The 119,137-nt window shown below is 39.9% G+C and overlaps 5 protein-coding genes across 11 annotated transcripts; 3 read left to right on the forward strand and 2 right to left on the reverse strand.

Moving 5' to 3' along the window:
• Positions 1–1,880: 1,880 nt before the first annotated feature.
• Positions 1,881–16,050, forward strand: LOC115798533 (serine/threonine-protein kinase tousled-like 2). 3 transcript variants are annotated; one of them, XM_030755405.1, is made up of 21 exons: positions 1,881–2,468; positions 3,874–3,968; positions 6,646–6,717; positions 7,451–7,520; positions 7,744–7,781; positions 7,984–8,076; positions 9,086–9,193; positions 9,674–9,766; positions 10,130–10,240; positions 10,478–10,614; positions 10,707–10,859; positions 11,927–11,993; positions 12,099–12,196; positions 12,295–12,376; positions 12,616–12,707; positions 12,829–12,918; positions 13,448–13,617; positions 13,758–13,896; positions 14,117–14,228; positions 14,331–14,438; positions 15,049–16,050. In XM_030755405.1, exons 2-21 carry the CDS (start codon positions 3,876–3,878, stop codon positions 15,226–15,228), a joined length of 2,106 nt encoding a protein of 701 aa, XP_030611265.1. In that variant the 5' UTR covers positions 1,881–2,468; positions 3,874–3,875; the 3' UTR covers positions 15,229–16,050. The 3 variants fall into 3 exon arrangements, with proteins under 3 accessions (XP_030611265.1, XP_030611267.1, XP_030611266.1); XM_030755407.1 differs by having other exon boundaries at positions 1,881–2,458; XM_030755406.1 differs by lacking the exon at positions 1,881–2,468 and adding an exon at positions 3,062–3,080.
• A 164-nt stretch (positions 16,051–16,214) lies between these two features.
• Positions 16,215–21,489, reverse strand: becn1 (beclin 1, autophagy related). The gene is made up of 12 exons (XM_030755763.1): positions 21,233–21,489; positions 20,936–21,068; positions 20,764–20,828; positions 19,520–19,578; positions 19,348–19,438; positions 19,037–19,173; positions 18,742–18,936; positions 18,506–18,652; positions 18,206–18,355; positions 17,788–17,848; positions 17,575–17,717; positions 16,215–16,963 (listed from the first exon to the last, which is right to left on the reverse strand). The coding sequence occupies exons 2-12, from the start codon at positions 21,060–21,062 to the stop codon at positions 16,795–16,797; spliced, it is 1,344 nt and encodes a 447-aa protein (XP_030611623.1). The 5' UTR covers positions 21,063–21,068; positions 21,233–21,489; the 3' UTR covers positions 16,215–16,794.
• A 1,956-nt stretch (positions 21,490–23,445) lies between these two features.
• Positions 23,446–51,131, forward strand: LOC115797795 (breast cancer type 1 susceptibility protein homolog). 5 transcript variants are annotated; one of them, XM_030754298.1, is made up of 21 exons: positions 23,446–23,499; positions 25,003–25,091; positions 25,216–25,269; positions 25,352–25,432; positions 25,531–25,619; positions 25,722–25,758; positions 25,863–25,993; positions 26,527–29,106; positions 29,284–29,348; positions 30,623–30,758; positions 31,169–31,226; positions 33,760–33,857; positions 34,178–34,374; positions 34,460–34,547; positions 36,890–36,967; positions 37,161–37,201; positions 37,754–37,837; positions 41,805–41,862; positions 44,798–44,871; positions 45,435–45,495; positions 49,969–51,131. In XM_030754298.1, the coding sequence occupies exons 2-21, from the start codon at positions 25,018–25,020 to the stop codon at positions 50,061–50,063; spliced, it is 4,179 nt and encodes a 1,392-aa protein (XP_030610158.1). In that variant the 5' UTR covers positions 23,446–23,499; positions 25,003–25,017; the 3' UTR covers positions 50,064–51,131. The 5 variants fall into 5 exon arrangements, with proteins under 5 accessions (XP_030610158.1, XP_030610162.1, XP_030610159.1 ...); XM_030754302.1 differs by having other exon boundaries at positions 34,181–34,374; positions 49,969–50,063; XM_030754299.1 differs by having other exon boundaries at positions 23,477–23,503; positions 49,969–50,063.
• A 12,052-nt stretch (positions 51,132–63,183) lies between these two features.
• LOC115798199 (rho-related GTP-binding protein RhoN-like) lies at positions 63,184–95,364 on the reverse strand. Its single transcript, XM_030754955.1, has 5 exons — positions 95,050–95,364; positions 93,719–93,806; positions 72,620–72,729; positions 68,261–68,395; positions 63,184–64,102 (listed from the first exon to the last, which is right to left on the reverse strand). Exons 1-5 carry the CDS (start codon positions 95,152–95,154, stop codon positions 63,848–63,850), a joined length of 693 nt encoding a protein of 230 aa, XP_030610815.1. The 5' UTR covers positions 95,155–95,364; the 3' UTR covers positions 63,184–63,847.
• A 3,590-nt stretch (positions 95,365–98,954) lies between these two features.
• Positions 98,955–116,331, forward strand: LOC115798638 (synaptic vesicle membrane protein VAT-1 homolog). Its single transcript, XM_030755551.1, has 6 exons — positions 98,955–99,601; positions 106,681–106,888; positions 110,651–110,821; positions 111,006–111,095; positions 112,681–112,919; positions 114,673–116,331. Exons 1-6 carry the CDS (start codon positions 99,176–99,178, stop codon positions 114,853–114,855), a joined length of 1,317 nt encoding a protein of 438 aa, XP_030611411.1. The 5' UTR covers positions 98,955–99,175; the 3' UTR covers positions 114,856–116,331.
• Positions 116,332–119,137: the final 2,806 nt, after the last annotated feature.

A 119,137-nucleotide genomic window follows, 5' to 3' on the forward strand; every position in this document is an offset into this window, starting at 1 on the left:
GCAGGTGGTTAACAGAACTGATACAATGACTCAAATTCACATGTACAGATCTGATCTCAAGCTGATCTTGGGGGGGGGGGGGTGAGCAAGATGTTACCATATTAGACAAGAGGGTTGAGTGCTAACTTATCAGCCAAGGTTATCAAGCATGGTTAGCAGGCTCTATCCATAAACTGTACAGGTGCAATGCACATGCACACACAAAACAGGCATGAGTTATTAAAAAAAAAAAAATCATCCCAGGTTGTTATGATGAATATTAAAGTGGAAACTATCCATAGAGCCCCAAACCTTTAAAATAAGAGACTCTCAACATGCTTTTTTAATCTCATTTAGTTGGGCATGTGGACATGGGTGGTCTGCATTTTTTAACATTTCATTGCTGGCTTCATTTTTTGGCCCTGGAGGTTACTGCTTCATTTAGATCAGTGGTTTTCCAGCTTTAGATGCCCCCCTCCCCCCACCCCATCATCCTGGCCCCCTGCAGTGGCTCTGCACTCCACAATTTGAGGAACCACTGGTTTAATCGAACCACAGGCTCAGTTTAAACTCCAGCTTAAAATGCAGTTAAGCTAATAAAAAAAAAAAGCTTCTCAGTGCTTACATAAGCGTTTTCATCTTTTTCTCAGGACTATCTCGATGCACTGCCTGTGGGCTTCCTGACCCTGGGGTGACAAAAACACCCATGTACTTTTTTTTATTGTTGAGATTTTTACAGACTACCTGCACATCTACCCAAATGTAACCCCAGAACAAATCTGAACACTTGTTCTAGAAAATATATCTGTTGTTAACTCAGCAGTAACTGAGGTGCTACTTATTGACAAAATGCACCACTCAAAGTTGGTCATTGACCAGTCGCACAACTGAAATTGGTCAATGAAACTGGTCAGTCTGAAGTGACCATTTCAGTCTTGTGAAAAACTGTGTATACCTCTACTGTTTCCAGAGGAATTAAAAAGGTGAATAGCAGTGTCAGCAAATGTGATTACCTCTACAAAAGCAGAAGTTTTGGCAGTTTGCAGGTCTCAAGCATTCAGGTGTGTGTTAACGCAATGCTGCAATATTCCAAGGAGTGGACATCCCAGCAGATTCAGCCCAAACATCCTAGAGTCAAATTTGAGGTCATTTGTCCAAGAGCTAAAGCTCAGCTGAAACTGCACAATGATCAATAGCACAGCAGCAAATCTATAACAGAATGGCTGAAAAAAAAAAAAAAAGAATAAAGGAGTTGCAATGGCCCAGTCAAAGTCCAGACCTCAGCCTGATTGAATGCTGCTGGGACCTTAAAAGAGAGCTGTGCAGAAACAAATGTCCAGAAATCTAAAGGAATTGAAGCAATGTATAAGATTGTTGCCAAGGGCGATTCTACAATCTACTGAATCATGGGGTGCACTTAGTTTTTCACATGACTGTGCAGGTTCCTGAGAAAACTCTTTTTCACACAGCTGTTTTACAGGTTAAGTGAAAATAATTAAGTGAACACAAAATATCTGAATACAAAGTAACTTCAGCAATGCATGTTCAAATAGTCTACATAGTAGTGATGAAAAGGAATTAATCACATATAAAATGAGGTCTGAAACAATGGCCATTTAGTAACCTTATTCATCAAGTTAAAAAAAATACTGATTTTTTTTTCTGTGTCATTTAATTTGTGGTATTTGATACATTCAATGAATTTAGGAATCCATGCACAGTTTATGGAAACAAATAAATGCATTACATTGTCTTGTTATCCTAGGAGACAAAACCAAAAATGATGTTGTACATGCAGGACCTAGTTTGACTTTAGAGGTTGAAATTCAGATTGAAAAAAAAAAAAAAAAAAGCTCCCAGCGAAGTTTTTTAGGGCTCCTGGTGGTCTGGAGACCTGGGAAGTGATTCATTTCATCCGGTTGTAATTCAACCTTGACTACAGCATTGAGTCTGTTTGGGGGAACGTACATTATCCGGTAAACTGGCGCACTTCAAGCATCACTAAAAGGTCTCCCGGGAGCTCAGTGCGGCCTTGCTGCGGGAGGTTATGATCTTTTCTTAAGCATTAAAATAATGGACTCTAAGGAGATGACTCCTCCCGGTGTAAACGTTACATCGTAACAATAAAAGGAAGACCGAGTGAAGCAGAAATGTGACAGCACTTGTCGGGAGACTTCAGAGCACTGACAGCTCCCGGATTACCCGTGCGGGGGCACCAACACGGACGAGGAAACCCCGAGGATCACGGCCTCCTGTCCGGATGACACCAACGGGAGCCAGCCACACTGGTCTTCATAGCTAGCATTAGCTAAGCTAACAAATGTCTTCCCTGATTTCGAAATAATTGTAAATGGATAACTTAATACAGACAACTTTATTTGAGGTGTGGGGAGTCCGGGGGTGTTAAGGAGTTTGCTGTCGCCTGTTGGACGGATAACATCCTTTCCGGGCTTGTGAGTGGCTGTGAAAACTGCAAAAGGTATCTCCAGGTGAGACTTGTACTCTAGCTGGCGTTAGCTCGATTCATCACTTAACCCTGGCTAGTTTGGGTTGGGTGGTAGACTAAAATCGTACCTTTTATCCACATTTTTTCAAGTCCTACTGCTAATTGGCATATGATAACTTGGCAATGCATGGCAGCGTTTCGCTTTTTTGTTGTTGTTACCAGGATTTTAGTTAGCAGTTAGCTTTAGCCAAGTTTGGCATTCCTCGTCCAGTTGGTCGCTCAGCTGGATGGAAGCGGTTGCTTCACCAACTTTTATCAAGCTGGTTTTGCAGAAACGCCGGTTAAATTGGAGAACTATGAGCCCATGGGCTTACTGTGGGAGTTGAGACTGAGCTAGATATCCTTTCTGTTTAGGTAACGTATGCTGTGCAGGTTTGTTTTGATATACAAGTGAACGGGCTTGCTGGGCTGCCTGCGCAAAATTGATATTTTAAAAATTATTATTATTGTTATTATTATTGTATATCGCATATTAAAATAATACAATTTTGTGCTATTATTTTATTGTTGTATTCTGAGGTTGTTTTTGAGCTACGAAACGTCTCATATGTGCTCTCAGATTACTCCATCCCCTTGCTGATGTAAACCTTGACAGGTGGGTGTCTTAGGATAGGAAAATTAATTTGATTAAAAAAGATTATCATTCTCTAATTTTAAATGTTAAGATTAAGTTATCCTATTTTCATACTCATTTATTTGCCATTAATAATAACAACACTCTTCTGAAAGCAGGCATTTAAACATGGAGTTTAATTTGCATTAGTCACCCACATATGCAGCCAAAGCAGAGCAAATTTGCATTGCTGCTCTGTAAAATTACAACTGTATGAATAAGGTTCAAGAAGCATTTTTTAAAATGTATTATTCCCTGAGTTTAATTTCACAGTGTCACTGTAACCAAAGTTTTCTTTTTCTTTGTATTTTGAGGGTAGGCTCTGTTTGGACAGCAGATTGTCAAATTTACTGATCAAACAAAGGTCTAGGTTACCATGCAGCTGTGACAAAAGGTGTTACATTTTCCCAGTCAGACCTCAAGCTTATTAGGTCACTTACCCAAATCAGAAAGAATCCTCTTGTTTGACACCAACTCAAATCTGCTAGTCTACATAAGTTACGTATTTTATCACTGGGGCAACTTAGTTGGAAGGTTGGTGGTTTGAACCCTGGCTCCTCCAACCTGCATGTTGGGCAGGATACTGAACCCGAAGTTGATGCATAAAGTGGAGTGTGAGTGTGTGAACTTTAGATTAAAAGTGCTTAGGCATAGGAATAAGCGTGTGTGTGTGTGTGTGTGTAAATGCAAAAATGAAGCTTATAGTAAGAAAGAGCTATTGAGTACTCAAATAAGTACCATTCAATTTACCATCACTGTTTGTCTCCCTTTTTAGGCATGATGGAAGGACTCCATAGCCAGGCTATTAGCCTGGACCCACGAAGGCAGGAACTGCTTGAGGCCCGGTTCACTGGAGTTGGTGTGGCCAAGGTTTGAACATCTTAACAGTTTAAGAGTTGTTTTGTTGCTTAAAATGACAGCAGTTGCAGGTACAGGTCATTTCTGCAGATGCTGGACTTTATATTAGACTTGATAAACAGATTTTTTGTAAAAATATTTCCCTTCTTGCTAAATTAATTCCTGTAGTAATAAGACAGTAGTGCCTAGCTTTTTTCTTTTTTTTTTTTTTTTTGTCAGAATTCATCCCAAAATCCCGCTGTGGGTGCAACCGATTAGCACTCTTATGTTAGTCTTTCAGCTGAGGAATGCTTAGAAGTCCTCTCTGTTTACAGTATGCTCTGTGTTCAGGAGGCTCCTTCTGTGGGGTGATTGGTTTTCCTGAGCTAAAGGGACAACAAGACAAGCTCTGTTTTGGTTGACACAGGAGCTGGCCGGTAGCTCTTTGTTTCAGTGGAGGCTAGTGACACTTAAATGGCACAGCAGCTAAAGCTTACAGCACTGCCCGTGTGCTTTGCTGAACCCTGCTGTTCAACTGGGTATTACTAAGTGTGGGTGCATATCTGAGAAAATGGCAGCCCCTAAGAAAGCAATTGTTGTTTTTCATGCTCTGGTATATATTTTGCTTTTAAACTTCTTGTCAGGCCTGCTCACTGTGGTGTTGGAGCTTAAATCATGTAAGGTTGTGTGTATGTCACCAACGTTAGAGTGGATATAAAAAGTGTACACACCTGTTAAAATGCCAGGTTTTTGTGATGTTAAAAAAATGAGAATGCAGTAAATGTTTTCAAAACCTTTTCCACCTTAAATGTGACCTATAACATGTGCAATTCAAGTGAAAAACAAACAAATCTGTTGGGTGAAAGATGTATAAGATATTTTTTGATTGCATATGTGTGCACACCCTTAAACTAATACTTTGTTAGAGCACCTTTTGATTTAATCACAGCGTTCAGTCTTCTTGGGTAGGATCACTATTTCATATCTTGGCAATATTTGCCCATTCTTCCTTACAAAAGTGCTTCAAATCTGTCAGAATGCAAGGGCATCTTTTTTGTATAGCCCCCTTCAGGTTACCCCACACATTTTCCATTGGATTTTGGTCTGAGCTCTGACTGGAACATCCCAAAATTTAAATTTGTTTCTGGTGGAGCCATTCTTTTGTTGTTTATGGATGCATGCTTGGGGTCATAGTCATGTTAAAAGATAAAATTACTTTTCAGCTTTCTAGCATTCACCTGAAGGTGTTGGGCCAAAAGTGACTGGTATTTGGAACTGTTCATAATTCTCTCTACCTTGGCTAAAGCCCCAGTTCTGGCTGAAGAAAGGCAACCCTTAAGCATGATGCTGCCACCACCGTGCTTCACTATGGGCATTGTGTTCTTTTGGTGATGCAAAGTGTTTTCCCACATGCTTTTGGGGGACATTTCGATGTTTTGTTTTTCTTTTGTTTTCTTTTCTCTTTTGCAAATTGTAGCCTGGCTTGGATGCTTTTTTTATTTCTATTTATTTTGTCAGAAAAGGCTTCTGTCTTGCAACCCTACCACATAGTCCAGACTTCTGGAGAATACAGGAGACTGCTGTCATGTTTTTATCAACTTTAGGGGGGAGTCCAGTTCTTTGCAATGTCACTGTCCCATATTTTCTCCACTTTTTGATGACTGTCTTCATTGTGTTCTATGCTTTATCCAATGCTGTGGAATTTATTTATTTATTTTTTTTGTACACTTTACCTGACTGATACTTTTCAACAATCTCTTTGTTGAAAAGTATCTCTTTGATGCTTTGTAAGCTCTCTGCAAACCATGGCTTGACTGAGTAAATGTCAGTTGGGGTTAATCAGTCTCTTTAACTGATGGCAGGTGTGTACCCAAGAAGAGTGAATAGTGTGATTAAATAAAGGTGCTTCAATAAAGTATTAGTTTAAGGGTGTGCACACTTACGCAACCAGATTACTGTATGTTTCTTGTTGTTGTTTGGTTGGTTGGTTGGTTGGTTGGTTGTTTGTTTTTCCCCCTAACAGATTTTTTTCAATTGAGTTGTACAGGTTATAGGCCATATTAAAGGTGGGGAAAAGGTTTTGAAATTTATTGTGGTTTCTTTTTTTTTATGTCACAAAAACCTGGCATTTTAACGGGGTGTTAAGAATAATATCCACTGTTTTCTTTACGTGCTGTTCAGGACGTTGCAGTCAAACTGCAGTGTACATGTTAATATAAAGGAATGAGAGGAGTTGTGCCCTTGAAGCTTTAAGCCAGCATTAGCCTCCTGCCCCAGACAGCCTGCTGTTCTTCTTCTTAGTTTCATCAGGCTGTACAGAGTGTGGCCTTGAATGACCCCAACCAATTCAGCCAACTGGAAGTCAAGTGAAGATTAACAAGGAGATGTGTGGTATGCACTCACAGAAGTGTCCTACCTCAGCTTTTAGTTTAGTGACAGTAATTTTATAATGTGAAGTAATGTCTGTGACAGTTGTGAATGCTGCCATAGCAGTGGGTGGCTTTTTATAATACTGCGTGGTAGGAAAGATTTATAGAAATTTGCAGTTTACTTAGATGAGAATACTGACAGAATTTTAAAAGGCCATGGGCGTTGCCATTGCTGTATCTCATACAAGTCATTTAAATATCTTGTATCACATTTTCCATTCTGTTCATAAGAGTAGTTGATGATTAACCAATCGGGTCTTTGTCTCTCTTCTTTGCTGTAGAATTCAGCCAACAGCGAATCATCCAACCAGTCTCTGTGCAGTGCAGGATCACTCAGTGACAAGGAACTAGAGGTTAGTTTACAAAAAAAAGTCATCCATCAAATGGCTCCAATTTTAAGTTATTTGATCTTGTGTGTCTTCTCAGTTTTCAGTGGTGATTGTTTTTGATTAGTCAAATATTTTGTATAATGCGTGCAGTAGTGAAAACACTTTGATATGGTGCATTGTGTGAGTAGGTTAGCTGTAAGATTTATTTATTTATTTATTGAAGGGGGCCATATTTATGCATGACAACAGGAAGTTGATGCATAGATTTGGTAAAAAGCTGGAAAATACTTAGTTGGTAAAAACTTAAATGCTTCATGTGTCCATTGATCCATTTTCTTATGCGTAACTGTGGCCGGGTCCTGGGGGCAGCAGTCTAAGAAAGAAAGCCAGACCTTCCTCTTCTCGGCCACTTCCTTCATCTTATCCAGGGGAACACCGCATAAGCTGCTTATGATACTATTATTATTTCATTTTGTCAAAAGTTAATTTCACTATGAGTGCACAGAGTACTTTTCTCCATCCATCCATTCTCTTCCGCTTAACCTGTTCAGGGTCGTGGGGGTGTGGAGCCTATCCCAGCTATCATAGGGTGAAAGGCAGGGTACACCCTGAACAGGTCGCCAACCTGTCGCAGGGCTAAACTTTTCTCTATAACTTACAGATCCAAGACTTAAATTTAGCAGTAAAGTTTCTTTGTCATTATGTTAATGTGGTTAATGTAAAAGAAAATTTTAAGCTGCTTTTCTGCTAATGTCAGATACCAGAGAAGAAGCCCAATGACAGAAGCAGGAAGAGAAAAGGAGACATCTATGACAGCAACAGCCAAGGCAAGTCTGCCATACATACTTATGTGTTTGAAGCAGAAATATCGCTACATTCAGAAATCAGCTGACCAGGCTTTCAGTTCTATCACCACTTTAAATTCAAATATTTATGTTTGCATAAAAAAATTCAAATAAAAGTCAAAATACAAATGAGGATTTAGGTCACAATTGTTTCCTTTTGTCTAATAGGCTGTTTTTTTTATTTATGATTTTGTTTGTTTTACAGGAAAGGGAAGAGGGCACAAAATGAATGATTATTGTGATGTGAGTACAAACTTAAAGGATGTAACATGTTTTAGACTTGTTGAATGCATTCACGGATGCTTTGGTGTGTGTTGTTTGCAGTTGCTTTCAGCCTTTACTCTCTCACCTTCTTGTTCTGGGTGTGTCAGTATTGTCCTTCCTTCATCCTTTTCTAAATAACCACTGTATTCTGTCTTGTTTCTACTCTTTGTACTGTGGCCAGTTTGCTGGTAGCAGTGGCTCTGGAACCAGTCCTGCCAGGAGCATCCCTATGCTGGTGCGCTCTTCTCCACAACACTCACTGTCTAATCCTATGGTGAGCACAGCATTCATTTCTGTTCATTTTTTAGCAAGCGTCAAAATCAAATGATGGTTAAATGAGTCTTCTTTTTTTTTTGGGAGACACATCTTTCCTTTTGCCTGCATCATTTCAGCCAGTGGAAGTAACAAAGCGTGATATTTATTTTTTTTTTCTTTTAGTTGATTTTTAACAGAACATCTGAGCGTGTGGTGTTTATGAACAAGAATTTTTAAAGCAAGGATTCACTGTAACCACTGACAAGTGAAATGGTAGTTAATGTTTATAGTGCTGGTCTCATGCCTGCAGATGTTGTTCAGGTTTTAGGCTTAACCGGCTGGCATGTAAAGCAGTTAACAGTCCAGAAGATCAGTGTGTGCATTATGTGAAACATTTGCTTGCACTGAATGCATAAGGTTTGCTGATGGCAGTGTTGTATATTTAATAACTGAAATTGCTTTACTTTAATACCCCTGGTCGCGTGCCATAACTTTAGCCCAGTTCCTAACCACTTGCCCCAAACTGCCAGCGTAGAGCAGCCCTTTCTGGATTAGGAGCATATCCAGACACATCCTTGGCCAGCGTTTATGGTCTAGGTTGACGTGTTCATCCGAGGCAGCCACGACCAGTGACCTTTGCACAGCTGCAGGCTGCACTCAGAATGGAAAGCAGTTGCTCAACAACTGATCCAGACACTTGGGTGACACACGGGTGACTGCTTCCATCACATCCAGAGGAGGCCGTACCTTGTATTAAATGTCTTGTTCATGCATATAGTGTTGGTTTATAAAAGCTATTTAAAATACAAACTAGCATTTCTTTATTTTACTAGTATATTGATTTGGTGGTACTTATGAGGGGTTTGATGCTTGTCAGATACCGAAACGCTGTCACTGTTTAAAGCAGAGTTATATAGCTCAGGAAAGTTGCAGTGAAACTGCTGTAGACTTGTAAAATTTTGATATTTTCAGTGAATCTAAGTTTTCTCCCCCATGTTCCTCTACCTTTCTTTCACTCTGAAATGCAGCTCCAGCACAGCAGTCCTTCGTCCACAGGCTCAGCCCACACAGACTCTTCATCCTGCAGTTCTGTTAAAACAGCCCCCACACACTCCTATTCCCACAAAGCCATCCAGGTAATGAAACTGACCCAAATCACCACTTGACATCTTGAGTTTCATTATTTTTTTTCCTTCATTATAGTCTGTCATGTTGTAGCATGTTGTACTTTTTTTTTTTCTTTCACTGAGTAAAAAGTATTTTTGAAGAGTTTGACAATGTGTAAGGTTGCAACTCTGCACACCTTGTTCTGTCATTTAAAGAAAAAAAGTACAGTAGTTGGCCAGGATGTGGATCCTAGAATTAAAGGGCATTAAAGGTCTCGCACTGCTGTTATCTGACATAATAGTTGCAAAACATCCAGCTATTCTTGTAAATTACACTAATTGGCCTGATTTAAAGGTCAGCATTTAGAAGTCACATCTAATATTCAAGATAGCGGCGCCTGATTTTGATTAAATTCAACATGATAGACTCCTTTGTTAGTGACCTGAGGGGTGTCTTCAGCGTCTGAGTGAGATGTTTAATGTGGGTTTGTTACCTTTGACCTTCCTTAGTCGGACCTGACGCTCCTGAAACTGACAGCACTCGAGAAGATCAAGAACTCTGACCTGGAGAAGAAGGAGGGGAGGATAGATGACCTGCTGAGGGTAAAATCAGCAGTTATTCAAATGTATCTCTTAAAAGTTCACTTGGATTATTTGGAGCATTCCGAGTAGAACGATGTTACAAGTTCTTGCTGTCCAAATCGGTTCCTTTGAAATGACACAGATAGATGTTTTGTTTAACTAACAATGATAAATCTCTCAGTAATTAACCTCCATCAGTCTGCTTACAGCCTATCGTGCTTGTTAACTTTTGGATGCCATTGTTTTGCTGACATTTTCACCAGTTTAAGCTACAAACTGACAGGCTGGCAGTTTTTCCACTGTGTCAGTTTAAGAACAGAACAGCCTTGAATCCTTGCTGTAATGAGAATTAGTTGTCAGAGTGATGATGTGTGTTTTTGGCAGGCTAACTGTGACTTGAGGCGACAGGTGGATGAGCAGCAGAAGATGCTGGAGCGCTACAAGGAGCGGCTTAACAAGTGTGTGACCATGAGCAAGAAGCTGCTAATTGAGAGGGTCGGTGTGAATATGAATTTGCACAAGTATGTTTGCCTGACTTGGGACACCTTTGTTGTACAATGTGAAAACCAAAGAAGTTAGTTTGCACATGTAAGGATACTCTTCATGTAATTTTGAGAGGTTTCATGGTGATTTAAGGTGGAACTGAATATCAGTATTCAGTCCTTTTTTATATCCTATAGGCAGGGTTTGCCTGCACAGTTTTACTCATTTATTTTTTTTGTGTGTTTGTAGTCAAGACAGGAGAAGATGGCTTGCAGGGACAAGAGCATCCAGGACCGTCTACGCCTGGGTCACTTCACTACCGTACGCCACGGAGCTTCCTTCACTGAACAGTGGACAGATGGCTATGCCTTTCAGAACCTTATCAAGTCAGAATGCAAATGAGCACAAACATATATTTTGAATTTTGTCTGTTCCGCGCATACAAATAGTCACACCAGATTGTTCTTGCATGTTGTAGGCAGCAAGAGCGACTCAACTCACAGCGGGAGGACATTGAAAGGCAGAGGAAGCTGCTGGGAAAGAGGAAACCTCCGTCCATAGTGCAGACAGCTCCACCCAACCTGGAGCAGAACAAACGAAAAAGCAGAAGCAACGGCCAGGAGAGTGAAACGTATGATCGCAAAGGGCAAATCATTGTACTGTGCGCCTTTGTACCACTAACTAGACAAATAAGGCTGAAAGTGAGGGAAGAATTGTTTACTGGTCTAGATGCCTATGGGGTTTGTTTTTTTTTAATTATTTTGTGTTATGATACCTTGTTTGTGTCTTATCTGATTAAATGAATTCCTGGCTTTGATCCAGAGATGTATAAAGTACTGGAGTAGAGGAGTGGAGTAGAAGTACAAGTACTATATAAAAAAATTGACTTGAGTAAAAGTTGAAGTGTTCTTTCAACACCATACTCAAGTGGAAGTACAGAAGTACTCAATTTTTTTGGTACTTAAGTATTGCAAGTAGAAGTATTTCAAAAATTGCTACTCAAGTACCGAAAGTACAAGTACAAGTAAAAGTACAAGTACTGTGTATATTAAAGAAAGGCAGTCAAAAGTTTGATTATCATTGTTTATATTATTTCAAACATTTGAAAGGCACAATGTATTTGGCTGAAGCTGGAGTACAATGATAAAAGGCCATACAAGTGTTTACAAAAAAACAAACACAAATAAAACATCTCAAAAGGCCAGAGGGGCAGTCCACAGAGCAGCTAAAAGACAAACCAGGACAAGGTGTTCCTGGAACGTCATCCATCTCGATATCGGTAAGCTCGACAGTAAGCTGACGCGTTTTGTCCTCAATACTTGCAAGCAACAGCGCAAAAGGCGGAGACGAAGCCTGCGTTTTTTTTTTGTTTTTTTTTTAGGCTTGATCGCTCAAATCGCCCAATGATGAGCCAGCTTCATAAACCGTGACAGCGCCATCTACCGCTCTGGCATTGATACTATGACTTGGGGATGATTAATAACGTTTTCATAATAGTAACGAGTAACGATTCAGCACGTGAAAAATGTATCGGAGTAAAAGTATTAAATTAATCAAAAATATATAGTGGAGTAAAAGTGAAAGTAGGGGAAAAAATATGTACTCCAATAAAGTACAGATACTGCATTTTAGTACTTAAGTACAGTACTTAAGTAGTTCTACTTCGTTACTATACATCTCTGCTTTGATCTCACACAGGTTGTCACTGGCAGAGTATCGCGAGCAAGAGGAGATTTTCAAACTTCGAATTGGTCATCTTAAAAAGGTGCCGACGTTTATTTAAAGATTTTCTTCCCCCCCCCCCCCCCCCCCCCCCCCCTCACCTGTCCAGAGGATGAGGTAGATGATAAATCTGTGCGCTTGTACGCAGGAAGAAGCAGAAATCCACGCAGAGCTGGAGCAGTTGGAGCGTGTGAGAAATCTGCACATTCGGGAGCTTAAGAGGATCCATAATGAGGACAATTCACAGTACGTATTATCTCAGCTTAGCATGCCCTACTCAAGCTCTTTTTGTTTGTTTGTTTTTTAAAAAGGAGCAGGTACTTTAACAAAGGGTTCCTCTGTAGATTTAAAGACCACCCCACACTGAACGACCGATACCTGCTGTTACATCTACTTGGAAAAGGTGGCTTTAGTGAAGTTTTTAAGGTGAGCTAGTTCTATTTATTTGGTTTCCCGTCCTCATGAATACCTTTTTTGGTTTGTAAACTTTGAGTGATGTACAGGGAGGTTGTAATGGTGGTATTGTAGTCAGACTCACAACACTTCTGCATGCAGTAAACAGATACTGTATACCATTCAGTGGGAAATTCTGGCCAATAGTAGGCTGCTTTGTATTAATGTGAAATGTACCTTCTTTTTTTTTTTTTTTTTTTTTTTATAAACAGGCTTTTGATTTCACAGAGCAGAGGTATGTGGCCATTAAAATTCATCAACTCAACAAGAACTGGAGGGAAGAGAAGAAGGAGAACTACCACAAGTGAGTCTGCCACTCTGTAAATGTGCTCTCTGCGTGTTGTCGTATAATTGAAAATATTTCAGTCTGAATTTTTTTTTGATTTGTAGCTAAAACATTAATTAGGACTCACTTATCTTTTCAGACATGCCTGTAGAGAGTACAGAATCCACAAAGAACTTGATCACCCTAGAATAGTGAAACTCTACGACTATTTCTCGCTCAACACAGACTCGTAAGTGCTTCACTTTACATAAAGGTCGTGATGTGGCGCTAATAAGAATGTAATGACTAAGTGTGAGTACTTGACATTTGGTAGCAACAACTTCTTTAATCTGCAGACATCAGACTGCAGAAATGTCCTCTATATTTTCATCTATAGTTATTACTGACATTTAGAAGCTTGGATTTAAGTTTGGCATAATTATAAAAGGATAAAAATGCTTTGTTTAACTGAAAGGAAATAGTGTATTTTCTTATTTCATTAAGAAGTTGCAGCTTCAGCTTCATTAGAACTGAATAAGGAGCTGACTGAAGTCTTTGGATGCCACAAAATGAATCCATTAGATTTCCAGTAACAGTAATCTAACCAGCTGACACATATTAGTCATGTTTGCTCATGTGTATTGTAAACATGGGAGGTTTTGCTGATCTTAATGATTTCTAGATATCACTTTTCAGGCGTCTTGGGATGTGACTGAATATGAGTAGGTGATCACTAATGGCCTTCCCAAATAACCCATGTGTTATGTAATCTCATGCAGGTTCTGCACAGTGCTCGAGTACTGTGAAGGCAATGACCTGGATTTCTACTTGAAGCAGAACAAATCAATGACAGAGAAGGAGGGCCGCTCTATTGTCATGCAGCTCGTCAATGCGCTCAAGTACCTCAATCAGATTCGGCCGCCCATCATACACTACGACCTCAAGCCCGGTAGTCTCGCTGAGTTTTCATGGCCAATGCAAGAATGTGTTGTCTGTTGTAATTCAACTAAACTAAAACATCTTCAGATACATTTACATGTATCATATGCTTGTGAACCCTCATTTTATGTGAATGTGTGCTGTTATTAGGAAACATTCTGTTGGTCAACGGCACAGCTTCCGGAGAGATAAAGATCACTGACTTTGGTCTGTCCAAGATCATGGATGATGACAGCTACAACTCTGTAGATGGCATGGAGCTGACCTCACAGGGAGCAGGGACCTACTGGTACAAACAGACACTTTTCATTGCATTTTGTCACCAAGAAACCAGTATGGCTACTGCAGATGTGTAGTGTTTTCAGAGTAATGCTACCAGCTGATTTTCAGTTCCATCTTCATTCAGCAAGTAGTTTGAGGATATACGGAGACTGGGAAATGCTTTTTTTTTTTTTTTTTTTTTTTTTCCCCCTTTCCTTTCAACTTCATGACTTTTGTTTGGCTTACAGGTATCTGCCACCTGAGTGCTTTGTGGTGGGCAAGGAGCCCCCCAAAATATCCAACAAAGTGGATGTTTGGTCTGTAGGGGTCATCTTCTACCAGAGCTTATATGGCCGCAAGGTAACCACTAACCTGCATTACAATAAATTCCAGGATTCTATTTACTTTTTGAATAAATTAACTTGCCAAACGCGCAACTTGATCCCTGCTGTCTTTTTCCAGCCTTTTGGTCATAACCTGTCGCAGCAGGATATCCTACAAGAAAACACAATACTAAAAGCTACTGAGGTGCAGTTTCCCCCCAAACCTGCAGTCACCACAGAAGCAAAGGTGTGATATTTGTTTCTTTTAAACTGCAACAAACTCTATCCTGGTGCCATACATGTATAAACTACTAGCACTCATTCGATTAGGACGGTTTTAATCATCAGTGAGATCAAATTAATTCTTAAACGAGGTCACAGCAGTGGGGGGTTGGGGTGGTGATTGGATGTCTCATGTTGTCTGTCCCATTCTCATGAGTCCAGTATCACTTAAGGGAATTTGGCACAAACATTCACATGAACTCAAGAATTAACTAGTGAGAATTTGGTGGTCATAGGTCGAGGTCACTGTGTGATCACGGTGTTCCAGACCATCTTCAGATTATAATATACATGTGTATAAACTGCAGCTTCACCAGCTGGCAGAATAATAAAACCACAAAACAATGTTTGTTGTTGACTAAATGTGCGTCCATTGTTGAGTGGCTTAAGCAGCCCCTTTACAGCTTTCTTTGTACATTTGCAACCTTTTGAAAGGACTTGACTCACTGTTTGTAAAGTATGTTACACATTCTATTAACAGAACAGCAGTTAGCCTGAGAATAAGAATAATAAAAAAAAAAAAAAAAAAAAAGTTAAGCTATAATGAGTCACTTTTTGTCTGTTTCTCTTCACAGGCCTTCATTCGACGTTGCCTGGCTTACCACAAGGAGGACAGGGTGGATGTGCTGCAGTTAGCCAGTGACCCCTTCCTCATGCCCCACATTCGAAAAACCCTGGGCAGCAGCACACCTCCAGTGCCTCCCATTCCCTCCACCTCCAGCTGCTACAGCAGCAGTGCCTCCAATTCAAGCTAGCTGAAAGAAACTGGAATAAAACCCCAGGCAGGACAAAGCCACATGGAGACATTACACGCTTGATGGAACTCCTCCTTTGCTCTCTTCATGGCAAGAAAGCAGAGAGCATGATGGGAAGGAGGGATCCTAAAAGAGTGAATGGAACCAAAAATGATGGATGGCGTGGTGCTGTGTAGTAGTATTATGTGCCCACCACTGTTATTGAAGTGGTATAAATGTGCCAGCTTCTGGCTGTGGGCTCGGTAGAACCCAAAGAATTGCCCATATGCATGCACTAACAAAACTTTGGCTCATTTCAAGGGGCTTTTTTACATGAAGATAAAATGCACCTGAAAAATTGCACAACTGTGACAGGCTCAGAGGTCTTCCATGTGTGGAAAATCTCTTACCTAAAGGTTTCGAAGAGGAAGCATTAATAAAGTGTCACCCCATACTGCTTGAAAAACATCTATCAAAGTATTTTCAGATTAGTAGTTGTCTGTTTTAAAAGTGTCCTGATAGAATTGAACCTGGAACTTTTTAGGAAGGGCTCCTTGAACAAGGAGTGACTGATGACCAAAGTGCAAGGCCTGTCTTGTTGACATGGCTTCTTTAAAGGGTCATAAATGACTTGACACAGAAGAGGGCTGATTCTGGAAGACTGACATGTTTGACCAATTTCAAATATTTTACTTGATAACTGGAATTCAGCTTATTTTACTTGTTAAGTCCATATTTTTCCATGATATTCACCCGCCCACCGCTAATAATGTTAAACTTGAATGGTGGGTGGGTGGTGACTGAGTGAGTGTTGTGATGCAAGGGAAGATTAAACTGAAATGCTGAAACCATTAAAAAAAAGAAAAAAAAATGCATTTGGTTAAATGTGTGGTGTCTTGCTTTATTTTGAAAAACTGGTGCAAACAATTTTTTTAAAAAGCCTGATTCTGAATGCAAATGTTTTTTATATATATTTCTTTTTTAAAAAACAGAGACATTTTCTTCCAAACCATATTTTTATTAAGTCAGTTCCATTATTAAACATCTGGTACAATGTATGAACACAAGGCTGATGTATCAGTGCGCCTCCAGCACTTATGTATCTGACAAATCTGTTAATTGCATTCAGTCTTAAATACTGACTTGTTGAATACTCAAATACTAAACTCTACTAAGTATCACATTACACACAGCTTTTCCATTTTCAAAGTTGCAGGGCAACAGGAGATGGACAATACCTCAAATTTGGAAATATTGAAAGCATATCCTAATGTGGCAGATACTTCTTGCCTGCTTTACAAATTAGTAAGTCAAACATGCTGCTTTATTTGAGGAACATGCCCACAACTGCATTACTTCATTGTTTTATTAGTGAACCACCATGTAATCTCCATGCTGCAGCAAAATAGATTTAAACGACTTCTCTGTAACATGTAAAAACAGGCCTGATATCACTTGATGCTTTTTGCAATGCGGTGCAAACATAACCTTTTCCTTTGGTTAAAATATCCAAATGGGTATCGCATGATATTCATTTAACAGATGTGCATATGACTAAGTCAAATATCAAGACACTGTCCAGCTGATTTATCTGTTGTAGAACTGTGAGGTGACCCAGGCCAGCCCCCACTTGAGGTTGGTTAGCATAAACTTGAGCGCTTTCGTCCACTGCTCCTCAGAGTTGAACTGAGTTTTGATGGAGTAGGAGCCTCCGCTGCCGCCCGTATCTTCAATCTTGCCCTTCTCCACATCCATTCTGAAACATGGTTGGGAGGCAAAAAACAAAAAAAACATTACAACCACAAACTGATGTCTAAGTTCACAAATATAACCATTGAATCTAAATTTGAATAAACAACCTGAAAAATATAGCAACGCTGACCCTCAAATTTCATCAAAATATGTTCATATGTTGATATCCAGCAGACAGACATAAGTTTTAAAAAATAGATAAAGAGCCTTCATAGTGGAAGAGGGAGGTGTTACATTACACACTTTAAACGTTGCTTCAAGTCTACAGCACTGCAAGGCAGAAGTGCTTGTTTTACCTGAGCACTGAATGATTTGCCATACATTGTATTCACACAAAAATACAATTTTAGTTTTGTTTCCCTTCAGAGTTTAAATTTAGGCTCAATCTGTTAAAGAAAGGATTTGATCTGGGATACTTCAACCTTGATGCTTGCCTTAGTTCAGTTAATGTGTTCGTCGGGAGTAAATGAAGTGAAGATTTTCATGCTGGTTAAAATTTACATTCAAACTACATGTATATTTAGAATTTCATTTTAAATGGCACAAAGATGCACTAGACAGTGAGTACACAGAGAAATGTGCAGTACACATCCTACTGGTGTGCAGCTGTCTGACCTGTAGGGGAGGCAGAAGCCAGTGTCGCCTTTTTCCACCTCCTCTTTGAACTGTTGGACACAGTCCAGGAAGGCCACCATGGCATGATCAAACTTATTGTCCCAGAAGAACCTCAGGCCACCTGAGCAGTACAGTGGGAGTTCCTGAAAACACATGAGAGTCTGATCAACTGTTTAAATAAGGGTGGGAGAGTTGGGTGTGAAAATGTACTACCTTTGACTTGTCTGTCAGTGACTCCAAGTAAGAATGGTTTCCATATGGCACAAGACGATATCTGAGGAGACAAAACAAGCGTTTGAGCTCTTTTTTTTTTTTTTTTTGGTTACACTGCAGACTAACAAAGAGTAATTGTAAACAATATTCAACACTAATAGTTTCATTAAGGTTACAGAACTAAGACATTCAAACAGACAACAAGCAAAGCAAGAAAATTAGTATCATGCCAGGTCAAAATAATAGTGAATAACTGAATCTAGTCAACAAAAACATGATTTGCAGACATTAATGAGCAAATATAAATGTGTATGAAAGTGAATAAAGTAATATAATAAAGGTTGGAATTTTAAATGATTGGCTAGCACTTATATAAGGCTTATATGGTGAATGAAAGGAAGTTAACATGAGCGTGTACCGTTGGAAGCGCAGCCCCATTTTGTTGGCGAGAGCGTGCAGCAGAAGCACCGTCTGTCCCCAGGCTGCGTTGATCTCATTCCACTCCACGGGGACGCTGGGGAGTCGGCCCAGACGGAAGTTGTTGATGGTACCAAACTGGCCGCTGTGCCTGGAAAAAGAAGAGAAATGAGACAGATTCTCAGCCAGTAGGCTCATTTCAGAGTCTGTGTTAAATATCAGTCGACACTGATTTGGGGACACAAAAAAAAAAAAAAAAAAAAAAAAAAGCAAAACAATGTGTTTGCCTCTGTGTGTGTACCATATGTGGAATGTAGCGTTGAAAACGTTGGTCTTTTTCAGGCGATCTAGCTGAATCTGGCAGTAGCGCATCTGGTTGTCAACACTCTTGAGCTCATCATCCAGCTCTAGCTGCTGCCGTTTAAACTCGCTGTATTCCTTTTGGTACCTTTAAAGGGGAAGACTCTGAGCTGTTATGTGCTGTATCATTTAAAATATGCCCCTGTCACCTGTCTACATCACTGCTGGCACACTCACTGTAGCTCCTCTGTGTCTAGCTGCTGAGCTTGGACCCTGCTTTGGGCCAGGTCCTGAGCCACAGCAGCCCTCTGCACCTCCACAGCTTCCAGCTCCTGAACCAGTTTCTCTTCTTCATCTTTGAGCTGCTGCAGCTCTGCCAACAGGGTCACCTCATCCTCCACCTGCAGGTGTGATAGCAGCTCCAGACACTGCCTAGAAATAAATTCGCACACATTCGGAATCAGTGCTTTCAGTGGTTCTTGGTAATAGGTAGCTGTTTAGGTTGGATGGTCGTTCTTGTGCACCAGCTCACTTATAATTCTGGCATTCGTTCTCTGTGATGTTGAGCTGCGTGTCCAGGTGGTCCAGCAGAGTGTCGGTACATTCCTCACACAGTGGATGGTCCACATCTGTCTGGCCCGACATGATGTCAAACAGGTCACTGGTTACCTTGATGGGATATGATCAGAGGCAGAGAATATGTGGTTTTGTCACACAATGTAGAATCAATACATGAACAAGTCTCAGCACCCACACACTGTGGCGATGTCTAAATGATGTGTCAAGCGTAGACTGACATCACTGAACCTAAATTTCTTTACTGTCTGACAGTAAAAATATCACCTTCAGTCTACGACTAAGGTTTTCCATTGTGCCGCCATCAGACGCATCTCCAATCAGAGTGAAGCTGTTGGCGCTCTCTGTTGACATCATTCTGAGGAAAAGCAAGAGATTCGAGATTAAGCAATTCTGTCAGCTTTGTAGTACACGAAGATAAAAAGACTTGGGTGCTCACCGTGCAGGAGGGATGTATTTTCTCGACACCCCGTCATGCTTGTTTTCTACAAATGTTTCCTGCAAAGAGTGGACAATTCTAAGAGTCAAATACACTTTCTAACAACCAGAATGCCGCTAAATATTGTTATAACCAAACACATAAATAACACTAACATACACTAATACAACCTTGTGACATTACAAATGAGTGAATACAATATTAAGAACAATCACATCATCCAATAGTACATCTTTTACACATAATAACCAGCTGTGAGACTTTCAGGTTCATTTATACATTATTCCAGGAGAGACAGGCAGCCAATACAGTGTTTATATATCTATGGTTCAGTGGTTAGCACTGCTGCCTCACAGGAAAAAAAAAAATACTGGGTTCAGTCTGTGCGGCCTTTGCGTGTTCTCTGTGTGCCTGCTTGGATTCTTTCTGAGTACACCAGCTTCCTCCCAAAGTCCACGAAGGTGCACGTTAGGTTAACTGGTGATTCTAAACAGGCCGTAGGTGTAAATGTGATGGTTTTCACACCGCTCACTGTGTTAAGCTGTGACTGACAGCTGATCTGTCCAGAGTGTATGCTGCTTCTCACCCATTGTCAGCTGGGATGGGCTCTAGCCTCCCGTGACCCTCATGTGAATAAGTGTTAAAAAAAAAAAAAGGATGGATAGATAGTTACATAAGTATAGAATATACAGTAGCTACTGATAGAGTATCATGATGTCTCACTTGTGAAAATGTCATTGTCAAAAATATCATGGTTTCATCTCTTTAGTCTTTCAGCTGCTCATCTCCCTCCATGTCATCCTATCCCTAGCATCCTGCTCTGTACATACTCCTTCACTACATCCATGAATCTCCTCTGTGGTCTTCCTATTTCCTGCCTGGCAGCTCCATTTTGAACATTGTTTGTCCAGTATATCCACTATCCCTCTTCTGCACATGTCCAAACCATCTCAACTTTGCCTCCAAACCATCCACCCTGGTCACTCACAGCGGGTCTCACGACCATCTTGTAAACTGGCAAGAGTTCCACATGACTATGGGAAGTGGATATAGCTGCAGTGGAAGCAAAACCTACAAGCTGACAGACAGTAGAGTGATCACACCATAGCCCACATGAATATCAGCTATTTGAGTTTAACATGCAGTGTGTCCATGTACTTTCTGCATCACTGCATCCTTTAAAGTCTGTCTAAGTTCATAAGAATGTACTGCAAACAGTTTTTTCAAGTTTAGCATTACCCTACCTCTGGTGCCGTCTCCCCCCCGCTGCTGTCAGGCTGCTTGCTGGGGGTCACTGAGACCAGCGGGGCTGAGGAGGAAGAGGAGAAAGAGGAAGAAGAGGAAAGAAGTCACACAAAGGATCACTACTCGGCATGCGGAGCACGTTCAAAGTCAAATACCAGTACCAAAACATACCAATAAGCTCCTGGATGGTGACCCGATCGAGCACATTGAAGGATGTGTCCAGTTTGAGCGGCTGGCAGCAGCGCTGACACACAAAGCTCACCTGCATGGTCGTGCTCGACGTCTTGGAGCCCTCCATCGCTGGCTACACACACACACACACACACACACACACACACACACACACACACAAAAGACATGTTAATACTTAACACAACAGGTGGCACAAGTAACCACCATCTACACATGTAGGAGCGCTTCGAGTAGTCACGAAGGCTAAGAGCCCTGCGTAAACACTTGTCCAGTTACCTGCTAGCTAGTTAGCTGTTTGGCTAAACTCTTGCTAACAGCTGGTCGAATACAGCCAAACGTTTAGCCCGGCCCAGCTAGCTGCAATCTACAATCAGGGTGTATAAGCATAAGAGAGACTCAGTGTCGTGTGTGACAACTAAACGCTACTGCATTACAGTCCAGAATTTATTTGCGTCCAAAACTGAAAATCCAGTATATTTTGCGTGACTCCCCCGTCCCCTCCTCCTACACTTCCTTATTGTTGTTTAGGGCCGTTGTGACGTCATGCAATAAGCGTGCGCGTGAGTGAGTGCGGGCGGGGAGAGCCACGTGAGAAAGCCAGAGCCCTTACCAGTCTCTGGACTGTGATTTATTAGGAAATTTATTAATATTAACATAAGATAAGATAAAATATCCCTTGTTAATCCCATAGTTGGAAAACTATCACAGAAGCAAAGTGAACAGAGTAAATAGATGCAGTCTAACCTATAACAATAATACTATACCACAATATATAGATACATAATATATATGATACAATGATACAGTTTGACAGTGCAGAGGTTGATGGAGTGTTGAGCATTGTGCAGTCTGGTTGAAAACCATTGCACTGTGATTTATCAGACCCATGTGAGTGTCTGCGTACGTATGCATACATGTGGTCTAACGGTGGCTGGCAGGACGATCGACGCAGCAGCCTGTCGATGAAAGAGCTTACGCCAAAGATAGTGCATGACTAATACATAATTAATCGTATATTAATCATTATCTTACAGTTGTAGGACAGCTGAATCTCATCTTGTAAATATTTGATTTAATAGCTGCCTGCTGCCAAAAAATGTGATCCCATATATGCAGATAATAGGATACAGACACCAGCTGTACCAGAAGTTTTTTATCAAGTTGCCAGGTTAAATAAATATATAATACCCACCTGTTGAGAAACAATTCTGCTCAGGTAATTCAACTCCACCTTTATACAAGCATTTATTTATACAGGAGTTCTTGTTTTTCATGGCCGAAGCATGTAGGATATCAATACTTTGTTTATCAATGAAAACCTCTTCTTTCATCTGCTCCCTTTAGGGTTACCACAGCCTCCACATCACCCTATCGCTAGCATCCTCCTCTGTCACACCAACCCTCTGCATGTCCTCCTTCACTGCGTCTGTGGTCTTCCTCTTTTCCTCCTGCCTGGCAGCTCCATATATATATATCCATATATCCACTCTCCCTCCTCTGCACATGTCCAAACCATCTCAGCCTTGCTGCTTTAAATTTGTCTCCAAACTGCTCAACCTGAGCTCTCCTTGATATGCTTATTTCTAATCTTGACCACCCTGCTCACTTCCAAAGAAAATCTTAGTATCTTCAACTCTGCCATCTCCAACTCCACCTCCACCTCCTTTCTTTTTGTCAGTGCCACTATCTTGTCTCAGTCTCTTTGTCTAGCCAATCAATACAAGTCACTTTCTTTCCTTAGCGTCCAGCCTCACATACAACCACTATAAGCTTTTCCTTTACCTTGTGTTACGTCTGTAAGGGTATTGTGTGTGGGTGTGTCTGTTATATGCTAATTTGTCTGTGCAGGTGCTCGGGTTCGATTGGTGCGGTGTGCTCCCGCCTGCTGACGGTTGGCTGCGATAGAGGGACACGCCCTACTTAGGAGGCTGGAGGGACCACGCGGACCCGAGAGCATCATTTGTGTCCCCAAGCGTTCAACCAGCCACCATACTAAACATATGTTCTGTTCCAGAGTGGGTAGGGGTGAGCCGCCAGTTTGTTTCTTCAGTTTTCTCCTGTGTTGTTATAGGTAGGGAGGTAAGCAAGTGTCATTTGTTTTGTTTCTTTTTGGTTTAGGTTAGACGCCGGATCACGGTAGTTTTTAGTTCCTGTTTTGTTTATTGTTTTGGCCTGGGCTCACCCTGATGTGAATCGCTCTGTGTATCTGTCTGTGAACTAATAAAGCTTTGTGTATATATATTTGCATAGACGGTTGTTGTGTGGCTGCTTGGGTCTTGGGGGGCGAATGGTGTTCTCAGTCATGTTGCGCTCCGGGCCCCTAGACGGGTCGTAACACCTTGAATACACTCCAATATAGCAACTAAATGAGCCTTTAAAAAAGACCGTTTCTTTTGAGACCCCGCTTAATGTGTAGTTTACTCTCCGGTCCAAGAGGCGGCGCTGTTACATTGAATACAAAACATATTTTCAATTATAGCAGAAGAAGACGATACTTGCGGGAAAACTGAAGCGGATGATTTTCATGTTGGAAGCTCGGAACTGTGGGTAAACAAGTAGTTGTGGAAATATTTACGTATGTTACAGTTACTTATTGGTACGATCTGTTTCTTCTTATCAGATGTTAGTCTGTCGAGGTGTTCTCGTCGATTGTCTCAGTCTCAGAAGTGTTAAAAGAGTGCTGGATGGTCCCACAACAGAGACAGCTAGCTTGATGCTGAGATTTAACAAATTTAAGCGGCTGATTGTGTATGGATGTTAAACTGTCTTTTATTAAGGTACCAATATGTGTAATAAGTGTTCACACCGAATACTTTTGACTGACTTCATGGGGCTGCTTCATTACTTGTTGCGGTTTTCAATGTAGTGATGCTTTAATACCAGCTAAAGTTATCACTTCAACCGCAGCCAGGCTACTTAAAAGTCTCCCACTAAACTAATACACTGGTGGCATATTTATATTAAACTGCTGATACCATTTAAATAATAACTTATTTAATTAATAAATGTACCATGGGCCGTTTTCCACTGTCACAGAAAACATGATTTTGTTCTGTATAACAGGTTTTTATGAATGTAATGCTGTTGGGCAGATATCTGTCAAGATAGCAGTACATGCTGAGTGAGCAAAGTACACACAGTGAATCGTTAAACATTCAGTCAACAATAGGTCGTAAAGGTAGTATCTGTTCAGGTGTGTAGACACACAATGAGCAAGGCAGGAATCTTGGTATTATTTTGGACAGGAATCTCAGTTTTGATAATCATATTAATTAAGGTTGCAAGAACTGCTTTCTACCACCTTTTTTTTTTCTAAATCAAAAGTTAGAAAATTCTCATGTCAAACTGACTCTGACAAATTGGTCCATGCATTCATACCAAGCAGGTTAGACTCCTGTTAATGCTTTTTTTGCAGGATTATCCAAATCATCAGTAGGCATGACTTCAACTCATTCAGAATGCAACAGCTAGAGCCCTTGGACATGCACAGAAATTTTAACCTATTGCTCCACTATTGAAGTCACTTTATTGCCTCCCAGTTCAACACAGAATCACTTTTAAAATCCTTCTATTAGTTCATAAAGCTGTTAGTGGTTTGGCTCCTCAGTACATCTCTCACTTGCTTAGTGTCTATAATCCAATCACACCTTTCAGGTGATTGGTCTTTTAAGATTGTATTAGACTGTATTAGATTGAAGTGTGCTGAGGGTGCTTTCAGTTACTGTGGTCATGTTCTCTGACCTGAGGTCAGTTACAACTCTGTCTACATTCAAAAACAAACTCAAAACCTTTTTATTCTCACAGGCCTATTGTAAATAATTGTGTGGGTTTGTGTGTATTTTAACTTGTATTTTCTTTGCTTGTGAAGTTTAGTTGTTTTTATTGCATTAAGACATTGCAGAGCTACATAGTTTTTATGTTTTTATCTTTTATGGTTAACTCATTAAGTTTACAGCTGATGAAATGTGTTATATAACTAAAATTGACGTTGACATTAATGCCTAATGCTGTTCACAGTAACCTGTACACAGATTTTTCACTTTTAGTCTTTAAAAATCACCATGAAAACCCCAAAAGCCTCAGATGTCAAGAAAGGGATTTCAGTACTTTGGGAGACTCTGCAGTGTCCCATATGGTAAGTATTATTCAGAACAAGAACCTCTGTTAATAATATGAAAACCTGCTTCTTTTGTAGTATTTTTTTTTTTTTTTATTACAAGCTGAGGATTCTTATTTCACTCCTGTTCTTTTGCCTATAGCTTAGATTTAATGACTGCTCCGGTATCTACTAAGTGTGACCATCAATTCTGCAAGTAAGTGTTCTCTAAACTGAGAGGATTCTGTTAAATATGCTCAGGTTTCATGCTCATGACATTTGCTCTCTTTTTCTACCAGATTTTGCATGATGAAACTTTTGGACAAATCAAAACAAAATAAAGCAAACTGTCCTGTGTGTAAAACCAAGGTCACCAAAAGGTCGGACAGAATACATACCACTATGGTGTAACATATAGTATAATCAGTGAAAGCTTATAATTATTACATGATATTTTCATATGTGTTTCTGCTTACAGGAGCTTACAGGAGAGCCCTGGCTTTCAGAGACTTGTAGCTGGTTTGCAGGACATGATACATGCATATGAGCACGACACTGGCACAAACTGTAAGACCATATCACAGACTTTCTAATATATAATAATTTATGTTATTTAATTAGCTTGCATTACATCACCTATTAACATTACATGTTATGTTATATTTTCAGATTTCACTGGAACATCCCAGCAACGGCGATATGCAGGGTAGAAACCATTAAGATTTAACTTTATGTAACACGTTTATATAATAGTCATTTATTGACTCCGTCTGCTCGGTTACAGTGTTTTTTGTATTTTCCTCAATTCAGTGTCACAGGTGCTGAAACTACTGAAGATGCGCATAATATATCATCTGGAGATACACGTGGCACTGACCTTGATTATGTGGAGAATGCAGACTGCGGTGGTCTTCCACAATCCCACTCCTCAACTATAGCAGGTGAAATCTTGAACTACCTTTAATAACCTCAAATCAGCTGTCAGATTACACACATTACTGCCAGTGCTTTGGATTGTCAATATTGTTATCTAACTAGGTTAAAAAATAATGGCAGTCACTGCTAAGGTGTATATCTGCTGCTCTGAGGCACAGTGTGAAGTCAGTGTTTCCCCCTACCATTTTCCTTGGGGGTCACAAAAGGTGTGTAAAGCCTCCAGTATCGAGTAAATAGACCGGTGTGAAGTGAATTTGACTTATAGCTTTACTATAAGTACAATAAAAGCTTGCCAGTAAGTAGTATACTAAAAAAAAAAAGACAAATGAGAATGACTTTCTTCTGGAGGAGCTGACAGGGAAAACCACCATCTCCACCACCTTTGCCCCATGCAAAGCAGTCAGCATAGGGGAAACACAAAAATAGCAGTATTGGTTTGCTGATTTTATCATAATATTCAGCTACAAAACATTTAATCAGCTAAATTCTGTCCTGCTCATGAATATTATTTCCTTGTCCTACTTTTTTTTTCTTATAGCCCAGAATGGATTTGCAAGACTCATGGGACTTGAAGACTCAACTCCTTTGATGACAGAAAATGAAGCTCTGGATAGCGGGCTTGGTGACGCACCACCATCTGAAAAGAAAATGTCCAGTTCTACAGATAATGTGGAACCAGTACAAGTGGAAGCGTCAGACGTTGTGGAAAAGGCTATTAAAACGCGTAAAACTAGGGGCAAAAGGAGACTGGAGAATGCCTCCCTTTGTCCATCATTAATTCCGGAAGAAAACGAACACCAACCACTAAGAAAGTCCTCAAGGAAGAAGCGGGAAAAGGATGCGGACCCCGACAAGATTCTTGATCAGAAACGGAAGAAAAGTTTAGAGAAAGTTGCTGAGTGGCTCATGAAAGTTCCAGCTGATGGAAGCCTTGAGTTAGAAAAACCGGATGTAAACTCTGATGACTCTGACAGTTCCTCCACTTCAACAATAGATATCAAGCAATGCAACAGTGAAATGAATCCAAAGAGAGAAGATCGTGCTAAAGCCCTTGAAGAGCAGGTGTTCGGGGCTGTGTACAAACGAAGAGTGAACAGGAACGTCTCTCCCCCGCGTGACGTTTTTGCAGAACCACCAACAGCTGAAGAAACATCGACGCATGAAGATACCTCTGCTGTAAGGGAAGGAAACGGTCTCACTTCTCTTGTAAAAATAAATGAAAGCAACATGGAGGAAGAGGAGCAAATGACAGAAGAAATAAATGATGCCAGCAGTGACATTTTTAAATCAGCAGAAAAGACGGAGGTCAGAGCAGCAAATGATACAGACACGCATGTGGGCGAGTTAAACAACTTTTCAGTTGAGAAAAACAAAGGCAGAGATGAAGTTCCCAGTGTTGTGTCTGATATTTTAGAACAGCAACCAGCGGCAAAGACGAGGAAAAGGATGTGCAACGTTCTGCAACAGGTAGACAGCGACTTACAAGAGCAAACTCAGGCAAAATCAGAGGGTATTGAGCAAAAGAAAACTGACAAAAGGAAAGGGAGAAACACAAGATCCGAAAAGGGCAAGCCTGCCAGAGTGCCAAAACCCCTTGTTCTGGTTGGAGTTCAAAATGGAGAAACGAGCCATGTTATTAGAACAAGAGCAAAAGAAGTTCAAATTCAAATTGAGAATTACCCTAGCAGCGAGGACCAAGAAACTCCTGTCAGTAAGAGCACTAGGGGAAGCAGAAGACTTAAGCTCTTTGCTGAAGAAGTCCAGGAGGGTTGTAAGAGGGCAAGCGTGAAAGCTAGAGTACCTGAAAAAAACAACAGCATTGCAAAGCAGTCGGAACATGCTAATAATGGTGAAGCACTGGATGATGCAAAACATGACAATAACATGACAAAGGTAGCTAAAAGAAATGGATGTGTTTATGATCAAGACATAGGAGGAATTGAAAATGTGGAGTCTGCTGAGAGAACATCTAATCTGAGACCAACAGAAGCTGGTAAAGAGTCCGTTGCGGAAAACCCAAATGCTGCTTCAGGCTCTATTCAGCTATCTGACGCAACACTTGAAAGTGACAAGCAAAACTATATTCAGCTGGAAACCTCAGTTTGTGAAACTAAATGTGCTGAAACAGAAAATGAGGAGGACAAGAATGATAGTGAGCTCGATACAGAGCAACTTCTCAAGAGCTTCAAAGCGACTAAAAGGAGATCTTTCCATCTTGGCAGTCCAGATGTGAAAAGGAGCCGTGGTTCAGACAAAGAATCCATAAAAGAACCAGAGGAGAACCATGCTGGTTGTTCTGGTGTTAAATCTGCAGAAAAGGCTTTAGGAGACACGGACAAGTCATCTTGTGATTTGATCTCCCCTTCCAATTCGCCCATCCGCCCGAGAATAACTGTTTCTGAGAAACCAGATCGAGCAGTGGTGGAAGCCTTGATCCCTGAAAGTAGTTGTTCAGGTGAGGACGCGTGTCATTTCAGGAGTAGTCCTAGCAGTGCTCTCAGTCCTAACAAAGAGTCAAAACGTGAAGTGGAAAGTCCACCTCTTTCTGTTGTCCCTCAAGTCGTAGATTCTGGTCTGCGCTTCACAGTCGTTGAACATGAGGAGCTAAAGGAAGGCTCTCAAATCACAGAGAGTCGGGCTGACTGCAAAAAAGTGAAGGGAATAGATGATGCAGCAGCCACTTTACAATATACCTCAGTCAACACAGCTGAACATATCGCAGTTGCAGAGTCTTCTTTGACCCCCGATGACCTGGTAGCTTCACCCATCCAAACTTTCAATAAATCAGAGACCAACAGCAATGACAGTAGAGAGGTCAGTATCAATTCCTCCATCAAGAGCAACCCAAAGAGGAAGAGAAGGGCTCAGAGGCTGGAGCCTTCATCCGAGTCCGACAGCAGTGGATCCAAAGAAGAATTACCCACTTTGACACAAATTTTTGGAACATCAGCTCGGCCCTCTGTTGTGAATCCGAATCGGAGCGACTCCAGTGAAGATAACAGATGTGAAGGTACAGCTGATGCAGCAGAACAGTTCATCCGCCCACCTGTGTGCTCCAGTCCTGACTGCATTAATTCCAGCCAAGCATCTGTGGACTTGTTCGGCACACCAGATGAATGTAAGCCGATTCTCTTTAACTCAAAGAGTTTTATAAGCTTTCATTTTTTGGGCTTGTATCAAAGGAAGCAGCCTTTAATGCAGTGCCTGTATGTGCTTGCTGTGTGGTTTCCTGCTCCAAGAATTTGTACATCTTTCCATTATAAGGTATGAAGATACTCCTGTTCTCTCTCTGCAGGTGAGATTCCAGTAAATGACATCGTAGAATCATCACAGTTTTCAAGCGAAGTCCTTGTTACACAGGTAAACAAGCAGTCCAAGACTATAGCACCACACCATGCATGAAGGAGATCTGGATCTAGATTATGTTTTGTTAGTTTTTTTTCAGGACATGAAAAACATTCGAAGATCTGATGAAAAATGTCCAATTTTTTCTGTATCTTGCAATGGTAATTAACAAAAAAACCTTCAAAAAGTGCAGTTACAGATTTGGAGCTGCATCAGCTTCAAAAGTTAGTCACTTCTAAGTTGAGCCAAGCCCCCCACCCCACCCCCTTTTTTGGGGAGGGTAACAGCCATTCAAACAAACCAAACCAATCACAAAACCTCCTTGGCAGAGGTAAATTTACAGTATTTATATTACATTACTTTCTCTGGTTTCATATTTATCCACATGAATGCACCGGATGCTTTTTAAAAACGACATTAAGCTATATGAAAGTTTCTCACATTGTCAAAGTGAGATTGACATTCTTTTAAACACTCTAAACTCTTCTGCTTGTTCCGCATTACTTGGCTCCATTGTGCTTGTAGTGATGTACCGTCACGTTACGCCCCGTAGAGGGCAGCCACCACATTTCTCCCGCACCAAACTGTCAGCCCCTGGATGACAGACTACCTCGCTCAGTGAAAAATGTCCCCCTCAGCAGCTTTCTAAATTGCATTTCATTTACGTTAGAGGAAATGCCGCCTAGAAGATGATTCTTATTTTCTACCTCATCCATCTTCCAGGACTCTCACTTTTATCTGTCGACTGTATTTGACTGGGGAGTTCAAGTTTGACGCCCTGGGGTTTAGAAGGGGGGCCCCAGGATTACGCACATCGGAGAATGCAGAGCTTTGTTATTATTTTGCAGTGTCTTTTTTTTTTTTTTTTTTAACATAATCAATGCACTTGCTCTGTAAACTAATAGGAGGAAATTAAAATAACAAAAGTGTATTGAAGCAAAGCTGAAAAAGCTGTTGTCACCTCTGGTTTTTGAACTCCTTCATGAAAACATTTTACAATCATCAGTAACTGCTCACTGGCTCAAAAGCCACCAAGATCTTTTTAATAATGATTGTGACTGTGTGTGGGTCTCTCTTCACTGACTGACAGTTGTCAGTTATTTTCATACGTCAGTGCAATACATCAAATATGCCGCCTGTGTGCGTGGCCCTTTATTTAATGCAGTAAAATGCTGCATTGCAGATTTCTTTTTCCTCTCTTATTCCCCCTCTGTGTTTCGATAAAATGCGTGACTCATTTGTAATTATGAGCTGATACACTTCACCTTTTTCCCCTTTTCTTTTTTTAGCAAAAGATAGAAATGCAGAAGGAGCTGGTGAGGCTGGAGAAGCTGATGGCCCTGGTGTCAGAGGTGCTTCATGAAAAAGAGGGCAGTCCTTCGAAAGAAGTCCCCTCGGAAACACAGCGGAGCACCAGTGAGATGGGTAAGAAGATAATAAGCATATGCTTATTGTCATAGATATAAAGATTAGTCCATAAAAAAGATGAGTAGATAATTATGTGTTAACAGCATTTCAAGAAAAAATATCTAAAATGTATTAATTCCAGACTTTCAAAAGGCAATAATATGTAGATTGAATTAGTTTCCTCTGGTATTAAATGAAATGCATCAATTGTGATGGGCATTTTTCATAATTCTGCTGACATTTAATGGCCAAAACAGGTTAGCAGTTTGTGAAGGAAATAATCTAACTGAACACGGAAACCTCTGTTTGCCATAGCTCAAGTATACCCAAACCAAAGTCTTTATTTCTTTGCAGTTAAACTCACGGATTTCTTTCTTCAAGTTTTGAAATTTATTATAAAATCTAATGGAAGTATTTTATGTTTGCAGGCCCAGACCTTCACAGACAGCTTCTTTGTGATGAGGACATAGGGCTAGGCTCAGACAGGCAAGTAAAGCATTGTAAAAATTGACTTGCTTTGTACTGTTGTATAGAAATATCTATTTCTGCATAGTTTTACTCCTTCCTGATATGATTTCCCCTAACTAAACAAAAAAGCAGTAACATGAGTAACAATGTCTTTAAAATGACTTAGAAAAAAAAGTCTTGAACAGATTATATTTTTAGCACAAAAAAAAAAAAAACCATCTGTGTTTTTTTTTTTTAATTTTGCTTGATTTTTGTATCTCTGGGAAAAACTTGACCTTCTTCCTGAAAACAGCAGACATCATGTAAAACCACAAATAAATGCCGCTTTAACTGCTGTCCGCCATGACCTCACAAAAGCTGGCCAACATTAAGTCCCTCTTTGCAGGAAATAGAGGAAATGATTAGAGGAGCAGATAATATCACAGTTAAATGATTATTAGAAGGTTAGAAACCAGTTCCACATGTTAACCGTTTGCTTTCCTGCACTCCCTGTTTCTTAATCCTTTGCATTCACTTGGTAATTAAAAAGGGTAGAGGTTTTTCAGCCTGCAACTTTCGGTTTATCTGGTCTTATACTAATCATTTGTGTAAGTGCAAGTGTCTTTGCATCATATTTAACTGTAAAGCAACAGCTGGACATGTTGAGGGGGAAAATTGAGGTTTGCTGTTATGAATTCATCCTGTTTCTGGTCTTTGTGTCTGAGCTGCTCTTGCAGCTTTTTGCTAGGAAGTGGAAAAAGCATGAATACATAAATAAACAAAAGAACAAACAAAAAGAAAAAAAAGTGGGTAACTGTCTATAAAAGACATTATGATTCATAATAGCAGAAGGTTTTCCTTTGCTTGCACAGCAACCCAATTAACCAATCATCTCACCTAATGTTGGCCTCAAGTCATGTGACAATCTTTAAAACCTGTCTTCAGTAACAAAGGTAATTAAATATGTCTGCCTCGCTGCTTTGCAGTCTTTCCTTAGAGGGTTCTATGCATTGTTTATAGATTTTAAAAGGAGCCATATTTCAATACATCTGTATTAGGCAGTACAATAACTGGAGTAAGTAGCATGTAATTGGTCTCTTTCAGTCTGTAACTGAAGGAGAAAGTTGGTGTGTGTGTGTGTGTGTGTGTGTGTGTGTGTGTGTGTGTGTGTGTGTGTGTGTGTGTGTGTGTGTGTGTGTGTGTGTGTGTGTGTGTGTGTGTGTGTGTTGGTGGTTCTCAGAGGGTGATGCATCTCGAGAGGACAGGCAGATAATCTCACTAATGAACCCAGAATCTGCTTATGCTGTGGAGAATAAAAAAGTCATTACTGACTGCATCTTATATGTCATTTAGAGCACTTAGCGGGAAACTTGCATTGCCACAGTAATTTATCTCTCGCGCCTGATTGCCCTCCTCCCCCAACCTTTCGCCTCACAGAGTTGTACGTGCTGTCCTTTGGGCGAGAGAGAGGGAGAAATGGTGAAAACACAGAGGGGCTTAGTTATACAAGTTCTAAATTAAAAAGCACATATTCCAGGAGTGCAATAGTGAAATTGGAAAGATTAGTTGGCACCGGAGTCTAAGTTTTCAGTGAGCTGGTACAGGTAATTTAAACGCAGGCACTCTGCCAGAGTCTTTGAGTGAAGAAATAAACCCAAAAGAAAACAAAGAACAAAAACTTTCCAAACTTTGTTAATATTAGTTGGAGAATAGAAGTGTAATGTACTGAAAAATATATAAGAATGCATCACTGATATCAACTCTCTTTTTATATAAAGTCCCGATTAAGCATTTACAGTGTAGTGTGCAGTGGAGGTGGGAGTCATGGGGGTAACTGATGATATTATATCACGATACGTCATCCACGATACAGCGATTCTGTGTTGATACATTGCAAGGCAATCATACGAAGCATCACGATATCTGTGTAACTGAAGGAGAAGAGTTCAGTTTTAATGATGTGTCAGTTCATTTCCTTCGCTCTGGTTTGCTTCGCCCTGCTTGCCACTATTTCCCTCCCGTTATCTGTTTTTTTCCCTTTACTGTGAGTTTGTTAACTTTACGTCACATCGGTCTGATTCATTTGGTAGGATTCACCATGAGGAGGCATGAATCCTGACTCTGGGTATTTAAATTGGCTTGGGAATCCATTTGGAGCGCCTGTGCATTTTAATAAAAATACTTGATATTTGCTGCCAGCATATCATAGTCTTATCACGTGAGGAAGCTATGCAGTATATTGATAATAAGTGATATTGATATTTTGTCCCAGCCCTACTCTGCAGACTTAAAGTGCTGCCAGAAAGTAGGACTGCAGGGGAACAGGGACTCTTCTGAGTCTTGTGGTACTAATCCCTGAACATTAATCATTATATACAGTACTGTGCAAAAGTCTTGAGCTGCTCTTCATTTCTTTATATTTTGCTAGGAAAATGAGAACTAGGTGCAGCAGTTAATTGAAACATGTAAACAAATATCAAGTACATATAAGTTAAAAACCACTGCAATGTTTGGTGCCATTACGAATGCCGTGCTCCAGAATTCAAGGTTATACGCAACGTCTGTTTTGCAGGAAAGATGTTGCAGAAGCACGACCAGACCTAAACCCATGTGATCTCAAAGGTGTCCCTGAACCCAACCTCTTAAAGCCTGAGGGTGCTACACAGATGGGTAAGGCTGCTTGTTGTGTTGCATAGATTGTGGCATATGAAGTGAATTGTGGAAACATGCTTTTTCAAATAGCTACAGTAAATTCTCAGTAAATCCCACATGAGCATAAAGAAGCATTTGTTGACAGTGCAGCACTTTTTTTCTTTTTTTTTTCTTTTTTTAATATGCCAGCAAGGTTCAGATGATTTATTTTAGCCTGACTGTGGTTAATGAGGTTAAGCTCTGTATGAAAGACAACCAAAAATGTGATTCATGTGTTTAAAGAGGAATGGGTTGAATCAGGCAAATGAGTGTTCTGGCTTTTTTTTTCCTCTCTCCAGCAGTGCAACAGCATAAAGTGCAAGGTGTAAAAGGCACTGGAGCCTCCAAAACACCTTCAGCTTCAGAAGCTAAGATGCAAAAGGACTGCAGTTCACTGTCCAGTGGGCAGGAAGACAAAGAAAATAACAGCCCGCCAAAAGATGCACGCAAAGCTAAGCTTGTGCTTGTGTCGTCTGGATTGGACCCCAGTGAGCAGGTACCCATGCGCCCAGATAGTCAGTGTGTTATTAAACTCAGTCAGCTGTAGAATATATAAAGTAATAAAGTGCTCTTGCCAACAGATTATGGTGAAAAAGTTTGCCAAGAGAGTTGGTGCCCGTGTGGTTTCCCAGGTAACACCAGAAGTGACTCATGTCATCATGCGCACAGGTAAGTACAATCACATGCTGTCCTTTTAGCGCTGAATGGATCCACTGGTCAAGGCAGCAGGGCAATTAAGTCATCTTCACTTTAGTTGTTTCTAGTCCCCCCCCCCCCCCCCCCCCCCCCCCTCAAAGAACATTTGCAATTTGAAAAGTACATTTTCTTTCTGCGTGTAGTTACAGCTTGTTTCTTGCGTCTTTTAAAGCGCTCCTCAGAGATAAGCTCTCTGTTTCTCTCTCCCCCACGCACACTCTCCTCCATTTATCCGCTTGTTGCTAATTACCCTCTCTGATAGATTATTTTTAATTTCAAAGCTCGCTGTCTCCAAAGCACCATATTAACTGTCACATTTTAAGAAGCCCTTCTCTTTTTTTTCTTAATGGCAGCGGTTTCCTGGGCAACTAAAAATAGGAGTCCTAGGTCTCTTGATCGTTATGGTTAAATTTTGTAAAGTAGTAGGAGGTCTCTTATTATTGCCATTAGCAGAAAATAAGTTCAGAGTAATTACGTAACTACATTCTCTACTGAGAAAAGATACTTGAGTAATTTTGCATAAGTTATCTTTTGTATTTTGGGTGTATTGTTCAGTGTGTGCAGCTTACTGTAAGTCCACCTCTGAATATGCTGACTTTACCTCATTACCAGTTCAGATTGGTAGCATCTCACCCTTCTTCTTAACCTGCAACAAGCTTCTTAAATTGCGTCAGCATCAGCTGAACTAAAACCTAACTGTTGATGTTTTGGAGCTGTAGTGAGTGCTGTGAAGATGTACTTAGCTTGAAAATGCTTCTTCAAACTTGAAGTGAGCTCTTTTTGCACCCGAAAGACATATTATTATTATCCAGACACAATTTGAATTTCTCTGTGATGTTGTTCTTGTCCTTTTCACCTATAAATCTGAAATATCTCACAAGCTGAGCTGCATGGGTAGTAGTAGGAGATTTTTCCATTTGTGTGGTAACAGAAAGAACAGGGGAAAGCAGGAAAATGTTAGCATTAACTGATTGCTCATTAAAAAGTAGCTAAATAACTCATAACTTGAAATACAAACTATTTTACAGCTATTGAGTTGCACTGCAAAGCTGCTTCAGATTACATTTGCTTCGTGGTATTACGTCATTGTGATTACAACTATAAGGCAGCAATTAAACCTTTTTTTATGAAAAAGAATCATCGTACTTGTAAGGAAAAAAGTGTAGTTGTTTACAACATTTTACCAGGAATTCCATGTGTAATTAAAATGGACTTATGATAATGCTGCAAATTCTAATGTAATAAAGTAATTATGGGAAGAGTGAGCAGAAGTTATAACCATATATTGTTCTTTGTTTTGCAACAGAAGCCTTTTAGCATTGTGTTGAGAAGCACACAGGGTTTCTCATCCACACATAAGGACCATTATACTTTGCACTCACTGGCCAATTTATTAGGTATATTGGGGGGGATGAGTACAGTGAACTTATTGTCATGTTCAAGAAACCAGTTTGAGATGATTTGAGTTTTGACACATGGTATACTGTAGTCATAAGGGAATGGACATGGTCAGCAACAACACTCAGGTAGGCTATTGTGTTTAAATGATGCTCAGTTGGTACTAAGGGGCCCAAAGTATGCTAAGAAAATATTGCCCACACCATTATACCACCACCAGTCTAAACCAAGGCACGACGGATCCATGCTTTCATGTTTACACAAAAATTCTGACCCTACCATCTGAATGTGGCAGGAAAAAAAATTGAGATTCATCAGATCAGGCAACGTTTTTCCCGTTCTTCTGTTGTCTAATTTTGGCGAGCTTGTGCAAATTGTAGACTCAGTTTTCTGTTCTTAGTTGACAGGAGGGGCACTCAGTGTGATCTTCTGCTGCTATAGCTCATGTGCTTTAAGGTTCAACATGTTGTCCATTCAGAGACTGCATACAGTATCTTGGTAGTAACAAGCGGGTATTTGAATTACTGTTGCCTTCCTGTCAGCTCAAAGCAGTATGGCCATTCTCCTCTGATGTCAACAAGGCATCACTGGATATTTTCTCTCTTGACCATTCTCTGTAAACCCTAGAGATGGTTGTGTGGTAAAATCCCTCCATCATACTGTGTGCCATAGTACAGACTCATTTTGTGTCACTGTTATGTGACGTCTTTTATTTTTTATGTGACTCATTCCATTTAGACTAGCACCATTATGTTAAACCTTAAGAGATACTTAGTAAAAGTATATTTGTACAGTAACTTCATGAAAGAGCTTTGAGTTCAAAATAAATTATTTGTATGACTCTGTTCACTACTTTTGAACTTGAGCGTGTGTGTGCTGTTTTTCACACGTCTGCTTGTTCTTTTTTCCTTCACCAGATGAACAACTGGTATGTGAGCGCACACTGAAATACTTCCTGGGAATTGCAGGCAGGAAGTGGGTGGTGAGCTTCCAGTGTAAGTGTGACTTAACTTTACTAATGAGTTAAGAACAATTAGTCATAAAAAAAACAAAACAACAACAAAAGCCAACATGGCACAAAGGGGTAGGCTGGAATTAAAGGCATTTGACACAACAGAATAGCCACCAATGTAGTATTTGTGTGTCAGACAATCAGCTCACAAATTTTTGTTTTTTCCCCTTCCACAGGGATTTCTGAGTGCTTCAAACAAAAGAAACTCTTAGATGAGGTACGCTCGCTTGTGTGCTTGTTGAATTTGCACAGCGGTGGCTTAAAGTTGCATCTGTGGATGTCTCAATGTTGAATTAAGGCCATATGATGAATCTTGCTGCAGCTTGCTGTGATATACCCCATAAATTATTTGCCAACCATTTGCTTTAGCAACCGCTGCATCTGCTTCGTTGATGGGCCAGTGTAATCCAGCCAGCCAGGCTATGTTTAGTATAGCTATTTCAAATTATTTATCCATCACTGGGGCAGTTTTAGAAAAAAAAATATTATATCGTGAACACAGAAATGCACTCTTTACAATTAAAAGTTGACTACTGTCACATTGAAGAATGTTCAGTGTACTCAGAAGAGCATACCTGACTTTTGAAAGAAATTAATTACTCTTAACTGACTCTGTGCTTACATTCAGTCCTCATTAGAGTATCGGATGAGACTGAATAATCACTTGGCTTGACAGGGAGAAAAAAAAGATAACAAGCCTGGAAGGTCTGACACTAACTGTGAGGTTCATGTATGTTTGATGGACTCATTTTGCCTTCTTCTTAAACAGAGTCCATTTGAGGTGAGAGGGGATGTGGTGAATGGGCCCAACCACCAGGGCCCCTCAAGAGCTCGGACCACTGAAGACCCTAATGTGAGTGTTATATAAACTGAAGAGGACTGAAAAATATATAGTGTTTTATTTATTATATTAAAAAAAATCTTTATTAAAAAAAATGAGTTTATTTTTATTTATTTATATATTTTTTTGACACCCAACTTTCTGACCACTATAACTATATTACTATTACTTAGGAAGGATGTCATATAGGCTTCTCATACTGATAGCTGTATCTACTGAAGATCTCAGACACTCTTCAGCCTTGATACAATTCATGCATTTTTTTATTTTGCAGGTTTCTCAGTGGTGCAGTAATTTAATATGTAGCTATACCAGTGCCACTGTTTTGACAAAATTACATTCAAAGCTTTTTCCCAATTTGCATTCAGTGAATTTTCATAATGATAATAGCCCTTCTACTGTCAGATATCTGTAACTTTATGGATTTTCAGGCCAGGGCACAATTTGATAGCAAGTGTTAAAGGATGTTTCACAGTCATTGTTTCATTTTTTTTTTTAATTAATTTATTTTTTGCCTTTCACATGGCCTGGAATATTCTATTAATATTGCTACAGTTTGTAGTCAAAATGATGATGAGGTTCAAAAGACTGACTCAGATGGTACACAGATTTGAGTGTTTAAGGTTTATTTTTATTCGTTACCAATTACAAATAAGGAGAGTTGACGTATTTAAATAGACCTTTGACAAACAACAGTCAATGAAGTATAGTCATTGTTTGGTTATGTTGTAGCTGTCATGACATTGCACGTAAGAATACATTGTGATTAAGAAATCATCCATGTATTAAGGCTTAATAAATCATGTTCGCTTCTGGTGACATAGGTGTTTCAGAGGTGACTCGGCAGGCAGGTTTTTTTTTTTTTTTAATATTGATGAGCACTTGTGGGTGCTGCAACATGTAAAATCTGGGGTTTTAAGTGATTGTGAAGGTTACTTAGTTTTGCATTATGACCTCACCCGGTCATAATGTCTGATACTCACCTGGCGGGGTCACTGGAAGCGAAGCTTTTTTGGGGGCCTAGTAAAGTAGCAGTACTCGTTTCTATATGGGGTTAGAAGGACATATTTTTATGTTCCTGTATTCAATAATAAACTTGTCAGTTACAATAAACAGTATAGTTTATCTCATTGTACATCCTGTATAATGACAATAAAGGCATTCTATTCTATTCTAGTTAAAATCTTGAAAACCTGGGGAAAGCTATGAAAGGAGCAGTAACACAAAAATCCCTGCTTGGCTGAGAGGGTTCAGGCCTATGCAGAAGTTGGCCTCTAGTGTTGTTCTCCACAATCCCCACTGAATTCCCAATGAAGGCTCTTAGGTTCCTGTTGATCTTATACGGTTCTAGGCATTTTAGAATCAATGTATGAGGCATTGAGTCATAGAGTTGTGTTGCTTTCAAGCACAGGCTCAACTCTTCAGTAGTGTTTGCATATTATTTGTCTTTGCAAAGGATTTCCAAGCAATGGATGATGATTCGCTTTGACGGATAAGCTCTTCACGTCTGCTGTGCCAGACATTTGAATTTAGTTTTGACAGACTATTATCTGTTGTATAGCTGCCTTTTGATGTAGTGCTACTTGTCCGGACTCAATCCAGGAAGAGAAGTAATTGGCACATGCAAGCACATCATCAGGCAGTGGTATAGGGAGCGCTTGATTTGCTTTTGCTTTGAGTTCTATTGAAGGAGCATGCATTTTCAGTATCAGTCAATCATGTTCATTTAATTGCCAAAACTGTGATCAAGATTAGAATTTAATGAATTGTGCACATAGAATTATTATTATAGCTTTAAAACAGACATTTTTAGCTAGGGTGCTTTAAAAGAAAAGAAACTTTGATAAGCACAGAAGCTACAAAAGGTACAGTAAAAAAAAAAAAAAGGTTCCACAATACAGCTCTGTGGAAGGGTCAAGCATGTGGCTTTACATTGGTGTTATTTTTGGAGAGAAACAGTATATAGTACCTTAAACTCGACTGGATTTTTTTAGTTCTAGATTGTTATTGCATGATGATTCCATTCCATGATTTCCATTTAAGTGTGGCTCAGTGGTATAGCAGTTAACACATTTTCCTTATATGTGAGAGATTTCCTGGTTTGAGACTGGGAGGAGACTCAAAACCCAGCCTCAGGAGTCTCCAGGTCTGGATAAATGGAAGGGTTGTGTAGAAACGGCATCCAGCATAAAAATTGTGCCAAATCAGATATGTGGATCCATCCTCTGTGCCGACCCCTTGACAGTCGATTTATTGTCGCCATTGTGGGCAATGTATTATGATAGCACCATGTTGTGAGTCGCTCGGTGATTCATTTCTACACACCATGGGATTCGTGGCCCTAGCAGATTTACAGTGCTCCTCACAAAATCTGGCTTTAAAATAGACAAAGGTGCAATATTTAGATATCCTTGATGCCACACTTCTCTTTCTGACCCTATGCTTGCTCTTCAGTTCATTCGCCCCTTGACCTTTTCTTCTCTTAACCTTTTGTACTGTAGATTATAGAGATTTTGGAGCATTTCAACATGTTGACTGGTTGAAACAAATTTGTATTAGAACACAGCAATTTTTCAGGAAAACAAAGCGAAAACAGCAGATCAGCACATTAACTGCTGCTGTTATCAGCAGTTACTGCTGCCTTTGTGTTTTGGTAAAAGCACAGTGTTAGTCCACAAAGAATAGTATGTGATTCAGAGAGGAAAATCAAATAAAATGTCCCAATTACAAGCACCACTTGAACTTGTTTCCTCATGTTGCACCAGCCTCTTAGCTCAGACCCTGTTGTGAGGAGCTAATTGTAATTTTCCCCTTGGTGTAAGGCCAGCAGGACTGCTACTATTGCCACTGAGGGGGAAAATTAGAAATGGCTAGATGTCATGTTGGCCGTATCACTGCCTTTGAAGAGCCTCTGCTAATTGAATTAGCTAGTAATTTCAGGCTTATTTAAGTGGCTTGAATGCCGTGGTGGCACTTTGATGGAGTCAGGCAGATTGTCCTGTTCATATTCACTTTCTGTCACCTGCAATAGTGTGGCAAACGGACTTAACAGATGAAATAGAGAGTCAGGGAGTCTGTCACCAGAATGCTCTGGAAATCAGTCAAAGAAACTGTGTGTGTGTGTGTGTGTGTGTGTGTGTGTGTGTGTGTGTGTGTGTGTGTGTGTGTGTGTGTGTGTGTGTGTGTGTGTGTGTGTCTGTCTGTGTGTGTGTGTCTGTGTGTGTCTGTGTGTGCTTGTTATCACACTCTAATACCTCCTGAAGGACATTAACTGTTGTCTAAATTAAAAATCTGTAACAGAAACACTTTTTCATCTCACCGAGCACCTCAGGCTAATGATGATTATGGACGTACAGGGAAGCGTGAGAAATTAGTATTTCTTTCTCCAGTCGCTCGGACATTTATCTTTCAAACACTTTCGTCCTGCCACACACTGTATATGAGGCTGTGCTGTGAGTTTCCTTTCAGTGGTTATCATAGTTCAAGGAAACAAGTTTACGTTCCTATTTCAGCCAAGCTTATTGACCCTGAGTGTGATAAAACAATGTGTCCCTGGTGTTGAACTGGTCATTTTTTTCTTTATGCGTGATATTACCTCGTGAAGGTGGATTTATTTGCTCTTTTCTGTTTTACTCATCCCTTAATTTACTGTATTACAGTGAGGGCAAAAAATCAACAAGGTCTCAAGCTTTATTTTACACAGTAAGTGAGGAATAGATGTTACAAATTGCAGGATGTGCTTGGAGAGGTGTTCCAGCTCTACCACTGTAACCCTTTGCACAGGTGAAGAGTTCAGAAACACACTCAGCCGTAATGGTAATAGCAGTGATGGCTGCTCTCATGCAGTGCTGTTGAACATTGTGTGAAGGTTAAACCCACTGAATAAATGTCCTTTTTTCTCGCTTTACTGTACAGATTTTTGAAAGCATTTTACAGCAGGTTGTTTTATTCTTACCTTACATCTTTTTTTTGTCTTCAGCTGCTCATGAAGGGCTTCAGGATCTGTTTCCAGGGGCCTTTTACAGACATGACTACAGGTATGAAACAACATGATGTGACATTGGATATCCAGAAAGAATGTTTTCTGTGTACTGCATGAGAGCTGGGGTTAAAATGGAACTTGAAAACCAGACATTGTTATGCTGAACTAAACTTTGTGTTTGGTTGGTTATTTCTTTATGTGAGCATACTGGTGACCAGCATGAGGAGGAGGTGCCATGCTCTTGTGGCTGTGTATGGTTCTTCCACATGCTACTGAGGTCCCTGCTTGTTAAATTAGTAATTATTAAATTGCAGATATGTCTTGTTTCTTCAAACTTTAATCACTACATTCAGTAAATGATTCCAAATAAGAGTTAATAGCAGAATAAGCTGTTTGACATTAGCAAAGAAGATTTGGCAAGTTTTTCAAGGCCACAGCCCACATACTCAACTCTACTGCCCAACCCACAAATGCATTTTCCTTACAAAAGTGTGGTCTTGTGCAATAGTTCTTCAGTCTTTCTGAAGGTCTTTCAATGTTTTTCTTGCTTTTTCACTCATTTTCAGTTTAGTACTTGTGCCTGACCATTTTCAGACAACTGTTTTTTTGTTGTTGTTGTTGTTTTTGTTTGTTAAGCCTCTTACCACACTGTGACTTATGAATCATTTAACCATAAAAAGGCACCTAACTTAGGGGATGGATCAGTTTGTACGTTTTGGTTCAGATTATCAGTATGTGTGGAGGAGATCAGGTAAAATAGTGAGTATCTGCAGCCATCTGTAAAACATGGTGGAGGCTCTGTCATGGTTTGGGGCTGTACTTCAGCCAGTGGTGTTGGAGATCTTGTCAAAATTGATGGAATTCTGAACACAGAAGCACCATTAGATTTTGAGCCATCTGGAAATCATCATATTGGCGACAGCATCATTTTTCAGTATGACAATGATCTCAAACACATTGCCAATGCAGTAAAAGCATACCTGGATAGAAAATGGCAATAGGCAACTTCCCTTGCATCTTTTTACCTCTTATACAATGTTTGCAGAGACTGGGTTGCTGTCCATTTCAAAACACCTGGTTTTATAACGAACTGATAAGAAGAAATACTAAGTGAAAGATGCTTTTGAGTCCTCTTTGCCTTTTTGATGATCCTCTGATAATAAAAGGACTTGGACTGGTGGAGTTTCCCCAGTTACTCCGGTTGTTCTTGTATCTTTTGGCTGCCTGGGGAAAGCTGCTAATTATCCCCAGGCAACAGAAGCACTATACTTTTCTTGTTTTGGTTATGCCATCAGGCTTCGAGAGATTTCATGCCCAGTGACGGTCAGAGTTGCTATAGTCATTGCATTGTATTGTAAATTGGCATTTATTTGATAATAGGTTCAGGTCAAAAATGTTTTCGCTTTGCAGATTCATAAAGACACCATTAATTTAGTCCTTGGTTCACAAAGGGTAGTTTACATGCTTGGCAGAGATGCAGAATTTTCATTGTGGAATAAACGTGAATCACTATTATTTCTTTTAGACATTAAAATTTATGCAAACTTTAACTTTATTGACATCTCCAATTAGATTTTTCTGTCACCAGTTGATTCAGGAACAAAGCTCTAAAACACCACAGGACGTGCAACACCCACATGGTGTCTCTCATTACTGACCACAAAAACAAAGATTTTACAACCTTCTCTTTTTTTTTTTATAGTTAGCAGAAAACCTCAGGTGTTTGTTTTATTGTATTGTTTCCATCTTGCTGTTTGCACCGTTGTGTTTTCTCAATCAAGAAATACTTTTCTCGACCACCCTCGTTCAGTCTTATTGATGTTTCCGTCCTGAAAGACTCTGATAGACACATTCTTTACTTTAAGGAGAAAAAAGACAATAAGAAGAGGGACAGTTAAAGTAGCTCACACAGCTTTTGACTGACACTGAGAATAGCTTGAAACCTGTGCTGTTTTTAACCCCTGTCATTTCAGCTTTGGAGAACAATGGCAAGTGATTCCAGCGTGTGGGTGGGTTGAATACATACTTAGGAGTTGTGTGAGATGGTTTTTGGTGTGGTTTCTGTCACATTGCACAGCAGTTGCTATGGAGTCTGGAAATTATTTCTGAGCAGAAAGTGGAAATGAGCTTTCAGCCGTGGACAAAGGCGTCCGCAGCGCTCCTTTTCTAGAATGGTCTCGCGGTTTCTCTGAGAGGTTTGTAACTTTGGTCTCAGGGATTTAAACTGCTCGTGAACTCCTAGCACAAGGTAAAAAGGAGTTTGGTTGCACTTCATAGAAAATAATTCTTTGCTTACCCTTTCAATATGGTCTGATGGAGAGATGTATCATGGGTGTAGGTCTCAGGGGGGCCACGTTGCTTAAAACCCCTCAAGGCAGCATTCTTTAGTTTCCTTCTTCCTGGGGCTCTAAAAGTGCTCTTGCAGCATCCTCCCGCTGCTTGCTGGATCAATGAAGCTTTGCTAATGGGTTGACATCTGCTAGCTAGCGTGAGTCATTTAAAGTACTTTTTTTTTTTTTTTTTTATAAACATGGCACAAACACGGAGTTGGAGCATGTTTTCTTCAGGGATTTCATGCATTATTTAACCACTCGAGTTGATACATATTGATGTTATCTAGAGCCCGCAGAAGACATTCATCAGTGTTTTCCTGACATGAATGAACTTACCAAAGAAGAGAAGCTGTTTATCTTTTTGAAGGCATGTCTGGTATTTCCTGTGATATGCTGGAATATAAATGCATTTTTCTGAATGAAGTTAAATGTCGACCGAGTGAAATGCACCAATGACTCGGGAGTAACCAGTGAAGTGTTGACCTCTATTTGTCCATCTGATCAAAGTAAAGCGCAGCTCGAAATGGGTCTGCTCTGTATCCTCACAGAGTTGTGAGGATACATGAGGCAGTGAAAGCTTTTTTTTATTATTATTATTATTAATTTAAGTGTAACTGCTGATCTTTTTTTTTTTTATGTTTTCTGTGTTTACCATAGATGAAATGGAGTTTATGGTGGAGCTCTGTGGAGCTGCTGTAGTAAAAGATCCAATTCTCCTCGATGGTAAACAGGTAAGAGTATCCGGTCCGCTAAGAAACTCGACAAAGAGCCACTGCTTCATTGTTTTAAAACCACATCTAGAGCCATTCCTCTCAAATAGATCTTTTATTTTCTTTAAAAAATGTTCTCATTCCTGTATAATAAAGTTTCAGCTTTGATGCCTCATTCCCTTACGATCCCCATGATTACACGCACAAGTTAGGCAGTGTTCAGTAAAGTGAATGCCTCCCACAACAACTCTTTGACTCACAAAGCTGCATTAGTGCCTGTTATTTGTCTCCTGGGTTTAATTTTATTTTTGAAAATGACACATTAATGCCACATTGTTCAACAGAAGTGACACTAATTATGTTTAAAAAGGCAACATTTATTATTACTGACAGATAGAGATGCAGTAATAACAGTCACTGATTAATCAGCCGTGAGTCATTTATTAAGTTTCAAACAAAATCGATAGACAGGCAAGGGTAAAAATACTGCACTTTCCCAGTGATTGTAAGTACTAAACTGTTTGTTCTATTTGTGCTTTCTTTTATAATAAGAAAAAATTTTTTGTACTCTTTTTGTTCCACAGAAGTCCCGTCAGCTCATCATTGTACAGCCTAAACCAGAGTCATTGTCTTCAATATACAGCAGTGAGTCTTGGCTCAAAATGAAATTTAATTTTCACCTTTTTCTTTTATACCGGATCACAAAAACACCAACAACACACTTTATTCTAACCTAATCGGCTTCTCACACGCTCTACATGCTTCCACATGCAGAGCTCATGAAGATAGAGATGAGAGTAACACCCGTAGCGGGGGTTGTGTATTCATGCACAGCTTCACCCAAAAATTTGAGCTAGCGCAGAGTCAGACAGGAATTGCACGAGGCAGTGTACCAATATATTTTCAAGTTATCATATAAGATGAGATTTCATAAGCCCTGAGCAAATAAGAGACACCAAGTGATAAAATATTTTGTAGGCAAATATTGGATGGAAAAGATTTCCATGTTACAAAATGGATTCCTGACATGGAGTCAGTTGGTTTTTTTTTTTGTTTTGTTTTTTATATTACACACACACACACTCTTGGAAACAAAGACACAAACACTTTTTAAAGGAAAAAAACCCCCTAAAAACTAGCGATGACTTTTGAATCAGTCATTAATAGCATTATAAAGGTTTATTGATTCATTGAGAGCTGACTTTTGTCTGTAGCTGGTATTTAGCATTCCAGTTAAAGTAGCTGATGCTGTAGTCACACTAGGTGGAAAAAATGGTTGGAGGTTGCAGTGTGAACAAAATTATTGCAGCCGTGTGCAAAGAACTTACAGTCTTGCTGTGTTTGTGTTTGTTGTGGTCGCTTTGAAGACGGGGACCAGGTCTGTGACCACTCGGAATAATTTGCTGTCTTCAAAGCAACTTTAATACATCAAGACAGCAATAAAACGGCGATGAGATGGCGTCAGTCGGCTATCAGTTTGTGATTAAATGGAGTTAAATTTGAAATGACATGCAATCTGTTTCAAATAGATTGGGGAAAATTGCAAATCTGTTACTGTCAGAAATTCACATGAACTGCTTACATTCAGAGTCCAGTCAGACCCTCATAGATTTGAAACAGAAATTCCACAAATAGTGACGTAGTGTCAGCGGGGCGGTTTTTATACAGGAATATAATGGTAATGGCAACCAGTTGAGTCAAGTTCCCTTTTGTGAAGAGACATGTCACAGGTGAGTTCAGCTTATCTGTGTAGGTTGACTCAGCTTGATATCAGCATGTTGACAATCTGTCTACTTCTTCTTCTTCTTCTTCTTCTTCTTCTTCTTCTTCTTCTTTTTTTTTTTTTTTTTTTTTTTTTTTTTTTTAAACTACCGTATTTTCCGGACTATAGAGCGCACCATACTATAAGCCGCACCTACAAATTTTTTGGAAAAAACTGGAAACGTACATATATAAGCCGCACCGGGCTATAAGCCGCTGGTATCTCCGCCGCTCTCGGTTTTCCACCATTACTCGGCACTCAGCAGAGGGGGACAGACAACCCCAAATTTGAGTTATAACAAGTCAATTCACCATTGATTCGTTCACGCCGAGCTTACGTGCAGCGGCTCTATTTCCCTCCTGTAGTGCCAGGTCGATAGCCCTCAACTTAAAAGCGGCATCATAGGAAGTTCTTTTTGTGGTTTCCATGATGAGGGAGTTTGAAAAAAATCTCTTTTGTGCCTGCTGCTAGCACTTGTTGGCGCTTTCTTCTTTGATTTCCAACTTTGACGTCCCATGATTCATATCCTGCTAAAGAGCCCCCTGGTGGTTAAAGAAAAATCCACAGAAACGCCGCACCGGGCTATAAGCCGCATGGTTCAAAACGTGGGAAAAAAGTAGCGGCTTATAGTCCGAAAAATACGGTAGATGCCAATTATTTGCAAACCTTCACCAATCTGTCTGAGTCAGTCTAATTTTGACCACAGTTGTTGGAGACAGGTTGCCTTCCACCAGGTGGAATTGTAATGTAATTGCAATCGAAAGTGGTCACCCAGTTGGTTGCCACTACTACTAATTGGCTGCCAAATGCAAAAAAAAAAAAAAAAAAAAATCAATGGAATCACTGGGCAACCACTCATTTATTTACTTATTTTATTTTTCCCCTAGTTGCAATCTAGATAGCATCTTTTTTTTACTCTAATGTGATTGAGCCTAACTACAGTGAGCTTTAGTTTCCTAACAATCATACAAATTAATTGAAAGTTGTGTTTGTTTTTATTTAAAGTATTTTATCACACATTAACTAGAGATTTGGTGTGATTATAGTGACATAAAGGATGGCAGTTAATATACCTGCTTAGGTAGTACGCATCACCAAGTTTTATTCCTTATCATGTATTTGGTTCTTGTAAAACAACAACTATCAATTGAACTATCAACCGCGATTATGTTAGGGATGATCCATCTTTGCCTTAGTGATGTGTATATTCTAAGTTTCTTTTAAATGATCATGCCCTTTACAGTTTTATCATTATTGTCACATTATTGATGATTCACATTTAAAAAGCAACCCGTCAATCCGTGCCCACTGGAGGGTAAAATAGTAGGCGTCAGCGCAAGCATAAAAACATGTTACACTGTAATAAAAGTTGCACACTTTCAAAAAGCTTTCGTTTAATTTATATGGATATAGTAGCCTAAAATGGACATATCAGTGATTCAGTGCTTGTTGCACACATTGCTTGTTGCCTGTTAGTATTGCACACTGTTCCCATTCTTTGGTGAAATGCTCAATTTGGGGCAATTTTGCAGCTTATAAAAACTCTAGATATTTATCCACATGGTGCTGCATCTCACCTTACTGCAGCTTTTAAGCATTTCTTTTAGTTTTTTTGCTAGATGGAATCATTCAACTATATGCAGTTGTTTTCCCCACCTACCTGTCTCTACTGCCAGTGCCATCTCCAAAATATCTATATATTATGAGCAGGGTTATCCAAATTCAGTCCTTCAAGGGAAAACTAAACAGCAGTTTATTATACTGGCAACTGGGGTATATATTATTTAAGAGGTTTCATACCTAAATTTGCTGTAATGAACAAATATTGCCCACAAGCACAGACTCTGCTGTGCATGTCAGTGCACCTGTCTGTCCATTAGTGCATGGTTTTGGTTTTTCCTGCAAGGACCAATTGGAGAGAGACAGAACGGTGAAAATGGCAGAAGCTGCCAACCAAAATGAGACAGCTTCCCAACAAGAGCGAGAAGAGTGACTTTTCAGGAAAGCATGTGTGAAGGGAGTTGAGCAGCAGAAAAATGGCCAAGAGTAAATGTCAGTTTATAGCGAGGGGAATGTCAAAACAAGTTGGCCACAGAACAGAGGGGCTGCCATTGCATTAGGGGAGATGACAGTTTGAAGGAGAAGGAGAGCAAGTAGCACCGAGTCCCCCTTCTCCCTCCTCCTGGCATGCTAATTTGCACTGCTACATATTTAATGTAGCTTTTCCTCTTCCATGTCCTCTGGCACCTATAGAGCAGGTAATCGAGCAGTTCCTCCACTCTCCCCCACTCTGTATCCCCCTTTATCCTCGTTTTGTGCACCACTGATTGAAATCACAGCCTTTCTCAGTCACCCATCCTCTATAATTCATAGGTGTAAGCACAGTATTTATAGACATGTGTGTTATAAACGACCTTATCTGGACATGCAAGTACAGAAAGTTGCCTTAAGAACAATTATTCTGGAGAGATTCTCATCATGGATGCAGAGCCGACAAATCTGCAGCAACTGATGCTGTCATGTCAATATGGACCAAACTCTTTGAGGAATGTTTCCAGCACCTTGTTGAATCTGTGCAACAGAGAATTAACGCCATTCTAAAGGCAAACGGGGGTCCACCCCCACCCCGGTCCATAGCAAGATGTATTTAATACAGTGGTCAGTGTGTTTATGTTTTTGTTAGACAACTACAGTAGAGATGTGTGAAGAAAGGATGCCAGTGTCCAACCAATGTAGGTGCAACCCAACCTCTTATACCTTGTGGATATCCTGAGCAGCGCTCTATTGTGGTCCAAAAATAATTAAAAACACAAGCTACACACACACACACACACATACAACATCAGCCCCTCATAAATGCTCAACAATTATTCCCCAGCTGAAAATAGTCCCAGATAAATGCAGTGTTTTTGCTTTGTTTTCTTTTTAATACTTTCTTTCAGCAAATGAAATGATATATTTGTGATTTGTTGTAATTTTTTTTTTATTTTTAATAGATTCATATTTGCAGTAGCAGCAGCTGGCTTGGGACTTTGTGCCACAGAGAGGCTAGGGGTAGTCAGAAAGAATTGAGAGCTGGACTATTACACTGCAGAAAGGTCTTTTCATGGCTTTTGCTGAAAATAGAGAACAATGCAGAGCAATTCAAGCCTCATGCATTAAAAGATGAATACGGATACTTTTGCAACTGTTAGCTCTTAGTGTTATTAGAGCTAAAGCATTAACCGTACAAATGTAGAAGTTTCACCTGCTCCAACCTTACACCTACGCTACACTCTCGTCCTGTTTCATATTGTGTGCGTTCATACATTCAGTTCTTTATCTTTAGAAGGCATTAACATCTGTCCTCTCCACAGGTCTTTCCAAACAAGCTACAGTTGTGACCCGTGGTTGGTTGTTGGATACAGTAGCAACTTACACCCTCCAAAACTACAGCAGCTACAGAACGTGACCTGAGGAACCAATAGAACCTCCCACAGCTTCACAATGACCTCTTTTGGGACATTTTGCTATTCCTATTTTTTAACATTCACCTGTTATCCATATTTCTGTGTGTGTTTATGGTTTGATGTATATAAAGTTTGCTCACCAAAAGATGAATTGAGTTTTCCTTTTGGTTGTTTTATAGCACAAATATCAGTGCTGCCTATGATGACTATATAGTACCTGTAGAGGATCTAAATACACAGACATGATGTGAATCATGGCATAATTTGTTGACTGACCATAAGCATTATATTAGAAGTTTTACTGCTATCTGTGAGTGTATTAGGGGAGTGGTTGTACATGTATGTAAGTTAAGGTGATTTTAAGATCTGAGGCTTATGCTAAGAAAGTGCTTCAGTTAGCAGGCTTCCTCACCACACCGTCTTACTTGCAGTTGCAGAAAAGAACCATTTACAGTGTTTACCATGTTTCCTGATAGGTCTTGTGCTTTGTTATAAGCTCTTTCTTATCCCTGTTCTCCAGTGTTCCCACTGCTGTTCAATGGTTGCAGATCCCATGGTGTATGCCAGCTTTCTGATGATGCCAGAAATTCTTTCATTTTCCCGGAGATGGTTTGCAAAATGCAGCATGTTCTGCATTATTGAAGAGTGTGGGAATAAAATAGGACGAAAGATTTACTCTGCTGGGCCAGATAAGGGCAGAAAATTACTTTTTTTTTTTTTTTTTTTTTAAATAAAAAAATTTTTAATCTTACCAACAGTCTGAAATATTTAGTTTGCTGCTCCAAATGGATAACAAGTAATTTTCCCTGTAAAAAGACTAAAGTTATAACATTCGCAACCTTACAATGATCTGAAAAAGCACTTAAGCAGATTTGTCTGCTTTGCGTAACTGATTTTCACTCCTGTAGTGTCAGTGTTTCCTGAAGGAAGGTAGATGCTCCAGCTTGGCTTATTAACAACAAGGGCTCAAACAGACAAACTAAATTTTGTTGCTGTAGTAAATAAAACGTTTGACACACTTATGTTCTTTCCAGTTCATTTGCTATTGTACATATACATCATTGTAGTACTACTGGCCTTTTAGAATATATGTAAATATTTCTGAATGATTTTGTTGAATTAGTGTTATGCTTCTAATAGTGAATGTACATATATATTTTTGTCTTGTTTTTAATGGAAATTAAATATATTTTTATTTTTTTTTTTTTTTTTTCAGTTTCTATTTCATCCAAATCAGCAATCTGGTACATTCTTGAAAATACTAAATGCAAGCTCAGCAACAATTCTTTCCTTGGTTAAGAAAAACATCTAACCAAGTCAGAAACACTCACAGCTACCTTCATGAATGTTAATACAGAGGGTTTACAACAGGCCAGGTTAAACTTATGAAAAAAATCTTTGCAAAGATGAAACCAAGAATGATCAGAAAAGTATGAAAAACGAGAGAACCAGCTCATGATCTAATTATAACAGTCCAATCTGAAGCATACAGTCAAACATGGTGTAGACAATGTGATGGGATGGACATACATGGCTCTCAGTGGAAGTGGGCCACTAGTGTAATTGATGACATGACTGCTGATGGATGTAGCAGGATGCATTCTGAAGTGTACAGGGCTCTGCTCAGATTCAGCCGCATGTTGCAAAACTGAGCAAACAGCACCTCAGTGCAAATGGATAACGACCCAATGCATACTGCAAAAGCAACCCACGTGTTTCTCAAGGCAAAGCATATTTTTTTAATGGCCAAGTAAATCATCCGATCTCAACCAAATAGAGCGTATTTTTCAGTTGCAGAAAGACCCCAAAACAATCAGCAACTGAAGGTGGCTACAGGAAAGGCAAAGCATCTCCGCATCTGGTGATGTCCATGGGTTCTAGACCTTCTACAGTCACCGACTATAGAAAATGTTCATCCAGTTATTTAAAAGTGTCCTTATATTTAAAATTATTTATTTTTGAGCCTCTGAAAATGATGGACTATGTATAAAAAATATCTGTAATTGCTAAACAAAATTGTTGTTAAACCTCTTGAATTAAAGCTGAAAGTCTGCACTTCAATCACATCTTAATTGTTTGATTTAAAACCCACTCTATATTATCCAAAAACCTATGGACCTAACTGTATGCCTATGATTTAACAAAGTAATGTGAGGAAAGTAATAAAAGGGACAGTGACACTTTTATTAACAATTTATAAGTGCTTGTGCATTTAACACGATAATAATAAAAAATCTAGGGCTGACTGTAGGGTTTTGAGAGAAATACCAAGAGAGTACACAGTAGTTGTAGTAGTAGTACACACAATATGTATGCAATGAAACAGAGGTGAATGAAATGAAATACAATGACAGTAAATCTTAAAATATTTTGACATTGACACAGTTTACATAATTTTGCTCTGCGTGCCACCATATTAGAGTTGAACCGCTGCATAAGCTGTTGAGGAATTTATTTAATCACATATTCCCATTTTTAATACTTTGTTGAAAATCCTTTGCAAGGAATGACTGTCTGAGGTCAGTTCCATGGACGTCATGAAAGAATACATTTCTTTCTCATTTGTGATGCTTTCCTGGGCATTTATTGGACCCTGTCTTTGGTATGTAAAATACATGAATCTTTTAAACATTTTGAGACTGATTACTGGTTTGCACTTTGTTGTAAACCCCATATATTTGCTTGCATGAAATCATTTCTGTATGGTAGACTAGGATAATGGTATACATACCCCCTGTTTGTCACTTGGCTGGCTCATGGAAAGGATCCCGTAATCATCTACCACTGCTGTCTGACAGATTTTTATCTTCAGACAGAGGCAGGCATGTTTTTTTTTCTTCTTTACAATTCCTGGTCTTCTTGTTTAGCTAAACCAACTGGCTTCTGGATGCAGTAGTACGCACAGCTGGTCCCAAAACATGGAGATGTAAGCATAAAGTCTATAAATAACCCAAACTGTCTTTTAGTCATATCAAAACTTTACTTACATTCGTAAAAATTAGACTAATAATAATATATAGACCATGTGAAAAGCATGCTACAAGCTTAATACTTGTAGCACTAGCTCACACTTAATCAGGGTGTGTTGGTGGTCTTAACTGTGGCATCATAATTGATGTAACAACAACCAGAGCTCATGCCCGATGAAAAATTTAATCAATGTGGAAATAGGCATGTGAGTTTAAAGGTCAGAGATATAACAACAACAAAACAAAAAAAAAACATTCAGCTCCTGCAGTCACACTCAACTTTTTGAGCTGGGAACAATTATGCCTCAAGGACATGAATCTACTTGAATGGCCGCACTATATAACAAGAGCATATAGATGTTTGCTTAAAGGTCAAAGTGGTGGTGATTGTACCTTCCTATGTTTTGTTAATAATGAGTGTTTGGGGGCTCAAAAGTCTGTAATAACTAGCTTTACAGGACTAAAATACATATTCTTATCAACAGCATTCATTATTCTCAACAGCGTGTTCTTTAATTTCAATTAAAATTAAATGTCATTAAACATAAAAAGTCCAACAAAAGAGCATTTATATAAATACCTGTAGTGTGATTTGAATTTGTGACCTTTGGTTGCAGATTGAATAAAAATACTGAGTTCCTTGTCATTCATTGCTATGACAACAACATATATCAAAAACCAGGTGGCTGAAAATAGAAAAGGATCCCACACAAAACAATAATGTCAGCTTGTTTGCTCCGAGGCCTTTTAAATGCCAGATGTGTGGTGCCAGACGCCAGCGTGCCAGGACGCTGCTTTCCTCCAGTCAGCTGATTTTTCAGTGCGAAGCTGCAGCCAAGCGTACATTCAGCTCAGTTTCTCTGTATGGGACCTGGGGTTACAGCATGGCACACGGTAGAGGCTCACACAATACGACACTGTTTGCCACCATTGTGCGAACAGTTGGCTGAATAACTGCAGCCTGAGTGTCTTGTCAGTTTAATAGAGACACAAAGGTTAGTGGCACTTGTGGCTAATCCTTTTTATCAACTGCCAGGTGACAAAAAGTAGATTTTCTAGTGTAGTGTCAGCAATAAACAGAACCCATGATTACTTGCAAATGTAAATAAGACTTCTGTACAATTTAATTTTTAATAAATTAATAACTTATTTTTGCTTTAATTCAACCCTCTATCCTTTAAAAAAATCAATGTTAAGAATGTGCATCAAGAAATGTAAAGCTTAGGTGAAAACTGGGTAATACAACACGACAATGATCCCAAGCACAGCAGCAAATCTACAACAGAATCAAGCTGCTGCAATGGCCCAGTCAAAGTCCAGACCTCATCCTGACTGAAATGCTGAAGAGAACTGTGCAAAACAAATTCTCACAAACCTCAATGACCTGAAGCAATGTTGTAAAGAGGAGTGGGACAAAGATTCCTCCGCAATGTCATGATAAAATCATATAGAAAACAATTACTTCAATTTATTACTGCTAAAGGTGGTTCTCCAAGCTATTGAAGTGTGATTTTATTTTCACAGTATATCTAAATCGAAAGAAATGAGCTTATGAGAGTCAAAATGCAAAAATCTTAGTGGCGGACTTCATCCTTCTGGCGAGTGGGCCAATGTCCAATCACAAAGGCCTCAGTTTTGCCAGGGTTGAGATGGATAACTTTTTAAGACATCATTAGTAACAGAAACATTTGTAGTGTTTGGCAGGGAATGATTATGCTGTAATTCCAGTTTCCATATCAGGCCAGAGATTTAAATCAAGGCTCAAACAGTGGCCCAACTGACAAGAAGGCATTGCCATACATACTATTCAAATAACAATTTAAAACCTTTAGTGAAACATTAGCATGATTTACAAAAATTCTCAACTCTTGAATAAGAATTGGGCAAGCATGGGCAGAGGTTACTCCAGTACAGGAATTAAAATAAATGGGCCAAAGCTGTAGTTTCCATGCAGTTCTGTGTTCAAGCCTCTTTAACAGAAAATTATGGATGCATGGGTGAGGAGGTGTTTGCGTAAAAAGTAGGTTGCTTTACAGATGTATCCAGTTGTTGAGTCTTAATGCATCACTGTGGATCAGGGTATCCCGCTGTGGAGGATATTTCTGTTTCGCAGGGGAAATTAGCACGAAACAATCTGCCGGGCCATCTGGAATATTTCTGTGTGCTTATTTGTTTGTGAAACTGCACATGTGTATGCATGTGTGCAAAGATGTACAAGCTGACTTCCATTTGCTTCCAACACCTGAGGGCAATAACTTACCCCCCAGCCAAATTTGGTGTGAGCACAGAGATCGTTCCTACTTTTGTGCTGTTATTTTTTACAGTGGCATGAGATTATGTGTTTGCATGAGATGTTTTGTTTTGTTTTTTCACAAACAGTATTATGAAAAAAAACAATAGCACTGACACATTAACATGCTTCAATATTACACTCACCCAACCACAGCATATACGCTGATTTTCTAATAAAATAAATCATGCAACTATGAGAAAAAACTTAAACATAAGGAGGTATCAGCTACTGTATGTTGGGCACCCGTGAATTAAGAAGATATACTCAAGCTTTTGTTCAAATGTTCCAATACAATACAATTAACCTCTGACACAGACGTCGTTTCCCAAGTAAAAAAGCCAGCGATCTCTAATGTAAATGTAATCCATCCTGTCATGCTTCCATGCAAAGTAATGACTACCTGCTTTAGTAATTCAGATGCTCATGTGCACATTACATGCACTCTCATGTCAGTCAAGCTGCTGTGAATAATGAGTGCACTTGTCCGTGATGGCCCTGTCTGCTTTTGCACTTTGCTGCTGTGATCCTCATTAACCTCCTGGCTCAAAGGCTCCAAGAGCATTTAAACTTTTATTTTGGTTCTGCCCCTTAGCTGCACCCCAAACACGTCTCCTTAAAGCTGGGTCACAAATAGGAAAAACTATCCAGAGAACCAGCTGAATGCCTCCATAACTTTTGTTCCATTTAGAAAGACAGTGGAGTCAGTAACACTTTATAATAATCACCAATAATAAACCATCAGTTGAATAATTTATAACTATAAGTTTAATAAATGTTAAATTGATAGTTATTTAAAAATAAGGAAATAATTATTTTTACAGTTAACAATGAAAATTATGATGATTAAGACCTAATACTCACTAGAAATTTTCTAATTTATGATTAAATATGTAATTAGTTTGTGACTTTTTTAAAAAATTAATTATATAACTCAGTGTCTACCTTGAAGCAGCCATCAGAAGATGGGTACACTGTGGTCATACAGGGATGGACGTGGTGTTCAAATGATGCTCTGTTGGTACTAAGGAGCCCAAAGTGTGCCATGGAAATATCCCCATACATGACACCACCACCTGCAACCTGAACCATTGATACAAGGCAGGATGGATCCATGCTTTCATGTTCTTTAAATCAAATTCGAACCCTACCATTCAAATGAGACCAGGCAACTTTTTCCCAGTCTTCTATGTAAGCCTCAGTTTCTTCTTAGCTGATATGAGTGCCATCCAGTGTGGTGCTGTGCTGCTGTAGCCCGTTTGCCTCAAGGTTCAACGTGTTGTGTGTTCAGAGATGCTCTTCTGCATAACTTGGTTGTAGCAAGTGGTTATTTGAGTTTCTGTTGACACTTGCTGGATATTTTCTGTCTTTTTTGGACCATTCTCTGTAAACTATGTCTCTATGTCTACATGACTAAATGTGTTGAGCTGCTGTCATGTGATCAGCTGATTTGGTATTTATTTAGTAATGTGTATGATGCCATAGCTCATAAGAGCAAAGAGCATTTCCAGTCTGATGACACTGGCAAATAAACTTTCATATATTATGTCTATGTGTATATAATAAATGTTTAAGAAAAGTTCTGACAGTTTTGTAATAAAGGTTTTTATTATTTACCAGTGAGACTGTCCTCATTGCTGCACAGGCTTTATCCTTTGGCATCAGTCCTTGGCAGGTCTCCCTCATTGGTTGTCCAGACAGAAATCTCTTTGTTTTGGTTAAAATGGTCATTATGGTATCTCAATCTAACCAAACAGCTAGTAATGGTTAAGGTAAACAACCAGTGAAAACAAAAGTAAACAGTTTACCAGGTTCCAGGTTCACAGCACCTACTTGCTTATATGCTTATATCTTAACAAATCAAGTTTGTATAATTTCACCGTCTTACCTGAAATTTAATTAACTACCAATTAACCATTTGTTAATGATGGTTAATTTAAAGGTGCTACCTTTGTGAATCTGTTGGAGCTCCACAGCAATTTTAGAAACATCACCCTTCTTGTTTAGCGTGTGCTTTGTAAGCCTGCTCGCACTGCTGCCTTTCTGTTTATGTGTGCTTTTGCAAAATTGTCGCCTTCACTGTTACTCAAAACTAGAGACACAGAGATGCAGCCTTACCCACTGTGGACACAGGGCACATATATTTTTAATCCGCTCAATTTTACATACTGTTTAAATGACTCATGCATTTTTAATGAATCCCACTGACACGGCAGCCATTATCCTGGTATTGCTGTTGTGTTGCTTGTACTGGGTAGTGGATGCTTGTTGCCAGAATTGTGGTTTTATAAGCAGAGATTTGAGTAAAACTGAACTTATAACAGAGCGGTGCTGTCGGCCATATTCCACCCTCGGAGCATTAGGGCACAGTTTTATGACTACTGACACCGCGCAAGCAGGAAGGGCATTAAAGATGCAAAAGGGTTGAGCCTCAGTGGTCAGTGATCAGTGCTACTTTATAGTGGAATTAAAATGAAAAATGGACCCCCTGCAAAGTCTGTTTGTATCAAGATAATGGTGCATATAATAACATTGCAGGAGGAGCAATTCACCCGACTGGTCCTGTCTCACTCAAAAGTATACGAACAAACTTTCCCATGAAACCGTAATGGATTTTATCTGTCACAGTTTTCATAATTGCAGTATAAGCATTTCACATGACTGTGTGTGACTTCTTTTATGTGTGGCTAATTTACCTCACAAGGGACTTGTAATGCAGGCCAACCTGAAAGTTGTTGGTGGAGTTAATTTTTACTTCTCTGTAACACTTTCAGTTGATAAATGCCTTTTGATTAGGCGGTTAGATTGGAAACAGCAGGGCTCTGAATCCTGAGGACCAGGACTGAGAACCACTTGTCTAATTGTAATCATCCTCATACCTCAGAGCAGTAATTCAATCAGACACTGACTTCAGAACTCCTAAACATGATTGAGATGTTACTTTACTCTTGTATGCAACAGGGCGAGTGCCTAGTAGCTCAGCCTCTGCCAGAACAACAGACTAAAGGAGAATTTTCTCCTTGGGGAAGAAGACATAAATTCATAATTTCTTTCATTTTAAAGGTGAATCTGCACATTTCATGCATGAGCATGTTTACAAAGCTTGGCCTTTTCGTCTACAGACTTTTACCACTGGGACGCTGTTTTGTTGCATGTGCTGTCTCATCAAAAACAGCATATACATAGTCAACATATACATTTAGGTCTCACAAGCAGGCCATTATTGTTCTTTTATCACAGAACTTCCATTTTCCATTCAGATTGAGGTACAGAACAGATGCATGCTTGCCTAGCTGATATTTTTTACTCGAGTCAGGAATCTTTAGCCAGGTTAGCAGCGTGGTCTCCCAGAGGATGGAGTATGCTGACTGCAGTGATCTCCTGACTTTTCATTTTGTTCTAGTGGCAAAGAGAGGGTTTTTTTTTTTTTTTTTACTTTCTCTTTTAGTCAAATGTCAGAAAATGTCATCTGTTTTGCAGCTATTTGGATGTTAGCCAAAGTGTTATACAAATTAAAATGTTTGCCTGATAATGGTGTTAGATCAAAACCAAGCAAAAGTCTGTACTCCACTGTAATAGGTATTTTATATAATATATAATATAAATCACATTATATAATATATAATATAAATCACATTCTGGAAGGATCTTAGAGTAGAGCTGTAGCTCCTTTTGACAAAAAAAAAGGTTGAACCCGCTGGAGAGATTTTATATCTCATCTGGCTTGGGAACACCTCGAGATTCCCCAGGAGTAACTGGAAAATGTTGCTGGGGAGAAGGTTGCCTGGAATACCCTGCTTAGCTTGCTGCCATCACAACCCGACACGGATAAGCAGAAGATATGATGGATATAAGGTGGATGTAAAAAACAGCTAATGCTGGCTGAATTGAATCTGTACCTTCGCAAAGATGATTCAGTCATCTAACAAGGGATTTACTGAATCACTTAGAAATAAGTCACAATAATTTTGAGCACTCTGTGGATTTATCCAACTGAATTTGACAAGATATAAGCAGATGTTACATGAGCTATCATGGCTGATATCTGATCCCTACATACTATATATAGTATAAATGTGGAATTCAGTGAGTGAATCTAATCAGCATCATCAGCTTAATTTTAACACAGGGGGGGGCTGGAGTCTGTCCCAAATGCCATAGCACAAGAGGCAGGGTGCACACTGGACAGGTCACCAGCCTGTCACAGGGCTAACAGAGCGAGAGAGACAACCATTCACACCTACAGCCAATTTCAAATCACCAGTTAATCTAACCCCACTAACTGCATATCTTTGGACTGTGGGAGGAAGCTGGAGCACCTGGAGATAACCCACACAAACATGGGAAGAATATGCATTTGGGTTTGAATCCGTCATCCGGCCAGATGACGGATTCAAACCCAGGACCTTCTTGCTGTGGAGCGACAGTGCTAACCACCACACCACTGTGCTGCCACCCTTGAGTATAGTACAATAAATAATTTTTTTGGCTCTTTCATCTCTTCTTGCGCACCTGTGATGGAAACACCAATAGGATTAGCTTCTATGTGTTATTGTTCCTTCCATTTAGGATCAAATCTGTTTCACACAGATTGAAAAAAATTAGTAGAATGTAGAGAAATCTGTCCTAAAATGTAAGGAGTAAAAGTGAAAAGTTGTCAGAAAAAAATAATCAAGTGAAGTGCAGGTAGTTGAAAATTCTACTAAAGTACCGTAAGGAAGAATTTGCACTTTGTTGCTTCCTACCTCTGGGAATGTTACAGAGCCAGGTGATGCTGCAAGGACAAGAGAGATGACTGTTTGCTAAATATGTTTACTCACTTCAGCCAACAGGCTGGAATTACGTGAAGTCTTTCACATTGTCTGTAGCATCAAAGAGAGCAAAGGCTGACACAGTGCCTGAAGCCGCATGCCGCTCTAACCTGCAGGATTTTCCACTTAACTTCATTTTTACTGAGCCTTCAGTGGTGCTGTCGCTGGTGTAGACTCAAAATTATAATCTAATTAGATCCTATTATGTCATGTTCTTTCTATTATAAAAGGAACCAATCACTTTTAATGTTGTCATTTTTAGCAGTCCTTTCATTTTCTGCCAATTATCCGAGTCCTGTTCACAGGTGCAGCACTAACCAGACGCCTAGAAATTCCTCTCTTCTGCGGGGTCCCACTGGTCCCACTGATCCCAGCATGTACTGGGTCTGGCCTCCTGGTAGGACATGCCAAAACACCTCACCCATGAGATGTCCAGGAGGCATACTAATCAGATGCCAGAATCATTGTAATTGGATCCTTTTGATTTGGAGGAGCAGCATCTACACTCTGACCCCCTCCCAAATTATGATTCTCCACCCTATCTCTAAGGCTGAGCCCAGACATTATTCCAAGGAAGTTTATTTCTACCACATGTTCTTTCAGTCACTACTCGCAACCTGTGGCCATAGGTGAGGGTAGGAATGTATATTGAATGGTAAACTGGAACCTTCGCCTTCAGGCTCAGCTCACTTTTCACCACACAAAACTGGAAAGCATCAACAACATTGCAGAGACTACCTCAGTCTCCCCTCACTCATGAATAGGACCTCAAGATACTCGAGCTCCTACACTTGATGCAGTAACTCTTCCCTAACTTGGAGTGAGCGCTTCACCCTTTTCAGGCTGAAACCCATGGCCTCATATTTGGAGGTGCTAATTCTGATATCCACTTTGCACTTTCAGCATAAACAGCATAAACCAGCATGTGCTGTTCACCATTTGTTGGATCCAGCAAGATATCCTCCTTTATAAAAAGCAAGGACATAATACAGAGGCCACCAAATCAGAAACTCTCTGCCCCTCGCTATGCTGAGTAAATCTGTCCATATAAGTTATGTACAGAATTGGTGACAAAGGGCAGCAGACTCCAACATGTTCAGGACAATAGTGCATGAAACTAGTACCACTATAACTATATTTATATATGTAGTCTATTTAGAATTACACTGTATTTGTGAGAATTGTTATCCAAGAGTTTGTTGAGCAGAATTTCTACTCTCGGTTTCTCAGTGTGGACATCCAACCCCCCCACCCCTGCCCTCCCATACTGGGTGTTTGCCCAGTCTGGCCTCTAGCATGTGGAGTGACCTAAGGCTCCCTGTGTGGCAACATGGCAGTGATGCTGCAAAATGTCGCTTTGCTGTACTCACACAGGCAGAGAGTTGCTGTGGGGCCACATCCACGGTGGTAGGAAGCAAAATGGAACAAAAATTACAGTTAAAGGTCAGACTACAAGGCTTAGAAAAGCAACCAGACCAACTGTATTATTTTATTTCTATACATTCAGGAAATAAAGTGTATTCATGTTATATATGCATATCAACTATTTGTATAAGTCTGTGCATAATAAGTTTAGGCACTCCTCAAAATAGCCACTAAATTTGTGTCAGTAGATAAATCTAATTGTTTCAGACAAATGAAAGTTGCTAACAACTGCTGCCGTTAGGGTGCACGCTATTAGTCTACTGATATTTTATTTAGTTTAGAAATGCTAAGGTTTTCATTATGTATGCCTTCTCTACTCAGGACCTTCTTCAAATCACTACAGTAACTGTTTCAAATGAAACATTTTTAAGAAACCATTGCACTTTAAATTCATGTTATACTGTGTGGCCATTCACTGATTTGCACTCACAACTCAAGTGCAAGTGGACACACATGGATGTGAGCATGAAGGCAGGTGGCTTTTATCTAAATGTAGAGGTCAAAGCAGTTGCTTTAACATGATTTAAGAATTTGCAAGTGCAAATCTGAGTTGTCAGTTTCTGCATGATTGGTCTGCCAGTTTGATCCAAACTGAGATATCTCACAAGGTTTTTTTTTTTTTCCCTTTCATATTTCATTAGATTTGTTCAGTTTTTTGTTGAATATTAATTGGCAAGTAGCATACTGCTATGCTGGACCACAAACTGTATCAAGACTACAGTGAAGCCAGGGCCCATCTGTGGCAGTGGGACGTGGTCTTTGCTCAGCCGCAGATGGGAGAGGTGGAGCTGGATGGTTCAGGCTCAGGTGGTAGAGGGTCATCTACCAATTGGTAGGTTGTTGGATCAAACCCTGACTTGTCCAATCCACATATCACCACCATATCCTCGGACAAGTTACTGATCCCTGGGTTGCCCCTGAAAGCATCCTTTGGAATGTAAGCGAATTTTAGGAAACATCGATACAAGCACTGTGTGAATGCACACGTAATTGGGGGAATGAGACTTGCAGTAGAAAGTGCTGTGAATGCTCAACTGAGTAGAAAGGCACTAGTCCATTTACACGACAGGTCACCGACATCAAATATCCACTTTGTGTAAGGTATTACACTGCAGGGTGAATACATGTGAGTCAGCATGTTCACTTTTAACTCAAAGCACTGCTGTGCTGAAGTACAGCCTCGCAGAGCTGCTGGCACGACCACAGACTCATGCGGGTCTACGCTGCTGTTCAACATTATGAGTAATTTTTGTCTCATTTATAAGCTTCACCTTTTTCAAATGAAAAGCCGCATCTTCCCAAATGGAATGATTTTTTTTTTTTTTAAAGAGAAATGTTCTTGTCTGACCAAAATTCTCCCAGTTAGAACTACTGTGGGTCTGTTTTTGAACTGAGTTGAAAATAGAGAGTAAATTTAAATAAACAACAGATTTCCTACTTATTACCTTTTATAAACATTTATTAGTGAGCATCCAGCAGATAAATGTTATATTAAAGATCTTCCAACACTTAGCAGAGCAGATTTTCTTTATTTCATTATCACATGTACAACATAATATTCATCTTAACGCCCTCTGTGACGTTCCTTTCCAGTGTTGATTATTTGAACAATAGTAATTACACAGCACAACAATATTATGTGGTGAGTGATTATTTCATTTTCAATATTAAAAGCACTTGTGGTTTAGGAAAATTAGTGTCATCTCGGCGCACGAGTCCGGATTTTCTTTTTAATTTGTTATCCGCAGCGGGAGAACAGAGTTCAGCCCCTGACATTTACAGATTTCTCACAACGGTTTGCGTGCATCATATTGTGCTTCGTTGGCTTAAACACTCGAAGACAGAGGAGCATTTCAAAACAGGAAACGACATAATAGAGGTCAATACCAGCACTGTTACTGCTGCTTCCTTTTAATCTCTGTATGCACTATTTTCCGTCCTGTTTTTAATTTGTTTTATTTGTTTGTTTGGTTTTTTTTTTGTCCACTTGTTCAAGTAAAAGCATTAAAGAAAATTGCTTTTGCCGATACAATGGCCTCCCCTGATGAGCACACAGCCACAAAGAAAAATAAGAAGCAGAACTTTGCAAAAAATGGACAAACGACCCCTCAAAGAAATCCTCATGATAGCATTCATTCTTGTTTTCATCACGTTGTCCTTTATGCAGTGCAAAGATCTGACAAGAATTCACCAATAATTTAAGTTCATGTGCGGCATGGTCCATCAGCGCACGCACACATACACGCACACATACACACGCATACAGATCAGGCTGCTGGTAGGTTCTGGCCCTACATGAGCACACAGCTTTTGGCTCGATCCTTTCTAATGGCAGGTGGACGCTCATGAATCTCAGTCCGAGGTGGCTGCTGGGAAACCCGCTTGAGGCCGCGGCGTGACCCAGTGCGTTTGAGCTGCGGCCGATGAATGCTGGACACAGACGCCAGGGTGGTGACGTGGAATACATCGCGGACGCTGTTCTCCGAATACTTTGAGGTGCACTCTGCATAGGCCACAGCACCAATCTGTCTCGCCAAACTGCTGCCCTAAAAGCACAGAATGTGGGATAGTTAGTAATGCAGATGAATGACAAAGACTTATTTATGTTTTGACCACTTGAAGGCTGCAAAACAAGATGTAAACACACAACTGATATATTAATACTTCTTAATAAGTTATAATATTTCCAAGTTTTACATGCTATCTAATATTCAGCCTCCTTCTGGCTCTGGGAAATATGTGGCAATAGCAGCTAAATGTGCATTCAACAGTTAGTGGCTAACTTGTTCCTTTTTCCGTCTCTGCCTTTAGAAAATTGCACGCAGCTGGTTTATCAGAGGTTTTTCGCTGAAAACATTTTCTGCCTCCTGCTGCTTTTACAAACAAGGTTCATGAGAGTGCTAAAAGCTAAACCAAGCTGTGGGTCAGAAAACCAGAACAATGAGTTAATAGTTTAACACCCCGCCCTGCAGAGGCGAGCTGTAGCAGTATAATCATTCTTATTGGGTTTGTGTCTGAGTGGCTCCGACCTTACTGCAATCACACATGCAACCCTGAAGTATTTACCACATATGATTGCATAACTGACAATATAACAGCACCACAAGGGCTCTGCAGTGGAGGAATAACTCCCAGCAGCACAGTGATTGTGTCATGTCACTTTTTCTAGGAAAAAAAAAAAAAATCAAATGAGGTTTTAAGCTTGAATTTTGAATTTTTGTTCTTTGGAGTAATGAATTAGTGGAAAATAGGGCTTGCCAAAGCATGTCTTCTCTTTCATATCCTTTCATTTCATGCAGGGATGTGAGAAAACATGCAACTGATACAATCCTGGGTCACTGACCCAGAGTTTCAAGTGTTATTTGATTGTTAAATTCATGTTTACCTAGTCTTCACTGGTTCCCACTTTATTTATTGGCCACTTTATCTTCTTTGTATATGTTCTTTAGTAGTTTGAGTCTTAGTTATTAGTTCCAGTTTTTAGTTATAGCTTTGAGTTTTCTTGTTTGGAGTTCTTGGTTGATATCCTTCAAGGTTCTCCTTATTATTGTAATTCCTCTGTGTTTAGTCGTTTGTTCTTCCTAGTACTTGTAATCTGTTTTTCTCTTAGAGTTCAGTGTTCATATTTTGATCCCTTGTGTTTTAGTCTACCGTTCCCAGTATCCTTTTGGGTCTTTGTCTCCGTCTCTCCTAGTGAGTCTCTGTTAGTTACTTCTTGTTTTATTTTGGTAGTTTTTTGCATCTTGTGTCTTGTATTTAGTTTTACTTCCTTTATTGTTACTTTATTAGTTTTTTTAGCTGTGTCTTTTTACCCACTCATTCTGCATTTACTTAATGGCTTAGTCACACTATTGAGATCACAAGTTTATTGCACATGATCACAATAATTTTATTAGTGCTGGCGTCTCCAATCACTCTTTGCCCTAGCATGACTGTAACATGAAGCATTTTTATACATGCACAGATATTAACAGGCAGAAATATATGTCAGAATCAAACAGACCCTCCAATAAACAGACTTCACCCTCCGAGCTCACTAGTGCAAATCTTTGAATTGTCCTGAGAATTCACAGCGAGCGAGTGTGTGCCATGTGACTACCACCTGCAATCTCAGCTCAATCACCACACCTCCCCCGAGCCAAACTATTTTCAGTACCAAGTAAAAATCTGACCCTAACAATGGCCTGCTGGGTACATGTGCATCTGAACTCGCTGTCTCTGAATATTATCCAGAGTTCCTCTGGGACAATGGCTTGAGAGAAGAATAGTTTGCAAGTATATTCTAAGGTTTGGTGCATGCGCTTCAGGGCAAAAAATTATTTTGGATTTTCTGGACAGCCTTCACAATGCATATAGTCATTTCTTTTTGTTACTATAAAAATAGTGTGTAGTGTAGCTTTAAAAATCCAGCTTAGTTTATGTTTGTCATCCAAAAGCAACTGACTCACCTAAAGAGCTGCTGAGAGCTGGTACTTAGTGTTATAAACATTACAAACTGTGTGTGTATGTGTGAATGAGAGAGAGAGTGGTCATGCGGTGGAAATTATGCTTTATTTTATTTAGGTATTCTTAGATACCCTTAAACCACATTGAACCACTTTCTGTGGAAAGCCATGTGTAACCCGGTGAAGTAAAATAAAGCATTTACCCAACATTTTTAAAAGCCACTCATTAGTCTGAGTGCAAACACGCACGCACAGTGGGCATTTTTAAAAGCGCTCTCTAAATATTTGTTATTGTGAGCATTTGTCACATACTGTCAGATGATCCCTTCCCTGCTTTTGTGGATGTCAGGCCTCTGTGCTTGTGTACAGTAACACCTCCCAAGCCTACACCCTCTGAGGTCTGATAGCTGATCGCTAGACAGGGCATACAAAGAATATCCTCCACACTATGAAATATTCAAGGCCTATCTTTGCTGCTGCAAAAACTTTATTCCCTCTAATGTTTAGCCCCATTTTTAATCTGGATGGCTTCAGTTTTATATGTAGTATTATTTTGCTCACCTGTTTTCTAGCCGCACTGACTCTGTGTGCTTTCTAGTGATTTAGCTATTACTTCTTTAATGTTTTTTTTGTTGTTGTTTTTTTAAAAAAGCACTTCCAGTCTGTCATCTTGAGTTTAAGTCACATTATTTCTTTCTTTTTTGATCATGCAATTTCCTTGGAAAATGTACAACAAATGAAAGCGTAGGTGTTCAGCCGTCAGTGCTACTGATAAACCATATTGAAAAAGTATCTAGCTGCCATATGGGGCAACATTATTTCAACTCTGTGAAAAATATTAAAAGCTCGAGCTGTACTACCGGAGGGGTGCTGCATTATTTTAGTATAGTGTTTATTTTGACGCCCTTAAGCCGATTACAGCAGCAGTGGCACAGTTGGTTTGCAGTTTATTCTGCTGACTGCACTCTCCCCCGGGGTTCACATCAGCTGGTCAAGTGGGTGAAACCAGTTTGCTTCAGTCTGTCTTTGAATGGGCCTTATTAAGAAGAACACTTTGGGTCGCACCACACTTTCAAGACTTCAGCAATACAGAACTTGTGCTCTACTTTCATTGTTTTCTATTAAATTGATTTAGTCTGACCAGATTTTCACCAGTTATTTCACCCTAGAAGTTGTGGATTTGTCTATGATGACAAGATTAAGCGCCTTGAGGTGACTGTTTGTCGTGATTTGGCACTATATAAGTAAAATTGAATTGAAATTGAATTGAATTAAAGACCATCATACCTCAATTATAGGGCCACATCATATATAATGTATAAGAAAACCAATGAATACACATTATCCATACTTTTTCCATCCCTCCATCCAGGAAGGTGTTCCAAAAACACAAAGGATAGGAACATCCTATGGCAAGTGTCTGGCAAGCAACAGATGGCTGGGCCACATAGGACTGCCCTCTTGTGTCCCCACCACTAGGAGTTCAGTGCTTTGTGCAGCAGACGTCACTTGAAGTCTCAGGCCTTGGCCATCTATCTGCGCAGTCAGTGACTTCTATGAATTTTGAGCCAAAGCAATATATATATACCAAGAAACTAATCTAAGATTTTGATGAACCAATTTTGATTTCATTATTGACAGGCCAGTAGAGGTCGTTACCTTTGCTTTGTAAGAGATATGGAAAAATATTAATTTGTTGACAAAAGCCTGCCAAGGAGTGCAAATTCACATTTACATGAAAATAAGCTATTAAAATTCATGCATGCCACTGCTCATTGCTCCAAGACACAAACAAAACAATTGTATTATCGCACATCCTGCTGTTTGTCTTCTTCTTCCTTCAGTTCCAGCTCCTTTATACTCCTTGTGCTTTCACATTTGTGGAAGTTATGATCTGACGCAAGTCTCATTCTTCAAATGCATTTTCAAAATTTCGCTTGTGTGCACAAGGGAGGAAAGTAATAGGTGCCATTTGTCTGTGCTGATACCATTAAATTTGTATTACACGCAAATAAATGTCACCGCAGTGGAAAATCACAATGGACTGTGCATGCTAAACTATATATCACGCATGTTCTCAGTCTTATAATTCTTATTAAAACAGATACTGTTCATGTGCAGCAGTTCTATTGCACTGTTAGGGGACAGAAATAGGGGGCAGCTAATTTCCACACTGTTACTGATCGCAGACACTGCAAGGGAAAAAGATAAAGGCAAACAAATTTTGGAAGTGAGTGGTGCTTTCTGTGAACTCCTCACCTGCTCATGTGTGACGGGAATGAGTCTGTGTTTGGAAAGCTCCCTCATGACACTGAGGTCCGTCCTCATGTCCAATTTGCAGCCGACAAGCACCACTTTAGCATTGGGGCAGAATTCCTGTGTTTCACCTTGCCACTGTGTATCAGAGAGACAAATATATATTAGTGCAAATGGATGTGGTAAAAAGCATCTGAATGCTTGAGCATTATGTTCATAATTAGCTGTGTCTCATTTGAAAACCTTGGACATTAATTTGTTTCTAATAGGCTCTTCTGGGCGAGCTTTCATAAGATCTTAAGACCTGGTTGGATCCAGCACATTGGGATGTCAGTAAATAAGGTTTGGCTTTCCACTGGTTGGGTTGTAAGATTTGTTTGCAGGCTTTTCAAGTTCTTTCACAGCAAACTGGAAAAAAGATCTTCCCCAAACTCTTGCACATTTTTTGTTTAAATTACTATTTTTAAATTGTGGCTTTAACGGCTCCATAATTAGAATGAAGGGGCCTAGTGCGAAGCTTAAAAAATGCCCCTGCATGCGGACATGTGGGAACAGTCTACAATTATTAAACTCCTCATAAAAGAGGTGCTGAACTGAGATTTATTTGACTTGGGAGCAGCTCCTTTCCATTGGGTCATAAATTCTTATCTCCTGCTTCGAGAGTACCTTAATCCCACCTGGAAATCTGTTGTCCAGCGGTTTAACTTCTCACCGTTCTGCAGTGATGTTCAATCAGCCAAACTTTATTTGTGTAGTTCCTTTTCAACAGGTTAATGACATTCACACACAACTGACAGGCTGATCAAATGAAAACTGTAAAACAATTTAAGACTAAACGCTACTTAATAAAACCAATTTCTAAAAAAAAAAAAAAAAAATACTTTTAATAATGGAGTCATAAAATATCTCTAGGTGTTACAGATATCATTCATCAGTGTTTGGTGTGATGTACCAAATTAAACTAAACAGCAAATATTATATTTGTAATAATCATCTACAACCAATAACTGCAATGATTTTACAGCACAAAAAGAACATGAAGTTTCTATTCCGAGTCTATTACCTCATGCTTTTCTTCATATTTGGAAGAAAAAACAAATATTTGTTAAGTTATTGTTACAAAAACCCTGTTAATTAATTAAGAGCTGGGAAACAAATGCAGCAACTTATTGAAACATGTGCAAGCATACTTGGAAATACAGTATATACAACAAAAGCACAGTTTGTAAAGTTCTAACAAACTCGAAAGTCACTATTTGGCATGACCACCTTTATTCTTCAACACAGTCTGAGCTCTCTTAGGCAAACCTTCTCATAATTTCTTTATACAGTCTTCAGGAATCCTCTTCCATGTTTCTCAAAGGACATTCAAAGCTCTTCTTTGGATGTTGGCTGCCTTTTGTTCTGCTCTCTGTCAGGATGATCCCACACTGCATCAATAATGTTGACGTCCGGGCTCTGGAGAAGCCAATCCATGACTGATAGTGTTCAATTGTGTGTTTTTCGATCCAGGTATGCTTTTCCTGCATTGGCAATGTGTTTGGTATCTTTGTCATGCTAAAAAATAAAGCTGCTGCCAGTCAGTTGCTTTCCAGATGGTATTGCATGGTGGATGAAAATCTGACTGCACGTTTCCAACACCACTTGCTGAAATGCAGCCCAAACCATGACAGAGTCTCCACTGTGTTTTACAGATGGCTTGTAGACACTCACTGATGTACCTCTCTCCTGACCTCCTTCTTGACAGCCACGCTTCCACGGACACCACTTTTGATTAAGCTTCACTTTGACTTTCAGATATTGTTCATCTGATGTATCTTTAGGCGCTAATAAAGTGTCAAAAGATACCATTTTAAAATTGGTTCTTTGCTAAGTTTTCTGTCATATGTAGACACTGGAACACTGGTTAAGTTAAGGTGTCATTCTTGTATTAGACAAAAAAAAAAAATCCTCATAAAAAGGTCAAGTACAAGGACATGAAATGAGTGAAAAAGCAGCCAGTGTCCAAAGAAAACTTTGAAAAGACCTTCATAGAGCCTGGAGAACTATTGATCAAGAGCACTTTAAAAATTAAAAGAAAGTCTGGCTCCTTGGATACAAAATATGAAGGATCCTATGAGTTAAAGTTAGAGGCTGGAGCAACACAAACACAGTCACCAGCATTTAGCTTGCTGTACTATTAAAATGAAACACTGGCACTGCTGTTCATTGCTCTGAGCCTGGAATTTATATCACTCTGTGTCTTTAAATGTTCCATCATTGATTTCAAAAAATGGCCTCAACAAATCAAAGGACAGAAGAGGAAAAAAAGCGCAGTGCCCATGGACATAAACACTGTATAAAGACCGAGACAGACAATACTCATTACAGACCAGAAACATGACTCAAGCTATTAAACTCTCTCTCTCTCTATCGCTGTCTTTCTCTCTGAGACTCCTTTCATTATCTCCTCACACCATGGCAGAGGCAACCGCTTTGAGCACTGTTGCTCCATTTGTTCTCCCTTACAAAGAGATCTTTTCTCCTGGATGCCTGCGTCGCTGCTGTTACAGGCTCTAGCGCGCTGTTCTGCAGAGTGAACTGTTGCCTTTCAATAGGACCCTCTGCCGAACTGCATGCAACTGGTGAACAGCAGCAATTTAGATGAGTCACAAAGGGCCCATGGGAAGAGCGGCTTATTGTCTGTGTTAATGCTAAGAATTGGTAAGCAGCATAAAGAAGCAGAATTCAAGCTGCTGGAGCTAAGGCTCTGGTTTATCAAAAAAGAAAAACGTAGGTTTTTCTACTTTCTTGACTTTTTTTTTCCCCCTCCCAAGAGCCTCAACTTAAAATTTACTTTAAAAAAATATATGTGCAACCCAAGAAAGTGCACAAATCACACCAGTCAGGCAGAGGAAATATACAATTGTAGAATTTAAAGCGAACTTATTATGCTTATTTTCAGCTGCATGATTCATAGTTCAAAATAATTATCTGTTTATCATATCTTACACTGGACCTTGGTGCAGCCCCATAGTTCATGCATTGTCTGAAATAAGCTGGTTAAGCTACGTTCTCTTTAGCTACGTTCTCCAACTTTGTGGGGGGAAGCTTCTGTGCTCACAGATGGAGCTGTGTGCCTCAGATGACCATATTAATAATATTTGGACTAGAAAAAGTATTACAAAAACAATAATTTCAAACACCATAAACACGGCAGGATAAACATTAAGTCTCTGAAAGCTGCAATCTTTTTAAAACATGAGAAACATGAGAAATTCCTGCAGTCTGTGCCATCATTCACAGCGACGACATCATCAATACAAGACAAAACGCATATCTGCCATGCCACGCAAATTCTCACACCGACAGGGGGTCCACTTGAGAACCAACTTCAACTTTGACCTTATTAAATGACCTTAGAAATCGAGGTGAATATATCGATCTTACAATGCATGCACAGGATGCCAAAGTGACATGCGGAGGAGTCGCTCCATTCAAAGTTTAGAAACAAAACACGGAGAACTTATCCTCTGCTACGATCTTATGCATTTAATTCCATTTTTAAGCATGGCAGTGTGCCACCATGTCTTGCTTCTCTCCAGTTTGGTTTGCTTTAGAGGCATTTTCCATTTGCATGCTTTCAGTCTCAAATAAGTACACAGCACTTTTTATTCTGACATCTCTGAGAACCTTCCGCCTAACCAATTTTTGCAACCTCTAATTTTCCTTTTAGAATGACTATTCTCTCAAAGTAACACTCTGCAACATGCACACTACTTGACTCTATCACTCCCCCTTTTCTCTTCTGTACCATTTTTTCTTTTTTTCACTTCATTCCCAATATCCCCATTAATCTCTGTATCTCACGTTTTGGCAGGTCTGCGTATGCCTCTCATCGAGCATTACCCAACCTTAAATGTAATCCCAGTCTCTACCTCTACAGCTGGCAACATTTTCCTCACTCTTTCATTCCTGAATCTCATTGTTTCCTTTTATTCCCCTGTCTGCTTGAGGAATCAGGTTATTTGTGAAGGAACATATGGTGGCCTTAACTTGTACACACATATGATGGTGAAGGCCAGAAGCTGTAATCTCTGGGTGATGATGTAGGCCCAGTTGTTCTATAAAGGAATCACTTTATTTCCATTATAAAGAGAAGAGATGACTACAGTGACCCATAACTCCCTCAACCTGCATACTAAATGAGAGTATTGTAATAAGATAGACTTGAAATATCAGATCCCATCCTGCATGGCTGCTTCGCTTCCACTGTCCCAATCAGAGACAAAATGGACCTAAAAAATGTATCAACTGTGCTTCTTTAAATTTTTATTTTTTATAAAGAGGACACATTCACACTTCTAACAATGTGATACTGACCTTTTTCACTACGCTGTCCAACGTCTCCGGTCGACTGATGTCAAAACAGATGAGCACAGCATCCGAGTCAGGATAAGCTAACGGCCGCACATTGTCATAGTAGGTTGAACCTGTGGGGGAAAAAAATATACACAAACATGACCGGCATTTCCAGATGGATTATATGTAATTTAGTTACTTTTCAAAGAGCTAACTTTTTTTGTCATCACAAGGAGAGTCATTATGGAGCACATTTAGTGGTAATCACTATGATTAAATGTAATTACCATGAGCTTACCCACTCTGCAGATGACTACAAGTGGGTGTGATTCATTGCTTTTGAAAAATAGGGGCCTCGGGTCTGCATCTGACCATCTTCAATAAGCCAATGGACCGACATGTGACAGTGATATAATGAATGGCTCGCACAAAGCATCACCTGGTATGTTTTTATGGAGTGGCATGTGTTTTTGTCAGTCTGAACTGAGCATTGTGACCTGGGCAAGGGGACACATTCCTATCCAGAGAGAGAACGGCACGGTCTCCCTCTCCTTCATTGTCTTCAACACTCGGTGCTTTTGTCACCACGCACAGAGCTTTGGCAACTTAACAAAAAAAAATGCATGCGACAGAAAATTCCCACAGAGCCCAACAGAATCCTCTGCAACACAACCGTAAAGCAGACAGGCATTTTTAAAATAATTTTTAAAATAGCCTAACTTTTCATTTGAAAAAAAGACATTAAGGCCTGGATGACCTCTAATTTCCTGCTTCTAAATTCAGATAAAACTGAAATTCTTGTTCTCGGCCCCACAAATCTTAGAAACATGGTGTCTAACCAGATACTTACTCTGGATGGCATTACTTTGGCCTCCAGTAACACTGTGAGAAATCTTGGAGTCATTTTTGACCAGGATATGTCCTTCAATGCACATATTAAACAAATATGTAGGACCGCTTTTTTGCATTTGCGCAATATTTCTAAAATTAGAAACATCCTTTCTCAGAGTGATGCTGAAAAGCTCATTCATGCATTTATTACTTCTAGGCTGGATTATTGTAATTCATTATTATCAGGCTGTCCTAAAAGCTCCCTGAAAAGCCTTCAGCTGATCCAAAATGCTGCAGCTAGAGTACTGACAGGGACTAGAAAGAGAGAGCATATTTCTCCCATATTGGCTTCTCTTCATTGGCTCCCTGTTAAATCTAGAATAGAATTTAAAATCCTCACATACAAGGTCTTGAATAATGACCAGTCTGACGGGATCTCAAGACCTCATAGTCCCATATCACCCCAACAGAGCACTTCGCTCTCAGACTGCTGGCTTACTTGTGGTTCCTAGGATACTTAAGAGTAGAATGGGAGGCAGAGCCTTCAGCTTTCAGGCGCCTCTTCTGTGGAACCAGCTTCCAGCTTGGATTCGGGAGACAGACACCCTCTCTATTTTTAAGATTAGGCTTAAAACTTTCCTTTATGATAAAGCTTATAGTTAGGGCTGGATCAGGTGACCCTGAACCATCCCTTAGTTATGCTGCTATAGGCCTAGTCTGCTGGGGGGTTCACATAATGCACTGTTTCTCATTCACCTTATTTACTTTGTTTATACTCCACTCTGCATTTAATCATTAATTGATATTAATCTCTGGCTCTCTTCCACAGCATGTCTTTTCTCTCCCCTCAGCCCAACCGGTCGCGGCAGATGACTGCCCCTCCCTGAGCCTGGTTCTGCTGGAGGTTTCTTCCTGTTAAATGGGAGTTTTTCCTTCCCACTGTCGCCAAGTGCTGCTCATAGGGGGTCGTTTTGACTGTTGGGTTTTCTCTGTATTATTGTAGGGTCTTTACCCACAATACAAAGCGCCTTGAGGCGACAGTTTGTTGTGATTTGGCGCTATATAAATGAAATTGAATTGAATTGAATTGAATTCAGTGACTGATCTTTGCGTGCTAGATGATGTGGTGAAAACAGGATTGCATTTAACAACCTGGCTCACACTGTACTTTATTCTTACCTGCAAGGAAAGACATTTCACTGCAGTGGATTAGTGAAAAAGAACCAAGATTTATAATAATAATAATAATAATAATAATAATAATAATAATAATAATAATAATAATAATAATAATAATAATAGACTTTATTTATGCAGTAACTTTAAAGACAAAGCTTGCAAAGTGCTTTGATTGCAAGAGCAGAAATTTCAAAGAGTAGAGAGACATTAAAGTCACACATCCAGCATACACACACCCAGCATACAAACACACAAACAACAAAAGGAATGAAATAGAAATACAATTAATGGATGACTGGAGGCAGGCAGCTAGCAAGACAACTAAAGGATAATAACCAGAAGACAGAAGACATCACAGGTAACAGAACTGCTTAAAAGCAAGTCTATAAAAATGACTTTTTAAAATGCTACTTTCAGCTGCTCCCTTATTCACAAGGTAGCTCCACAGGTATGATTTGGCAGATTTTTTTTTTTTTCTGGCACAACCCCCAAAGGGATTTGTGGCTCCTCCTTGGCTCAAACCAGTGATCTTTTAGCTTATTAGCCAAATGTGTAAACCACCACACTATCAAGCCACTACTTTGACCCCCCCACCCCCCCGAGGATCAAAGTCTGTGCGCAGGCTCATATGGGGAAAGTAGTTCTGCTACGTACCTTGGAGCCAGACCCAGACGAGCTTTAAAAGTGATCATTAAAATCTTAAAATCAATTCTAAAAAGCACAGGAAGCCAGTGGAGATAAGTCAGAATAGGGGTGATGTGACACTGTCTGCTAAAAACAGCAAGAAGCACAGCTGCTGAATTCTGAAGGAGTTGGAGGCAAGAGAGTAACTTCTCATTAATGCCAGAGAGGCAACAGTCCAGTCTTGAGAAAATAAATGCTGGCACTGAGCGCTGTTTGATTTAGTGCTATTAGAATACATTACCTGCTCAGTCAGAACAATTTTATAAAGTTTGAGTTCTCTATTTGAACCATTTGTAGCCTGATGTCACAACCATAGCATTACTACTGTAATACAGTGTATTCTGTTTGTGGGTTGTTTGTTCAAAATTTCATGATGGGTCAATCTTTTACTTGTAAGAGTGAAAACCAAAAAAGAAACATTTAAAACATGGTTTATGCTGTCTAACAAATTTTGGTAATTAAATTACAGAATTAAAATGTTATCATAACCTTTGATATAATATGAAAAATTTTTTTTGATTACACAGCATCATCACACCTGGAGGCAGAGGACCAAAAAAAAAAAAGCAGACAAATTTCCCCTCATTTGTGTTGCACTGTCAGAATTTGGCCCCAAAGCAAAAATGTGTTCGTGCACGTGTGTTGCTGTGGTCAAAAATGTCAAACTAAAGGCCACAACCATTTTCTCCTGTCTCTTTGACTAATTCCTGCCCCCAGCTTTCACACATACCACACACACCCACTTTCCCTTTTGTGCTTTAGCATTGTGCAGGTGCAGGATACGTCTTAACAGCCACAGAAAATGAGGATGATTAATTGAACAAGGACCGGAGAAAGAGAGGGAGCGTGGAAGTGTATCTGACAGTTCCCATAAACCACCCACAGGCTTCCTCAGGCTCCCCTCACGCACACCCTTCAGCATCACTGAACCAGCTGAGATTGCTGTTCTTCAGCTGCATCAAATGGCAACTGTACAGTTAAAAAAAAGTCTGAGCCTTTTCTCTCTGTAAAGTTCACTTGAGTTGGTCCTCTGTATTTTTACACATTTCTATTCAGTTACCACAGAGTTTTCTCCTTTAGGTTTGTGCCAGTGGGAGAAATATAGGTCAGACAGGAAAAAACAAAACATCCAAGCCATGCAAATTTAAATTTCCTATATGAAATATTGCTGGCTCATTCTGGGCAGTAGGATGAGCTGTTGTAAAAGAAGTCATTCGCAGAGCTGCAGAGTAAGCACTTTTGCTTACACCAGGTCTATATAGGATACAACTATGCAGAGTAATGTGTTTTGTTCAGGTGCTATCATTGAGACTCGTGCCGACTTTTGCAAAATGCAAAAGGATGTACAATCCTGACTCCAAATTAATCAGTACGCTAATGTAAATAAAAGAAAATGCAGTGACTTGCAAATCAAAGTTTGGATAAGCAAGTGCCAATTTAGGAAGAACAGCACAAAAAAAATTGCACCCAACTTCAATATGTTCAGATCAATGTGGTTTGTGTTAGTGGGGTGGCATCTGTTGACATTTGTTAGTCATCACAGAAAGAAAGATTGAGTTATAAGGGTTTAAACCATTTATTTCCTTAAAACATTCTAGGCATCATCCTTTTTTAAACACTGCAATATCACTATTTGTTTGGGCAACTGCTCAGGCTATATTATGTGCTTCTGTGGTTTCTTGCTAAGAATTGCTAAGAACCTGTTTTAATGTATTTTCATCGGTCACTTTGCCGCTACATTACAAAATCTGAGTATCACATGCTTTTAAGACCAGTCAGTCCTTTCCGATTCTTAATTAAGAGTCTAATTTTTGCATTAAAATGTCTAAAAACAGCATAGCTTTCATATTTACATCGTCCCAAATATTTCCAACAACTCCAATAAATCATTTTATTAAGTAAATGGTAAATGGACTAGTTCTTATATAGCGCTTTTGTACTCTAATTGAGCACTCAAAGCACTTATACAACACGTTTGCATTCACCTATTCACACCCCATTCATACAAGCACTTCCATCATTAATTAAGCTACCGTATTTTCCGGAGTATAAGTCGCACTTTTTTTCATAGTTTGGCTGGGGGTGCGACCTATATTCCGGAGCGACGTATATGTGACATTTATAACACATGAACCAAAATACTCCAGCCACTTGACATCTCCGTGAACTGCAGCTTTAAGGCAGTCTTGCGTAACCTGTGGGCGCAGTGGATGATGGACGGAGAGCACAGCTTAACGGCAACTGGGAGAATGCGCCACCCAACTTTCCTGGAAGTCATTGGATGGATCAAGAAAACATGGGCTTCAGTGACAACCAAACCATCCTGTTGGGATTCAGAAAGGCTGGAATAATTGGAACTGCAGCTGACGACGAGTCTGACTAACGCGACACAGAAGAGGAAGCGGCGCTTCGTCTACGGAGTGTACGGAGTTGTTTAGAAGTGACACCGAGGATGAAGAATTCAATGGATTGATGGTTTGGTTAACTTGTTAGTATGTTCTTTATGCTATGGTTATCTGAATAACTTAATGTTACGTTAACATACCGAACACGTGTTCGTTGTGCGTCATGTAGCTGAATGTGCTACGTTAGCATAACGTAGGCGTAACCGTGTTCGTCCTGTTCTTTAATCCATTATTATTTTAAATTGCAGTTCAAGATGGAATTTGTGCTCTGGGTCTCGGATTCTATCAACCCCCCCCCCAAAAAAAGTGCGACTTATAGTCCAGTGCGACCTATATATGTTTTTTTCTTCTTTATTATGCATTTTTTGGCTGGTGCGACCTATACTCCGGAGCGACGTATAGTCCGAAAAATACGGTAAGTGCCTTTATTGTCTAACATTCACACACATTCATACTCCAACGCTTGCGTTGGAGAGCAACTTGGGGTTCAGTATCTTGGCCAAGGATATTTTGGCATGCAGCCCGGAGCAGCCAGGAATCAAACTGCCAACCTTCTGTTTGGTAGGTGACCTGCTCTACCTCCTGAGCCACAGTGTAATAGTCTGTTAAGTTTCGGTCACCTGGAGCCACAAACCCTTTATCTGTACAGTACGATAATACTGACAACAACCACACAAGTATTACATGATGCCAGGCTTATCAAATCATTTTATTAATGCTGGCATTTTTTTTTTTGACAGTCAGTTACATCAGACTCATAGAAGCTGACATTTTGCAAACCTGAAACACATCCAAGTTGCTTCTCTCCTCTGTTTTCTGACTCAAAGCATGGTGTATACATAATAAGCACAAGTGCATAACTGCAAAACAGTTGTTGAACATCTGTGTAGGGCTACTTTTCCCGCCCCCATAGATAGAAAACTGAATTGGAATTATTAAGCAAAAAGAACAGTATTGGTATCAATAAAATCCTATCAATATCCATCCTAAGAGCAGACAAAACTAACAGTAAGGTAGCAGTAACATTATGTTAGACAATGATATTTGTGGCTATTTCGCTTATGAAATAACATAATGTGATTATTATGGGATTAAATTAAACTGCTGTTAATGGCAAATTCTGGGATATATATTTCACATCATTTTTATGATATTTACATACAATATACTTCAAATTAGGAAATCTTTCAATTCAGTTTCACTATCCCTCATAAATCTTTCATCAGCATAATCTAGGATAATGGCAGTGCTTACTTGACTCATCGTCAAAAGAACAAGTCCACAAAGACACACACACACACACACACACACACACACACACACACACGTGTGCACACACACACGTGCGCGCACACACACACACACACACACACACACACACACACACACACACACACACACAGAGCGAGACTGGAAGCTTCAAGGTTCCATGAAGTCAGCTAATCCATGTTCAGCACTCGAGCAGAGGCTAATGTGTATTGATCTGAGCTTTTCTGACATTCTCTGGGACTTGTAGTACGACGCCCCTCATGGGGAGTTTCCTGCTGTTGTAGCAGGATCAGTCCATCTGTCTCTGTGTAAAAGCCTCTGATCAAACTCATAAAGGACACATACAATGCCTCAGGGGTACTGCATGAATTTAGCTATCTCAAAGAAACAATGTCAGCGTCATTTAAAGCAATCCGAGTACACTCAGAACAAGATTTTATTTGGACATTTAATTTTATTTACAGCTAAGTAGAGTTTGTAGAGGCAGCTTGGAATCAAAATGTAGTAACGGATGCACTTTCCACAAATGGAAAACTGTGGGATGTAAATAATATACAGAAAATAAATGTCAGTATGTTTCAGATGTGTGGTTGATGTATAGTGTTTGGTACAGCGATGCAAAGCAGTCTGGGGAACAGCAGCAACATGCTGTGACTCCGCATGAGGTTTTTATGCTTTGATGTTTGGTGCTTACAAAAATCTGCATTTTCCTTTTTTCTCTTGTTTGTAACTCATGAGCATTTACTCTCCGAGCACTCGTGTAATTTTATGTAATCCACTTGTGTTCCACCTTTGACTGTTATCTCTGCTTCAAGATGTTTGTCCTTCCTAAAAAGCTCGTGATGTTGCTTGAATTAAAATTCCACAAAATGCTTTGAAAAATGTAAGGGTACAGAAGGCGCTATAGGGGCTAGTGGTCACAACACAGAGCTGTGTGACTCCTTAAGTGAGATTCTTTATTTCACATGAAATATTAAGTGCAGCACACCCCGGTGTTTAATGAATACAGAAATATGTGCTATTAACTGATGCAAGAAACACACACTAGACACATTATACTGACAAAAAATGTTCTCAAGGTACAGGAGGCAGGTCCAGAAAGCTGCAATTATGTTTCTGCAATTTTCAAGAACTAAAAGTGACATTAAAATCACCAGTGTTTAACTCCACAGTCCAGAATACACTCACCGACCACTCTATAAGGTACACCTATTCAACTGCTCATTAATGCAAATATGTAACTGGCCAATCATATGGCAGGGCATGTAGACATGGTCAAGATGACCAACTGAAGTTCAAATCCAGTAACAGAATTCCAAATGGGCTGCTGTAATTATTTTAGAAACTGCTGATCTGTTGGGATTTTCAATGATCTCTGGGTGTACAGAGAATCGTCCACAAAAATAAGTTGATGCCAGAGGTTAAACGAGAATGACCTGACTGTTTTGAGATGATAGGAAGACAACATCAACTACAATAACCACTTGTTACATCCAAGGTATGCAGAAGAGCATCTCTGAAGACAACATGTTAAACCTGGAAGCAGCTGGGCTGCAGCAGCAGAAGACCACACTGGGTGCCACTCTTCTCAGTTAAGAACAGGAAACTGAAGCTAGAATTCACACATGCTCACCAAAATTGGACAACACAAGACTGAAAAACATTGCATGATAGGATGTGTCTTTATTTCTGCTCAGCATTTAGATGGCAGGGTCAGAATTTGGCATAAACCGTGTGAAAATATCAACTCTTTGTATCAACTGTTCAGGCTGCATTGCAGGTGGTGTGTACAGTGTACCATCTTCTGATGCCTGCTTTCAGCAGAATAATGTACAATGCCACAAAGCTCAAATCATCTCAAACTGGTTTCTTGAACATGACAATGAGTTCACTGTACTCAAATGGCCCCCACAGTCACCAGATCTCAAACCAATAGAGCACTTTTGGGAAATGAGGGAATGGGAGATTTGTATCATTGAATGTGCAGCCTGCAAATCCGCAACAACTGAGTGATGCTATCATGTCAATATCTCTGAGGAATGTTTCCAGCACCTTGTTGATTCTATGCCATGAAGAATTACATGAGTTCTAAAGGCAAAAAGGGGTCAACCCAGTACTAGCAAAGTGTAACTAATAAAGTGGCTGGCGAGTGTAAATCCAGAATAGGCAACAAATCCTCTCGCTACAAACACTGCAAGTGGAGAATGTTTTGTGTGGAGAAAGCTTTTCCATCATTTCAGCACTTCTTCCTGACCAACCGTTTCACATCATTATAAACTGATGAAGGAAGTGCATAGTAAGCAAGGACGTTTGTTATACGTATGGTGCCAGCGTGCTGCTTTTAAGAAAAATCGTTAAAGGAAATCTTTACCTCACCAAAAGTGTTTCTTATCAACAGTTTCCGTGCAGCACTGCATCCTCTGAATGCTGTTTCATTAATAATCGCTAAAATAATCAGTGATATTTGAGCAGTCCAGTTGAACAGTATGGCAGGATCTGTAGCCTTGTAATATTTCTTATTTATTGTTTGTTTTTCATTAATTCCTCAGCCATCTGCATGTTTTAGAGAAGTTCATTTTAGAGGGTAATGCTTTACATGAAGCCGAATCATTGATGAACAGCTTTAAATGAGCCCCGACAGGCAGGTTTTTTAATTATGAAAAGAAGGGAGGAATATTATCTATTTTATGTTTAATATGGTAAATCTTGTTAGTGATTTTTTTAAATGCTCCAGAGATATCTCCTTTTTTTTTTTATTTTGTCTGAACTTGTAAAAACTCATTATTAAACATCCTGTGCTGTATTTTGGGTAATGTCTTGGGTTAGTCAAGCTCAAAGCTGTAAAGCGACTGATAAGAGACAATCAGACTCGTTGCAGCCTTTTGTTTTCATAGTGCTGCATGATTCAGAAGAAACACACACACACACACACACACACACACACACACACACACACACACACACACACACACACACACACACACACACACACACACACACACCTTTAGAGATGTTAGCACAGAAAATCATTATTAATCCCCTCTTATGGCACTTTTTCCTGCCAACTTTCATCACAGCACAGAAATGTTCATTAATATTAAAATCCTGTTTGTCCTAGTCATGCCCTTCTGAAGCAATAGTTTGGTTTTTCGTTCCTGAAATACATCCAGATGGAAAACAGCACTAGAAATGAATGCAACTGATTAATGTATTCATCCGCCGTGCTTCAAACATATAAATAATGCCCCCTTTAGTGACTGAGCATTAGTGCTACATACTCATGCTGTGTGAAATGTGCAGACAATATGGAATCAGCCTGTAAGTTCGGATGAGCACCAGACAGTAATAGAGTCCACTCTGTATGCAAGCTCCATGTGGCTGATCACTCGGCACACATTCATAAACACTCTGAGACACCGTGCAGAGCAGACAGTTTGCCGCTTTCTCTCTACTCGGTAAAAAACAGAAGAATCATTTTAATGTAAAGGTCTTATTCCTGATATATTGTCCTCTGTTATCTCTCTTTGTGACTGTGACTTAAACAAAGCAAGTCATCTACTGAGCTACAAAGAACACATTTCTTATAAATGTTTCCCTTGTTGATTTAAGGATTTTTCCAGACAATGAGTTAGCGTGTTTTAATGTTTCATCTCATGGTTGATGTCTCAGTGGAGCAAACAACAGCAAAATCAAAACAACTGTTTGATGTCTTATGTCATGTCTGAGCAACCTAATGATGTCATCAGGGTTATCTAGAAGTGGGGTAGGCGATAAGAGTATCCTTGTGCTAAAGTCACACTAAGGAAAACAGTGGTTGTAGACTGCAGCACAAACAAAATTATTGTGACTGTGGCAAATGAACTTGCGATCTCGTGGGCTTTGAAATGGTTGCTTTGTAGACGGGGACAAGGTCTGCTCTGTAAAAAACACTCGCAGTCAGCTGACCCGATTTTAAAGTATATCAAGACAGCAATAAAACAGCAATAAGATGGATTCAGTCTGCGAACAGTTTACAATTGAATGGGGTCAAGTTGGCAATTACATTCAATCTGTTTGTGGTAACACGGCAATTAACGGTGAATCGGTGAAAATTTTAAATCTGTTGCAGTTTGCAGAAAACAGACATTCACATTAACTGCTTACATTCACAGTCCACCCAGAACCTCATAGATCTGAAACAGAAATTGAGAAACTCCTCTAAAAATAGGAATATAAACGGAATACAACCAGGTCTCAATCAGTTGCAAAGAGACTTGTTGCAGCGCAGACTGACTCTGATTGCAATGTGTTTCCAATCTGTTTGCATTTATCAGTTAGATTGTGATTATCTGCAAACCTTCACCAATCTGTCAGTGACTGCAATCAGTCTGAGTTGGACTGCAACTGTTTGGAGACAGTTTGTCTCCCATCAGGTGACCTCTGCACAGTGACTCTTTCAGTCACTTTGCAACTGCAAAGTGACTGAAAGAGCATGCAAATCCTGAACCTCTGGGCAACCAGCTGGTTACCACAGTTGCTTTGGTGGACAGATGCAAAAAAAAAAGATCAGTGCAACCACTGATTCTTTCTAGTCACAAGGAGGATACTGTCCCTTTTTTCAAACTCTAGTGTGTCTGAGCCATTAAACACTCATTACAAGCTCAAATTTGCCACATAAAGTTTGCAGAGCTGAGCGCATTGGGGGAAAGGCCTCTGTTGCTTTAATGTACAGTACTATCCACTATCAAGTCTTCTAACTCGCAGTGGTGCCTTCATGTTTGTATTTAGGAAGTGAATTACCTGAAAATGACTAATTAAATCCCACCCAATAGCACATCCCCTGACCTACTGATTAAGCATTCAGCATTTTTTTTTTTTTTTTGTCAAAGTCAAGGTCCATTTATAAACAGATGGAATTCCCTCCGTTGCCATGGAGACAGCACAGAGGTCGTCACACGACCTTTGTATGGAACTTTGCTCATGCCATAACAGATGGTCATATATGGGCAGGATAGTAGCAGAGCCATGAGAACTGTAACTCCATCCACTGATAGTGCTCATAAAGATAAATAATAATTTTTAAGACAATATCATGATACTATTTATTCTCATTAGTTGATATTTAAAGCAATAAACGCCTTAACCTCTCTGTGTACTACATTTAAGATCATTATAAATATTTTATTTTGATAGGGAAAAACATGCTAGGACTACAACTACAAATGCAAGCTGTTCTCTTCTGTGCTGAGAATAATCCATTTTAGGTGTGCATGAATCAGAGATTCGTGTAACCAGAGTACACTGTGCTTGTTGTTATGCATACCTCTCTGCTTGAATACTGAACAATAATAGCCTGAAAAGCAGCGTGGAAGGACTGAGTGAAGCTGGTCCTGGCAGTCGCAGGCACAGACAGACACACTTTGCACAATGTGGTTGTCAGCAATGTGACAAGAGATTTGGATTTTTCCTTACTACACTCATGCTGCAGTATTTGATATGTCTGTTATTTTACTGAAGGCTGCAGTGGAAACAACTCTTTATTGGAAATCTTCTGATTATGAGCTATCAGGAGCAAGAGTATATTGTCTCTGTTTAAACCCTTTACCCAAGCCTGGCTAAAGTTTTTCATTTAAAGTGTTGCCAAGTACCAGCTGTAACCTGGCTGGATTTCACTGAAAAACTGCGTGCGATGTTATATCTCTAACTCAACTTGCACAGAGGGAGAACGTTGCCACTGAGCATATTTTGCCTGAAATCAGCAGTAATCCAACAGCAGTCTTTTAAAATAATGACAGAGGGAACAGACTGGCATCAGAGCATCAACCAGCCCCTGTTGTTTACACTTTGGCCCAAATGTATGTTACGCTGTGTAGCAAATTCTACATTCAAATGTAAATAAAATATATAAACCTCCAATTTACATGATCTGGTAAATGGTTAAAAACCCTTTTGCTAAAGTTTGAGTTGATTATAAAAACAGAAGCCCCTTTTTGTTTTGTGTGGAGCTGAAATGTCATCAAGTGCTAACTAAACACTTTTAGCTTTTACATTTCTACACAGTTTGTGTTTGTCAGGAATGATTTTTTATTGTGTCATGACGTTTAGGAAGTTGGAAGTATGACAATTAATCATTTAAACAACTGACAGAAAATGAATTCATGATTATTTTGATCAAAAAGGTACATTTCTTGTTTAAGCTTGTGCCACTTTCTCCCCATCTTGTTCTATAAATCATAACTATTAAAGGTAAATGGACTGGTACTTATATATTTATATATATATATTTTGAGCTGTTTTCTGATGTAATGTAGACCACATGATCAACTGAATGTGCTGGCCTAGTGTGAGTTGGGCTTAACTAAAAGCAACTGCAAATTGAATTTTTACTATAAATGTGTCTTCGAACTTAATTCCCAAACAGGAATGCCAATTACTACTAGCTAGTAGTTAGAAGCATTGCAAAGTAGCTGAAATAGAAAGCCTCTTCTATTCTAAGTGACACAGTGGGAATGCAAACTTGAGCTAAGTAATACAAAAGGGGAGGAAGCTGAACTATCAATATTTTCAGGATCACTATTCCTAATGTGATAATTTCCATCTGTGTAGATTGTATGTGGGTGTTTTCAATCTGATTAATTTACAATTCATTTTTATTATCATTGTGTGTGTGTGTGTGTGTGTGTGTGTGTGTGCGTGTGTGTGCATGTGCGTGTGCGTGCGTGCGTGTGTGTGTGTGCATGCGTGTGGCGGTGGTGGTATTTTACTGAATATAGAAAGCACAAAACCAGGCTCACTTGTGCTTATTCTTTAATTATGGTGACTCACATGCAGGAAAAACAGGGTCAAAACTCCTGCTGTAAGAGTAATGGCTGAGGTGTTGGAGGGTTGAATTGAGTGGTCAAAGCTGCATCGTGCATTATAGATAAGGGATAGAGAAGGTCTTAAGTGGATATACCCTTTGAGTGGCCTGTGTGTCTAAACAAAGTGTGCTATAAAATCTTTTTCTTTTTGTTTTCCAGTCACATAATGTAACATATGAGCCATTTCACTTTGCCATAAATGTTAGCAACAGAGCTACAGTGACTGGGAAGCAGTTTCACTTTTATTTATTTATCTATTTTTTGTCATGACCTAACTTTTTGCTGGGTTGGACCACGTTTAACCAGTTGCAATGACCTTTTATTCTAATTACTTATTTGGACTAACCTAATTCCAGGATAATTCACTTTTCTTTTGCAGTTTCCACCACAATGTCACATATAAAGGTCTGTTCCGCTGGAATGTGTTGGTTGTTCTGCAACATATCAGGTTAAAAGTAAGCTAAAGGTTAGCTAAAACTGATGCAACTCATGTATTATAGTGACCAGTATTTCACTCTATATCAGTGAGGACAGGCTAACATCTGTGCTGCAGTCCAGTTCAACAGTGCTGCATCCTACAGCTTCCACAACCATCATAAACAAGAATGAAATAGTAAAGTATTTGGACACTTACAAACGTTTTGTAATTTTGCCTCTGTACACCATTATGGTGAATTTTAAATTATTTAAGTATTGTGTTATCTGTTTAGAGATTACAGGCATTTTTATACAGTCTCCCATTTTCAGAGGCTCAAAGGTAATTGGACAATTGACTGACAAGTAGTTTTTGTTCAGGTGAGGCCTGTTCCTTGGTTATTTCGTGACAAATGAAGCAGATGAAAGACCTGCTGTTGATTCCAAGTGTTGAATTTGCATTTGTTGGGTTTTCACTGGAGTTCTCAATAAGAGGTCCAAAGAGATGTTGATGCAAGTGAAGGAGACCATTGTCATCATCATCAATTTTCCCAGTTCTGATCACTTGTATCATGGGGTACTATTGTCTGGATGTTATATTATTGATGGGGTTATCTCACTCGGTCCAGCACTACTTATTTCACAGCTCCAATATGCTTCTGCTTCACCGTTGACCTTTGCCCTTTTCCATCCCTCTCCCCAGCCATCCCCTCCAGCTTATCCCGGAGAACACCGAGGAGTTCCCAGGCAAGCCGAGAAATATAATATCTTCAGAAAGCTCACTTTGCCCTCTTCAAGGGGATATTATTATACATGTATCTTCCTTCCATCATCTTGTGAAGAAATCCACACCATATCACTTCAGTCTTCTTTGTTTCATTTGCAGACAGCTGCCAATTCTGGACACTGTACAGTAAGTGGGCCTGTGCACATGCTGTGAGAAACATCACTCTCATTTGTAAATGAACACAATGGTCCATAAGCACGTTTTAGATCATCACAACAGTGTATCCAAGACATTCCTGATCCTACTGTTGGAAAGCCATACTAAGCTTTTACTTTTTTTTATTTGTTTGTTTCTTTCTTCTTCTTTTTTTTTTACTAACTCATCTGCATTAAAAGCCATTGTCTTGGTTTTATAATAGGATATTTGTAGTCAAAAACAGCAAAAGGTTTCATGGTTTCAGGCTGAAAAAAAAAAAACTATCAGAGAGACAGCAAAAATGTCAGGAGTGGTCAAATCAACAATCTGCTACATTCTTTAAAAGAGAGAATGCACCAGCCAGCTCAGCAACAACAAAAGGCCTGAAAGACCACAGAAGACAACTCAAGTGGATGGCTGCAGAATGTATGAAGATGCAGAATGCATATATGACTGCAAGTCGAACCGGGTCACAAGTGTTTATTGATGAAAGTAGCAGGTGGATTTTTGAAGCGGACAGGACTATAGTCTGCTCAGATTCAGCCAAATGCTGCAAAACTGATCGGACAGCACTTCACAGTGCAAATGTACAATGACCCAAGAGGTTGTCAAGTCAAAGAAATGGGATGTTCTTCAATGCTTCAGTCAGTTACCTGATCTCAACCCAAAACAGCAGCTTTTCAGTTATTAAATACAAAACTGAAGGCAGAGAGACCCACAAACAAATAGCAACTTGAAAGTGGCTGCAGTGAAGGCCTGACAGAGGATCTCAGGGGGAAACATCCATGGGTTCTAAACTTCAAGCAGTCATTGACTGCAAAGGATTTTCATTCAGGTACTAAAAACAGTCCTTATATTTAAAATTATCTTAGTTTATCCAATTGAATTTGAGCCTCTGAAAATGGTGGACTATGCTTAAAAATGGCTTTAATTCCTTAACAATTTTCTGTTGAATCCCTTGAATTAAAGCTGAAAGCCTGCACTTCAATCATATATTGAAGGTTTGATTTAAAATCCACTGTTTTGGTTTACAAAGGCAAAATTACAAAGATTGTGTCATTGTCCAAATATTCATGGATTTAACTGTGCATGCTGGATAAGGATCATTTGTTGCTGTTTCCAGGATGGTCAGCTACAGTACAGTACAGTACCAAATCGTTTCTTTATCTTGCAGCAAATAAAGACAGATTACAGTGAGCCATATGGTGGAATCTGGAAGAAGGAGTGTGGTATTTTTTAAAGAGGATATTAGAAAAAGAATGAGTGAGAAGTAAGGAAGAGATAAAGATGGATAGAGAGACAGACAAAGAAAACGCAAGGTAAGCTAATCAAGTGCAAGAGTGCTGAGAGGGCACTGCCCCAATACTGTAGGATTCCTGACCTTGACTTGCTAGAAACAGAGAAAGGAAAGGAGACTGGTGGGAGGCTGGCAGCCTGAGGGGATATTAGAAAGAATCGATGAAATTAAAGAGAGGAAGAGAAAACTGCAGAGAAGGGCAAATCCAGACATATAAAGTGTGTGCAAAATTAGGTCAGCTGGGATCAGATTTTAAGGACTTTTATTTATATTTAATTTGAGGAGTAACAACTTCTTGTCACACAACTGCTGTGTCATCATAATCAGTAATGCTTGCAGTTTTAGACTAATTTTTTCTAGTTTTGTTTTATTGTGATCTGTTGACTCCATGGGATTCATTGTCCATTAAATATTCCAGAGGCTTCTTACGAAGATAAATTAGATCAAAAACTCACACCAATCAGTGTTAACGTGAAAAACACCTACTTAATGTTGTGTAGCCACCCCTGATGCTCCCAAAAGGATCATCAGGATCCATCAGGGTATGGGCAGAATACCTTTGGGTGTATCCTATGGTGTCTGGCAAAGGAGGAGTGAATCCATTGGGTAATGCGTGTCATGGGTTGGGACCTAAAAAAACTAGCTCTGTTCAAGACCTCAGTGATTCAAAATCAGACTAAGTGGGTCATCTTCTTGTGCTAGAATCAATGACTGACTTTGACGTAGCTGTACAGACTGGTGTATGCCACATTACACGGTCGTTAGATAAAGCCGAAATGATTAAATTCAGTTCCATTCAGGTTTATTTATACTGCTCAAAAAAATTAAAGGAACACTTTGAAAACATCAGATCTCACTGGAAAAAAATCACACTGGATATCTTTACTGATATGTGCTGGCTAACGTGTTAGAAATGAAATGATGCCACATAACAATGTGGAAATGAAATGATCAACCTATAGACGGCTGAATTCAAATACACCCTGAAAATCAAAGTGAAAAAATGACGCGGCAGGCTAGTCCATTTTGCCAAAATTTCATTGCAGCAACTCAAAATGGTACTCAATAGTTTGTATGACCCTGCCTGACAACATCAGGGCATGCTTCTAATGACATGATGGATGGTGTCCTGGGGGATCTCCTCCCAGATCTGGACCAGGGCATCGCTGAGCTCCTGGACAGTCTGAGGAGCAACCTGGCAGCATTGGACGAACTTAAACATAATGTCCCAGAGGTGTTTTATTGGATTTAAGTCGAGCGCTGGGGCCAGTCAATGGTATCAATTCCATCATCCTCCAGAAACTGCCTACTCTCACTGCTCTCATGAGGCCGGGCATTGTCAAACCCAGGACCCATTGCACCAGCATAGGGTCTGATAGATTTTATCCTGATACCTAATGGCAGTCAGGGTATCATTGGCCAGCATGTAGAGGCCTGTGCATCCCTTCATGGGTGCCAGTGGTGGACCTGCCAATTCTATAGCAAACCTTCTGGCAATGGCACGGATTGATATGTTATCCTGGAGGAGTTGGACTATCTGTGCAACCTCTGTAAGGTCCAGGTACTGCCTCTGTTTCTGTACTATGATTAAGAAAGATAGCAAAGGTATAGGTACAGTAGATATAGTATTCTAACTACATTACATACAGTGCAAACAAATATGTCTTTTTCCCTAATATAGTTTTGTGATGCCATGCCAATGTCAGTACTTTTAGGACTGACAAAAATTATTCTTGTCAGTCCTAAAAGTAGGTTCCATACATGCCTAATCTAGGAATGTATGGAACCATTCCTAGATTAGGCATCGGTATCACTTTGGTGGAAGAAAAGTAAGAATGGGAAAAACTAGGACGTTCATTTACAGCCCAAAGCTCACTTTTGCCAGGTGGCCTCTTTGCTGGTTATTCTGACTAAATGCGCTTTTATAACATAATGAGAAGTCCTTGAAATGCTCAGAAAAATATATTTTAATACAGGTCTATAAGAACTGTAATATCATCAGAAGAGCCTTTTTAAAGACCTTTAGAACAGGGTGTCTTTGTTCCAAAGCCAAGAATGAATAAGACTACCATTTAATCTTAATCTCACCTGCAACACCACATAACTAAAGACAGAAATGCAATGACATGACAATGACTGAAAGACAGAGGAAGTGTGGGAGCTAGTGGACAATAAACTCAAGGTAAAGTTTAGATTGGAAAACAAAGAAAGAAAGAGTTTTACCTGTGAGGTAGGGCATTTAAACTACAAGCATGTTTGGATGTAGCAGAGGGAAGCAGGAGGATGGAGAGGCAGTGGGTGGTGTGGCAAGATGAAGAATGAAAGAGACAGGGGGCAAGTGTTCGGTCACACAGCAAGTGCTTGATTAATTAAATCCACTGTTTGTTTCTGCACAATAAGCGGGCAACTCAGAGGCTGCTTCTGGCACCTTGCCTAATACACTCTCCTATCTGTGAGTCTCTACAACAACTCAACATGCTCCTTCTCTTCTTATCTTCTCCCCTGTTAGCCACACTAGAGCTCAAGCTTCATAGCTTAAAATGTGTGATGAGTTTGTGTTCTTATATATTTAAAACCTTTGGTGCTCTGAAGCTCGGAATTGTTTTTTTTTTTTTTTTAGTTTGTTTGTTTGTCTGGCTGTTTTTTTGTTGTTGTTCTCTAAGTTTCATCCACAGCCTCATTCCCACTGGGTCAGTTCACCTGCTGTCACACAAACTGCACACACTGGCATGCCACACGAACTAACAAATTGAATGCTTCCAAACACTCGCCTGGCTTGTCTCTTATGCATGCCTGCACATGCCCGTGATGACACACACACACACACACACACACACACACACACACACACACACACACACACACACACACACACACACACACACACACACACCTCAGCTAAAGCATCTTCTTTCTGCAATCACATAAAACTGTGATTGCATAGAGAAGATAAAGTAAGCAGGAGCAGAAGTTAAAAACTCAAGAGTATTGCAGCAGCGTATTCACAAAAGCTCCCATGTAAGCACACCAGGTGACTAACCCCCCTGTTCAGCTATTAGTTAGACACAGCAGGTACCGGGGGGAATTGTGGTGTTACTGATGTAGGTGCCGGTGCACCTGTCTCCTGACACAAACCCAGAATAGCTGGCAGGGATGCTGTAAGGAAGCACGCATGTCTCCTCTTCACTTATAGAGAGCTGGAGGAGGCCAGCTCAGGTCAGACTTGGATCAGCTGCCATAAACTACTACTGTTCAATAGCTGGATGGCATTTGTGCCATGCCAGGGCCCATTTCTTTGTATAAAAAGGCCACTTTCAGCTGGTCCCTTATTCACAAGGGGTCGCCACAGCCGCCATCTCCTCCTGGGGTCAAACCAGAGATCTTTCATTTGTTAGGTGAATGTGTAAATCTCTACACTGTGGTGCCATTTCCTTGTGTGCATATCTAAAATTGGTTGTGTTCCCAATCACAGGAACTCATGAATTACCACTTGTTGTTTAAACCAAACACCTGGTTTTACAGTGGGAAATGCACAGAAATATTTTTTTGTCTGACACTTTGGCTTTTCATTTTCTATAACTCATTAAGTAAGTGTTAACTAGAGGTGTTACTAAAGCGATAATGTTACCCTCAGACAGAGCCAGGCAACCTGCTCCCTCTTTTATCAAGTCTTTATGCTAAGCTAAGCAGCTGCTGTCTATAGCCTCATATTTACTGCACAGGTATGACAGCAGTATGAATCTCATCCGATTCTTAGCAAGACATCTAATAAACATATTTCCCCCTAATTCAGAAATATTCCTGTAAGCACTATTTTACAGCTTTCAGTATCATTTAGCACTAATAATGAAGCTTTGTGTAAAAACTAACAAATCAGGTATTATTGCTTTATAAATCCATTGAAATCCACTAATAAATGCAGCATTTTGGGGTGTCCAGATGTAAAGAAATATTCCTCTGACTGGAGTAAATCCTCCTATAAACCCTCCCAAAGTGGTGCACATTAAAATCTAATTCCTCTTTCTCTTTCACAGTAGCAAACATAATCACACTTTTATTTTGTGTGTGTGTGTGTGTGTGTGTGTGTGTTCGATTTATTTACAGAGAACATGTGGCCCCTCTTTCACCTCACACCTCCTTCATAGACTCATTCTCACACTGGGAGCATCATGTCCACTCTGCTCAGATTCCAAAAGTATGACACAATAACAATCCTGAATGGCTCATGCTTCGCACAAAAAGGTGAATTACATTTCTTTGTGAGGTGGAGTAAATTACTGTTTAAGTGTTTTAGTGAGGGAAAGGTGTGTGTGCGCGCGCATGTGTGTGTGTGTGTGTGAACCAGCCGGTGATTTCACAGGGTGTTGTTTAAACACCGTGGAGTGGCCTCACCCACTGCAAAGCAGCCTCAGCAGCTGCTCTTAATCTTCAGCTTGTCTAGTCTATCTCCATGTCTGCATGGGTGGAGGTTAATGGAGCACTGTGCATTAAAGCTGTTCTCAGGCTGTGTGAGAACAAGTTTTTGGGACTTATGTAAGTAGAAATGATATGTAAAGGAGCCCAGAGGCTGACAGTGTTAATGCACATCTGGAGACCGAAAGAGACAGACGGTCTGATCTCTACAATGTGAAGTCTGGAAAATCTATAATGAACTGCAAAATATAAACTTTGTCAATCTAAAAAACTTCAGTGAACACATTTATGAGTTAGTGCAACAGCTTTGCAAGCTATCGGCGCTAGAAGTAGACAGCGAACATTTGTTATCTCAAATAAACTGATGCCATCTTGCATGAATTCAGTCAGGATGCCAAATCCTCATCAAAAATCATGTATTCAGGCAATCAATTAGCATTTGTATGTGAAGATTATGCTGTGGTTGTTACTCGGAGTAGGTTATGTGTTGAATAACAAGCTGTATAAAGGCCTCACATAAAACTTAAAAGTGTCAGATTAGCTCTGAAAGAGATGGCAGGACTGAAGTTATATAAATACACACGTTATGTATCCACATCCCATACTAAATCAATTAATTTTGAAATTTAAAAAAAAAAAAAATCTGTCAGTACTCTCAACAGATTATCCTGACACATTGTGGTTGCTCATGTGTTTGGCCCACAGCCTGGAAGTTGCTGAACACTCCAAGGAGTCAGCTGTCTGCCAATCTGGAGCGCCTCTTTCAGTAACCTCATCACGGCTTGAGGATGCGGCACACCTCTCATCACACTGGTGTGATAATCTCGGGTTGAAAGGAGAACACGAAGAGACGATTGGGAATCTTACCTGATGTGTCCCACATGTTGAGCTCGATCCTCTGCTTCTCGATCTCAAAGCTAGCCGTGTAATTCTCAAACACCGTGGGAACGTAATTCTGAAACGAGACATGTGTGGTGGCTAAAATTAGATCAAAGCTAGGAGGAGATGATGATGATGATGATGATGATGATGATGATGATGATGTGCCTACTGTAAGAAAAAAAAAGTGTGATTTTCATGACAGAAAACAGTCAGATTCCTAATTAATTCAAATAGCTGCTGTGGGGATGGTAAGTGCAGTTGTGAATGTCAAGAGGCGAGAGATGGTGTGTGTGTGTGTGTGTGTGTGTGTGTGTGCGTGCGTGTGTGTAAAGTAGATGAGGCCAGTGCTTCGCTTTGACCTATTTGCAAGTTCTGAAATTTTGTTCAAGCTCTGCTTTGATGATCCCCAATAGTTCAGGAGTTTAAAGTGAAAATAAACTTTTTAAACACAGAGCGTACTTCTCGCATCGCACAAACATCCGCTGCTCTGAAGCACAAATTTTTCGTTCTTAATTAATTAAATTTCCTCGTTAGTCGTGTGTGTGTGTTATTCTATAGTTTTGCTGAAAATTAGATGCTCCTGGATTTATCTCTTCATAATTTGTATGTTTATTGCCAAAAATGTTCCTCCCGATGACTTCAGATGTGTTATTTGTATGATTAAAGTAAAGTACAGAACAGAGACGACTACTTTTCAAGCGATAAAGTATTTCTTGTGCAAACTGTTTTATTTTTGCTTATAATCAGTTTTCGATAACCACAATAAAACATAAGAACGGCACATTTAATATCTCGAGTCTCACAACTTATAAACGCACAGTCTGGCTCTCAGGCGGTGATTTAGCGCGCTGCTCGTCGGCTGTTGTTCTGGTCAAACCAGCGCGGTCCCATACTGACAGAGGGGCACGGTGCGCAAAGGCGCACGTAGCCCAAGATTTCTGTGGCAACTGGTCAGTGAATTCTAATCTTGTTATATTTCACATGATGTTGTTTCTTCCCTTTAGAAAAGACTTAACAAGAATCCGGTTAAATCCTATGATACACAAGAACATCGTCATCTTTCTACAAAATAAATAAAAAAAACCAACAACATTCGTTTACAGTTTTCAAAAAGAGGCACGAACACATAGTTATAAACGGTTTCTATTTAACCCAGTATCAATCGGATCCCATAATGATCCACATTTTTAAGTGTTCCTGTAGAAATGTGATTACATGGAGACCTTGCCCTGTGGTTTCAGGGACTTTACGCACCTGTGCGACCGCAGCAGTCGCGGCTGATTGTTTGTCTTTATCTTTGTTAAATGCTGACTTACCTCTGGGTACGAGTCTTTGGCAAAAACGTGAAGGAGAGCCGTCTTGCCACACTTGCTATCACCGACAACCACAATCTTACAGCGAAGTAATCCCTTGCTCTCCATCGTGCCCCGTGTAATCACTCAGTGGTTCTGTGTCGCTGCCTCCTTGTCATTTAGCTTCCAAGAAGAAGTAAGACTGTCGAAGAGCAGCTCTGAATGTTTGAAATGTTGATCCAGAAGAGCGACTAAAACAACCCGAGTAAAAACTTCAGTCTGCTGGAGTTTCGGGTACATGCTCTGCGCGATGCTGCGCTCCACTGCTCTTCCAGTCAAGTGAGGCGCACGGGTGATGCTTTCGGTCAAAGTCACGTCAGTAAAACGCAGATTCCTGTTCGAGTTTTCAAATTTAAAGCCTGTGTGGGTTCTTCCGTGTAAAACACATTAACATTTATAGTCTATTGCGTCTGTTTAATGCTGTAAAAGCTGCTTAGCTGAGCAGCAGCTTAACACTGCAAGTAGCTCCTGTTATTGTACTAATACAACCGGTCTAAGAGTCTATTATTTTGAATGAAAACTTGCAGCTGTTCATGTCTTTTCTAGCTGACTCTGCCCAGCTTGACACCGTTTACCTTCATCCTGTACCCACCCAAGGTTTTCACAGCCCGTCAGTGCAGGTGGGTTTATGAGTCTCTCTGAGAGTCAACAGAATATCATCTAACTGATAAAGACCCAGATCAGTCACTTCCACTTTGTATGGATCTATGCACCAGCATTGTGTATGTCAGTCTGAGATAATGATACAAAGTCGCACAGCAAGATCAGATCAAATACATATAAGATACCACAAAGTAGTAAAATCACACCTTTATGATTACTGGCAGAATAAGCGTAGGCCTGTTTCTCAGACTTAGTTTACACGTCTTCACAGTTTAGTGACGATTATGTTTTAACATGGAAGGATTCTGCCTTAACTCCCCCGCACGGTTAATCGACTCTTTTGTATATAAACACAGGAAGCCAGCTACATTCTGAACCTTGTTACCGAGGATAAGATCAGTGATCTCCTTCAGCACGTTGGAATTCTTTAAGAACATTTGCAGCCTGTTAGCGCCATCTTCTGGTCAAAAACAGAAGAAAGTAAGCACGTTTCACTAAATCCTACTGTCAGTGTATGCTTGGCTGTTTTTATAAATTAAGAGGGAAAAAAAGTTAATTGTCATATTGTCCTTGGAAAAGCTAAAAAAAAAAAAAAATTGCCTTGTGCAAAAACGATCAAATCTACATTTAAACATGATCAAGAGGCTAAGAAATAATCCATTAAGTTCTGGTGTAAAGCTAACTTGTTTTATAATAAGTATTTTTGATAGGTTTGGTTTGGGATTCATCACAGAAGAGTGAACTGTTAGCTGACATGGTTTGGACATGTGCAGAGGAGGGACACTGAATACACTGGATAAAGCACACTGAATATGGAGCTGCCAGCCAGGAGGAAAAGAAGGAGATCACAGGGAAAATTCATGGATGTAGGCAGAGGAGGACATACAGAGGGTTGGTGTGGCATAGAAGGAAGCTAGGGATAGGGTGAGATGGAGGGTGACCCCTAAAGGGAGCAGCTCCAGCAATAGCTGAAATGTAGATGGCTCTAGGTTAAGAAAAGGCTCTTAACGTAAAGTTAAGAGCTTTTCAAGCAGTAGAGGAGCGTAAAACAGAAGTCTAGAAAACACAGATCATCTGAGAGCACTTACTTTCCCTCACACCATTTTAGTAACCAAAATGTTTATTTTTCCAGCTGACATCATGCTTGTATCAGGTGTGTGGTGTGTGAGTGTATGCAGAAGGCATAGGCCAGAGATCTCAGCTGGAACAAACCCAGAATATTATCAAACTCTGCAAAGTGTGAAAGTTGTAGTGGAGCACTTCAGTTTTTCACAAAATGCATTGTTACGCACAGTGTTGCCACGCCAGTATAACCTTCTTCACAGGAGCATTAACAGCATTTTTAGATTAAAAGAAGCTGTTCAAATCATAAAGACAGAAAAAACTTCTATTGTTTTGTTATAAAAACTCTCTACACGTGAAAGTTTGCTGCCTTTTTTTTTTTTTTTGCCTAATCTGTAAACTTTTATGTAAATGTAATTCCAGCAGGCTCAATGAAATTGTAACAAAAAAGAGAGAGAAAGAGCGATCCAGCCATCCATCCATTCTCTTCCCCTTATCCTGTTCAGGGTCGTGGGGGAGGGCTGGAGCCTATCCCAGCTGGCACGATAGGTGTGAAGGTGAGTGTGAATGGAGATACACTGCTGAAATTTTACTTATGGTTTCTCAAAGACATTTCATCTGTTTTCATCTATTTTCTAAATAGATCACTCACAAATACTTGAACAAGAACATGTGATCCTGAACGGGATAAAGGGTTAAGAAAATGGTTGGGCGGATGGTTTTATGTGTCTGACCCACTTGAGGTTAACGTGATCTATATGTGACCCATTAACGGAAATGAGTCTGACGCCCCTGCCCACCGGATGTATACAGAATGCGGTGTGCAGGATACAGTCTACTTTATGTCTGTATAGATATAATCCATTGCGCCTCGGTGAGTGCTTTCTCTGAGTTTGAATGAGGCAAAGAAAGTGTGAAATGGTTAAGTATGACTTATCTTTCTCACCATGCCTTCACTTCCTGTTTGACCCAGCTGCAGGATGCAGCACTCTGTGAGTGTGCACAAAGTGCATGTGTATATGTGTGTGTGTGGGTGGGTGGGTACATGCCAGATTACTGAAATAAGTCACTGCACTATTGTGTATAAAAGGACCTGATCTTTAAAGTCACTTGAGTATGCCCTACTATTATCTAACGCAGGGAAGAACTGAAAATGCTTTAAATGCATCAGAATTAAATTCATTTTTCTTCTATGGTAAGATTATTTTTTCATGAACAACTTGAAATATTGGTTCCTATAACTTTCAAAAATCAGCTAAATAAACATTTTAAACAACATTTTATTGCAAAAAAGTGGGAATTTTCGTAGAATAGAGAACATGATTTGTCCACGAGATATAAGCTAACATTTATTAACTCCTGACTGGTATTTGATCTTGAATAATCCCACTTCTCTTTCCAGGGATCCAGTCTCCGGGGTTTGAAGCTCTCCACGGCTCTCTGGATCTCATCTCTGAGCTTTTTGCGAACAACAAACGTCGGTCACTTTTTGAGTTCTGTCAAGTCGGCCACCAAGAGGCAGCAATACACCGGAAGTTACATCAGTTAACAGTTAAATTAAAGTCTAGAGAAAGAGAGAGGAAACGCCTCAAGAAAGAATCATGTCCTCAGTGAATATTTAGTACAACTGAAACTACACACAAATATGATTATAAAGATAGCTTTCATATCTAGGCTTGCAGCTGGTTATGCAGATGTAAAAAGAGAAGCAATCTCTGCCAAATGTAGGATTACATTGAGAAATCTATGTGATTACATGTTAACTTTAGTGGATGCAAAGAGCAGTTTAGACAGGTCTAGCTTATATATGTTACAATTCTATCTATTAATGCCTTTGAGTACCCGAAAAGTGTTGTGTAGATCCAATTTTGTCATTCCTGTGTCTTTAATATATAAAGCACTCCTGTGGGAAAACACAAAAACCTTTAGCTCAGTTTTTGTTAGAAATTATTCGCTTATATTTACGTTGTGTACACAGAAATCTTGGTCAACCAGTAGTGCAGTTTCATCTACTCAAAAATAGTTTTCCAAGATTTTGACAAAGAAAAAACGCTGGAAATCACTTTGGTGATTTAAATGAGTTTGATGAATTAAATGTTGTCTGACAGACCAAGAAAGAAAGAAAGAACGTTTTCCTATTAGGCGTGCGTATTTTATTATGAAAATCACAGCCGGAACTTGTATAAAACACGCCACTCTTGACACTGGTCACTTGTTGATCGGAGCGCACACATCGGAAACCACACGTATCTTACAAAGGACGTGACTCTGCACCGAGCAGCCTGTCGTTTCGTATTTTTGACAAGAAAATCTGCACTGAACCGATTTTTTTCCCCCCATTGTTCTTGGAGTATTTTTTAAAGAAACGCTCAGGCAGGCGCAACTATTGGACTGAAAACCCCCAAAGCGCACATAAGTGGTTATCATGTCAGGAGAAGAGGCTCCAACTCAGCAGCAGCAACCTGAGCAGGAGAAGAAGCCCGATGAGCCTCCCTCGGCTGCTCCGGATGCACCCCAGCAGGAGTCAGGCAGCAGCCCTGCACCAGCAGCTGCAGCACCAGCAGCAGCAGCAGCTGCTGCCGTGGCCGAGGAGAAGCCGCTCTCCTGCCGCGCCCTGGTCCTCACGGGACATGGGGGCTACGACAAAGTCAAGCTGCAGGTGAAGACGCTGGCCAAGCCGAAGCTGAAAGCGGGAGAGGTCCTGGTGCGCGTCAAGGCGTGCGGGCTGAACTTCGCCGAGCTGCTGGGCCGGCAGGGTCTGTACGAGCTGCTGCCTGCCCCGCCCGTCACGATGGGAATGGAGGGCTCCGGGGTCATTGAAGCGGTCGGGGAGGATGTGAAGGACAGGAAAGTGAGTAAAGGCCTACTAAATGCTCTCCCACAACCACAAAATTCCGGTGTGCTACTGAAACGGCGTCAAATCAGGGGCTCCGGAGCTGCCAAGTAAACTATCCGAGTCTTATTATTCTGCGTTTCTTGCCAATACACGATGTGCGTAATCTTTTCCAAACACCAAAACCAGAGCGTTGCCGTCATCAGTTTCCACGGTTCTTTAGTGAAAGCTGTGAACTGAAAACTGAAGTCATTTAATAACTGTTTATTTAAGTTCCTCTCAAATCCCAGAAGGCTTAGTCAGATTTATCAGAGAACATGAGTTTGGGTTAGCGGTTTCTTTTCTCTTGTGTGCCACAGAGTCATCTCTCTCCATTGTGTCGAAAGTACATGGAAAAAGCAGCAACATTTGAATAAATAACCTTCATCCGTTTGAGTGTATCCGTTTGAGCAGCTGCAGTCTTTCTAAAAAAAAAAAAAACTGGCAATTTGACCTTGATGAGGATTTACATTTTCTTCTGTGCACAAAATAAGCTGCCTTTACTTGATGAGCTTTTTTTATTTTAAAAGAGAAATTTCTAAACCAAGTATCTATGCCTCCTTTAAATTCCTGCTCAAAGATATTGTCAGTTGTACTCATTTATATTCAGTGAACTGCTGATTTTTAGTTTCTCTGACGCTTGCACGCTTCCCACAGTATCAGTATGGCACGGTTTCCTCACCTACTGAAGTATTAAAGTTCTTTCAGTGGCGAAAGGTCATTGCTTTTATGCACCACGTTTATTTTTTTACGGTGGCATACATAAGATAGAGCCAAAGTGACTCATCGCAAGTAACCGTCATGGCTGTATATGCCACAGCCTTTTACATAAGTTCTCCAGTTTTTCACTTGCCAGGTCAGATTTGTTTGCACAAAGAATCAAAGAGGATTTTTTTTTTTTAAACCACTAACAAGATATACTTATGTTTTGTGTGCATGCAACTAATACAGATGGAAGGTGGAAAAATGCTCACGCACGAGTAACAGCACTTTCAGCCACTGGGTTCAGTAGGTTCATTTGCTTTGTGTAAATCTTAGCAATTAGACTTCCAGGCACAAGTTGAGGTGGAATGCTGACGTTTGTCTCTTGACTTTTATTTTTGAATGTTGTCATCTGCAACAAAGAAACTGCTTGTCGTGGGATCAGAATGAGCTGAAGAGAAATAAGACTGTGTGGAAGCTTTGCACAGTAAATCACAACCCCAGTTTGTGCTGCTTATGTATTGACATCATGCTGGAGTCATAAAGCCTACTGCATGTCACACAGGGAGGCGTCTGCATAGCTCGGATTGTTGTTTAACAAGAATTGTCAGTGCATTTGTTAGGATCTTTAAACACTCCTCTAAACATCTGGGTTTGCCATTTCCATGAAGCCAAAGATTAGATGACAGATTAGTTGAATTTTACTGATTCAACGCCATTATTGAGTCTGTCTTAAAGGTCAGATTCTTTATTTATTCCATTATTTAGTCCTGATAACTTTTTTCTGTGAAGGAAAAAGGAGCTTTGCACAGCTTTATTACATTTTGCACACATCTGGCCGTCTTACAGCGCACAAAAGGTGCTGATAAAGGAAATCATAAACTTGGATGGAATCCATTGGTTTGAAAAAGGCTTGGAACTGATCCCTCTAAACTGACCGTGTATATGCTGTAGTGTAAAGAAGGCCACACAGTGAGTTATTCCTGTTGGAGAAAAAAGATTCTGTATCATTAGCAGAATTGAACTTAATGTCGATCGTCGATCTTCTCCTCCCCACCAGACACACATCTTTTCTTTCAGTATTTATACAATTAATTGCATACTGGCTTCATTAAATGGGTGTTTTCGAAGAAATACTGACACTCTTCCCAATCTGACTATCAGCATGGAATTTCCCTCCTCCTTACTCTCCCACTTACTTCTCTTCTCCTTTCTTTCCATTCCCTCCATTTTTGTGGAGCATTTAGAGGGAGAGATCCATTCCAACACTTCCTTTTTGGAAGGAAGCGTCAAAACACGAGACGCCACAAAACACCGGACGCAGCAGTGAGCAATCCCCACAGGAATTTAAAGGTTAAGATTTGAGATGGTTGATTCAGGTTAGCGTAAGGATCTGTGTGGGGCTGCAGTGGGATACATGAGAGCACCAAGAAGCAGACAGTAACAAAAAGGGGTGCCAGAGACTGATCCGGTGTTAATATAGACCAAGCAGGGCTGAAGCCAAGGCTCCTCTGGATTAAAGCGCTTCAGGGTGTGGCTGTTTCATAAGAAACTTTTAGAAGAAGGCAGATAAGTTTTCTTATGCAGCATCTCATGGCAACTTGTCTTTCCAGTTTCCACTTGCCACTGACACTAAAAGAAATGCCCACTATATGATTATGGCTCACACCTCTTACTGTTATTTCAGAAAGATGGGAGCAGTACTTTTTATGTTGCATTGTTCCAACTGGCTGCCTTGGAAAGCATGAAAGATGCCATCTGTTTGACAAAGTAGCAGCCAGGTGTTGCCAATCAAATATACTGTGACCACCTGTATAAAAGCAGAGGTTTTGGCAGTTGGCTGGTCTGGAGCATTTGTATATGTGTTGGCACAATGCCACAATCTTCCCAGGAGTGGACATCCCAGCAAAAGTCTCTAAAAAGAACATGTCAGCACATGCAAAGCTTAATCTGAATGAACCACAAGACTTTTGGATCAAAGTGGAGATGTTTGGGTTTAGTGAAACCCAACCACAGCGTATCAGCACAAACGCCTCATACCAACTGTCAAGCACGGTGATGAAATGCACTTGTTTTGCACCTTGCGGTCACTGAGTCGACAATGAAGTCCTCAGTATATCAAAGCATTCTAGACTCAAATGTGAGGCCGTCTCTCCAGCAGTTAAAGCTTAGCTGAAATTGGGCCATGCAGTGATTCCAAACACAGCAGCAAATCTACAGCAGACTGGCTGAAAAAGCGAAGGTGCAGTGGCCCAGTCAAAGTCAAATGCTGTGGTGGGACCTTAAGAGAGCTGTGGGCGAAAGTTCCTCCACAATGACGTGAAAGACTGAAAGTCATGTAGAAAATGATTAGTTCAAGTTATTTCTGCTAAAGGTGGTTTTATATGCGGTTGTTTTCACATGACTGTATGTATTGTGGATGAAGATGCTTTCTCACTACTGTTGGGATGTGCTAGTGGCTGACAAATCTTAAAGTAACATTTTTTTTGTTTGTTTGTTTTAATGCATGGATATAAACTAGAGGAAAGCTGTAGTTCTGCGCCTGGTTTTCTGCATAGGTTTTGTAAAGACTGATTCAAATGAACAGCAGGTTTCAACTGTCTCTGCAGTGACTTCACTTTATGTCAGCCTTCCAGGAACTGAGCTCAGCCTTTTAAGAGGGGGAAAAAAAAATATTAAAAAAAACTGGCTATTGTGAACTTTTGAGTTGATCCTGCAAGTTTTAGGTGTTTCACAAGTCCAGGAGTTGAGAAATTGAGCATGTCATCTGAGGTGGAAGTTCAAGCTTGTATAATATCTCGCCAAAACTGGAGCGTCTAGAGTTATCGCACCACAGCAGATACATACAAGATGTGGATGTGTGTTGTGTGTGCGCGTAAATATTTGTGTGTCATCTGTCTATTGTCATGGGCTGTGTGCTGCAGGAAGTGGGTGTGACTCAGAGCTCTTGACGCTGCTTTAGCAGGAAACTGTGCAGCATTCATGATCAGATCAGGCTGCCTTCCTGCACTCTTCACATTTTTGGAACATTTTTCTATGCGCAAACAGCATTTCCCATGAGCCCCCACACCTGATGAGGAAAGGTCCTCTTTAATGTTTTTTAGCTTATGTGAGAGGTTTTGCGAGGTTCTTTGAGGCTCAGTCAAGATTAAATTTGTGGACTCAAAATTAAAGGAACACTTTTAAATCCGGTTTGCATCAGCATGGTAACATGAGGTGATACCTGAAGATTAGAGGTTTCACAGGCAGTCCAACTCCTCAATGGCACATCAATACATGCCATTGCCAGAAGGTTTGCTGTTTCTGCAGTGGCTCAACCCTAACCCTAACCCAATACAAACTACTGAGTACCACTTTGAAATGAAATCTCAGCAAAATGGACTAGCCTTCCACACTTTCACTTTGAGGGGTGTCTTTGAATTCAGCCCTCCGTGGGTTGATGATTTTGATTTCCATCAAATGAAGTGACATCATGTCAGCACCCCCCCCCCCCCCCCCCCCCCCCCCCCATTGAGATCTGTTGTGTTCCTTTCAGTTTTTTGTTTTTTGAACAGTGTAAAACCTATTAAACGTGTTGTAAACTGAAAGAAATTTTTAGAAATGATACCTTTAAATATAAATGCCTCACAATCTCATGATCAACTTTTTTTTTTTTTTTTTGGTCCCTAGTAGAGCTGAAACAAAAGGTCAGTTAGCTTTTGATCAAGTAAGTCTGCAACTGCATTTTTAGTTTGATCATTTTTGGCATGTTACTGCTTTTCTTCGGTGCTGTGGAAAAAGGATGAAGTTCAATTTCACTTGCCACACCCAGGCCTCATTACTGCCAGATCTGCTGAATCAAGAAATCACTTAAATAGAAGCTGTAAAAGTGAAGTAGGCTGAAAGATTTCAGAAAGCAATACATCATGAATGGATAAGAAACAAATTCATTGACATCTGTCTGTCTGGAAGGGGTTACAAAGACATTTCCGAGGCTTTGGGACTCCAAATACTTTCACAGGACTGTATGTTTATTGTATCTATATGTATGTTATATTTGACATTAATATATCAAGTCACATTTATTTATATAGCACATTTAAAAACAAAGGTTGACCAAAGTGCTGCACATAGAAATAAACAGGGTAAAAGGCAATAATAAATAAATTAATTAATTAATTAAAACAACACAATCAGAAGTCAGCAATCATCTAATAGGATGCTACATTGCAGCCAAATGCTAAGGAAAAGAGATGTGTCTTTAATAAGGATTTAAACGAGTCTGTCTGGGCTGAGCGAATATGGAAAGGAAGATTATTCCCAAGGCTTGGTGCTGCCGCTGCAAACGCTCGATCACCTCTCAGTTTCAGCCTGGTTTTTGGTCTTTGTAAGAGTAGTTGATTAGATGACCTCAGAGCCCTTAGAGGCATGTGTTCATGGAGTAGCTCGGACAGATACGAAGGCGCTAGTCCATTTAGAGCTTTAAAAGTGAGCAATAAAATCTTAATCTATTCTAAAATGGACAGGAAGCCAATGAAGGGATTGTAAAACCGCGGTAATATGTTCATGTTTTGTTGTACCAGTTAAAAGATGAGCTGCTGCGTTTTGGACCATTTTCAGGCGGCACACCAATAGCTGATCTATGCCAAAGTACAAGGAGTTACAGTAGTCCAGGCGTGAAGTGACAAAAGCATGAATGACTTTTTCCAGGTCCTTATACGGAAGATAGGGTTTTACTTTAGCAATGACTGATTTAAAAACTACTTTTAGTGACAGCACTTACTTGTTTTTCCATTTTAAAACAGTCATCAAAAATGACACCCAGATTTTTCACTGCATCATGGTAGTGAGGAGCTAACTGACTTGGAATGCCGGAGGAGTTGCTTACGGGATCGAGTTTACCAAAACATATAACCTCGGTCTTGTTATCATTTAAATTCAAGAAGTTGTTTCCAGCCAGTTTCGATAGCCGGGGATCGGTCCGCCAGGGCCTCCGCCCTCGGCCACCGCCCGACACACATTGCACCCGACCCCTACGACACCTCCTGCGGGTGGTGGGCCTGCAGGAGGGCGGGCCCATGTAACCTCTTCGGGCTGCGCCCGGCCAAGCACCACGGGCTAATGCCTGGCCACCAGACGCTCTCCCTCGAGCTCCCTCCCCAGGCCTGGCTCCAGGGTGGGGCCCCGGTAACCCTATCCCGGGCAGGGTAAACTGTTCCCTTGTTTTTTCACTCATAAGGGTCTTCTGAACCGCTCTTTGTCTGGACCCTCACCCAGGACCAGTTTGCCATGGGAGACCCTGCCAGGGGGACAAGCCCCCAGACAACATAGCTCCTGGGATCACTGGGACACACAACCCCCTCCACCACGATAAGGTGGCGATTCACGGAGGAGGCCCCGTGGTAGACCCAGGACACGCTGGAGAGATTATGTATCTCGGCTGGCCTGGGAACGCCTTGGGGTCCCTCCGGATGAGCTGGAGGAGGTGGCTGGGGAGAGGGAAGCCTGGGCTTCTCTGCTTAGGCTTCTGCCCCCGCGACCCGGCCCCGGATAAGCGGAAGAAAATGGATGGATGGATGGAAGTTGTTTCCATCCAGGATTTAATGTCACCCTAGACAGCTCATCAAGGGCTCCCATGGATCACTGCTGTTCAACCTGATGGGCATATACACCTGGATATCATCAGCAAAGCAATGAAAGGAAATATTATATTTCCTAAAAATAGCTTCCACAGGTAACATATACAGAGGAAAAAAAATTGGACTTAGAATGGACCCTTGAGGTACTCCACAAAAAAAGATGTGCTGCTGAAGAAAAACAATCTCCTAAGTGAACTGAAACTCGTATTGGTGAGAAGATCGGAACCAGGTCAGAGCGGTGCCTTTGATTCCAATTTCACGATCCAGACGTGATAGAAGGGTCTCGTGGTCCACTGTGTCAAAGGCAGCTGACAAGTCTAAAAGCACTAAAATTGCAGGACTACCAGAGTCAACTGCTAAAAGCAAATCATTAAAAACTTTCAAAAGCGCAGTCTCTGTGCTGTGACACAGATTAGATTATTAGATTATAAAATTCTTTCATCCAATACAACCATGTAAACAGCTGTGGGTTTGCGAAATTTTGGTAGGCTTCCCTCATTTTATTTAATGTACTGTGCAAAAGCCTTTAGTGACCCGTTTTGTATGTTTTGTTAGAAAACTGAGAAATGGTTGCTGTGATTTATTGAAACTTGAAAAAAATACACGGAAGTCCATAATATAAAGCAAAATGAGTTCTAAATATTATTGAAAGTTTAATATTTGGTATGACCACATTTATTCTTCCACACAGCCTGAACTCTCTGACAGCTTTCTTGTCCTCTCCTTGCCCGCTCTCAGGTCGGTGATCGTGTCATCGCGTTGACCCGCAGCGGCATGTGGCAGGAAGTAGTCGTCGTGCCTGCTGACCGCACCGTCCCTATGCCCGAGGAGATGAGTTTTGAGGAAGGCGCAGCTCTCACTATTAACTACATGACCGCCTACATGATGCTGTTTGAGATGGCCAATCTTAGGCCTGGCAAAAGTGTTCTTATACACATGGCAGCAGGTAAGACGCATACATGCAGTACTGCTGAAAATACTTTCCAAATAAACTGAGTGATATCTGACAGGCAGATGGCTTCTTCCGTTTACTCAGTGACAGTGCGATAAGATGCTACAATCCCAACTATAGTTTTGCTTCTCTTCACTTTTGTTTGTTGTAGAGAAAATAATGTGGTACTTTTTGTACATAAGTTATTTAAATGTACCTGCAGAATTGATAATTTTAGTATGCAAAAGGATAATCTCACAGATGAAGTAACATGTTTAATCATTTCAGTCTTTAAAGTGGGTCTGTAGTGGGTTTTCTTTTTCTACATTTGGTTCTGCGTGATGTCAGAGTGCCCATTATACCCACCAAAAGTGATGTCACATCCTATAGTTTGAGCTGCGCTCTGGTATCACTTTTGCTTATCATAGTCTTTTTTTGACATTTCATACTTTATCAGCGCAGAAGACCAGATTCAGAGGGAGGTGTTACAGCAGCTTTTAGAGATGAGATTTTTCTTGAAGATTTTTAATAACAAAATAGAATTCAGCAACTGCTTTGCTTTCTGTTTCAATGATTTCTACTCCTGTGCGAATGCTGATGTAGAGATTGTGTCTGAGTGGGGGGGGTACACCTATCATTCAGGAGAACACTGACATGAAATTAATGAACTGGACATGAGCTCTTTAAAACTTGTTGGTTATATTGTATATCCTGTTTTGTTAAATTTTTTTATGATCAAATGATTACAGTGAATTAAAGAGGTTAGATGATTATAAAAAAAATTGTGCAATGCCTTAATGTGAAAAATGGTTTGAGAAAGAAAAAAACTCAAAGTAGCTCAGTGGCTTCCCCAGTGTTGTGCGACAAAACTGCACTCTTATCAGTTAATTAGAAGGTGTAACAAACCTTCCAGTCTCCTGAGCAACATGTGAAGAGTCGCACAGCACGCTCCCTCCAGGCTGCTAATCACTTCTTTGAATGCAGCTGCATTTCTGTGCTGAAAGACCATAAGTCAGAGGTGTGTAGTGTGTGAGACTCTTATGGTGTCACATCTTATTCATGAGAGAGTGGATCATTATCAGAAATGGTTGCTTAGGCAACAACAATTTTTTTTTTTTTTTTTTTTTTTTTTTTTTTTTTTTTAAATTGCCTTTAGTGAATAATAATTTGCATTAATGTGTGCGCATGCGTATCTGTCCAGGAGTTAAAAACCAAGGCCTTTCTTAGCAGTATTTCACAGTTATAAGGTCAGCTCGTTTGACATTTAACTTCCGTCTTTGATTAAATAAAGATCGCCACATTATTAGGAGTTTGCAGTGCGTGTGCAGTTGACATCTTCAGATATGAGGGTGTGACAACTGCAGATTTTTCACATTACTGAAAATAACTTGAACATGTCATATTGTCTGAGTATGATCATATGGCATAAAATGCATAGAGTTGAGAGTTTTGACAAAGTGCATGTATATTTAATATAGCTTTGCATATCAAATTTATATCTTTAACAGATCTTGATGTCGCAGCAGCACAAATATCTGTCTTTGACATCCACTTTGAGTCTAAGAATACAGGACAGTTACTGTGATGCTTAGTTGCTCTTCTGCTCCTCTGCACCCTCTCTCTCGCTCTCTCAAAGGCTGCTCATCAGTGTTGAGTGGGTGGATGGGTGTCAGCTGACCTGTATGAATCAGCCACATGAGGCCAGGGTAAAGAAGAGGGTAGATGGGATTATTGGTGAACCTGCAGGCCCAGGCAGTCATCTTCAAAAGCCTTTCACTGTTGAGTGGAAATGGGCCACTGAGATCAGAAAGCGCTGCCTTCTATTTCAGCTTTTGTTCACCTGTCTTCTGAGGTTTCAGCCCTCATATAGTCACATCTCTAAATTGCAGTCTCTGTGGAATTGAGTGTGATGTGGACAGCGACTGGACATATTTGGGGGGGGGATTAAGGTGCTAGCATGCAGTGATGGTCTGACCAGCTTGGATTCAAAACCAGTAATGCCAACCCATGTAGTATCAACCCTAACCATGGACTATCTCCCTGTTGGTGTTTTTCAGACCACATCATAATTAAAACCTTTGTCCAATCAAGGTTGTTGTGATGTCTTAGCTTTATCGTACCATACAGCCCATAGCCACACTGACATCACCACTAGTTTGTGGAATTGTGCTGCAAAGCCTCAAATGAGCATTTTGGTCACTGCCATCTTTTAAAACTGGACATTAAATAAGCAGGAAGTGGCCCTGACCGATGAAACCAATGAATACTGGATGCTCAGAAGGTAGCAGTTGTCAGTCACAAGATAGGTCCGCCTTAAAGCATTGCCTTTATTGCCTTTTTGACCCTAATGGGGACCATAACTTAATGAGAAGTAAATGTGACTTCAGTAATATTGCAATGAGACTTTTGAATTCATCAGTGAAGTGTTCACTGAGGTCATTTTCCCATAGACTTCTATTGGTTTCTCATGTGATATCATGCACACTTTACTCGAGCGCTTATAGATGTGATACAACCACTGGTTTGTAGGGAAAAATGTGTATTCTTTGTCTGGTTAACAGTGGTTCCTGGAGGTTTCTGACTGGTCTGTAGGCCTGTGTGATTGGAGCTTTATTCACTTAACCCTACATTGTCAGCATGATTGCCACACCTCCAAAATGACAGACCAGTTAATGCCATGGTCACATGTCCGCAAAACATCTATACAGGTTCACCTGTTTTGTAACCAGAGGAGTCGCCCCCTCCTGGCCATTTAAATGTGCCAGTTTAAAGCACTTCTGGTTTGGCTTCAGACACTGAAGTTAAAAATACTGAAGCACAACTTGTCCAGTGGAGAGAAGTCTTATGAAAAGTCTCAAAGCCTGGACAAGGTTGTGAGAGGGCCTAATGCAGAACTGTCACCCAGGAGATTCTGGTTAGTCTATGTGTGACAAAAAGCCTCTATTTAAGTGTAGCGTCTTTTAAAAATATAGTAGTTTTCAGTTATAGTTTGGTTAGTTTTAGGAAAATGTGATAGTTTGGTTTAAAATAGACACATAACATTAACCGCATGTCAGAAAGCCCTGAAGACAAAAGTGTGACTCTACCCTTACGCTGCAAAGCGATGACTAAATTGGTCAGCTGCAGTCATGGTCCTGGAGCAGCATTAATAATGTTGCTGTAGGAGCAGCACCTGCATAGTGATATCACATCTGGATTCTAACAATTTAGCTATTTGTTTTTGTTTTTTTTCTCAATTTTGTTTACAATGCTTGCATGCCAAAAAGCGTAATATGTCAAAACACATAATGTAGCAGATACAGAACTTTCTACATCTGTATCAGTTTGTTCCAGAGTGAAATATAGCAGTATTTTCATTGTTTCATCATTTTGTCAGATGCAAATATTAATTCACCCAAATTCAGATGGACTGAGTTATCTTTAAAGTTTTGTCTATTTATAATGGAGTACTGTAACTTTGAATAATGTGTAGCAGGTTTTTGTTATAAAAGTTGTACCTTAAGTAATATCCTATATTATTTTTTGTTTTGTTTTTTTAATATTTATCTATTAGGTGCCCACTGAAGCAGGTGTGATTGCGCTGGAAGGTAGCTCAGAACAGCACAGTACTAACCCAATACTTAAAGCCAGCATAGTTTGAATGTTTTGATGAGAAAATCGTTGAGTGCTTCAGAGAGGGACCACACACAGGATGAAAGGGTTCGTCTGCTGAAAGTGAAACGCCTGCTGCTGCTGCTGTTCTCATGCCTGTCTGTGCTACTGTCTGCACATCTGTAGGTGGTGTGGGTATTGCTGCTACCCAGCTGTGTCAAACTGTGCAGGATGTGACTGTTTTTGGCACGGCGTCAGCTTCCAAACACGAGACTATTACCCAAGGCGGGGTAACTCACCCCATCGACTACCGCACCAGAGACTACGTGGAGGAAATCCGCAAAATCAGTCCAAAGGGTGAAAAAAAAACCTTGTTCTACTGCATATTGGTTTTTGGTTTTATTTATTTTTGGGTTTTCGGGGAGGGGGGGGGCACAAATTGACTTCATTGCCTCTCATATTTTCATTGTATTGAATATTGTTACGTTCTGTTATCTAGAGACTTACAAAGCTTTGCCCTTTTAATTTTGTCTCCCTGCAGGTGTTGACATCGTCCTCGACCCCCTTGGTGGCTCCGACACCCAAAAAGGCTTTGGTTTGTTGAAGCCTCTGGGCATGATTATAGTCTTTGGTAAGACACACAAATTGGAGAAAAATGCTTTAACATCTTTTTGGGGTTTCCTTTGAGTTTTTACTGTAGCTTTATTTCACTTGGATAATTTTAAACTGGTTGTCATGATGTTTTAAGTCATTTTGTAAAAATTGTGTGATGTGGTAGTTTGTTCCATAGGTTCAGAGCAACAACTAGAAAACCCCAATTTCCCCTCTTTGCTTTAAATTGAACCTCAGGGCAGCTAGGAGCATTTGCTCAGCAGACTTTAGATCAGAGGGGTAAGAAGGCGCTAACCCATGCAATGCCTTAAAAACATAAAACCTTGAAGTCAGTTTGAAAACTGACTGGCAGCCAGTGTAAGGGAGCTAATATGGGGGATATGTGGTCTTGCTTGCAAGTGCTAGTTAGTAAATATGCTGCAGCGTTCATGCTGAGGTTTCCTGTTTAAAAAAAAAAAAAAAAAGAGTTCTTCCTTCTCATTGTTGCCTTCAAAGTGCTTCCGCATGGATGCATGGATGCTGGGGTTTGCTCTAATATTGTACTTGCCTTACAATATAAACTGACTGTTATCATTTGGGCAGCATGGTGGTGAGGTGGTTAGCACTACTGCCTCACAGCAAGAAGGTCCTGGGTTTGAATCCACCATCTGGCCGGGGAGTTGGCATGTTCTCCCCCATCTCTGTGTGGGTTCTCTCCTGGTACTCCTCCCACAGTCCAAAGACATGCACAAAGTGGAGTTAGGTTGATTCTATGTGAGTGTGAATGGTTGTCTCTGTTGTAATTGCAACTGACTGGCGACCTGTCCAAGGTGTACCCTGCCTCTCGCCCCATGGCGGTTGGGATGTTCAGCAGATGTAAACATTAATTAAAATGGCAGACACCGTAGGAGTGGGTGAGTCCACAGTTGTGAAAACATGAGAATGTTTTCCACATGTAATCTGCTCCTCCTGCTGCAAGAATAAATGACTCAGTCCTGAAAGGTTGATACACTGCTTTTCTCCTTATGAAGGCAACACCAGCCATTGTCTGACCAGTGTTTGTGTATGAGAGCATTTCAACCAAGCAATCAACCAGCTGACCCACAGCTATAGCCCTATTCAGTTCATGAACCAGCAAATCTGTTTTCAAAGGGTCTACTGTGCTGATTCACCATTGTCACTAACCAAGTCAATAGGTCTGCACAGTGGAATTCCCCACACTGTGCACCATTGACACTATGTTAATTAGCCTGAAAGCACAGACAATTATAATCTGGTAGAAGTTATAACTTTGAGCTGTTTACTGTGTGTGTATCACTTGTAGTTGGATGCCACTGTTTACATTCTTCTTTGAGGTAGTTGGTCCCTGGTACATCTCCAATGACATCATGCAGGTGATCAGTGGCAAATTATCAGTGGAGGACCGCTTTGTAGTGTCTCTCATGCAGCAAGAATTCATGATTTCACTGTTGGCTTATCTTAGAGAGTGACCAGCTTCATTCAATTTAGGAAAGAAGAGTTTATATTCAAAAATTGTATTTAAATTAGATGGCTGTTGTGAAGTTTTTGTTTCCATCATGTGTTTGTTTTTTAAATGTGTCCTGTTCCACTGTCCATCATTCCAGGTGCAGCCAATTGTGTAACAGGCCAGAGGAAGAACCTGCTGGCCATGGCAAAGACCTGGTACAACCAGCTGTCTCTTAACACCATGAAACTGATGCAGGCCAACAAAGCTGTCAGTGGCTTCCACCTGGGGTACATCACTGATGAGCAGCTCTTGGACAGGACTATGTCTAAGCTGCTTGAACTCTACAAGCAGGGAAAGATCAAACCCTGCATCGACTCCTGCTATCACTTTGAGGACGTAAGTCTGATCGTGTTCGCGGTCTAAAATATAAACGAGCCATTTTAGCTCATTCGCTTTAATGTGAAGAGTAGGTAGGTGGGGCTCCTGTGCTCACAGGCACAGCTGCCTGAGATAACCATATTAGGGACGTCCTCTCACACTGAGATTGTACAGAACAAAGGGTAGAAAAAAAACTTTACGTGTACATATACTGACCTCATTATTTGAAATTTGGTTTTAATATAAGCATCCACCATTCTAATAATGGAGATATGACAGCCTGGCCTGGCCACAAAAAGTCACCACCTGAATTTAACTAAGTGAATAAGATCCTTCCACTGGATATTCACTGTAGTGATTGATGTGTTTTGGCTGGTAATAAGTTACTTAACCATAAGTTATGCAGTGAGTAGTTTCTCTTGAAACGTGGTTCTTTAAGAAGCTTTTAAGACATGAAGTCACTCAGCTTTAGAAAGGTAAAATTATTGGCCTACATCACGTAAAGAAAACATCTGGAGATTGCTGAAACTACTCAAATTGGGTTAAGAACTGCCCGGTACATTATTAAAACCTAAAACAATTGTGGTAAACTGTCGTCTATTGGTGAAATCAAATTGTTTAAAAAATATCAATAAAACTCACAGCTATGGTTAATAGTCAAAATGAGAGCACCTTCCACACACACAGACACCTCAAGGAACTGGGACTGAAAAGCTGTGTAGCCTTGAGAAAACCAGAGAGGCTAATTGGAATGGGGGGGGCTTTAATTTGCTAGGAGCATAAATAATCGGAATCCGGCGCAATTGAAAATGGTCGTGTGGAGTCCAGATGTACCCAGTTCCAGAGTGATGGGTGCATCAGTGTAAGAAGAGGGATGGATGAAGCGACGAATCCATCATGCCCAATTAGGTGTTATTTTTACACATGGATTGGCCCCCACAGAATCCAGAACTTAACCCCATTGAGAATCTTTGGGATGTGCTGGAGAAGACTCAGCGCAGAGGTCTGACTCTCCCATCATCAGTGCAACCCTGGACTGAAACAAACAGGACTTTGCGTAGCCTTATCGAAATGATGCCCGGTGAATGGGTGCTATCATCAAAGCTAAAGGTGGTCCAATGAAATATTGCAGTGCGACACTTAATTTTAGTTGGGCAGTGAATGCTTCAGCTAGGGACTCAAAATTTATTTTGTTCACCTTTTTTTAAAAAAAAAAAAATTAAGCTAAAGTCACGAGGGTGACTTAAATAAGTCACTGGCAATGATGAATCTTTTGTTGGTAGGTGTTGCAAGTTTTGCAACTAGGAAATGAATGTAGGTGAGCAGGTAGTAGCAAAAGCCGGAGGTTTCACTCAGGAATTGGAGGACACCAAAATGGGGTAATAGGAAAGCATCATAATCAGGTGGATGCAAACAGGAGCCTAAATTTATGTTAATGTTTATGTACGTTATGCCGTGTCTGCTTGATGTGTAAATACGGCCTTTGTAAGGTAACTGCAAGTCATTGTTGTAACGTAAGTGGCCAAGTTGGTATGAGACCTGCTCTTTTTGTCCAGTCATCCCAACATTAGAATAAGAATTTTTCTGTTGCCCAGTGAGAAACTTTACAGCAACTTTTTTTTTTTTTTTTTTTTTTTTTTTTTTTTTAAAGTCAGGGTTTTACTGACCTGCAAGTAGTTTTTGGATGGGTTTAAATGATAGATGCACTCAGTTTCAAGAGGAAAAAAATGCCTAACGTGAACATTCGTTCTGCTTCTCTGCCTTTTGTCAGGTGACTGAAGCCATGAAACGCATGCATGAACGCCAAAATATTGGGAAAGTTATCCTTCTTCCTGAACCTAAGAAGGAGGAAGAGAAGCCAAAGTCCAGTGCTGAGGTTGGAGAAAATGTGGAAAAAAATGATGCTGCCGTCAGCGAGAAGAAAGAAGAGGAAGTTAAAGCAGAAAAGGATTGAGTAAGAGTGTTTATTTCGAGGGTTTCCTTTGTTCGGTTGCCTTCCAAAAAAAAAAAAAAAAAAAAAAAAAGGGGAAAGGGGGCAAGATGTCATGAATTCTTTGTCAGTATTTTTTTGAAATGTTCATGGATTTTTGTTGTGCAATATGGTTATACTGTGGTGTCTTTGTCGGGAACACTTGTTTGTTCGTTTTTTAAAATAAAATGTCACTGCATTCTGATACATTATCTGAGGGGGAAAAATGTGTTCTCATTTCCAAATATTGTTAAAAGTGGGCCATGACAACAACTTGATCACAGCTCTAACATAACACTGGTAATAACAGCTTACCAGGGCTGGTGCTTATAAGACTAAGTTTGATCAGTCACTTTGAAAAGTAGGACTGAGCTTTGCTTTGAAAACAAAAAAATACTGTTTTTAGCAGTGTTTAAATGTGATTGTGCTCATTTCAGACTACACTCATATCTATCCAAGCATCCAATCTGCCAACAACACCGTTTCAAAAGTGACAGAGCAATGCACCATCATCACAACTTGCATTAGGATTATCCAGCTTTGTACAGCCTATACAGATAAGGTTGTCATTTTAGGCAAAGATATAATTTTTAGAGTTTTGTCTCTGCACGCCTCCACAGTGGATTTTAAATCTGTTAAAATGTGACTGAAGTGCAGACTTTCAGCTTTAATTCAAGGGGTTTAACAAAGATTTTGCATTAACAGTTTATGGCTTACAGATGTTTTTAGAGACACTAGTGGCAATATATGCCCCATACATGTATGAAAAACTAAAATATACAAATTCAACAGTTTGAATCAATTTCTGGTATTCAGTCTACTTCAGTTGTCATGAAATAACAAGGGAAATGAGAAGGGAACATTGCTCAGCTGGACATGTCAAATGAAATTTGAGCCTCTGAAAATGGGAGGGGTCATATATAAAAATGATTGTAATTCCTAAACAGTTTGTGCAAACATTTGTAAAACCTCTTGAATTAAAGTTGAAAGTCTGCACTTGTTTTTTGTTTTGTTTTTGTTTTGTTTTTTAATCTGTGGTGGTGTACAGAGGCAAAACTATAAAAATTATAGACCTAAGTCTACATGCAAGAGGATGGCTTATGTGTGAAAATGACACTGAAGATGTCGGCATGTTATTTTGGATGATAATCACAATGAAACGGAAATAAACACAGATGGCGGTTCTATTTTAAAGTAAGTGGAGCACTTGCATGTTCTGAGGTTTTTTGTAATCGCCCTAAAAGAAGCATTTCCATTAAAGGATTGATGGCAAGTTGACATATTAAAAATCTGTATTTGTACTTTTGACTTTTACACTTTTCCCAAAATTTCCCACCTCATTATTTTTGGAGCTGGTGCAGAAAATATGACCAAAATTATGTCTTCCAGATGCATTCAAGAGGCTTCATACAGCTCACATAATGTGCCATACAGAAAGACCTTCTACCAAAAAAAAAAAAATGTTTTTAAATCAGACTATAAGTATATTAATCCTGTTGCAGGCCATTAATTATATGAATTAACTAATTTTTCTATATAGTATGAATACAGTTGTGATTGTTGCCCTACTACCATGTGTAATGATGAGATAAATGTCTTTTCACGTACTCCGCAGTGACAGTTGTTGCTGCACAGTTCTTTGTTTAAGGAAAGTCTGTGTCAGTGTGTTATTGTATCGCTTTTGTAGTTTCCTCACTTATTTGTGCCAAATCTAAAACCAGCTTTCACCACTGCTGTCGAGCCAACTGTGAATAACAATTAGCGGGACTTCCCTGCCTTGGCAATCCCTTTTGTGCTTTCTTCCAAAGAATGTCCCACTGAAATGGTTTGGCGAACCATTTCAAGGCAGGTTTCTTTCCTCTATTTTCTCCTGTACTTTAGCTGCATTCTTAAAGCCTTCGGTGCCATCGTCAAGATTACAGTTTACACAGTTACGCCACTGCTCTGCAGGGGTCACCTTAAAAAGTCTTAATCATACTATTTTGTTGTGCGCATTCATTGTGAAGCTCTTGCACTCTAGAGTGATTACTTCCATTTTCTTCAGTGACACATTTTTTGCTTTTTATTGCTCACATATCTGCTCATTTGAATGGATGACCTATATAGTGACGATTGGGCTCAGCGGTGCAGATGTTTTGTCCAGATGTGGGTGTAATTCAATGCTCGAAGGAGAAGATGCAAAAGCGAAGCACAAGAGGAAGAGTTTTCCCTCCGTCCGCACCATCCCAGTGCCTCGCATTCCTCTCTCCACCCTCTCAGTGCTGCTTTCTTTCCATCTGTCTCTAGAGCTTAACTCTCAAACTGCACCTCCCTTTCCAGTATACCCTGTTTTGATTTCTGAAGAGCACTTGTAACAAAGTTTCACAGATAGTGTTTTATGTTATTTACATTTGTGACATTTCTTTAGGCAACTTGGACAAGTATTAAGTTTGGCCAGCTTTCCTGCTCCTAGTAAGAAATAAGATGTGTTGTGGATTTTTGAGTGGGAGCTGGAGTGTCATTGCGATTCTGTGACGTTTCCAGTGGGAGTTCATGTAAAAGTCTTTCAGACTTTGTTCCTTTTTAATCACTGGTGAACCCACAAGACCAGTGTTTGCCTACATGATAGATCAATGTTAACAACCTAGAGATACGGCAACACCGAGTAAATAAATGTCAGGTATAGTGAGGGTTTTTTTGTTGTTGTTGATTAGTCCTTTAATTCCTCTGTGCAACCTGTTTTGTTAAACTTAATGTGACTGCAGACAGATGTTTAGGTTACTTTTGAGCCAGTGTATAGGTTTTATGATAAATGGTGGCTGTCCTAAAATGTTCCTTGTAATTGTTGCAATGTGCACAAACTGATGCAGTGTTCAAATGTGCAGGGAATGACACCTAGTGGTCATTGAAAGTTGCATTGCTCCACAGTGTTGGCTATTAGGAAGCTGTACTATATCCTGCTTTATCAGCTGTGCAACATAGTGAAATAAACAGGTTTTCAGCCGCAAAATGCTGATTTGTACAGACAGCCCAAATAAAAATGGATTTGCCTTAGTTTGACAGATCTTTCATACATCAAAAGCCAAAGAGGTACTTTTTTGTTTTTAAAAAAAAATCATATTAGTCTATATTAATGCAAATTCCAACTGCTCTAAAACGTTGATAAAAGCAGTGACACATTCAGCGATTCAAGTCATTATCAGTTATCCTAAACAGTTATATCGCTTCTTTTAATTTGTAATGTGATTATTTCCATTGCTTGTGTTGATCCCAGTTACTCAGAAGTTAACTGTGATGGCCAACTCCTCCTTAAAGCCTTGGTGTGCCACTGTTGTTGCAAAACAAATTAAGCAATTAATGTGTTAATGTCTTTTTTTTTCTTTTTTTTTTTTCTTTCTTTTTTTTTTTTTTTGATACACACTTGTCCTGTGTTTATATGGCACTAATGTCTGTATTATTAAAGCATTATCACATCTGATGCTCTAAAACTTGTGACTGAATTGATTCCATAAAGTGAGCTGGAATGGACTCTCAGCCTCTATCAGTAGTCTGCACGGGTTTTCTGTAGTTGAAAACCCGTGTAGCTATATTTATTTCAAACTCTACCTATTGAAATTAACCAGAATTTTTTTAGTGAGTGGGACAAGTTGCTCTCAAGCTATATCTGGCAGGGTAAAAGACCCAGAATTGTATACAAGACATTACAACTGGAAATGGAAAAGGGGGGTTGGGGACTACCATCCCTTAGAGACTATTACTTAGCTGCACAAGCAAAAGCACTGATATGTTGGTGTGACCCAAAATATAAGGCTCAATGGAAAAACATTGAAACAAAAGTGTCATCCACCTCCATACAGGCGGCACTGGCTGATGCAAACTTACAAAATTTTATTAATAGTATAGACAACCAATGGATGAAAACAACCCTTAGAGCATGGAAAACCATCATAAAAGAAAACACACTAGAGAAGGATATTACAATCCTGAAATGGATCGCATATGATTCAGACTTCCTACCAAACAAACTCGACACCAGGTTTAAGGATTGGACACCCAAAGGGATTACTGCTCTCTGTACAATAATGAGAAACGAGACTTTAAGTGATTTTGAAACACTTAAGAAAGAATATCCCCTGGATAAGCAGGATTTCTACCGATACTTACAAATGAGAAACTTTGGCTTCATTTTGGATTTTACAATCTCTGATAAAAATATAAATCTAATTGAAATTTTTATTAAAGCCTATAATTCAAAAATCAAGAAGAAAACTATTTCACTTATCTATAA

This window comes from Archocentrus centrarchus, chromosome 19 (assembly GCF_007364275.1).
Source record: "Archocentrus centrarchus isolate MPI-CPG fArcCen1 chromosome 19, fArcCen1, whole genome shotgun sequence".
NCBI lineage: Eukaryota > Metazoa > Chordata > Actinopteri > Cichliformes > Cichlidae > Archocentrus > Archocentrus centrarchus.

Excerpts from the sequence above, each read along its gene's own strand:
- LOC115798638 (XM_030755551.1), top strand. The coding sequence starts at position 99,176 with ATGTCAGGAGAAGAGGCTCCAACTCAGCAGCAGCAACCTGAGCAGGAG. Across the intron at positions 99,602-106,680 it reads AGGATGTGAAGGACAGGAAA|GTCGGTGATCGTGTCATCGC; the intron begins GTGAGTAAAGGC and ends GCCCGCTCTCAG. Across the intron at positions 112,920-114,672 it reads CCTGCTATCACTTTGAGGAC|GTGACTGAAGCCATGAAACG; the intron begins GTAAGTCTGATC and ends GCCTTTTGTCAG.
- LOC115797795 (XM_030754298.1), top strand. The coding sequence starts at position 25,018 with ATGAAAACCCCAAAAGCCTCAGATGTCAAGAAAGGGATTTCAGTACTT. Across the intron at positions 25,620-25,721 it reads GCACGACACTGGCACAAACT|ATTTCACTGGAACATCCCAG; the intron begins GTAAGACCATAT and ends TTATATTTTCAG. Across the intron at positions 29,349-30,622 it reads GCGAAGTCCTTGTTACACAG|CAAAAGATAGAAATGCAGAA; the intron begins GTAAACAAGCAG and ends TTCTTTTTTTAG.
- LOC115798199 (XM_030754955.1), bottom strand. The coding sequence starts at position 95,154 with ATGGAGAGCAAGGGATTACTTCGCTGTAAGATTGTGGTTGTCGGTGAT. Across the intron at positions 93,807-95,049 it reads CCAAAGACTCGTACCCAGAG|AATTACGTTCCCACGGTGTT; the intron begins GTAAGTCAGCAT and ends GTCTCGTTTCAG. Across the intron at positions 64,103-68,260 it reads TTCCCGTCACACATGAGCAG|GGCAGCAGTTTGGCGAGACA; the intron begins GTGAGGAGTTCA and ends CTGTGCTTTTAG.
- LOC115798533 (XM_030755405.1), top strand. The coding sequence starts at position 3,876 with ATGATGGAAGGACTCCATAGCCAGGCTATTAGCCTGGACCCACGAAGG. Across the intron at positions 3,969-6,645 it reads CTGGAGTTGGTGTGGCCAAG|AATTCAGCCAACAGCGAATC; the intron begins GTTTGAACATCT and ends TCTTTGCTGTAG. Across the intron at positions 12,377-12,615 it reads GCTTTAGTGAAGTTTTTAAG|GCTTTTGATTTCACAGAGCA; the intron begins GTGAGCTAGTTC and ends TTTTATAAACAG.
- becn1 (XM_030755763.1), bottom strand. The coding sequence starts at position 21,062 with ATGGAGGGCTCCAAGACGTCGAGCACGACCATGCAGGTGAGCTTTGTG. Across the intron at positions 19,579-20,763 it reads GGGGGGAGACGGCACCAGAG|GAAACATTTGTAGAAAACAA; the intron begins GTAGGGTAATGC and ends CACTCTTTGCAG. Across the intron at positions 18,937-19,036 it reads AACGAATGCCAGAATTATAA|GCAGTGTCTGGAGCTGCTAT; the intron begins GTGAGCTGGTGC and ends ATTTATTTCTAG.